A 144,179-nucleotide genomic window follows, 5' to 3' on the forward strand; every position below is an offset into this window, starting at 1 on the left:
CAGACAGATATTTTATAAATATTATTTCCATTCCTGAAATCATATCTTAATATGGTTGGTCATGATTTCAATAAAGAGCCCTGATATTTGAAAGTATTCTGGAGTGTGAGAAACAGGATGCATGTACAGCACACCTGGGTGCTTCAGTGGGTGGCTGTTAAAAGACCATTTTATTGATGCATTCTGCAGAAACCCTCCAGCTCCAAGGTGAACGCATTCTGCATTGGTAGCCAACATTCCTGAAATACATAGTAGTTCACAAGTAAGAATCTCTCTCACGTCTTCTTCTAAGTCTGCAGAGTGGGAAAACATTACTCCCTAATAGAACTTATTTTCATGACTGTAAATGTACAAATATCTCCAGAAAAAAGGCAATGATATGTATTTGTTGAACAATGCTAAGCAATACATTTTAGGCAAAATCACAACATAGCCTCAGAGAATAATTTTGCAAAACACACAGGCTCTTGCAACTCGGTCATTATTTTTTTTCAGAAGTAAGTAGCGTTGTTGACAAAAATTTGCTGACATCTTCCACTAAGCTGTCATGTCAGTGGTTAAGTACCACTAGGATGTTTCAGTGTAGCTCTCTTATCATGAGTCAGGTAATACATCTCCTCACAGTTACAGAAATCGTGTAGAGTGGGGAGTATAGAAAGCTTTGTTTGTGGCATGTCAGAGCAAGAACCTAACTGATGATACCCAGGTAGCAGGCGCAGTCACTGTTCTCCCAGATGACAATGCTGTATGCCACATAAGACACAGCTTCTGAGACAAATTTCAAAGACTTTGAAACAAGTTCTGATCACATATAGAAAGCAGTCAATAACACATATTTAGGTTGGCAGTAAAGGATGAATCCATGCATGAACACACAAAGGCATTTTTAGAACTCAGATGGTTTAAAATGTTTCACTCCATTATAGATAAAGGTTTACATATTTAGCATTTAGTGTTGAAAATGATGATGTCTAAATTTATGGTATTATTATCAACCACATTTACTCACAAACAGTACTGGGTTTAGATTGGACAATTATAGTATTTACAGAATTACAGTTTTGTCCCTACATTTCAGCCTAACTTAAACACCAGAAACTTTTTTTTTCTCAGAACACATGCTTGTCTATTTGAGATTATTAGTTTTATTGTCTTTGAAGTTACACTGCCATCCTTTCTTTTATACCACATAGCATATTTCTAATTTCTACCAGTGCAAATGAAAGAAAATTCAGATTTTCTGTTTCTCACTATACATTCAATAAAATGTTCTGCCACTGCCTCAGATCTCTATCTGGAAGTTAATGATCTCATTCATTTTCTACAGGAATGCTGGAATAACCCTAATGTCCTGATTTTAATTACTTTTTTAAAGCCCATTGAAATTAAAACATCTCCAGGGCAGTTTTGCTGCTGCTGAGTTCAGGTTGAAGATTAGATGTACTTTCTTACAGCCAGCACTATATAAAAAATCAAGTTTCCCATTGCTGTTGTTTGTATCACTTGAAAAATTATACCTAGATTAAACACACATGTTCTGAAAAGCCTAGCAGGTATATCTTTCATATAGTACCTTCACAGAAAGGCATATATGGCAAGCACTGATTTTCAGGAATACTTTGTAAGTTTTAGCAGTCAGCATGTGTGCCATTCAATGTGCTTCATTTTGAAATTGTAATGCAAACTCCAAAGTCCTGTCCTTTGACAAAGAACTAAGCAATACTTTCATAGTGAGCTCTTAACATAGGTATCCAAACCATAAAGGCCTAACTGAATATCTGTTTTGGTGGGTGGATAGTTACATAGACTCCTCGTGGGCTTACATTGGGACCACCATGAAAAGAAGTTTCTGGAATAAAAATGGCTATCCCTTCAAAATACTTTTTGCAAAGCAAAATCAACTATGTCTTATGTGAGAATTATAGGAATAAGAGAACAATTAATGTAAAAAAAAAAAGCTTTCTATCACACAGATAATTTAGTAATAGACTCAGTAAACTGGAAACCTAGAACTCATATTAGAAAATAGGTTTATTTTAAGCTAAGGATGCTTAAGGTAGGTATTTTAACTGTGGATCAAGGTCTTGATGTTCCACTGACACAGAGGATAGGTCTTCTCAGTACTACTTATATAATTTATTGCTACTCCAGAAGTAAAGTCAGATTCCTTAAGCAGTTTTAGAAGGCTCTTTGAATAAATTTCAATTTATACAAACTTGAACAATCTACAAGTTCTAAGTAATGCCTTAAATTGTCTTTTGTGACCTGCAGGAACCTGAGAGTCAGGAACACACAGAGAATACACAAAATGACAGAGGTAATCTGGAAAGTTAATAAAGTGAAAGGGTGTGATATATCTTACTCTTCTGGGGATGATGGTATTTAACACAATAGTTAAAAGTAATGCTCTTATTTCCAAAATAAGAGCCATACCTGAAAAGTTAGTCTATTGTTTTCAGCTGAATTTGGAACCCCACCCAACAAGCCTTGGGCAGTGAAGGAGAATAATCTCTGCTCCTCATATCTGAGACAAATCATGTTGTTAAAAAAAAAAAACCAACCAAACAATCTCCCTTCACAAGGACTTAGAGCAGTTCTGTAGCTTTCTGAGCTTTTGAGGAATGAGTTTACACATGACCCCAGGAGTATAAGCAGAGTGCAATTACTTGGAGAGAGAATTTGTCTATGTTCAAAGGTTACTGTTTATTGACCCCATCACCAGATGTAATCATTTCATTCTGTTGCCCAACTGAAATGGATCCTTTCTCTTAATGCACTTATTGTTCCACAGACATCTTTCATATACTTAACTTTTCATAGAAGGATTCCAATACAATTTAGAATACACTTTTCCTCACTTTTGCTTCCTCAACATGCATTTTTCATGTGAGCCAACTGAAGGAAAAGAGATCTCTAAGGACACATTAGCAGACTGTTGGCAAGGAACAGAATGGAAGCCAAGAACCTATCCTCCAGTTCAACGAGAAGAGCACCCAATGACTAGATACACCCATCTATATATGTTTGTGAATGTATTTCCTTGTTTTGGAGAAATTAGTATATGCATTAAAAATAATAATGAAATTATGTCAGAACTGCTGTACTCTACCCCCAATTTAGTTTTTAATTCACAGGTATCATATAGCAGATTTCTTAGTGACTAGGGAGTTTTATTCTCTTCTAGGAATGACTGTACGTAGGTTAGAAAAATAAGTACCTGAGAAAAACTGTATAAAAGTACAACTAGCTCCTTTTCTGGGATGTGAATTCCGGACAGTCCTGTAAATTCATTTGTTAGCTTTTCATTTTTCAAAGAGAACAATTTTCTCCCCTTCCCACTCCCATGGCAGAGAACAGAAATTTTTCCATTTCCATGAGAAATTATTCTTGCAGGTCCCTATGTTCTCATCAAAAAGGTTAGCAAAATACCAAGATTTAACAAGAGCAAAGAAAAAGAATACCTCAGTTATCCTAAAAACAAGTCCAAACCTCCTACTCAGAAAGCAGCTCTGCCAAATTACAGCACAAAAAGGTCCCATGGTGAGAACCCTGAAAAGCAAAAGTGAAGTTTTAGTTTACACAGAAAACAAAAAAAAAAAAAAAACCAACAAAAAAAAAAAGAGTAAGAGTAACTTCTGCATGATAATCTAAAAAAAAAAACCAAACCCAAAACAAAACTTCCAATAGAAGGTGCATAAATCATAGCAAGTTATTCTTGTTCTAAAGCTTACTTTACCATGATCAGGTTTAATAATGCTTTGTTTAAGAATGGTGTTTAATTAATAACTCAGACCTGAATGAATCAGAAGTCTGATTCAAATCCAGTGTAAAAATGTGTAAATTTTATGCCATAATGCAAAATAATTCTTTTTTAAAGGACGAATGGATCAAAATTATTAATGTGGCCCTAAGCTACCTATACTGTCACATAAGATTCTAGGTAGAACTTATGTATATCCTTAAAGCACTTCACATTTAAATCTTCTCACTGAATGAAACACATGATTTTCTGCTATACTGTCCAGACGAAAAAGTACTAGATCAAATCAGTAGAAATTTTGTCAAGGAAACTGAATACATGAAGACTGATTACAATATGTACTCTTAGATTTCCACAGGCAGTATCAAGAGCCAGCAACTTTGGTAATTCCTCATAATTAATATCTCATTCTGTCCACAAATAATATCCAGACTTTTCTAATTGAATCCTACCATAATTAAATTAAACTCAGAGCAATTATTCCCAGCTTGTACTTAACTCAAAGGCAATTCCTTCTGTTGTGGACTGGAAGTGAGGCTTGTGCACTCTTAGTGTTTCTGTTTTCTTTACAGTATGAATGGATCTTGTAAAAAATATATTACCCTTCTCTACAAACCTTGTCACACTCACATCCATAGATGATGGATACAACATTCCTTTAAAGATTATTTTTTTACAGTTTTGCTACATGCAGCCCCATGGTTATCAGTTTGTGGTTGTGGACTATTCCTGAGAGTCTGTGAAGGTGAAGTTCAATAAAGAGAAATTCTATTTGAGGAGGCTTGAATTCTTTATGCATGCTCTGTGTTTCCACTGGAAATCATCTCAGGAGGTGCAAATCATAAAATAGTTGAACACTTAGAGTTAGCTGATGCTAGGCCATTACCAACTGCAGTGTGCTTCTTTGGTACACTTATGACAACTGGCCCTCTACAAATGAAACCTCCACATTGCAGCGTTTGCTAGTTATCCCCCAGACTGCTTAAGAATTTTGTGCACATGCACACATACAAGTACAAATGGAGAAAGCTACAGCAAGCAGTAAGGAAGGCTGAAGGCACAAACACAAAGACTGGAAGAGACTCTTTGGACACCTTCAGGAATTACCTAATGTTGGGTACAGACCTGTGAGTGAATCACAGAAGAGAGGGCTAGGCAGGACGTGGATCCTTCAAGCAAAAACCAGTGTGATAACATTGTTACCCAAAAATTAAGCATGTCTCTGAGCTTGTCTTTGTATGGGTTTTGGATATAATCTTGCTATGGACTTCACTTATTTTCAGTATTGCCAGCAGTTCAACTAATTTCAGTTTTATTTTGGAATGTAACCAGTTCCATTCTTTTACTGAAGCTGGCTACAGTGACCCATTAATACCTAAAGCATTCTTATGTTATTCTAGCAAAAGTATTATTCCTAAGCCACTGAGTGACACAGGTTGCTGGTAGGCACACCACGTGCCCAAGCACTGGAACAGACAGACCTGTCCCTGAGGACAGACTAATCTGAATTCCACAATTTCTCTACACTGTAGTCTTTTGCCACTGACAAAACTAAATCCAGAATTTATACTCTCTTTCCCAAAGTGGTCAGTTAAAAAGCAAAACAAAACAAACAAAATTTAAAAAAAAAATTGACAGTCATCATCATATTCTTTAGGAAAATCTTAAAGGACACTATATTATCAAATTTTGCCATATTTCATGCCAGCTCTCATTTTTTTTCTGCTGCTTTGTACAGAAGCACAATAGGGAAGGCTGCTGAAGCTCTGTGCATGTCTCTCCTTGCTTTTGGCTAGGTGAGGAAGCAGTGTTCGGATTTAGTCTAAATTAGCTGCTTCTGCATGGTAAAATGTAGGTTTTGATGCTACTTTTTTAACTGTTAAACCAAAGAGCAAAACAGTTTGTATCTGGATGTGTGAAACAGACTGTCAAGACACTGGTTGCTTGAACTCAAGCTGAATTCAGGTTCCCTATGGATAACGGCTGCTTGAACCAAGCGACACAGGAGTCATTTTAAGAACCTCTCCGGGTATTCCTCTGCCTCCTCTTGCCTCAGCCAGAAGGAATAGCTGGAGGCTGCAGGGAGTGCTGGACTTCAGCTGCACTGTGACAGTCAGCTCTCTCGAACACATGCACTTGCTGGACCTTGCATTTCCCTGGGGAAAATCTTCAGGGTTAAGACCAAGTCAGCCCCAATGTCACTTTAGCAAGATGGTACTGTACATGAACAACAATTCTGGCCTGTATGCCACCCTGAGAGCTGCTGTCCATCACAGTGTAGATGCTTGCTTAATGATCACTAGTGAGGGGCTCAGTCGTATATGTCACCTAGAAGATGGCTAGAGCTATGAGAGTCTGATGAACCTCATTTTTATTCATTCACACATTGCTTTTTTCAACTTTGATCTTCCCTGACATGTTAACATTGACCAGACCTAGGTCCTCTCAACATTATTTCCTAAAGTCTAGGGACCTTGAAATAGTTATTGATACTATTTTACAGCCACATTAGGCTCAATTCTCAGCAAACTTGAAAAAGGGGCCTTAATGCCACAGGAAATCATGTTAGCTAGCTCTGGTATATGACAGTCCAGATGTGTAAAAATTACAGTGATGGACAACGGATCTGAGAATGATAATGCAGATGCTTCAGAAGTGTCTTGCTTTCTCCTTACTGTGCAGCAGTGTGCAAGAGCAGTACAAGAGACACATACAGCAGACATGATATATATACTCCAAAGCAAAAAGCTTTTGGCATGAATTCTCTAACTGTAATGAAATTACAGACATCTTAAGTATCACTTTAAACCACAGAGATGATGTAGAAAACTTGTGAAGGAGAACAAAAAAGAGGTGTTTTAATAACTAGACTAAGCATTTAAAAATAAATACAAAACCACAAAACTACTTTCTGTGTGGTATTTGGTCCCTGAGAGGTTGCACACAGGCTGGTTTTGTCTTTATTTTCTGGTTCTGCAGACTGTACTCTAAAAAAAGAATTGGTCTCAGAGTCCAACAGAAAGTCATCTGCAAAGTTAATTTTAATGATGGAATGCAGATTGTTGTTCATTCATTTTTTTGTATATGTTCTGCTTATCTTCACAAAGATAAACATCTCTGGAATGTCAGGATTAAAATATTTAGAATGTTATTTCTAGCCAACACTGCCTACTGATCTGACTGCTTTGTTTTAGTTAAACTTCCATTTGCTAATGAAATCAGAAGTTTCTGAAATGAACATCAGGCACACCAAATGTGTTGGAGCAGTAATTTAAGCATTCTCATATTTGAGGAAGTCCTATGAAAAATATAGTTTTCTACTACTCAGACCCCTCTTTTAGTTTTCCTGTGTTGTAGCTCTCATTTTTTTTTCACCAGCAATTTTTTTATATCACAACCATAGTTTTATCTTGTTGGAAACTATTTCTAACTGTTTTTATTGGAAAAGGAACAGGTTTAATTACTTCACTTTTTAGAGTCTTTTAATCACTCACCCTAAGGTCTGGGTGCATGGATATCATTATAAAGCCTACTTTTTATAAATGACAAATAGCTACACAATAACAAATTGATTCCCCATCCTTTAAAGCGTACTTCTCTCCCTCTCACCCCTAAAACTCAGAAATGATGAGTTTTGCAGAAGACTTCCCTTCTTCACCGAAATTGGTATAATAGCTCCCTTTTGTCAATGGCAACTGTGTGCACTGCTGGATGAAATTGAGTGGTATCTGTCAGTCTCATGTTTTCTTTGCCAGCTCTTCTACATGTACTGCAACACTTTATCAAATGAGAAGATCCTGAAATCTTTTCATCTGACCATGGATTTCTAGCCATTATTGAAATAGGCAGACCGTTACACGCATGGTTACCAGCCCTCTTCTGAGATTTTTCACTGTTTAAGCCAGAAATAATTGGGATCAATGTAGAAGAAGGAAAACATCGTGTCCTGTCCCCTCCTGCTCAGTCACGAAATGCAGCTCCAATAGGCTTGATACTAGATTTCCAACACATTTGTCTTTCATTTTCCACTTAGAATACTGACAGGTTGGGGTTTTTTGTTTTAGCTATGCTCACAGCCCATAGATGTCTCTCCAGGTATACAGGAATGCATACACCCACGTAGTTCACTGGTATTCCTCCAGGAAAACACTGGTCTGAATACCTTACACTTTGAAATCTGCACAAGTATGCTCACAAAAGCATGCATATCTCTCCAATCAATGCAGTTGTGCTCAGCTGAAGGTGCCCTAAAGGTCTTTTACAAATTATTTCTGACTGAGTGAAGTAACCACGAAGAACAAAATCAGTTCCAAGCTTTGATCTGGTAACTCAATCCCCACAGGTGTCAGAAGGACTGATATGCAATTGTTTTTGAACTAAGTTATATACAGGAATGCCCTATGCCTCACTTGGGATATCAGTAAACCTCAGGACACAAATATAAAAGTTTACCTTTACCTGTAAGCAAACAGAAAAAGTATGATTTACCGTAAGGTTATTACATACTGTGCATATGAGAAGGTGGCAATGGAATAGCTTTGCTGAGCCTGAGCAGAAGCACACGGTATTCACTGCCACCATTTAATACAACCAGAAAGTCATGAAACAGACAGGGTCTCATAATCCACTTTATCAAAGACTGAGGTAGGATTCAAATAACACAAGCGCTTGAACTTTGGAAGATATTTAGGAAGGAAACCTGGAGTATTTCAGAATTCACCCTGGGAGTTTCTAAATGACAAGGAAACTTTCCCTTTAAATACTCCTCAGTTCAGTAATGATCTGTCTTTGTTATCTGTTTTACCTATTCATAGTGCCCTCATTAACACGGGATCTCATTAGTCGCATGGCATTACTGTAACAGAAGATTTTGCTAATAACCCATTCAACAGTCACACCAGGCATAGAGGCATTCTGGTCAGACTTTTTAAAACCATTTAGATACCCATCAGAAATCAGCCATGTGTAAATACATTGGAGAATCTGAGAAAAACACTGCCAGAGATCACTGAGATCACTGCAGGGGTTACAGAGGGTTGGAATTAGGATTTCCCCAAGTCCAAGTTGGTGCCTAAGAAATGGATCTTCTTTATTATCATCACAATACTACTTGAGGGCAGCCCAACAGTTTCTGTGAAAGTAGTTTTATGCTCGTTTTCATCAAACTCCAAATGAATTGATGACAATTGCACTTCTGAGTATATTATGTATACTATGAGTATCCTATGGTATGAGTATACCAGTTACTATGCATCAGCAGCTTTCCAGCACCCATCCAAGCTGTGTTTCTTAGCCTCGGGTAAATACCAGGCAATTCCAGATAGCTCACCTCCATAGCAAGGGAAGCATAAGCTACTTCAAATGTAACCTAGAATAAATCTTCACACAGAAAACCTTTATCTTAAGTAGCTGACTACCTATAAACTCACGGCTGAACTTCCAGCTTTGCAGCACACCCACATTGTCAGGCTGTAACTGCAGCTTCTACAGACTTGGAGAGCCTGATGAGGGGAACAAACTTTCAGCTGTGGGTAATAGCCTGCATTTGTCAGGAACCTCTTAAGCATATGCCAACCCTGTTTTGCAATTTCAGTCAGATGAGCACCATACTAGCATATGCATTGGCCTGCTCTGTGGAGATCCACTTCATCCCGTCAAGTTAGGAGGAAAGGTTGAGGTCCACAGAGGTATGAGATGCCAAACTCCCAGGGAGACTTCGTCCCTAGGGAGCCATCAAGCAGCTAAATACTCTTTTGTTGATCTAGACCTGAGCTACCAAATAGAGTCATTGTGGTCTACCCCCTAGCTTAAATAAACACCAACTGAAACTTGTCACATATGGCACCTAATTTTGTCAGTCTGCCTCAAAAGTACTCAGCCTTCACTTGATCAAGAAGGCTTTTGCCAGAAACAGCAGGTTTGAAACTGTAAGAAAATTAATCAGAATATCAGGATAGAAGTGGTTCTTTTTCCACAGTGAGTTAATAATTGCCATTTTCAGAGCAGCTGGACCATTACCAAGGATAAAAGACCAACACAAAGACTGCTACAGAGAGACCTTCTTTCATAACCCTAGTAGGAGCAAGCATCTAAAGGAGAGGTTGGATGCATTTACTGGATGTACTTTAGCAAGCTCACATACAGAAACAGTGAAAGAACTTTTATAACAATTTATATGAGCTCACAGCGATTGCATTTTAACAGCTGCTCCTGGTCCTCTGGGCCACTGCACTCCAGTAGAGTCAGTTTTTCTGCTGAAAGAAATGATTAAATTGTTCACATAGAGTCCCTGAAAAGGTGTCAGTATGAGCAGCTGGAAATTTAGGATCTAACAACTTCAGCATTGGAAAAAAAAAAAATATGATTGCTGGTTAATATTCCCCTATAGAGATCAAAAGTGAAAAATTAAATTCTGGCAGAATCCAGGTATTTTCTACAACCAGATACACACTTAACTTTAACAAATTGGAATGAATATCTAGTCTCGTTGTTTTCTATGTAAACTCAACCTGATGGTATGTGATATTTGTACGGAGAGCCATAGGTCACTCACGATTAGCAGTGACCCATATTCAGCATAGCATTATATTGCTCTCTAGAGTTTGTACATTGCTCACTAATGAAATACAGCTACTACTTTGGGGACATGGAGAGACTACGCTACATTTTGGAGGGTTGTGTGGAGCAGGAAAGGGACACAAATTCTTGTTTTAACTGAAACCCCTAGAGACATTTAAGTGATAATTGAGTACGTTGCAATATAGCTCAGTTTTGGAGGCTAGTACTTGTGTCATAGCAAACAGTACCTTGGGGCCTTTGCCAACCACTTGGGCCACTCTCACTTTCATACCTTACACAAAAGGCTTGTGACAGCACACAGCATGCCAAGGGCATATTGAGGTGATGGAAATGCCCATAAAATTTGCCATGCAGGAAATTATTTCATCACTACCTAGAGTCTTTGGACTTTCTTTAGCAAAATCTTAGACAATAATGATCCAAGAGTCTGTCATTTTCAATGCTGATTACTTAAAAGCAGCTATGAAATACCCTGCCCATAGCCTCACTGTCCTGGTTTCTGTTGGGACAGAGTTATTTTTCTTCCTAGTAGCTGCTGTAGTGCTGTGGTTTGGGTTTAGGATGAGAAAATTTTTAATAACATGCTGATGTTTTAGTTGTTGCTAAACACTGTTTACACTGTTTAGTCAAGGGCTTTTCAGTTTCTCACACCACCCCACCAGTGAGGAAGCTGGGGGACACAAGAAGCCGGGAGGAGACACAGTCAGGCCAGCTGAACCACATTAGCCAAAAGGAGATTCGTGCTCAGTATATAAACTGGGGAGAAAGCTGGCTAGGGACTGCTGCTTGGGGACTGGTTGGGCATTGGTCAACAGGTGCGATTGCATTGATTGTGCATCACTTGTTTTTTAAATTCTAATCCTATTATTATTGGGTGGTTTTTTTTCATTTCCATTCTTATACTATTAAACTGTTTTTATCTCAGCCCAGGACTTTGACTTTTTTTCCCTAATTCTCTCCCCCATGCCACTCAGGGAGGACAGGTATGGAGTGAGTGATTGTCTGTGTGGTGTTTAGCTACCTGCCAGGTTAAACCATGTCACTGACTTATGCTTGATGCCCATGGTGTTGTAATCATTGCCCAGTGTGTATGATATTCCAGGCCTGAATAAAATGGAAAAAAGTGCAGCTCTGGAGCAGATGGTGCCAGATTTTCAACAAGTAGCTTGTCACTTACTCTAGAAACTGCTAGATACCGAGCAGTTTGGGATATGTGGCCACTGCCTTAGGTGTTCTGAAAGGGAACTTCTGGTACTTTGTGGGAAATCTGGTAATTTTTTTTATTCCTAAAGCATTAGAAGATTCCCTCTATGTCAGACTCCTACAACTGATGGGTCTTCACTTCCAGATGGGTATCCGTGCAGCTTTAGTGCTGCATTGGGGTCTTTGTAAATTGAGTGGTCTTAGCAGAAAGGTATCTAGTGACCCAATCTCTTCTTTCAAAGCCTGGAGGATCTTTGTAAAAGAAAACTTAGCATCACAGTCCCACTATCAGAGATGGCAGATCATAAGATAAAGAGAACCAAATTGCAAAAATTTGTTAAGCATAGTGGTGTGGATTTGTTTTGCATGCACAGGGTATTTCCAGAGAATGAATATCCTATGAGTTGTCCAGTCAGACTAGAAGAATCATTTCATTTGCCTTATGACTGTTTCAAAATGTTTTACTGTTATGTGTCATAACACCTATTATCACAAATAGCTTATCATTAATCACCAGGAACTGCAGATACAGTTTACTTTAAAATGCTGCTGGTGACTATTAGAAATGCAAATCTTAGTCATTCAATCATCAGCTGATTTATGAATATAAGGAAAGAAAATTTTTCTTCTCCTAGGATGTACAATGAAAATCTTAATCTTTGATTCAATACATAAAATAAAGTTGAAATACAAAAGGCATTTAAAATTTGAGAACTTGAATTTAAACTCCAGAAGTTTTCCTTCCAGAACATATTTAATCGGTTGTGATTCTTAGTGACTGTGTAAACTGCCCTAACTCCTTGAAATTACAGATGAAAATGTGGACTTGCTTATCTGTCTTCCTTCATTGCACAGTTCTTCATTGCAAACAACTTTCAGTTTTAAATTAATCACTGATAAAGGTTCCAACACTTTCAGAATTTGAGGAAACAGACTATCCATAGGCAGGAGTTATTTAAAGCTACAGAATAAACTCAAGTGATTCTAAAACTTTTGTGATAGGTAACTATATTTATAGGACTAGATAATACAGTGTCTGTGTTTTGCTGACAAAAATTGTATTTCGTCTCAGTTATAACCAAAGATACAAATTCTTAAAGTTTGTATAAACATATGTGTTGGAATCAGAAGACAGAATAAACTGAAATACACTCGGCAAAGGTAGAATAGGTCAGACATAATACAAAGCCTTTATTTGAAATTATTTGATCTGCAGATAAAGTAGACCATATCTCTTTAGATTTCAGTATAGCAGTGGATAGAAGTACACTTATTAGTTCAGATGGAAAACTGTGTATTTAATTTTCTAGACAGATGGAGTAGACCTTATATTTTCAGGTTTAGATTTAATACTTCAGAGTTCAGCAAAGCATTTCATGCAATTACACATTTAACCATAAATTTTCTAAATTAGGTAAAGAACTAACAATGAGGTATTTAAAAGGGAGAAAAATGGACAGTGCAAGGGGGTTTCTAAAGCAGTTCTTTAAGTTCTGTTTATGTACAGTGTTTCATCTGTGATGGCAGAAAAAGTCTGACACAAGGTTAGGAGCCATCATATATGCAGAGGAGGTTGGGTACAGGAAGAATGGATGAGCTCTGGGACTGGAATAGCAGAGATGGCATAAACTCAACAGCAAAATAATGAATGGTCCTGGACACAAACACAAATAAAAGGCATTTATTCTATAAGCTAAGAAATCATCAGTTGCTAAAGACTTAAAGACACAATGCTCTATTCAATAACAGAATGAGTAAGGATGTTAGTCTGATGCAAAGTGGAAAAGACAGATCAATGCTAGTGCTATCTGAGAAAATGTTTCCAAAGCAGGGGGAAATGTACCTGAACTGGAAACCTGCACACAGTTCTGTCATCCTCTTTTCAGAAAAAGTTATTTTAACTACAGAAGGAAAAGAGAGAACAAATGGGTTGATCAGAACATGGAGAGTGTATCCTATGAGCAGAGATGGTAAGAACAAGCATCAGGTTAGGAACAGTTACATGGGACTTGGTTCCACTAAGTACAAATGAACATATACATATGGTAAGAAACACTTCTGAAAATATTTTCTGTTCCTGCAAGTACAAGCATCTATACAGAAAGGCAAAGAGCTGCAAATTCTGTTCTCATTGCCACAAGGGCAATAAAATATGTAGAAACCCATAAAAACTGTTATGGCTTTGATCTTCATGTGTGTTAGTACCATGTATGAAAAGCTATGAGGAGATATATTTATTCTGTTATTTATAAATGGTGTTCTGTAACCACACAAAGCTATGAAAAACATTTATTTATTAGTTCAATTTTGATCCAATTTTCTGCTGAGCAAGATAATATCTCCCACAAAAGGCTGTAAGGCATTCACACCACGTTGTTTTCAGTTCTTAAGAAAAGCCTTTCCACAGCACATTATTTTTAGCAGCACTAGAACTTGCATGTCTATTGGTAACTTACTAGTGAGCAACCATTATGACACTGGAATCATGTTTTCTCTAAGCTACTAACTTACTTTACTCCATGACTAGGTATTCTGCAGCTAAATGCCAGGTCAGTGTCTGTGTGAAGAGTGGAAGAAGGTACAAGTGACTACAGTGACCAGTTGAGCAGACTTCTATGACATTGTGCATCGTGACAAATGGAATACTGCTCCAATGTGTGCTAAAAAAAGAAAAAGAAAAAAAAAGAAAGCTTTTAAACTCATTAAAAAGAGAGAGTTATTAATTGATTTACAATGGCTAATTAAAGTCTAAGTCACACTAACTGCTATCATGATTTATTAGCTTTTGAATAGGCAGGCTGTAAAGAAAGTGTTTGAAATAAGAGGGTCAAGCCTTTTGGAACCTGGAAAAAGCTGATTCAAGGGCTCCATGAGGAAAGATGGGTTGTTGATTTTATTTATCTTTCTGATAGCCTTTTACTCTATGTGTATTCATCCTGACTTTTTTTTTTTCTATGCTTTGGAAGACTATGAAAAAGTATGCTTAACCAACTCATAATAAGTTAAATGAAGAAATTACAAAATAAACACACAGAAATATTTCAGAGTCTGAACTTTTATGAAACAAAAATGCATACGTTGGACATTGCCATTTTAGTACTAATTTCATTGGCAAACATAGCCGGATGAGATACATCAAAAAGACAAGAGCTAGAAGACTTGAAATACACACAGTAACAGTTTCCTGCTGTTGCAGAATGCACAAACAGCTGTTTCTATGTAAGTATCGCATTGTTTACTTTTCTGTCTCTTTAAATATTTTGGTTACAGAAAGGATACACAATCTGAAGAGAAAACAAATAAAAAATGTGCATCAAAAAGATGCTGAAATCTCCTGCTGTTTCCTGTGTCCATCCATGGTTCTGGTCTTTCTTTTCTTATGTACATTACCAAGCAAAGACTTGATAGGAGTGTGTTTCTGTCCAACCTTAGAATATCTTTCAAAAGATTTATTACCATACTTTTTTTTCCTTCAGTTGAATTATTGCAAACAATTTTACAATCCAGTTTGGGTTTTCTTTTTTTTTTTTTTTTTAAGTGGAAAGTGACCAGTAACATAAAGACATTGTAACTGTGAAGTATGTGGAAAGAGAAAATTTTACAATTCCTTCAACTCCTGGAATATCGCATGTACACTCTGTATATCAAATTACAAAAGGACTTTGATTCAGTTTTGGAATTAGTGGTAAAGCAAACAGCCACTGGATAGAAAGGCTATATTTAAGTTGATAATATGTAGCATAGAAGCCTGTAAGAATATTATTTTTCCAAGAAGGCAGCAAGATGAGTTTCTTTAATAAAAATACATCTCGGAAGTCAAACATAAAATAACAGAGTAGAGAAGCTGTTTCTTTTAGCTGGGAAAGGCAAAATTTTTGAAGACGGTGATTTAAGACAAATGAAATCTATAACAACTTAAGTCACACTTCTTCACCACTTTTGACAAATTTTTGTCTTTTTTTAGAAAGTATTTTTGAGAATTCACTCAAAACCAACAATATCAGTATACTATAAAAACTAGTGTCCTCATGCAAAGTAGCTCTATATTATAATTAATCCTGCAACACTGCAAATCCCAATCTAATTTCATTACACATCTCAAACTGAATATTAAGTACATTCACATATAAATAATGTATAATATAATCATTATTATCTATAAATTATATATATTTAAAAAAAGATGTGTAGAAGATAACATCCTGACCCAGCTGGTCAGTGAGTCAACCAGGGGAGATGCCCCACTGGAGCTGCTGTTTACAAACAGGGAAGGACTGGTGGGCGATGTGTGGTCCAAGGATGTCTTGGGCATATCATGAGATGGTAGTTTCCAGTTCTTGAAGAATTAAGAAGGGGGTCAACAGAACTGCTACGTTGGACTCCAGAGGGTCCACTTTGGCCTGTTTAGGAGCCTGGTTGACAGAGTCCCTTGGCAAGCAGTCCTGAAGGGCCAAGGGGTTCAGGAAGGCTGAGCATTCTTCAAGAAGGAAATTTTAAAGGCGCAGGACCAGGCTGCCCCCATGTGCTGAAAGATGAGCCGGTGGGGGAGAAGACCAGCCTGACTGAACAGAGAGCTTCGGCTGGAACTCAGGGAAAAAAGGAGAGTTTACCACCTCTGGGGAAGGGGCAGGCAACTCTGGAGGACTATGAGGATGTCACAAGGTTATTGCAGGGAGAAGATTAAAGAGGCGAAAGCCCAGCTAGAACTCAGGCTGGTTACTGCTGTAAAAGATAACAAAAAATGCTTTTACAAATCCATTAGAAACAAAAGGAGGGCCAAGAAGAATCTTCATCCTTTATTGGATGTGTGGGGGAACATTGCCACAAAGCACGAGGAAAAAGCTGACGTACTTCATGATTTTTTTGCCTCAGTCTTTAACAGCAAGCCCAGCTTCCCTCTGGGTACCCGGCCCCCTGAGCTGGAAGGCAGGGACAAGGAGCCGAATGAAGTCTCCACAGCCCAGGAGGAAACAGCTGGGGACCTGCTGCTCCACTTAAATACACACAAGTCTATGAGGCCAGATGGGATCCACCCAACAGTACTGAGGGGCCTGGCAGAGGAGCTCGCCAAACCACTCTCCATCATTTATCAGCAGTCCTGGCAAACTGGAGAGGTCCCAGAAGGGCGGGAAGGAGGATCTGGGGAACTACAGACCTGTCAGCCTGACCTTGGTGCCAGGGAAGGTTATGGAGCAGATCAGCCTGAGCGCCATCACACAGCACATGCAGGACAACCAGGAGATCAGGCCCAGCCAGCATGGATTTGTGAAAGGCAGGTCGTGCTTGATGAACCCGATCTCCTTCTACAAAAATATGACCCACCTAGTAGATGAGGGAAAGGTTTTGGATGTTCTTTACCCAAACCTTACTAAAGCCTTTGTCTCCACAGCTTTCTCCTGGAGAAACTGGCTGCCCATGGCCTGGGTGGGTGTGCTCTGTGCTGGGTAAAAAGCTGCTGGATGGCCGGGCCCAAAAAGTGGTGGTGGATGGAGTTACACCCAGCTGGCACCCGGTCACAAGTGGTGTTCCCCAGGGCTCAGGGACTGAGTGCACTCTCAGCAAGTCTGAAGACAACACCAAGTGTTGACCTGCTGGAGGGCAGGCAGGCTCTGCAGGGGGAACTGGACAGGCTGGACCCGTGGGCTGAGGCCAATTGTATGAAGTTCAACAAGGAGAAGTGCTGGGTCCTGCACTTGGGTCACAACAGCCCCACACAACTCTACAGGCTGGGGGCAGACCAGCTTGGAAAGCTGCCTGGAGGAAAAGGACCTGGGGGTGCTAGTTGATGGCCACCTGAACATGGGCCAGCAGTGTGCCCAGGTGGTCCAGAAGGCCAAGAGCATCCTGGCTTGTATCCGAAACAGTGTGGCCAGCAGGACTAGGGGAGTGATCGTCCCCCTGTACTGGGCACTGATGAGGCCGCACCTCGAACACTGTGTTCAGTTTTGGGCCCCTCACTTCAGGAGGGACACTGAGGGGCTGGAGCATGTTCGGAGAAGCGAGCGAAGCTGGGAAAGGCTCTGGAGCACAAGTCTTATGAGGAGTGTCTGAGGGAACTGGGGTTGTCTATCCTGGAGAGGAGAAGGCTCAGGGGAGACCTTACTGCTCTCTACAACTACCTGACAGGAGGCTGTAGGCAGCTGGGTGTCAGTCTCTTCTCCCAGATAACAAGCAACAGGACAAGAAGAAATGGCCTCAAGTTACACCAAGGGAGGTTTAGTTTGGATGTTAGGAAAAAAATCTTCACTGAAAGGGTGTCCAAGTACTGGAAAGGGCTGCCCAGGGAGGTGCTGGAGTCACCATCCCTGGAGGTGTTTAAAAGACATGTAGATGCCATGTTTAGGGACATGGTTTAGCGATGGACTTGTCAGTCCTTGGTTAATGGTTGGACTTGACGATCACAAAGATCTTTTCCAACCTAAATGATTCTATGAGACTATGAAAAGTACTATATAAAGTTCAACTATATATTGTACATTAAAATATTTTAGCATTTTTAAAAAAATAACAAGAACTTCAATAAATCATAAGTTTATTTTGATTGACAAATAGCTTTCTAAATTAATGCATAGAGGTTTTTAATCCATACCTAGAGGAAAGGAAATCTATTTTCCTACTATTTTGAGGAAACCTCTGAATATGAAAGCAATGTAGCTTCTTCTGCAAGAGGAGGACTTCGGGATTATGCAGAAGCACAGGGTAATTCTGCGATGAATCCTAGACACATGGATTCTTTGAATCACAGTGTACTCAGTAAAGATCTGGTGTCAGTCCTGGATCAGCCTCTAGTCTGAAGACTTCTCCCTTTTCAGGAAATTTGAAGTTCAGACAATTCTAGGTAACAGATAGAAGCAGACTTCACAAATGGTCTCTGCTGTCTGGCGCTTCTCGCCCCCTACATCACACCCTATTGGCTATTGCAAGAAAGATTTTTCTTTTGGATTTTTTTCTAATATGTAGTATATTTCTAAAACTATGGTGAATTAATCAAAAAGGAAAGAAAGAGATTGTCTAGACACGTCTATTAAGACTTTTTATGTAGTAGTTAAAACTAGTATTAAAGTACTTCAGAGCATACCCCTCTGGATATCACTGTTATAAAGAGATAAAGCAAGTCTCTCTTTTTTCTGAAAACAAAACAAATCAGGAAAAAGTCTTGAAAAAATATTTCTTTCTCTTTTTCTAGGTAAAGACAGTGTAGCCAAGTAACAGAAATCGAACAGGCAAAGCCAGAAGGCCTACAAGTGATTCCTTCTGGTTCTTCAATAATCTAACAGTTGAGACATTTGTTCAAAATGTCCAGGGAAACTAATCTTCTCTGTAACCATAGTCCAAAATTTACAAAATTCTAGTGCCATGTTTTAATTCACTGGAAGCACAGTTTAAATGACAAATACAGCCATAGAAGTCACACAAGTTACTAGCTTTTTCAGTTTCTGTAATTTATATATCATAAAATTATAAATAAAAATAACTACTCTTAGAAAGATTGGGGGTTTAATTTTTATTTACTATTATGTGTGTGTGGCATTTTTAACCTGTCCTTTGTAAATACATAAATTAGCCAGTAATCCTTTCCTTTCCATATTTGCATAAATAAGTGCATATTTGCATTGTTTCATTTCAATTCACTAAAACTTCTGAATGAGTGAATGAACAAAGTAATACTGATAATATATAACATTTAGATATTCCTTGATATCTCTACCAAGTTTTATAAATATTGTCTTTCATCTACGTGAAGAAACATTCTTTGATCAGCTAGCTTTCCATTAGAAAGTCACCCACTTTTTTAAAAGGTTTCTAGTCCCAAACTAGAACCACCTAACTGTGTGTCTAACAACTTAATTGTTTTATCATGTCAACTTATTTGAAACTGCAGCCCTCTATAAGTGCTGAATGCTTCACTGAGGTAGCATCTCACACTGAAACACTTTAATATCTGCTTGGCAACTGACAGATTTTCTTGGCTCTACATCTGTCATGCAAAACTGAATGAAGGGTGGTAAACAGTGGCCCATAGTTTTGCATAAGAGCAGATCATTGTTAGCTCAAATAGAAGTCAAAGCTGTAAAACCTTTAGTAGACTTACTAATTTCCATAGTATTATTTCAGAAAAATCAGCTGCTGTAGCTATAGCTGGTACCTTATCCATACCTGCGATTGCCTGAGCTTTTTCCAGCAGTCCTCTATGGTCCAATGAATTTAACGTGGGGTTTTTTTTTTTCTTTTCATTTTTGATCACATCTCCAAGACTTGCCATAGGACATTAAATAATTAATTCAGTGGGACTACCTATAGGCAGTGTTACGATGCAGAACAGAAATGGATATGACAAGTGGAGACTGATCTTACTGATTTTTATCAGTTTACACTATATGGCCATACTGAGAATGTTATCTGATACCTGTAAAAAAAGCCAAGTATAAAATATTCAGAATTAAAAAAATTATAACCTGCTAGCACTTGGGAAATTTTGCCAGCTGAACTCTTCTTTGAAAACTACTTTGAGCAATTTGAGGATGATTTGCATACTACAGATCCGGGGACATCTCTCCAATGTCACATGTCAATTCAGCCCATTAATTCATACTATTTCTTCCAATTCAGACAGGCCAGGAATGACCATATTAGGAAAAGACAGCCTACACCTGCAGACAGCCTGAAATCCGTCTTTACAACTAATGGAAGTGTCATTCCAGAAGACTGTGCAGAGAGACAGTAATCCTACCTCATATAATTGCCATTCTACCATTTTTCTGTTCACATTCCGGGACTGATCACCAAAGCACGAGCTGTTCTTGGCTATGTGTTCCCATACCGTTGCATACTGACACATGCCAGTTCAGATTTACACAAGGAAATCTTTGTGGTTAGAACCTGAACTTCTGTGGATTAATCTACCACTATATTTAAATCACTGAAACTCAAAACCCTACTCCTCATGCTTGTGGGAAGAGAATAACACACATCTTGATTTGGTTGCCTTTGTAATAACTATAGTTCCTTGCAGGCTTACCAGAAAAAAGAGTCACTTAATAACCTTGCAGATTAAAAGCAGAGGTCTATGCTAACAAGCAGGGAAAGCCAAATTCTACTTCCATTATTAACTATGCCTCATTTAGTGATTTCAGAATACAACTCAAGGTGTGATTCATCTCACCTATTTAACTATTAAGAAGTTAGGCATCTATTTTACAATAGTCAACTAGACTACCTCTAAAGTCAATAGAGAAAATGAAAAGGATCCTCTGAGATAGTATCTAAAATAGGTAAGAGCTGTCTAGATGCACATTTCTCCATTAGTGAGTGGGATTAGATGTCTCAATGAATCAGATACCCTTTATTCTACCTTTACTAGCCTACTCTGGGTTTAGGGCTTCTCAACAGTCAGCAGAGGAAGATAAGCATCTTCAGCACATGACTCATCACACTTTTTCTTCAAACCTGATTTTGGAACCAGATAATTCCCTTCTGAAGTTACCTCTGTACTATCATTGACTAAAAGAACCAACCTGGAAAAGAATCCCATCAAAAGTAACTCAAGCTACCTAGGATGTCATATCAATTGTAGATTGGTTTTTAGCTAAATTTTACTGTTCAGCTTGATCAGTATTAACTAGGAATATTAGGAGAACACTGAGGAGGTATTATCAATCTAGAAGCCAAATGAATAAGGACTGTCCCATCTGTTTAAGTAAGACCAACATAAGCAACTCATTAAAATGTCTGTTAGCATGTGATTATTAGTTCAAATTGGACGCCTGGGTAAAACATTCAGAAATTGCATTGTAACTACTTCATTAGTAGGTTTTATGTCTCCATTAGTTCTATCAGAACAGAATGAAACTTCTTCTGCTGTTTTTTTTATTTTATTATGGAACTACAGTTCTGTGACACAGCAGTAAATTAGACAATACCTATGCTGAATTGCAGCAGCACAACTATTTTACTTCACCTTATAATTCTGTGATTTGCTAAGACACATTCTGTGTATCCAAACAACTGTTCTCCTTTAAAGACACTCAGTCTTTAATTTTGGCATGAATACTTGAAGATTACATAGATGAGCAAGCTGAACAAACATATGGTGTGAGCAAAGCTCATTTTGCTAAGAACAGGGGTTAAGGGGGCACACGCTGCTGCTACACTACCTACTTGTCTTTCAAGACAAAGGACAATTTGTTCATGAACATAATAAAATGGAGCCATTAAAACAAATGCAAATTTGGTTTTTTATAGAGGAAAATTTCACATAGAGACTTCTCCTTCCATCCACTTTGTTCATCTGATCATGCTCATTTGGCTTCTCCTTTGTACGTTTTAAAGACGTTTTTATTGTTGCATAATGACAGCTATGTGAAGAATGGTCACACATACCTAGGCAATGAAAAACTGAAAGGAAAGATGCAGATCATTTACCAAATACCTAGACTGTGAGTCAATATATTTTTGGATGCCTCAAGCTTTACCAGTGTGTGATGGAAATTACGAAAACTGAGGACAGCGAGGCTACTGCTGGTAAATTATGGCTTAGAATTAAACCAAATGATTCAAACCTGAAATCAGTAAAACAGCAAAGAAAGGGACAGTCATGTACAAGGTCTAAAGCAATCCAAAAATAAAAGAGAAAGAAAGAATAGATTTGAAAAGGAGCTTGTTTGCAGCAATGGGATTTAAAAACCCCACAATCTATAACCTTAATTTGTCAGAAGTTGTCTGAAAGTCTATTTAGTGACCAAAGAGACTTGTCTAATTCATTCACCACTTTTATCACTTGATGTGTTATGCTGTGTTTCACAGCTGGAGATTAAACATGCCAAAAGTTGACACTCTAAGTAGCTCTGAAAATATTTAAGTCCCAGACATATTTTTTGAGCAAATTGCAAATTTGGCTTCTCCATTTAAGAAGATACCAAAGGGCATGTGGCTCGGCCAGTCTCCAAGCTGGCTGTGATACCTAGGAGGAGTTTACCTCAAACTGATTCTTTCATACGGTCAGCAGGCAATCCGAGAATGGTAGTAATATTTTTGGAAATCCTGGTTTTGATCCACCACAGAAAAAAAGAAGGTAATGAGTTTAGCAGTGTTAAATCAAATGCTGCTGGAAAGATATCCACAAACCAGTTCAGTGTGGAAATATTTTCTTATTGGCTTAACTTCTTTAGTTTTTATTGAAAAGGGAAAAATATATGACCATTCATTTATACCATAAAAGGAAAAACTACAAATCCAATGAATTTTTGTCTCAAAGCATATCAATTGCTCTTTACAATGTAACATGCTAAATCACTTCTTTGATTAAAGAGTGGCTTTTCTGAAATATTTAGCAATTATCACAGCCTAGGGTACATTTTACAGCAGAAAGAGGACTAATTTCTACAACCATGCATGTGAGGACTCAGCTGCATGGTTCTAATTGCTTATTTCTCCCCAAAATACTGACAGTTAAAACATAAGCAAAAGAATGTTTAACCTATGTTTCAAAATTCTCTAAGGAAAATGGCTTGGTAAAATTTCATTTTATGTCTATTTCAATCATTGGGAAAAAAAAGGCTATGTAAATTTTAAAAATAATTAAACAGTATAATGTATCTGAAAGATGCAGATTCATTGACTGGTGAATGAAATCCTCTGAACTGTCTGAATTCAAATAATCTCAAGGAAGTTGTCAAGAGTAAATAAAAATTCTCAAAAAGATTAGGCCAGAAATTTCTACCAAGGAATAGAAGAGAACAGTGTCAACATGCAGAGTCTGTACTATCAACCTTTTGATGTGACTGATTACTTAATATTATCATTTTTATCAATATATCAATAGATATTATCAATATCATATTATCAATATCTATTAGCAAGTGTGTATGAAGATTTTTCGCATATTTTCAGAATTTTCTATTTCTACTCTTTGCAAAGCTGAGAGGCCACAGAAGCTCAAGCAGGGAACAACTGCCCAGATTCTCCACTGACCCTCCATTTATTCAATCCAGCTGTCCCTAAGCTAATATAAGAACAGAACATCTGCCAGGTCTGCAAAACAAGAGATGTGTTCATGGTGATGAGCTGGGACAAACAATGCCAGGACACAACAGGATTTCCAAAAGAATTTGTTCTCTGCAGCTCAGGCTACAGCAGATCATGACAGCATCAGCATGTTCTTAAAACGCCAAAAAGAATTAGTAAGAATGATACCAATACCTGAATGTAATCCCTTGCATTCCTTATTACCACCCACTGTAATGTGGATTCACAAACTAGTAGTGGTTTATACCCAAAGCTATCACTCAGATTATAGCTGGAGTGTTGGGGGTTTTCTTATGTCAGCCAGTGTTCTAACTTGGCATTTCATATGCAATTCCTTCATAGGAATCTTAAGAACATATAATGTGGAAGTTTTATTATTCAAATAAAGATTCCCGGTAAATTTGCCTAAAATACCTTTATCTCCAGTCCTGGAATAGAAGAAATATCTTCTATTTATCACTGGAAAAGCTATAAGAGCCGTAGAGTTACTGATAAAGCTAAACATTTACCAAAGTGTATTTTGAAGACTATATGCTGAATATTAAAAAAACATATTTCCAAAAGTGTATCATAACCGTTGTCTTCTCCTTCAGGTTTTCCCCAGAAGATGATATTCAATACCAATTTTGACAACGATTTTCATATTCAGTAACCTGCCTGACAGGAAGCATAATGAAGCTTTTAACTCATTTCAGAAAGGAAGACTTGTAAACATGATATAGGAACGATTTTCAATTCTGAATGGTGTTTGTCAGAATCAATTTGGTAGTCTTTTTCACTTGCCTTGTGGTTTACACTCACTTGTAGTATGTTTTCACATTGACTGTAGTCTTCTTTCTGATCTACTAGAGTAACAGAATAACAGCGGAAGGTAGAAATGCTGTAAACAACAGTTACTTTATTATTCCTCCATTTTAATTACTCTCACACACCAGTATTTTGTGGATTTCTTCCTCTCAACAAATTACAACTTTTCCCTTACATGCAGTAATTTAAGCGATACCAGCAGCCGACAGATTCATGCACTGCAATACATTGATTACAAGGTGTTACTAACATTTTTAAATCATTAATTTTCTTTCTAAAATTCTGTCCAGACTCATATATTTACTGGGAAAGAAGAAAAAAAGGGGGAATGAGTGAATGAGTGAACTAACAAAAGAAAGAATGATAGCTGCAAATAGAAGACATCTGAGCTGAAATTTTTTAGGGTAATTAGAGAATTTGATACCTGTGAGAAACAGGTCACATCAGTATTACCTACAGGTGGCTCACTGTAGTGTATTTACACTATCAGCACTTCTCTAATATTACTGTCGATTTTCTGGGAAAAAAAGCAATAAATTAAAGAATCCTACATTAGACAAAAGAAACAGAGTACAATAAACTTGTCAGATCAATTCCCCATTGTGTTCATCTCATATCCTATTAGATCTCTCTTTTCTAAATCAGCATGCCATCTGGAGCTGTGAGCAGACCAAAAAATGCATTTTCTGTTCTGTTTTGGAGACACCATTCACATTGCTATAAAGTAATCTCAATTTTCTTAAAAGCCCCTTAGAGCAGTTAACTGTGAATATACTGACTGCGTGTAAAAATCACAGTAAACAAGTTTTTGAGAAATGGCATTAAATTTTCTTTTTATATATATACGGCTACAGAGTTATTATATGTAAATAATTTCATTTTGTTTCAGTTAATAGAGGCAGAGAAATTTTAGCAAGATCAGTGGAGTTTGTTCCATTCAAACTTTAACAAAGTTTTTTGATTGGGTATTTCTGATCATTCTTCCCCATATGTTCTGATAACTGAGCTTTCATTAGACAATTTATATTTTCTTTTTACAGTAAGATAACAACTGCTTTTCTTAGGAGTTTTTTTTTTAGGAAATGCATTCAATAATATATTTTGACTGCAGACTAATCCATAATTTCGCATTTAGTTCAATAGGAGGTTAGATATTTTCTTACAGGAACCGCTCCAAACAGCCTTGTAACAAAGGAAGGATTTGTCAAGCATGGTATGAATATAATCTAAAAATGGGACAAAACATTCTTAAAAGCTAATTAGTCTACTGTATCATACACTGATAATGCTATTTGCTTTACTTCTTCACAGATTTTGGTCATTCTATAAATTCATTAAACATACTGCAAAATAATCTGAATGGCACTGTGAAAAAAAAGTATAATCAACGTTTTTTAATATGCAAACCCAACAGCTACTCCAAATACCTGCCATAGACATGTTACAGTCCTAGGGATTAAAGGGTAGTTCCAGTAATGGAATTTTGCACTTTAAAGTTAGGCATGGCAACAATTTCTGGTCATACACATACCTGTCAAAAAAACAGTTGTGAACACAGTAGCGAGCCCAGGATCCTATGCACACCATCCCTACGGCAAGACAGCCTGAATAATGTCTGCAGAGGGTGTCCCCACATTTTCCTGCAGCTACATTCTGGTCACAACTGACCTGATCTCACAGGGTTCCTCTGCTCTCAGTATGTTCCTCAGGGTCACCCCCTATGGCTTCAGCACCTGAACCTGGAGTGGTACTAGCATGGTGGGTTCCATGCCTGTACTCTCTGCCCAGTACAGCAGCAGGAGTCCTGCACAAGACTGGCATTCCAGCCACCCAGCACACTGAGGCAAAGAGCAGCTCTTTGCTGGCAAGAAACAGGAAAGGCAAGGATTTCCCCAAACCCACCAAGAGGTGCCTTCAACTGCTTGAGATCCACATCTGTAATTCTATCCCGAGTATGTCCCTACCAGCTTTCTTCAGCATTACTCATTGACCTAATGCAAGATATCACAGGGCTCCACAAACCTGTCCTTCCAATAAATACTGACGGACAAATATGTCTGAAAAGGGCAGGCTCAGCTGAGTGCTCCCACGGGAGAACTCCCATTGGACTGTGGAGTCTTATTTCTCTCTCACTTGTTCCCTCTACCTCTGTCCTGTCCCACATACCTCTCTGGGCCTGCCCTTTGACCTTTCCTTCAAGTCCTTACCTCCAACTTCATACACTTATTGTTGATTGATTATTTCTCTTCTTCTATATGTATTTCTAGAAATGCAAGATATGGGTGCAGACTAACCAGTGAGCTGAAACTAGGTCTCCTATTGCAGGTTGAGTACTGTAATCCCTAGCTGTTAGACAGATGAGACTTTTATACCATTGCTACACTGACATCCTCTAAAAACAGTAACCACTGATCCCATTTGCAAAGTACTAGATGCTGTCCCTGAGTATTAAGCAAGCCCAGGGGATCTGGACACTAACAGAGTTTCAACGGGAACTCCATGGGCTCAGTTTGGACTTGGGCACCCAGGATTAGGCAGGGAGGCAATTTTTGATTCTTAGTGGCTTGGGATAAAACAGTTGTCCAAGACAGTTACAGAAATGAAGTCTCATGTACAAAGGGTCACTTACAATATCACACAGGCAGAACAGTTCAGTGCTACGTAACACGTCATGCAGAATAATTTAATTTCATAGCTAGTCAAAATGACATTGGAAAGTTTTGTACCAGTCAGGTGGAAAAGATACTTTAAAATGGTCCACTCACTAGTCAGCTGAGCATCTATATTCTAGCCAGCTAAGAATGTCTGTGTTCATCTCTTCATCTCTAGCCCTTTCATTTGAGTATCTCAGGTTTACAGAATGAGGTTAATACCACCAGGCATGTGTTGTGTATGTTTGCCAGGGGAATAAAAAAAAGAAAAAGGATTTACAGGTAAAACAATGTGAGATGAATGCTTTCTGAGGCTGATTCATGTTTAGCGTGCTTCAATTGAACTCCAGAGATGAGAAAACACTGTACCTCATTACAAAAGGCATTGCCTAGTACAAATAGACATAAGAATTTCAATGGCATTTCAAAGGAATATTAGAATCAAAAGCACCTTAAATCAGTGCTTGAATGGCAATTTTGAACTTGCATAGTTCAGATGTTTCTCCTGGCAACATTTCCCTAATGTCATTATCACTTACTAAAATTTGATACCATCTACAACCTGAGCCTGAATTCCTGACACACAGTACCAGAAGAGGTAAATATTATGCCAGATTAAAGAGTAGCATGTTTTGACAATTATGAAGACAAATGTTTCTCTTTTGCAATGAGGAAGTCTCAGAAAATATGTAAATACTTAGGCAGTTAAATTGTGTGCAATTTATTCACAAGGAAAATAACTTAAATACAGAGCCCTAAGCTATTGCAATGTCTTTGATTATGTATAGTTCTGTCAGATAAAACAAAAGCCATTCGGCTGCTTCTAAGAAATTTCATATATATGTGTCATATAACTTCATATAACTTCAGGCTCTGAACCTCTCTGATCTCTAACTCAGTGCTTGTGAGTAAGTAGCTGCACAGGACACCTCACATGTTTCTTGAAGAAACAGAAACAATATTTTCTTGAGTCAGGATTCAATGCATCACTAGTGAGACCTGTGCTCCTGGGGCTGTAAAACTTCTGCTAGAGCTCAGCTGTTGTTCTAACTTCCCATCTACAGACTCTTCTAGTGGACAGACTAGCCTGGTGTTACTAACTTCAGTATAACGGCACTTGAAATTTGCTTTCTGCTATTTGTGATCTGTTAATCTGAAGTCTCCTCACAATTTTAACTGGTTACAATGCATTTTTTCTTTCTTGGGCTGAACTTTCTCCCTAAATTCTCCACTGAATCATACTATGTATCTTTGGTGGCTGTGGTCAAGAGTTATTTTTACATATATGGATAAAGGAAGGGGAAGAAGTTCCTTTTAAAAACTTTAAAAAACTCTTAAAAGCTAAAAACCAAGGGGATAATATAGTAACTCCTTAGAACATGTATACCACCTTTTTCATGTTCATAGGTGCATGCTACTATAACGTCACTTGGTATTAAGAACAGCAAACTGAAATGTAAATAGCTACATGTCAGCTTCCCATCTTTTTTATTATGATTTGTTGTGGAAAGTAAAGAAAAATGTCAAAATGCTAATTCACACTTCACATCATCTTGGCTAGGGATCAAGCAAGTGTTTAGCTACAATTTGCACTAGTTTTCATTGTTTTTTGGAGCCTTTCTTGATTTTTCTTTCAATGTTCAGTAGAAGAACGATTAAATTTATGATGATTTTTCTTCCCTCGGGTGAGTTCAAAGAGTATAAAAGCAGTAAAGCTAAAATGTTATACCAGAATGTGTAAAGGTAAGGCTAGTTGATACAAAGACAACAGATGACTTCATGTAGGGAGGATAAAGTAGAGAATCAGATAAGGAAAATATGAAGTAAAGGAAATTTAGAAGGAATTTATTACATTATTTTTAATTAATTTTTTTGCTAGGCACGCTGTAGAAATTTTACAATACATCCTTAACTGTCTGTACAGGGTTGCTGTACTGGGTCGGAACAAAAGCCATCTTAATGTGTTCTGGTAGAAATTAGTGGTAGTAAATGTTAGGTAGTGGTCAAAACTGATAGTTCAAAAAAGGCAAGACTGCTGCAGCTCCATGTCCCAGGTCCAACCAATAGTGAAGCTGAGCATGCATTCCTAATGGTCAGACATGCATACACACAGCCAGATGTACAGATCAGTACAGGCAGAAACACACAGAACTCATGCAAGTACAAACAGCACAATGGCCTCATCCAGTGACCTTCTCTGGCTGAGGAGGATAAAGGTCCATTACTAGGAAATACATACGTAGGTACAACATAGGCACGCCCAGCAAGTGGGCTCAGACACAAGGGCTGCCCAGTGTCCAGCCCCTGGATCTTTGGTATCTCCCATTGCCAGTGCCTGGACGTATGAGCTGCCAAGGCTGCAGCCCCACTCCAGGTGCTAGTCCAGACCCCTCTAGCTCAGACACACACAAACCCTTCACACACATACACAGGCGCACACACAAACAGGTCTCCCTGTTGACCTCCAGACTCCATAGTCTCTTCAGCACTTAGCCTGGATCCCCTGATTCCTTCAGTAGCAAATTCCTCTAGTCATCGCACTCACAGAAACATACACACGTACACACCTGGCTCAAAAACCACTTCACCTACCCACTGACTAGTTAAGCTTGACATTCACTAGTAATCACGTGCTGACATAAGCCCTCACTCCAGCTTCTGGCACCCCAAAGGCATAGGCCCTAATGACCCATGGTCCCCACTGCAGATGCTGCACTTAGACCTCCGTACACACATGCTGAGCAGAGAACAGAGCCCCTCACCCACAAAAGAGTCAGGAGTGGAATTTAATGAGAAGATGGGACAGACTGCACTGACCAGATTGCAAGACACGGACAGACAAGCGTACTGACCAAATGCCAGTTTATAGACAACTTTTATCCCCTTTTTCCTCTAGTGTTCTACACTTGTTCCTTCCCAAAACACTTTGAATTCTCACTTTCCTCACCTTTGCTACCTACACAAAACACTCCACATTAAGTTTCGAACAATCCCAAAATGGTCTTTTCCTGTGTCCCACAATGTCTCCCACACCCCTGGGCTAAATCATCTCAGCCCAAAAGGGCACCTGGAGAGCTCCTACCACAGACTCATGGACGGGACCACCCCTGGCCCATGGAATGGAGAGTCCCCTGCGACAGCCTGGGGAGGGATTGCAGCAGGAGCTCCTTTCTCTGGGTAGGTTATTGGGGTTCTCCTGCCTGCTCTTGTGTTTCTCTGCCCTTCTGTGTTCATGGAGGCAAGCCTGTGATCACATTTTCTAACAGTAAAGAGGACAGGTTTAGAGTGAGCCTTCCTCCCGTCAACCCTTGCAGTTTAGAGAAATCACTGATATCCTGAGACAAAGGTTACTTTCCAGTCATATTGTTCAGTACCATCTATACTCCTTTTCTCCATGAAGCCACTTGTTTTATTCTATATAATACCCTGAGGAAATGTATTCCACAATCTAATTACATATTGTGTGACACAGTACTTAGTTTGTTTTAAACAAGCTGTCCACACACTTCATTAGTCATCAGGCTCAGTGAAGAATGAAAGGTCATTCTTCATTGTCTCTCATTCATTGACTTGTATCATACTGCTGTTTTCTTTTTTTAATACTGACAGTCCTTGCCTACTCGTATTTCCTTCTACAAAAGCTGTTCCATTCCTTGGTAAACTCTCTGGTTTGGGGTTGTTTTTTTAAAATTCTATTATATATACTTGTGTGTCTTGAGCTGGCATGTAGTATTTAATATCTAGGTGAACCATGAATCTGCATACAAATATAATGTTTCTGTTTTCTTTTATTTCCTCTTCAGAAGTCTTACTTATCTTTCTAAACACTGACGAACATGCAAATTATGATTGCAGAAAACAGCCCATAATATCCCAGAGAAATTTCTCCTGAATGCTTTGTACCTCCAGAACGTAGTCACTATCTACTAGAACTGATGTGGCCAAAAACAGGGAGTGAAGGAGTAGATGTTTCTTCAGCAATTTACATTCAATGGAATCCATAGCCTGGGAAAAAAAATACACACCCTAAATACTTGCAATGTTACTAACATAAGTTGAGTTCTTGAGCCTGTACCTATCTGTAAGTTCTGTTTCACTTAGAGATGTAATTTAAGGAGCACTCTGGCAGTCTAGCCATTTCAGAGTCACCCCAGCTTTAGGTTTTGGTTATATCATCTGCATTTCTTTATCAGATGCTTCAGTGTCATATATTAATTTGACATCTTTCTGGCTAGTACGGATTGCTCATTGATGCTTTGAGACTTACAGGGTTCACAGAATCAAGCTGTTACCTGCCTCCATTCCAGTGCCATCAATATATTTCCTAGACCTGTCAGGTCACCTACAAAGAAATAAATGTGTAGTGCTCCAGCTAGCTCCTAGTTCTCACCACAGAAGGTTTCATATAATGTGGCAATGTGTCAAATGTTGTTTTAATAAGCACTTCATATTTTGCATGTCTGTCAGTACCAGTTCTATCAGTTCCTGCCATCATCCTTCCATACAGGTAAGGCCCAGAATGTAGTGTTGGTGGGTTTTCCAGGGAAAGGCAAGACTGGCAACAAGGAGCGATGGACTGATTGTCAAATCTTCCGCTTTAGAGGCTGACTCTTCACTTCAGTCTTCTGAGCCCCTTTTTCAGTGGTTCGAACTGGACAGTCGTTAACAGTTTAGAACAACTGACACAACCTGATCGCTCTCTCCACCACCTAACATCCTTTTTTGAATACACATCTATTCTCCTGTCCAACCCATCAAGCTGAGTGAGAGGGGCATAGATAGTCTGATAGGATCGTTCTAGGAAGAAATGTTTTTGGTATAGATTCTGTTCATCCATTTGGCAGTTTCCCAACCAGAATCCTCAGAGGTATCTTCATATTTCCTCTGTGTACCATGCACAACCTAGAGACAAAGAAATGCTTCTTGCCATTCAAATGGCACAAGGCCTTTTGACACCCTCACTATCTGTGGGATAAGTCACCAGAATAATTTATTACTGGAACTACTGAAGTATTTATCAAGAATCTCCCCAGTGCTGAAGAAACTCAGTGCTTACTGGTCACAATTTAGAAGTTAACCACTTCCAGTTTCTATTGTACAATTATCTTTAAATATCATATTAAGTGTCTTTTTATATCCACCACATATTCATTGGTTTGTTACTTATGCAATACATATCATGTTTCTTACAGGAACAGGAAAAGGAAATGCTTGCCATCACCAAAAAGAAAGCATAGCATGGTTCTATCCTTGCTCTCTCTGTTGTTACCAGTAGCCATAATAACATCATCTTCAATGCCTCCTTATTACTTTCATAAAGTACCTGTCATTGAAAGTATGACTCAAGTTTGTTAATAAGAGAAGCCATAACAGCAATCAGAAGTATACAGTACGTTTAGAGTTGTGACAGAAATTAACATCAAGTTTTTCAGATTCCTTGAAGAAGAGTAAGAGCGTTCATGAGATACATACCTGATTTCTACATGGCTTTAGCATCATAAATGTTATCAGAAATTAGAAAATATTAATATCACAGAATCACAGAATGGACAGGGTTGGAAGGGACCTCTGGAGATTATCTAGCCTAACCCCCTGCTAAAGCAAGTTCACCTAGAGCAGTTTGCAGAGTCATGTCTAGGTGAGTTTTGAATATCTCCAGAGAATGAGACTCCACAACCTCTCTGGGCAGCTTGTTCCAGGACTCTGTCACCCTCAAGGAAAAGAATTTCTTCCTCATGTTCAGATGGAACTTCTTGTGTTGCAGTTTGTGCCTGTTGTCCCTTGTCCTGTCACTGGGCACTACTGGAAAGAGCCTGTCTCCATCTTGTTGACACTCACCCTTAAGGTATTTGTAGACGTTAATAAAATCCCCCTGAGTCTTCTCTTCTCCAGGCTAAACAGGCCCAGCTCTCTCAGCCTTTCCCCATAATTTCTTCTAATATATTTTAAGGTTAAACCCAAATCTACACTTCTCAGTTTTAATTAGATGTAGCTAAAGCATTACTTTCTCCATTTGGTGCAGTGAAGGTCAGACTCAACAATTCAACAGTCATGTTCAACTATTAAAAGTCAGAGGGTCTGGGCAGATAAAAAGTTACAAGGATAAACCAGACTATGACCTTGCTTGTAGGTCACAGAGGTAGGACACTGGTTAATAGACAAATGAGAATTGCCTGTCAATATAATCTTGTACAACCTAAATCATGACAGGATTAAAGGAGCATGTCCTTATTTTGGGTAAGGAGTCAGCACTTACTGCAGAGCCACTGACACATTGCAGTTTTATACCACTCAAAATGAAGTTACACAAGCTTGAAGGAGTTTAGAAAAGCTGTCTATGGCCAAATTAGGAAGTCTCATTTTCTTCCTTCATTTACCATTGCTCCTTCCCTTTTCCTTCCTCATTTGCATTGAGAATTCTCATGGATCCTTTGCTCTCTTGCTTATTGAGACTCTTCCCTCAATATATTCTACTCATCCAGCATAAAACTACCCACAATCTTTTTTCTTCTGCAGGTAGCTTTCTCTGAAATTAGTAAATTGACACAGTTCGTGAAAGGGTATCATGGACATTGACTCAGAATTGGTTCAAGTGTGAGGATTTTCCCATACAGAATCATCAACATCACTTCCCCTAACATCTATTGGAATATATTTTTGATGGGTTTTGGTGATGATTCAGAGGAAGAACACGATTCCAGAATTAGTGAGGCTGTATAATTAACAACATAGTATGACTCTCTGAATTCATTCTAGTCTGCTGCTGCTGGAAAAGGGTAGCTACTAAAGCCTTTCCTTCTTCGGAAACTTTATCAGTTTCTAACAGCCTCTGTCAAAGGCTTTGTGCTTTTGTCTTCAGTTGACTCATTGCTAGGGAGGGTCAAACACCCATTCATCATATTCTAGGGAGAGGACTATGACTGTAACTACCTTGGCACAGCAGTGAGCAGATTCAAACAGAGGTGCAGAGGGACAACACACCTCTCCAGGCTGCTGGCAGTGCCTGGGGCAGAGGCTGGGCCAGGCAAGATGTCCTTGCTTGCAGGAGGCACACCCTATCTCAGGAGCTATGTCCCCAAGTCAAGGAACTGTTTGAATAGCTGTGCAGATTGTGCAACACCAGGGAACTTCAAAAAGAGAGTGACAAGATCTTCACGGAGACCCTGCAGAAATAAGGGTCTTGCATCCTAATTAGGATGTTACAGTCCAGGTAAATGGGTAACTAGATAGGTTCAAAACTGGATAATCAGACTCAACGGGTAGTGGTTACTGGGCCAGTTAGAAGTGGGGTCCTGCAAGAGGTCTGGGACCTGTACTGTTTAGCATCTGTAATCAACAAGCTGCAGATGAAGGACTGCACTGTCATCATTTGCAAGTGGCTTCAAACTGGGGGAAAAGACCCTTGAGGGTGGGGCTGCCATTCAGGGAAAGCTTAGCCGGTTGGAGGAACAGACTGACAGGTACTTTATGAAATTCAACAAGGATAAATGCAGGGTCCTGAACCTGGGAAGGAAGACCTTATCACCCACGAAGTCTGGGAACCAAATGGTTTGGAAGCAGCTCTGCTTAAAAGGACCTGAGGGTCCTTGTGGATGGACAAGGGCAAGGTACACATGACCCAGCAGTGTGCTCTGGTACCAGAGGCCAAAAACACCCAGGGCTATATTCACAGGGGCAGAGCCAGGGGAGTGAGGAAAGTGATTAACCCTTCTACTTAACACTGTTAGACCACATGTAGATCCCATGTCTAGTTCTGGACTCCCACAGTAAGGAAAATAAATTAATAAAATGCAGCAAGTTCAGCAAACAGACATCAAGACGGTTGAGGCCTGGAGCACTTAACCTGTGAGGAGAGCTGAGGGAACTAGACTTGTTCAGCATGGAGAACAGATAGCTTTGGGGACATCTAACAACAGCCTTGCAAGTATGGTAAACAAGAGCAGGACATTGAGCTGAAAGAAGAAGTTCAGACAGAATATAAGGAGACATCATGACAGCAGTCAAGCTGAGGAACACCTTGTCCAAAGAAGTTGTGTCATCTGCAGCTTTGGAGGTTTCAAACGTCCAATTGAATAAGGTCCTGAGTAAACTGGTTTGACCCATAGCTGACCCTTTAGGTGCAGAGGGTTAGACTACAGATCTCCTGAGATCCCTTCCAATAGGAATTACCCTATGATCCTGAATTAGCAGTCAACTGTGTGGGTCAAACAAGAAAAGAAGAGTAGATTGTTCATCATGAGCAGTACAACATTCTCTCCGACAGCACAGCAAGTGTCACGTGTTGTTTCGACAAGAGAGAAATTGCATGCCAGACTGAATTTTTAAAGGAGAGGAAATTACAAATGTAATGCCTAGGTCTTCCTAGTATAAGTGGTTTTAGAAGGGAAATAATCTGCCTCATTTTTCTTTGTGCTCTAGTCCCTTAAGCCACATGTGTTTTAGAAAATTGGCTTAATTTTAAGTGCCGGAGTTAACATCTATGAGGTCAAAGCATCTCCCTTCGTGTTTAACATAATCATAATCCTGAGTTTTAGCTGAATTGGAGTCACAAAGACGAAGATTCTCTAGGCAGTCTGTCCAGGCAGGTGTGTTTTCCTCAACTCTGGTTCAAAAGTAAACCAGAGCACAAGGATATATATATTTAAAAAAACAAAAAAATTGTGTGCCTGCAATCCGCAGCCTGAAAAATCAGTGTCACAGGCAGTCACTTCTTCTGATTGACCCATGATTTCAGAAAAGATTATGCTTTTATGTCACATTGCTTGAACTGGCTTGTGTAAGAAAGTTTTAAAAATTAGGTCATAGTAAATATAAATGAGAAGCACTACCAAAAAAAACCAAAAAAACAAAAAAAAAACCCCAACCAAACCCCACCACAATAAATCTGTTCAAATGTAGCAAATAAAATCAGTCAGCTTTTGTAATCTTCAGAGTCTACATTAAGTTCTAACTCTGGCACCCCAAACAGAAAAATACCTATCAATGACATTCCTAAATATTTGTGGTGGGTTGACCCTGGCTGGATGCCAGGTGCCCACCAAAGCCACTCTATCACTCCCCTCTTCAGACAGACAGGGATAAGAAAATACAATGAAAGTCTTGTGGGTCAAGATAAGAGCAGGGAGGCCACTGAGAAATTATCTTCATGGGCAAAACAGACTCAGCTTGGGGAAATTAATTTAATTTATTACCAAACAAATCAGAGTAGGATAATGAGAAATAAAGCCAAATCTTACAACAACATCCCGACAATCTCTCCCTTCTTCCTGAGCTTAACTTCCCTCCTGAATTCTCTACCTCCTCCCCACCAGTGGCACAGGGGGATAGGGAATGGGGGTTGTGCTCGGTTCATCAGACATTGTCTCTGCCACTCCTTCATCCTCACGGCAAGGACTCATCACACTCTTCCCCTGCCCTACTGTGGGGTCCCTCCCACAGGAGACAGTCTTCCACAAACTTCTCCAATGCAAGTCCTTCCAACAGGCTGCAGTTCTTCACAAACTGCTCCAGCATGAGCACCCCGCAGGGTCACAAACCCTGCCAGCAACCCTGCTCCAGCCTTGGCTCCTCTCTCCACAGGTCCACAAATCCTGCCAGAAGCCTGCTGTAGCACAGGTTTCCCATGGGTCACAGCCTCCTTCAGGCATCCACCTGCTCTGGTGTGGGGTCCCCCATGGGCTGCAGCTGGATATCTGCTTCACTGTTAACCTCCATGGGCTGCAGGCCACAGCCTGCCTCACCATAGTCTTCACCACAGGCTGCAGCCGAATCTCTGCTCCAGTGCCTGGAGCACCTCCTCACCCTCCTTCTGCGATGACTTTGGTGTCTGCACAGTAGTTTCCCTCACATAGTCTCACTCCTCTCTCCAGCTGCAGCTGCCATTGCGCTGTTCTTTCCCCCCTTCTTAAATATGTTACCATGGAGGTGCTAACACCATCGCTGATGGGCTTGGCCTTAGCCAGCAGCAGGTCCATCTGGAAGCCGACTGGCATCAGCTCCATTGGACATGGGGGAAGCTTCTGACAGTTTCTCACACCAGCCAGCCTGCAGCCCCCTGCTACCAAAACCTTCCATACAAACCCAATACAACATTGCACATGAAGTAGAGAGGGATTTGTAAGTCTCAAACTTCAAACAGTGCCATAATAGACATGCTCAAAGACTGCAAGATTTTACAAAACATTGCAACATCTGTGGTCTCTCTCTTTTTCCCAAATGCTCCAGAAGTGACAGATGCAGTTAATCAGAACTGACCATTAAATATGTCTTTCTCATTGCCTTGTATTTAAAATACTGTTAAAACCCAGGCAGGTTTAAACCCAGGAGGTTTTACTTCCCAAAATGTATGGGAAGTAAATGTGAAAATATAAAATTCATATGATATTCAGTCAGAAGAGAATGGTATGGGTTACAATTATGTATCTGTCAAAGGAGACAATTCTGGTTTTGGTTCAGAATTATTTTATATAAATAATATTTTTCTTGGACTGTTTTGAAAGCTTACCTCTAAGTGCTGTGACTTTATTATGTTTATTACTTGCTTTGCTTTCCTAGGAAGCCGAAGGGGAAAACAACATCTATCAAAGAGAATGATTTCCAAATCAGGCCTTCTAAATCCAGGCAAGCTGCATCAAAATAACAGGCCTTGCAGGCTTGGCATCCAGAGAGTGATCTGTGATTTAAAAGTATTTGGCAGTCATGATTTTTACTGCCTGTCAGCAGGAGATCAGTGGACAGATAACCTCAAATGAGTAGCTGATTAGCCCATCCTTCAGAAGCTATCCCATAAAATTGCCAGCCTTGCCAATTATCACGTCTTTTTTTCCTCCTTGTATGAGGATGTTGAGGAGGTACAGCCATGAACCTAAAATCCAGATGTGTTTGTTCAGTCAAATTTGCTTCTGGGCTAATCAGGAAAAGATTCTTTTGATTCACTGAGAACTTGCTCGAGCACATTTGATGCCTCTTCAGCAAGTGCGTTGCATCACCTTATACACTGCTGGACAGAACTGTCTGGTTACATCTGACTCCACAGACTTTATAAATTACTACATCCACTACATGTACAATCCATTCCATACACACTAAAAAATTAGCCAATTTTATTGCAGGGTGTATTGCAAAACTATTGGGAAGACTAAGAAATGGCTGAGACTTCATGAGCATAGTGAGAATCATCTTTCTCTAGCTGATAAAGAAAAAAGCCTTTCATCTTCAGACCTGCCTGAAGTAAGAGTGTAAGCTGGAGAAATCTGGCTAAAGATCAAACAAAATGGAAGAGACACTAATAGGTGGGAAACATCTACCCTTAAATAACAATTAGAGCTGACTGAAATTTGTGAGACATATCTAAAGGCTATGCTGGAATTATGTGTTCCCTTCTGATTTGCCCATCTTGAGTCTAATAGCAAGCTTCTTCTTTTCTTTCTGGCACAGGCTGGTTGAAGTGTCTTCTAACATCTGTAGCTGGTAGCCATTTTCTCTACAGTTGTTCCCATTTCTTGGGTCTCTCATAAGGAGAATTATTCTTGCATACTTTTGGTGTCATTAGCAGCAGCATTGCCTTTGAGACCTGATGGTTCTGCCTCAGCAAGTGAAGGGTTTCTGGTCAGGTCCACAAAAGCCTCCAACACCTTTAATTACATCCAAGAAAATAGAATTTTCAAAGACATATTTTCAGTTTGAATCATTGAAGCTTCATAAGCAGAATGTTGTTTTCTCCTGGTTTCTTTTATATGATATATAGTAAATGAAAACTAAATAGTACATCTTTATTTTAGCCCGACTGTAGTTATAACATGTACATAATTGATTGTAAACTGCAGTGATGGAAAATTATCTTATAAAATGTAGACTAGACTAATTGCCACTAATAAAAGCCTTGGAATTTTCCTACAAATAAGTGCAGTCCATGCAGGAGGTTCCAGTAAAACTGACTGAAAATTTGACCTTTCTTATTTTACTCTACAGATGTTAGGACATATGTATATCTGGCTAAAAAAGACATCAAATAATGATAAAAAGCCTCCCATGACATTTAAGCATTTTCCTCCAATAAGTCCACAGGCTGCAGACCCGTCTTTGGGCCAAGTTCTGAAATTCTTACTCATTTCTTTAGCAAAGAGATAATGCATTCTTTCTGCTTTTGCATTCCCATCTGAAAAAAGAGTCAGTTTCAACACATTAGAACCATGGATGAATGGAAAAGGAATTTCAGGGGGAAAAAAAAGATCTGACTATCTGTGAGCAAACGCCAAGAGGCACCAGAAACCTTAGAACATACCACATTCAAATGCATGTTCAAAGCAGCTAATTCAAATTTCACTAACTGGCCATGATTTTGACTTTCTTTGCCGCAACTAAAAGTACTGATTGTCATGTACAACTTCTGTCAACAGAGATTTTAACATGGAATGTCAATAACTTCTGTTTCAGCTAGAAAAATTAAGCTCTTCACAGAAAAAAAGCTCTCATTCTGAAAATTTTAGCAGACCATTATGTATGGCAAACTGTCAATGGCAGTATGAATTTGTCCCCTGCAAGAAGGACAGGTATCAGGTTGACATTTCAGCTCCACTTAAGAGCATAAGTGAGGCCTGAGGTCCTGCGTTGTTGTTTTTTTTTACATAAAGAAAAGCTCTCCTTAAAGATAAAGAGACTTTGATACTAGAGATTTGTAAGCACTATCATCTATATGGCACTTAGTGGAAAGAGTTTAATGCCTATTAACTTCAAATCTTTCTGTCCATCCAACACTATAGTAGAAAACATACAAATGTGTCAAAATCTGTTCATGCTTAATTTGTGAGAAAAAACACCTGTCAATTTTAGATGTCATCTTCTATCCCAGATATAGCTTTTGTTTTATCTTCCAAAGTAAAACCATTTCAAGCACTAAATGTTAATCACATTTTTTTATTTGTTTTCATTTCTGAGTAGTTTGTCACATAACCTGACTGGAAATTTTTGAGGTGGTTTAAAGGAGGTATGGTACAAAACTGTTAGAATGAATCATGGGATGAATGTGAAGCCTGTACATTCTTTGATAAAGGTATCACTCTGTGCCATGGCCCAACAGATTTCAGGACTCATTTACTTGGGTTTGTGTCACTTGAAAATTTCCAGGTTTGTCATCAAATCAAAAGGAAAAGCTGCTGATTCTTCTCATCTTGGGATCTGCATTTGACTAAATTATTACAGACTAGATTTCTATACTATGCAACACTGGATTTTATCTGCATTTTATGAAGAATCTAACATTCATAATACAGTCCTTCAAGAAGCCCTACATATTTTTAGAAAACACGTGTCATCAAATAGACTTAAGTGAGATCAAAACATTAACATATCCTTACTACCTGATGCTAATTAAAATTAAATCCTGAGAAAATGAACATATTTTTCTGCTAGTTATTTCTTCCCTACTATTTTCTTTTGTTACAGAATTAATGGCTAATAAATGCAGACAATAGGAAAACATTTTACCTTATTATTTACAGTAAGGTCTAGCATTCTGAAGTCATTTTGAAATGTTCTGTAAGAATAGGCATAGGAAATTTAGTCTGACAGTATGTCTACTTAGCTCTCCCTAAACTTCACTACTCTAAAGAGTCCTTGGCATGAGAATGGATCTTGATAAAGAGTCAGAATCATCTAAATATTAACTTCTACAATTATTATGGAACAAAGAATAACAAGAAATTAACCAATCTCATTGCATTGCATCATGTTCTACTGAAGTTGCTATGTTTGGATGTGGCTATGTCTACAGTTACGCAGTTATGGTAATTTTGAACTAGCTTTTTTCTACCTGAGTAGGAGAGCAGTAGAATTGATGATAACAAAGCATAGACTTAAGCACTCATTACACCCATTTGCCTGTGTAGTTACTTGGGTGACTAGAGCCTGTGCTGTCATGTGCACATTGTTACTCCTATCCAAGCCTGACCCAAACAAAGCCAGCTCATCCACCCCTCCTCATGGTGCAGTCACATTGTCCTGACCAGTGGACAAACCTTGGACAGGTTGAAATTATGGGACATGATAAGAGCACTGTGCTCTCCTTGCTTCCTTTGGGAAGACCACAAGTCCTGAACCTATGTTATTCTCGAGGGCCATGACTGCTTTTTATTATCATCTACAGAGATAAAATCACCCCATCAAAAAAATGTGAAGACTTAATCCATCCTCTGGCTTTCTTTTCAGTGTGTAGCTTTTTATTGCCATACCACATCTTTTCACTACACACACATTGGGCAATCCCAGAATAACTGCCTTTCTCAGTTGAAAAAATTCCAGCAATGATTATCGAACTGTATAGCAGTACATTGTTGCCGGAATTACATCCTAATGAACTACCACATTGCAACATCCATACACACAGTGGTATGTTCCTATGCTCGTATCCTTTCTTTACTGTTCCCACCCTAAATCTAGTCACAAAATGTCTCATTTAACAACTGCTAGGTACACACTGGGAAAAAAAAAAAATGTCTTTACAACCAGCTTTTGTTTCACAAGATGCCAGATGGTCCTGTAGCAAACAAGATTGATAACAGGATAGGAACAGTAGATTTTAAGAATTTTTTTCAGAATACTGTTGGTTTGAATTTTGTAATCAGAAATATTGTTCTGGAAAGCAGTTTCAATGATCTTGTCTCATCAGGAAACAGAAGTATGCGATTAGTGTAGCTAATACAAATAGATCATATCTTATCATGTTTCTGGAGAATATTTGCAATCAACTGTTTCACAACAGACTTAAAAGATTATCCAAATAAATTACCTGGCAGCTAATTTTGCCTAGGGAACCAATTTAATAAAACTGAAAACTATTTTCAAGTTATTTGTAAACACAAAAAGAGAAGGGAAAAAGTTTCTCATTACTTCTTTAAATGATTGTGTAATAGTAATTCCTTTGAGGAATAAGGAAAGGGAAAGAGAAAAACGTGACACCTGAATTTCTACATAGTTATCTGTCTTCACCTATGCAATTAATTTGATTTTGCAACACAGGATTTGATAATCCTGTATAATCCATTTTGTTTCCAGATTGAATCCCAGTTTGCTATGTTCATTGCCACATACACACTACTATGTGTCCTTGCCACATACACACGTTTTCTTCCTAGCAGCTGGTACAGTGCTGTATTTTGGATTGAGTATGAGAATAATATTGATAACACACTGATTTCTTTAGTTGTTGCTAATTAGTGCTTACGTTAAGTCAAGGACTGTTTAAAGTTTCCCATGCCCTGCTAGTGCAAAGGTGCATAAGAAGCCAGGAGGGAGCAGAGCTGGGACAGCTGACCCAAACTAGCCAAAGGGATATTCCATACCACAGAATCATGCTCAGTATATAAACTGGAAGGAGTTGGCTAGGAGGGGCCCAGGAGTTGGCTCAGGGACTGGCTGGGCATCAGTCAGCAAGAGAGCAATTGTATGGCGCATCACTTGCTTCTTTTGGGTTCTATTCCCCTCTCTCTTTTTGTTACCTCCTTTTTTGTTGTTGTTGTTGTTATTATTATTGCTGTTGTTATTGTTATATTTTACTTTATTTCAATTACTAAGCTGTCTTATCTCAGCTCACAGGTTTTACCTTTTCCCGATTCTCCTCCCTGTCCCACCGGGGTGGGGAGGCAAGGGGTGAGCAAGCAGCTGCAGTTGCCAGCTGAGGTTAAACCATGGCAGCGTTCATTAAATATTTGAATGCTTTTTACAAGAGAAATACAGCATGTTCTGCAAAAACTGTTGCTTTTGAGAAAAACTTTGAAAAGGGTTGGCAAAAATGTACATTTTGTCATATATACTTTTACACTTTCTTGTTTTACGTATAAAGAAAAGGTTAAAACATACAGATGAAGTAGAAATGGCAAGACAACAGAACCAAGATCAGAAAAGCAACAGCAGGAATAAAAAAAAAACTTAATTAAATGTCCAAAGTATTCAGCTTGCTTGAAATATTTTTCACTTAAAAAATTAGCTTAACCAGTAAATTCTTCTGGATTTAATTTGTTGCCACTAGAATGAATTCTCTTTATCATACTACTGGTTGGCTGAGCCATTAAATTTGTTAAACTACCTAGTTAAAAAAAAAAAAAAAACAAAAAAAAAAAAACCAAAAAGAACACCACAAAATCTCACACAGTGTCTGTCATTTTCCTTTGTAAAGATGGAAGGCATATGTGAGATGGATTATGAATGGGATATGCCCTGTCCAACCATCTTGTGTACTTTGATGGAAGAGGATACTTCTCCATGTGTATTTGCTTTGTCATGAAGACACAGAAGTTCCTACGGACACACCAGCAAGCTAGACATTTCCATGCTAAAGCAATGGTTAACCATGATTATGACTGTGTGTGTCTGGCAGTCCTCATCAGAGGAGTTAATGCACAGTAAAGTGGAAGATCAGGGTTAGGTGGAGGAAGGGTGAAGTTTCAAACTCCGACCTTGAAATTATTTTTCATGAAAAATAAAGTTATAATTTAGTAAACTAAATGTCTTTCTCCTCCCTTTCTCAAAATTTGTCCTAGGAACAAAACCAGGTATCATAAATTTTCTGACACAGAATGGTTAATTAAAGCATTGATGTAATTTCTCATTTCATGTTATGTTAGGGTTTACAGATCATAGGATCAAAGGGTATTTCAGATTGGAAGGGTTCTCAGGAAGTTTCTGGTCCGAACTCCTGCACTAAGCATGGTCAGCTATAGGTCAAAACTATAGCAGTGTGGTGGGTTGACCTCGGCTGAATGCCAGGCACCCACCAAAGCTGCTCTATCACTTCATTCCTCAGCTGGATGGGGAGAAAAATATAACAAAAAGGCTTACGGGTCTAGGTAAGGGCAGGGAGAGATCACTCACAAAGTACTGTCACTGGCAACACAGACTTGGCTCGGGGACATTAATTTATTACCAATCAAATCAGAGTAGGATAATGAGAAATAAAAACAAATCTTAAAAACAGTTTCCCCTCAGTCCTCCCTCCTTCCCAGGCTCAGCTCCGGTTCTGAATTCTCTACCTCCTCCCCACCAGCAGCACAGGGCAATGGGGATTACAGTCAGTGCGTCACATCTTGTCTCTGCTGCTCCTTCCTCCTCATGCTCTTCCCCTGCTCCAGCATGGGATCCCTCCCACAGGAGACAGTCTTCCACAAACTTCTCTAATGTGGGTCCTTCCCATGGGCTACAGTCCTTCACACACTGCTCCAGCATGGGTCCCCCACAGGGTCAACAAGCCCTGCCAGCCACCCTGCTTCAGCCTGGGCTCTACAGGGCCACAGGTCCTGCCAGAAGCCTGCTCTAGCATGGGCTTCCCACGGGGTCACAGCCTCCCTTGGGCATCCACCTGCTCTGGGCTGCAGCTGGATATCTGCTCTCCAGTTAACCTCCACGGGCTGCAGGGCACAGCCTGCTTCATCACTGTCTTTACCACAGGCTGCAGCCGAATCTCTGCTCCAGTGCCTGGAGCACCTCCTCCCCTCCTTCTGCACTGACCTTGGTGCCTGCACAGTTGTTTCCCTCACATATTCTCACTTATCTCTCCAGCTGCTGCTGCAGCAGATTTTTTCCCCCTTCTTAAATATGTTATCACAAGGTGCTACCACTGTCAGTGATGGGCTTGCCTTGGCCAGTGGCTCTCTCTGATACAGGGGCAGCTTCTGGCAGCTTCTCACAGCAGCCACCCCTGTAGTTCACCCCCCACTAACCATACCTTGCTATGCGCACCCATTACAACCAGGTTACTGAGGGCTCTTTTCACTTGGGTCTCAAAAACCTCCAAGGCTGGAGATAGCTCAAGCTCTCTGTGCAAGCTCTTCCACTGCTTGACTGCTCTCGTGATTTCTCCTTATATTCAGTGTGAACCTCTGTTGCTTCAACTTAATGTCCTTGCTTTCTTGTCCCACCTTCATGTACCACTGAAGAAACGGCCTTGCTCTATTTTCTTAATAACTTCCTTGCAGGTACTGGCAGGCTGCTGTTAGGTCCCCCAAAGCCGTATCTTCTCCAGGCTGAACAAGCCTAGTTCCCTCAACTCTTGCTGCCTCTGCTGAACTTGCTGTAGTTTATCCACCTTTCCTGTATTGGGGGTGAGGGGTAGGTCCAGAACTGGATTCAGGATCCAGATATGGTCTAACAAGCGCTCTGATTAAAGGGGTCATTCAGCTCCCTTGCTCACCCATTTCCCCTCCTGTGCAGACAGCCCGGACGTGGCTGCTAGCCATCTGTGCTGTCAGGGCACACCACTGGCTCAACAGCACTGGTAAGACCCTGAGGTCCTTACAGAAAAGTGAGCCTCTTCCTAAAGTCAGACTGCCTGTCCGCAGTAGATCTATCCTTCACTGACATATGAAGAAACCTTTCACTTTATTGAGCTTCCAGAGTCAAGATAGCAACAGGTATGTTACCTAAACAGTAATCCATCATCAAGGATGCTGTCATCTAAAATTTTTTGACAGAGTCCTTATCACCAGTGATGATATAGGAAAGGTGTAAAAGCTAACTTTTGTAATAGTTTGTCTGAGCTACCTTAACTCCCACAATGTCCTAGAGCTTAGTAGGCTGAGGTGACTGACTGTAAACTGAGTTAATCTCAAAGGACAAACCAATGTAACCTTGTGTCCTCTTCAGAACAGGATTTTTTTCAGAGAAAAACAGTATTTTCAAATACTTCAGCAGAAAAAGTGGGAATGCTGGTGTCCATGATGTAAAGTGAGAAGTTACACCATTATCCAGATGACTGACCCCACTACCTATAATCTTTTGCAAAATGGATGCTCTCTAAATTGTAAAACAATCTGAACAGGACACATTCAGATGCCTATTGAACAATATTAAACCACAGAATAAAATAAGCTGTTTCAAGGAAACACTGAATCTTGAACTGCACCCTTCATCTTCTGTTTCTACCTAATATCCTGTAATGGTCTTTACCACTGTTGATAGAAACACTATGGCTTTCATCCATGAAGGCAAGATTTCCCATTAAATGGAAAGTGAATTTGATCCTTCAGAAACAAGGTATATCTATAGTAACTCAAATATTTGATGGCTTATTTGTACAGCCATTAGGAATGTACAGCCATTTGTACAGAATTAGGATCTAGGCATTGGTAGGAAGCCTTCAGTCAGATATGGCAGATCAATTCAATGAAGGTACTCACAGCTATGTTGAAAATGATTGGAAGTCCCTCTCCAAAGGGTAATGGGAAATAATTGTACAAAGAAGCACCTATTTTAAGAAGCATAATGTAAGATCGTAACAACTTGAATTGTTGACTGGAACTGGGTTTGACACACTTCATAGGACGTACTGTTCTTTCCTCCTCAAATTGTTTTGACATGAAAATATGATCACCTCCTAAAATAAGGGAGATGTTTGGTGCCAAGGAATGCTAAAGCAATTTTTGGGTCTGGTGTGGGGGAAATGGTGATAAATATTCATTAAAGGATTTTCATTTCAAAATGATAGTTTTACCATCCTAGCTTGTAGGGTAAATAAGTGATCTTGCCTTTTCCTGAACTTTCTACAATTAAGATTTGGTAAAAAGTTCCAATAAGTTTAATTTGCGTGAACATGCAATACAGGGCCTCTGACTCCTGAAGTTATAAAAATTCTGTCTGGCAAGCCTCCTGCAATTTGAGATTAAATTGCCAACAGCTAACTGTGGCAGCTCTTGCTGCTTTAGGCATTGACATGAAAATCCAAAGAATGCATCTTCTGCCAGAAAAGGATCTTATCCTTTCATAATTGTTCATCATTATGGTATTTTTCTGCCACTGACTGGCATATTCTTTTTAATTAATACTTGGACACCTGGTAGAAAGTTTCAGTGCATGACTCATTTAAAACAATGACTCTCCATTAATAAAATAATATTCAGATTCAACTTGTATAAAATGTCTACAAATAAAGCATGAAAACCTGCAGGCAATGAATAAAATTGGGGTAGTAATAGAAATTGCCCTGAACTTTACAATTTCAGTGCTGTAATCTCATCTGAAGAAAAACAGGTTAGGATTATATCATACTACATCAGATGTGACTCTAATTATTAGGCATAGTTTTGTCTAAAGTCGAGGTGAATGGGTAACTGGTTTAAAAAAAATAACGTCCAAGCTGACTTTCTGTTCAGTGTTAAAAAGTCTTTAAGCATCTTGTCTACCTTTTGATCTCTAACTTTTACTGCAAATAGTGTGAGGAAAGGACATTATTATGAAATTTCTAAAATCATAATGAATCAATCTTGTAGGCAGTTCTAAGAATCCCACTCTCTCAAATTCGTATCTTTTTATTTGGATTTACAGATACTTCTTTGAAGAAAGTTTTAAAATTATTTTATGGCATACTCAGACTTACTTTAAATTAGATATCTGTGAAAAAATAAAATTCTGTGTTTATCCTGTATTAATTCTAATTCATAATTTACTAATATTGTTTACTGAAATATGCCTAGAAAAATTTGCTTCCTAATCTTACTTCTATATTCTTCTTCTTTCCATATAGCGTCTAGTGTAAGGTGCCAGTAGTTTTCCATAAAACCTGATGCATTTAGTGGAAATGTCAGGATATGTGAGCTCCTCAATCTTTCTTAAACTTAGTTCTTTCTCAGCCTTTGTCCTCTTAGTGAAAGAACACGTGTTCAACATTGTAATGCAACCTGCCTTGCTTCTGCTTATTCAATGAAACCCTCTAAACTCCTAATAGAAAAGCTGCAAGGAAGAAGTTTAGACAATCTATTATCTTTTTCTTGAAATTTTGGAAGGCAGACTACCGTGATTTCTGCATCTCCATTCACAGAACAAAACAACAGAGATGTTGCTGCTCAGGTAAATCAGCAGCAAACTGGCAGCTGGACAGCAGAGGCAAGAGGTAACATGAATTTCTAATGCACTTCAGCAAAAAATTACTTCCATAGTAGAAAATACTTCAACAATCTGATTTCATGCGTCTTAACTTCATATTTTAAATGTTACGGTACACCAATACTGATATTGGCTAAAGGAGAAGTAAACACACTGTTTATAAAATACTGCTTATGCACTATGTAACAATCGTCAAAAAAAGTAGTATTTTAGCCTAATTTCCCGAAGAAACAAGACTGATTTATCACACTGTCCTAATAACTTCTATAAGCTGATTTCAACAAAAACTGAGAGGAGGTAAAGACGTGGTAAAGACATTGCACTTCTGCAAGCTTCACAGAGGTATGCCAGCAGACAGAGAAAACAGAACTTATTAATGTATTATGGAATAACTTTCCATTTACATCACAAATAAGCTACTAGCTCTGTTACTCATGTAACAACTTTCTGATGTTTCATCATCAGATTTCGGCAAAGTCACACAGGAACATTAAAAATGTCATTAAATATACAAATGTTTGTATGCTGAAGTTCTTTTATATCTTAAGTTTAGAAATTCAGCCTATTATTTTGTGTGTACGGTGTGACAGGTGTTTGATGTTGAATGACGATGTTTACTGGCATTCATAATATCTTAATACATTACGTAATTTATGAAACAATTGATAAAGCTAGGGAAAGTCACCATTTAAATAAATCCCCTTGTAGGATATGCTGTACATTCAGAAATACATAACACCATAAACTTTATCAGTTGAGAAAGAGGAATTAATCCAAATTAAAAAAAAAAAAAAAAAAAAGAGTGATGTGTTACCTCTTATGTAATCATGGTGCATTTTCAGGCACTTTCAGGAATGCAGTGCTGTTTGTTTAGAACATCATGATCTGTGCTAACATATCATGGAACAGCAGGAAAAGTACAGCTTCAGGGACTAACTGTCAGGTTAGGGTATTGTAGAGATCCTTCTGATACATACACGTGGTACACTTAATGAAATTCTACATGGACAAGATTTAAATTAAGAGCATGGATATTGCAATACTGAACCACTCACAAGAAGAAAGTGACTTTTAGGTAGAGCAGATTCTAGTTTAACCTGAGGTAGTTATCATGAGCCAGTATTCAACAATTTCATCTGTAACTGAGACCATCAATTAACTGCAACCTGTTTCTCCCAGAAGAGACATTTCTAGTTAAAACCAAAACTATTTAGCGACAGACAGCCTGAGTTTAAGGGACAACCAGTGCTCAGATGTTTGCAAGCCATCACCCCAGAGGAAAAAGGCAAAATAAAAATGAACTCATAGAATTTAAATAACCTTTCTTACGCCTTTCAAAGAAACACAAAGAATCCAGTTCCCTGAAATTTCTGATAGATAAATTATTTATTAATAATTACAGGATTAATATAATAACCAGAAAGAAATTCAAGGCCCCACAATGCAACGTATTTAAGGTTTGTCCCAATGTGAGCTACTGTTACAGGATGAAACTCTTCTCAAGCTTTTTTTCTGAGTCATATAGTAAATATTTTGTCTGAGACAGAATTTACCAAAATATGGATTATACGGAAAGTATGTGAAACATACACAAGGCAAGGCCACTAAAACATCAATCTCTTGTCTCAACAGGATTTTCCAACCTGGCCTCAATCTGGTATCCTGACTAGGATTCCATAAGTGGAGTGGATCCAAAGGAGCTTCAAAGGCTGAGCTTCTGATTCAATTGAAAGAGTAACAGATCAGCCAAAGCATCATGAAAAGGTAGGTCAGAATGCATCTCAAGGCATTATTAGTCCTTTGCTCTGTCAAATGTCAAGGAAGTATCTCCCAGACTTGAAGAACTAGCTTTGGGTTTTGAAAATGGGGATTGAATTGAATGCCTTTCTGGGAACAGTTCCTGAATCTACCCAGAGATAAAACTCTTTATCCTCTGGAGAAAACTTGATCAAATCTAAAATGACACCTTTAGCAATTACCAGTTATAAAGCAAGTTGAGAACACTGGTGAATATTATATTTTTGGGTGACTAACATGCATTACCGTAACTAATATAGAATTTAGAGTACTATCAATCATCAATGATAATCACAATTTTTATTAAAACTGCCAAAAGATGGGTGGTATCCTCAAGCCACTGGTAGGGTCTCCTTCCTTGCTCACTGTCTCCTGGAAAACTGCATGCTTTCTGTATGCACTTCTAAATGTCCCATATGACATGAAATCCTGTGGGACTCTACATTGCTGCTGACTAATACTGGTTAATATACTGGTGGTACTTATACCACTACATACACAGGTTTATCTGGTTTATCCTGTAAGATGCAGTGGCCATGCAAGTTTTGTTAGGTGTGATTTCACGCCCTCCTGACCTTAAGGCACAATTATCAGTATGTGAGAGAAGCTTCCATGGCTACAGCACCCCCAGGGATGAAACTGGGGGGGTTACAATGAACAGGAAAAAAATGACAAATTATTGACCTATCTGATTTCAGTTCCATTTAGAGAGAATAGGTCAGAAAAAATTCTGTGTGTGCAGGAACAAAAGATAGTTGTGTGTACAAGCTCAAAGAGAAAAATAAGTGATGTTCTGTGTCTGTTTCAGTGTTTAGCACAACAAGAAGTTTAATCAAAGCTTGGCTCAGAGGTATTTTTTTTTAAAAAGTGACCTTTTTAGTGCAGACTTTCTTTCCATTTACACTAAGCACAACACTCATACAATGGAAACAATATAAAGAACTTACAAATTGAATTTTCCCCCCTCAGAGAAGAGAAGCTAGTGCACACAACCAATGAGAACAAGGAGAAAGGAAGCACTTGAAAATTTCTCAGTGTAGTAAGAGCATTGTGCTGACATTACCTGTGGGAATCCACTCATGCAATAGTCATTTTCTAAATACTTGTTAACATGATAAAGCTCTTAGAAGATGTTCTGTAGCCTACTAATAAAACAGATATAATAGCACAGTAGGGCTGTGCACTGTGCTGTGACATGGTGGAACATATGTAACCTTTAATAATGTGGTTCATTAAACTCTGTACAAAATGGACATTTTTCATAATTTGCAAGCAACAAATCATTTAAAACCATAGCTTTCCATTCCTCATTTTTATAGATACTGTTATCTTAAGGGTAACAATAGAGTAATACAAGTTATGTTATAGGAACTGATAGATCTCCTGACATACACATACACACTGACATACACACTGACCTATGCTGTTTCTAGTCATTATATTAACGTTTGACCTTACAGTCCACACAAAAATGAAATGAGGATTAAAAAAAAAATAATTAAAAGAGATCAGTGACATTCAATTGCATACAGACATGAAGACAAAACTAATAAATTGAATCTGACAAAATGAACATAGAAGAGAATGGCAGGGCTGCACATGTTTACTTGTCAAACGTGCTTTTCCTTCAGCTCTGCATTACTCCACTACCAAAACGCATTTCCAAGAGCATTTCACCTGGATTTGAGCCAGGTTGTCTTAGGTGTTTGCTGGGGACTCAGGAATTAGACCTAAATAAGCTAATTTTTTTTCAATCCCATACAGTTTCTTTTGTTTAACAATGACTAATATACAAAAAAATCCCTTAAGATTTTAAACTATGGTTGTGGAACAGGGAAGACCAACTTTAATTTTTGCTTGCACTTCCATAGTCTTCTGTCTTGTTTGTCCCTGTATTTCCTGTATGTAATTCTTGTTGTGATCTGATCTTGGAACTTTTTGTTTTCCCCAGGATAGACTTGCGATAACTTTAAGCAAGTAAAATAGAAGAAAATCTGGTTGTACATCCCTTTACAAAACTTTCATATTCCCAGATGGTGAACTCACGGCCTTTGGAGAGCAGACAGCCTAAGTTTATAATACTAGATCTAATGGAGAAAGCATCTTTTACTATACCCTTTCCTTGGTGACAGCTTAAGATGGTGACTGGACAAATAAGAGAAAAGCAGGTAAAAGTAAACATGAAAAATAACTTCTTTCAAGTAACATGCCAAGCAAGAATTTTCATGATCATAGTCAGTGGTTTATATCACCATATTTTATCTGTGCAAGTTTTTTACTATTAAAGATTTTTACTGATAGGGCATTATCTGATCATACTAAAACAAACAGGACTATCAATTTTTGGAAAAGACCAAGACTGTACATTTTAAAACTATAAATCATTCAAAATGTTTTTTATTTTATACTTTGAGTGGTTTAATTTTATAAATAAATAGAAAGCTGTTCTGGAACCTCACATTTAAATAACAGGTAACAGGTTTAAATAGTTACATTTTATTCTGATTCTATTAAAGTAGATCTAATTAGTGATCTAATTGCCGGCTGATACTTGTCTCTGATGAAAATCAAACTACTTTGTCTTTTGATGGAATTTTCTTATTTATTTATTTATAATATTACTGCAGTATCAGTGCTATCATAACTATCTTTTACTTCAACTTACAGTGATTTTCCAGCAGTCATTTCCAGTTTACTTAAACTTTAAAAAAACCCACCATCCAAGTGACCTATGGCCTGCTGTCAACTACAAATACTTTTATTTAACTTGGCTGTAGAATCTGTGCATAAAAAAGCTTTCTCCACTGTTTTAACTGTGTGCATTGTGGTCAAACAGTTAGCAAACCAGCCCTGGGAAGTAAAGCTCATATCAAGGCCATCATTGCTTCACCCAATCTGACAAGCAGCTTGTTATGCAGATTTGCAATAGCTACCGAGGGCCTGTTTTTTGGATCTGCTGTTTAATAGAATTGCCAGGGATTGTGCTAGACATCTTGGAAAATTACAAGTCTTGAAAACCCAAGCTCTGATCCATCCTCCCTACTCATTATCCTGATTTTCCAGAAAATGCAGAGGAGGTGTACACCTTGCCACTTTCATGTCATGATATGCAGGTAATGCTAGTTAGAGCTGTCTCACAACTGTGGCAGATTACTTCTAATTAAGATAGAAACATTTTGGGAAGTTAAATATTTTGTAGTAATACGACTGGGCTAGAAACTACTAATGATTGAAAATTACTAATATGCAGCAACTTCAGTGTTTATCTTGTGATAATTTACATGAGTCCTGTTATAGAAGTGTTTTCCAGAAGATACACACATGCAATGAACACTGCCTAGACTTTTAGATCTAGATTAACTGAAAATAACATCCATAAATACAAAATTACTGTGCTTTAAAGAAATAATTTGTTGTGGGAAGAAAAATTATGTCCTGCTTTTGTTTTGTCATGATGTGACAACATTGAATTCTGTGTCCATTTATAACAAAAATGCCCAGGGAGGGTGCATGAAGAGACAACATCAATTCACATTTTGATCATATTCTTTTCCTTCCCCGTGTGCTCTGACTTAAGCTCACACATCCATAGGCAGTCTGCATAATAGGATGTAGAAAGGAGAGAACTGTACCCACTCATCTAAAAAAAAAAAAAAAAAAAGAACAAACCCACACCAAACAACAACAAAAAAACCAAACATCCAAGCTCTCTGAAGCTACAAGAGGAAAACTGAGACATTGCATATGTCTGGGTTTTTTTCACAGAATGGTTGAGTTTAGAAGGGACCTTTGGAGGCCATCTGGTCCAACCCCTCCTCCTCAAGCAAGGCCACCTAGAGTTGGTTGCCCAGGACTGGCTTTTGACTATCCCCAACGACCAAGATTGGACAACTTCCCTGGGCAACCTGTCCCAGCATTTGGTCACTCTCACAGTGAAAAGGTGTTTCTTGGCATTCAGATGGCACCTCCTTGTGTTTCAGTGTGTGCCTGCTGCCTCCTGTCTTGTCACCGGGCACCGCTGAAGACAGCCTGGCTCCATCCTCTTTGCACCCTCTCTTCAGTTATTTATATACTTCGGTAAGATCTCCCCTGAGCCTTCTCTTCTCCAGGCTGAACAGCTCCAGCTCTCTCAGCCTTTCCTCATAGAAGAGATACTCCAGTCCCATAATCATCTTTGTAGCCCTTTGCTGGACTCTTCCCAGTATGTCCATAGCTGTCTTGAACCGGTGATCCCAGGACTGGACAGATTACTCCAGGTGTGGCCTTAGCACTGGTGAGGCCACACCTGGAGTACTAACCTCCTGGAGTACTTGATCTAAAATCACTTTATATTTATGTATTCTTTGCTGATGTACATCTGATAATAAACCACGTCCATGAAAATTGCACAGTTACTGCATGTTGAACTAGACAAATCATTTTAATTTCCTCCTTCAGCAGCTTCACTGTATTTTTTTTTCTTTTCTAGAACCTTTTTTAATTGAATTTTATACCGACAACTTGGACTCTTGACAAATGAGAAATTATATAACAGGATTTAATCCTACAAGTGAAAAAAGAAAAACCCTTCAAATCTACAAATATAACAATCCACCACTGCCTTTTCAATAGTAGGATCTGGGCCACAAATTTTATTATTTTTTCGTTTAATATAGAGAAATGTTATTCATCTATAAATCCTAACTGCAAAGTGATTAAGACTCTAGAGCTTGTACAAAAGATTCATAAAAGTTAGTCATTCAGTGGTACACAAAAGGAAGTCTTCACAAGTTTCTTATGGAGTTTTTGAACACAGACTATAGAGAATTGTGAGATTTTAACGAGAATTGTTTGATTTTATCTGTAGGCATATTTGCTACTCCTGAAAAAAAAAGAGGTTAACTCTAAAAAATTAAAACCACTTTATGAATAATACAAAAGCTCTGCAAAAGCTCTGCAGATTTTGAGGAGGTTTATATCTTTAAAATACATCCTTTATAAAGACTATTAAAAGGTCTGTACCCTAATTTTCTCATTACCACTCTTATTATCTCTGGAAAAACATGCTGATTGACTCACCTGGAATATGCACCATATAAAGATTTAAATGACATAATGCACTTCAAACAGTTTAGAAAGCTCTATATTCCGCTTTGGCAAATACACCTATAATTAAATCTTGTGGGGTCTAATTTAACCTCTTGTATTCAGAAGCAGATGCATCAGAAAATGAAACACACATCAAAACTGGCAAAAGTGCACATCAAGGATAATGGGATTGTTTTAATTATGTTCATAATGATTCCTCATAAATCTCCCAATATTGCTACTAAAAGTATGTACCATAATAGAGAAACAATGTCTTTTCATCTGAAAGAAAAACTGCTGTGATCCATGCACAAACAGGCTGCTTTGCATATTTAGTATTGGCCATTCACAAGAAAAACAACTAGATCTTTCCTTCCAGTTGATTAGTTTTGGGGTATTTAAGGCTTTGGTTAATTTAAAATAATCCCTTCCAAAAATCTTCATATTTCTGTGATTAATAGATAACCATATATTATTCCACAGAACACGTATTAGAATACACAGTTTCTTTAATCTTTTCTAGTTTGGGGCCTGAACTTGTTCTCATTGAATTTAATATGATTCACTGAAAGAATTTTCCCTCCTAGTTATATAAATCATCATTTTCACAGCTCCTTGCATTTAGTTCAAATGTCTTCCTGTGACTGACTGCATCATTTAAATCACAATCTCCATTGAAAATAGGGCTCTCAAACCAGGCTTTTGGTTTTGGAGGGTTTTTTCGCTTTTTCTCTTCTTTAATTTTTACACCCCTGCAAATCTTCCAGGGCTGACCAGACCTCTGTAGAGCAAATATAAGCCTAGCAGTACTAGGCTGCTTTTCTTTTAATTGCCTTCTATAGGCTGTAAGTCAAAACCAGTTCATGAGCCACAGGCTGAAAACTCCTGGTCTAAATTCCTAACGGAGTGGGAGTCTGAGCCCATTCTCAGATACCAACTTGCCCAACGGGCAAGCGTGTTCTTATGTCTGGATACAGCCTGAACTTGTTAGAGGGGTCTTGTGCGCCCAAGTTCTCACTTGCATCATTCCTGTGGGTCAGGCAAAGATTCTTGGGCATACCAAAGGCTACTACAGCCCAGTTTACCAGCAAATATAGCAAACTCAGCATTTCTGAAGCTTAGCTGATCACAAGCAAAGAGCCAACAATACAGATGTTTGAAAAGTGTAATGCTAAGGACAGAGTATAAACCCACTTGCTGGCCCCTAGCTCCTCGCACAGGCTCAGATTACATCTCTGTCTGTGCACGTGTATTCTGGGTTTGTTGTGGTGAGGGATGTTTTAGCAGATTGCAAACTCTTGTTAAAGTGTTATCTATAACGATGTCTGCAGTTAAAAGGCTTCCTCCCACAGAATGCTGGTGTTACACGCTTCCTCACATGCACTCCAGATTTTTTCTTTCAAAGGATTACCTTCCACTAAACTCATTCTTTTGTATTTCAATATTTTAAATCCTTCAGATCTGAGGGAAAAATCTATTTCAGCCATTACTTTAAAAGAGCAATTAAAAATTACAGTAAGAAAAAAACAAGTGAGCTGGGAACATTTTCTGTATGCTGCTATTACAGCATAACTCTTATTTACCTTGATCTCTTGTCAGACAGACAGACAGGCTCTTAGATAAGGTTAAAATAAATTGTCCATAGTCCCATCACAATGGAAATTACAGAAACATTGTCAAGCAATCTTAGCCTCACTTTCTATTTTCCAATTACTGATTCTTGAAGAAATATACACTCTCCCACTTCTTAATATAGATAGTTCTTTCTAAATATGCAACACCAATTGTCACATTTCATTCGAAGATTAGTTAGAATGTTATTTGTTCAAAGTACTGTTAACAAATATTGACCACTTAAGAATCCCTTTCTTTACATATATATGTTTCTGATGCTACACATGTACATTTACTTTTGTGTTTATTTATAAAATAAGACCCTAAAAGTACAGATTATTCCAAATTTAACTTAAACACAAGACAAAGCAGCTTGCCAAGGGAACACCCACAGTTCAGTTTCGGTGATGGAAAGAGCTTGTTTCCATGTCTGCAGGTCTTCACTTCTCATTTCCCTTTTTACAGCTAAAAATACTGCAAGCCAGGAAATGAAGTAGTAAATTACTTTCTGGGGGGGGTTGATCAATTTTCTAGCAAAACGTAAGGGTGCAGGCAGGGATACTGCTGTGGACTGGAGAACTGCAAGAAACTGATATATCAGTTGCTTTCTCCCACCCCTTGCCACCACATGACAATGACATAAGTTTTACTATTGGTGGGAGATACAAGAAACCTCTGGCCTCCCCACATACTCATTTCTCCCAGTGTGGCACATGGAGCCTACCCAAACATATCACAGCTACAGACAGCCTGACAGTGACAACACACAAGAATTAGATTCATTGTCCAGTCACAGACCAAGTACCACATGCAGGAACAACATCAATTTCCTCCAGCTTCTCTTTCCAACATGTTTCCATTGGGTTACACAGGTCTTACTTACAAAAGGAACTTGAAAAAGTAAATCAAACCCCAAAACTTATCTACAGCCTTTCTGCTGAGGCCACCAAGAACTGTGGCCATTAAAGAGTGTATTTTTTCACTTGAAGACAGGGACCAGGGATAAGAGGTGCACCATCCCTAACTGAAGTGGAATAATTCTTTTTTGCTGCACTCAACCAGGTGTTATTCTTGAGTGACACAAATTGGACCTAATGAACTATCCTCAGGTGACTCCATGATACTTATCCAGACTGAGGTCTGGGGTTTTCTGCAGTTGCAGCTCCCAAAGAGATTAGTTCTCCACAGTCCGCTCACATGCTGTGGATGTGACATAACTTTGAAAACTATAAATATTTCCTGCTGGATTGTCCATTTGAATGGATCTTTTTCACCCACATAAGCCTAGGTACATTCTTGTGTTCTCATGGTGCCTATCAGCAGTTAATTAAACAGTTAAACACCAGTAAGCTTGCATTTTGCTGTCAAATTCTGTTGTTGAGTTCTGCAACACTGGCAACACCACTTGTCAGTGGCAGATGTCTCCTATGGAATTTGCTCTCATGTGCTCTTTGCCGGATCCAAGCTTTATTGACCGTCAGAATGCAACACAAATCAGCACATATTGTTTTGTTCTCATTTGCAGCTATTTGGGTGGGTTTGTATTTCATCCCAAAGCATCTGCAGCAGAGCTCTGTGATGTGTATTGATGTTACTGCTGTATTATTTTTAAGCTATTTTAGTGTTTTGCAGCAGCAGCTGTCAAAGTAGTATCTGGTATAAAAGTAATGAAATAAATAAGTAAATGATAACACCAAGCTCTTGACACAAGTTTAGAAGACAGGCTTTGAATGTGACACAGTATAGCAAATTTCTAAACTTGATCTGTGTAAAACTATTTCCTGAAAAAATGGCAAAAATTTAGGAGTCAGTTGGACCACAGTACAGTGTCTAGCAGCTAATCTAAAACTATAATTATGATTTTTTTCTGCTAGAAGTTTGGCCGCTGTCAAGGCACAAACACACACCTGCCAAAGCCTCCCTCCCTCCCCAGAACTCACTTAAATTATGGTAGGCAGCCTTGCAACTACACATGCATAAGAAAATTTTGTTTATGACCATGGTATTTGCCAGTAGTCTATCATCAGCTCTTCATCCTGCATTAGTGTAGTGTTTGAGTAAACCCAGCCCAGAGCTGGATTAATTTATTAAAGGAAAATGTTTTGAATTAAACTTTTTTTTGGCCACAGAAGAGCAGAGACTTTTTTTACAGAGCGGAGATACTCATTTGGTAAAAAAAAGTTCTTGCTTGTTACTCTTCTGTGCTTCCTTGTAGAGACACAAAGAATACAAAAATTATTTCATTGCTGTTCTTAGAAATTTAATTATCTGGCCCCATTGGTGAGCTTGCTCTGCAGTATTCAACAGACAAGAGCTGTTGATATAATATAAAATGGCAAAACTACAGTGAGTCCACTAGTCTAAGAACCATTGCTGTGGGCAGAAACAAGCTGTGGTTTCTAGCACATCTCAGTGCTATTCATCTAGACACACCAGAGACTCATTAATATATCAGTTTAAGTTCCATTACAACATAGAGTTTGGGGCTCTCACTTGAAAGCCTTATATGTCCTAATTAAAAAAATAAAATAAAATACTGCATGCACTCTCATAATTCGAAACAAGTGTCTGCTGTGGTAAACACAAGATGGGTGGACTCTTCAAGCAGAAAGCGCAGTGCTCTCTTACAACAGAATAGGCGTTTTCAACATGAGTGACCTTATCTTAAAAGCACCCTTGTATTTCTTTCATTTGGCCCTTACGGTGACCAGCCCTGGCCCACATTTCAGGAAATGCCTTAATCTGGTCATACATCACATGAGCAAGAGAAGGCTGACTCACTCAATCTTGCAACACTGAGAAACACAATGGTAGATTATGCTTTGTTCTCAATGCAGAATTCAGGCTGAAGAGATTCAGCCTTTCAACAAAACCTGGCCACAGAGCTCAAAACAATCCTGACCTGATTTCACGTCATTGTAAGACTACGCCGAGTAGTACACATGAAATAAAACTTCTAAGTGTGGCTTTTTTGTTTGAGACTTGGCCTGGCAACCCAAATAATTATTTCTTGTCTCTGGTTTTGCACTTGAAGCTCAGGTAAGGAAATGGTCTTTAAGGGAAAAACTTCTGTAATGTTCATCATTAGCTAGGTATGAAGAAACTTTGTTTTTGTATCAGCACTAGTAGGCTGTAGGATAAAGTGAATACGGTCTGTACGTTTTGAAACACAGAACACACTCATTCCCTCTGCCAGGGTGCAGAATTTTTTACGTAAAGTCTTTAAGGGCGTCTCAGAAAATGTTCATTCCAGTTCCACAACCCACAAAAACAGAAGAGGACACCAGCCACAGGGAGTTTGTTACTTTGGGCTACTGGTATATTCTGAACCGCAGAGCTGATCTCTAGAGGTAGGAAAGATAAGTTGTGACATGAGTTGCCTGTGAGCTTAGAACCAGGGCTGGGTACATTTGAGGGAAGAACTGAGGTGAAGATTTCTCATCATTTCAAACAATTTTGGTTGAGATTTTATCTGATCTGAACATGGAAAACAACTGAGAATAACTTGGCTGTACCATTAGTGCTCATTCCCCAAAGGTTTTTCTTCACCTGTTGTAGAAAATAAAACCATTTAAATTAGTTCATTTGCTTCCTTTAAGTAATGCTGAAATTTGAGGAAATCATAAGCACTATCAAAAGGAAAAAGTTATATCATCTTTGTAAAGCATGCTGTGTAGAAAGACAGATTCCATATGTTGCAAATATGCATGCTTCAGTAGTCATGTAAGGAGAAGCATCATAGCATTCTGTCTTCTTCAAAGAGACCTGAAAACTGGGTAGGGCTTATTTTGCTCTATCTCAGGTACAGCAGGGCAAAACAATGTTGTCATACGTACTACAGAAACCTACACCACACTGATGCTTTCAAATCTGAGCTTCAAACTGAAGTTAATTTCAAATGTGCATTTAATTAGCATTTACCAACTGACTTTCTAAAAGATGCAATAATGGAATTTGGTGATAAAAACAGCACATAACATGAAATGAACATTTTAAAGAAACAAATCATACTGTATATTCTATGGTAGAAGAAATGTAAACTTGAAAGAAGTTTACTCCTGAGAAAAGGCCCTTAACATTAATTTTTCAAAAAAGAAGAGCAATACCAATGATATCTATATATATATGTCCAAATAAACTTTTTCTCCATCTCTAACTGCTGAAAAGCAAACTCATATACAACATTTCAGTTAGTTACAGAAACGTTTCTAGTTACAAATCACAACACCTTTAAACTGAAAACCTGATTGGAGACTATATGACATCTGTGGGATGCTGTGTGCTCATTACTGTACTCTGGCCTTCCAGACCAAAAATGCAAAAATCACATTTGTCATAGCCTACAAGGAGTAAGATTTTCAAAGATGTGTAAGCCGTTTGAAGATTTACAGTCAATAAAATTCATATCACATAAGCTGTACATGCATGTGTTTAAACAATAAGTTTACAACCCTGCACGTCGACCCGGACAAATACGAGTCAGATTCAACCCAGAAGCCAGGCAGGTACATTAGCATTACACTGAATTTGACCTAATATATCCTGTCAGCACAGGCAAGTAGCCTTGGCCCACAGCTGCCCAACATGCACATCTGTTCAGCCACAAGCATAGGCAAGAAAGAAATTATGTGCGTGTGCATCTGTGTCGGCACATACGATCAGCACTTCTCAAAATCCTAGCTAAGGCTTACACAGCTCCCACTTACCTTCAAAATGCACTCCCCTGTGGTGCTTAAGTGCCTCTCCAGGCTCCTTTAAGCCCTTGTCCAGCAGTGAAGTTATCCTGTAGGGACGAACTTGCTCTTAGCTCTCCCCAGACCTGCCATCAGTAGGGAAGGAGGCTGGTGGCAGCTACTGGTGGTCTGTGGACAATCCAGAATTAGACTCTTCCAGCATGTTCCAAGTTTGGCGTTATGCAAGGTTTCCATGTGTCCAGAAGAATCTTCAGTAGGTTGTTACTGTAACAATAATAATAAAAAATTATTAAAAGAATGTTGGCAAGTAATTTAGGTATCTATCATAATTCATAAAAGTGAAGAAAAAAACCCCCATACAGGTAATTCAATAAATGGATGTTTTTCCACACAGCATTTGTCAAGACCATGAAACATGGATTGCATTAGAGATTGACAGTCGTCTCTGTTTGAATGGCTACTAAAAGACTGATAAAGCACACAGCAGTGATTGAAACCTCAGTAAAGAAGTTCTGTCTTTTCCTGCCCTGCTCAAGCATTGTCCAGCCCTATGTTTAAAGAACATTCAGCCATAAACAAAGCGCTCCTTTCTGTTAAATCTATCTCCGCACAAGATCTAAGAGGAAGGCACAAAATGGTACAGTGTAAATTGCTCTAGCATAAGGTGCTAAGTAGGGTAATATGAATGTTCTTCTTATGATTTTGTGGCCCCACACAGATACCATTCTATTAAACATACCAGTTTCTCAGCTTATGGTTTTTGTTCTGAGATAATATGATATGACAAGTCCAGATGTTTGAAACTGTTGCAGCAATTCACAGTCTGAGAGCAATAAATTACGATAAAGGACATAATTAATTCAATTTATAGTAGATTTGGCACCGTCAGAAGTATGGAATTTATAGCTGAGTATAATAGAGAAACCATTACATGCTCTAGTGAACTTTGGAAGTGAGCTAGTGCAAGGCAGAGGAGACTGTTGTAAGGCTGGAATTCTTTCTATCTGTTCATCAACAATCTCTGTATTGCATTGCTATCACATGTTGTATTACTCTAGATTTACCTAGTCTTGAAATAATTAGCAGAAACATTTTTTATGAAAAATTCACCAGTGTTGTGTAGACTCAAGCTCTTTTCATCCCATTTTGAATTTTAGAAATCCACGTAGCATGAACCTTTGAGAGCATGATGCGGACACAAAACCAAAGATATTATATGTTGCCCTAAAAACAACTTTTTTAAAGAATATGTTCTGCATCTATTTCATACTCAGCCACCTTTTTTTGTCAAATTAATCCATGAAGACCATCCACCCATGTAACCATTGACCTAAGTATATTTTGTATACCTGTGCATTGTGGGACCAGAAAACAACTTAAGTTTCTCTGTTATTAAGGCTGTAGAGCCATTACAGTGAGCTGCTTCTGTATTTGTCTGATTAAGGGGAATTTTCAATGCCACTGCTAAGATATATAACTATTCCTATATCTACACCAGTATATGCATATATATTTGTCTGTCCTGAGGTCTGTCAGAAATAAGGGTTTATTGAAATCCCTGAGCCACATGCATGCCAGGAGACATGAGAAAGGAGTTTTATTTTTATGGCGATGATCCTGCCAACAATCATATTCAGGATCTGCACTATTTTAGCTTCTTCATTCCCAGCAGATGAAAGACTCAGTTCTATCATACAGCTGGGATGGTTAGCAGCACTATTTTACAGACTTGTTTATATTATTCTTCCATCTGGAGGGATGGGTATTATTATAGAGTGAGACCAGATCTTTTCCATTACCTTTAGAAATGAAAAAAAACATCTCATCGGACCACATCTCCCTGCCCTCGTCTCCTTCTCCTGTGTATGAAACAGTGTTTCCTCCCATAATTTACCATTCTCGTTCACAGTTATAAAATACAAGGCAGACAGTGAATTGCAGAATGGCGAACCCGGTTTACTATTCTGCACAGCTTCTTAGCTGCAAACAGGTCTGCTGATACTTTTAAAGCACTGGTGCGTAAGGCCTTAACGCGGATCACTCAGAAGGGCGTTGATATTTACCTGGATCAGAATCAAACTGTTCTGTCTTCTTCAGGGATAAGCAAGTGAAGCACCATCACAGGCCTCCGCCTTACCCCAGCTCCTTCAGTACCTTGTAAAAGGTTTGACATCAAGGACTGTTTTAGCAATAGAAAAAGTACTCTGTGGTATTTGGCGTTATCTCTATCAACATTTCCTTTGTAAAACAGCGCAAATGTTCAAATCATCAGTGGCATTCATTCCCTAGCCACTATCAAAAGACCCTAGCTTGATTCTAGTTTCTATTCCAAAATTTGAATCATTACATTAAAATATTGCTTTAAAAAGGAGACTGACTCCCTGAAATACTCTTCCAGTTTGACAGTGAATCCTTAGTAATTTCTCACCGAGGCAGTTCGCAATAAAACTTGTGGGGAAAACATTATACAGACCTGACTTCTCTAGCTTAATTAAGAGAACTGATGTGACAATAAAGTTGTCCTAAGCTCAAGATGCATCATATCTGCAGCTCCATTAGATAATTTCCTTTTCAAAAAAACATTATTTTTTTATTTTAGATTTTTTAAAAGCACAAAATATTTACTATAATGCATTTTTTACAAGCTCATGCTGTTTATAAACTTATTATTCTCCCTGTTGTCACAAAATACTTTTTTTTTTCAGCATCTCTCTTGGAATCCATGCTTACAAATGCCTGGAATCTCCTTTTGTAAGTCATCCAGATTTTAAAAGATAATTATTCTTGCTACAGAGACTAATTTTATTATCAACTTAAGTATGCTGCACTGATTTCCATTAGGCCCATGCAATGTGACCACATTTATTTTATCTGGGCATCCTTCAGCCTGTTATTTCTTTATTCAGGATTATTGTTCTGTCTCCTTTTAAAAATGCTTATATCATTAATTTTCAAACAACACACCAAGCGTGAACATGGAAACATAGAAATCATTCACCACTTTTTCAGTATGAACTGCAGTTTGCGCTCCTGTCCTTGTAAATGAGTGTGCATTTTTCTTCCTTCTATAATGAATTTCTAGAACATTGTTACATGCTTCACTGTTCCTTAATTTCACTTTCTGTGGAAATAGTTTACTAATATACTGTTATGACAACTGCTTTTCTTAGACGACACCCGTTCTTCACTCCTTTCTCCATCAGTGTGCCTTCCCAAAGACCTTTATGTACCAGCTTCTCATGTTTTCTGAAGGATGATTTCTCAAGTATTTTTTTCCAGAGATACATTTTCTTATAGCTTCCTTACTTCAAAGTAATAAACTATTTCACCACATAATCACTTCCACTCTGATTACCATCAGTCCATTCCTAAAGGAGGGATCCCACTATTGGCATGATCGTCACCTGCAGTACTATGGAGCCCATGCATTGCATCATTAAGCTCTATGAGATTATTCAATAGGGAACAAAGTAGCTTGTATCATCTTGAAGCTGTAGAAACATTACCAACCCAAAGTACAGTATATTGCTATGAGCAGTTCATATCTCACGTTCTTCTTACCAAACTGTGACACTTGGTATTCTACAGGAATTCACTGTGTTAAACATAACAAACAAGGTAAAACTCAATCTGCCCTCTGATACCCCTGGACTTACATCTCAATGCAACTTCATGAGGAGTTTTCCTTCCCTTCTCATCCTTCCCACTATTTATGAACAGTATGGATGAAAAGGGAATTTAAAAAATAAATATACTCTACAGCCACCAAAGCACTAATTTTTACAAAAAGGTATGACGAAGAACTCAACCTCTGCTTGAGTTCCACAGCAAGGCTGGCTATTTTATCCCCTTACTATGTGTAGGGAATGGCATACACTAGCCATCGGAGAAAATCAGAAGTCATCTCCAAGTCCAAATGGCCGTATTTGCACACCCCTGGCTTAACTAATTCTGTCATATCAAGAGGTACTATTTCCTCTTCTATCAAGGAAAAGCCATCTTCTGACTGACGGTTCAAGGATCACAACTTCACCAGCAAATGGTTTTCATACTCCTTCCTGTGCTCTTAGATGCTCTCCCCCTGCATACCTCACCTTGCCTTTAGCAGCACTTCTGAGACACAGGCTGAGCAAAGCTGTGAAAATAACACAACATCCCACTCACTGCCCCCGTTTTGCCCTAGGCCACAGGTTTCTTCATATCTCTTCTCTGATTGGCAAGCTAGTTCCAACTGGAGAAGTAACTATGCCCTTGATTAACCCTTTCTGGGCTAATCAGATGGAGTATGTGCATTCATGTGGGCATGTAAATAGATACCTACCTATCTCGATATGTGTATACACAAAGAGAGTTATGCACCTTTTGTATTGCTTAACTCCCCCTTGAATGATAAAGCATTCTGCTTTCTGAAATCAGCTCTACCACACAGCATTCACTGATGATAACCGTTTAGAGGTTTTACTGGTTTATTGTTCTCAGTTGTTGCAGTTATGTGGGGCTGAGTTCTTCATTCTGCTTTGTGATGTCGTTCCTTTTGCAAAGCTCTATATAAGCATCTCTATACAAGTGTCACTCTGGCGCTTTAATGTCATAATGTTGTATCTGCTATTCTTTTCTACTACTTCAGCACAAAACGTATCAGAATTTGATGTTTCAGACAGGAATTAGAGAATATAATGGAAGTCAACAAAATACCACCACTCTCTTAAAATGTTGCTAAATTACATTATTTGTTATGGACTGAATTCTTGCTGACAGGCTACTGTTAATTCAGTTTCTCTGTACTTCCCTGAAATCACAGTCTCTGTCACTGTAAACATGTTTCCCTGGGGTGTAGACATACACTTCTTTGTTTGCAAATGTGAATTCAATATTCATAACTAATGATTTGATTTGTCTTGCAGCTCAGCAACATAAGATACAGTCACCTGCATTTGCAACTATCTTCCTTTGGGATCCAAAATGGATGGAATTCACCCTGTTCAAAAGATACTTTTCTTCTTCCAGATGTGCATGTCATTACACAGTTTCATTAGGACTCTTTTAGACTTGAATAGACTTCTAGTTTCAAACCTTCTGACTAATATCCTTGACAAGCATCCTTTCAGGCACCAATGACAGCCAGAGGAAACTCTGAGCAGGTTAAAGATGACTATTGGGCTTTGGATATGAAGCTTAGCGGGGTGAGGGCTCACATGGTGTTATCTTTAGTCTTTCTGGTCAAGGGTAAGATCCCAGGAAGGAGCAGAATGAATGCACAGCTACCCAGTATATGTCAGCAGCAAAGGTACGTCTTCATTGATCGCACTGCTATGTTTGAGAAAGGAGAAGGCTTCCCAAAGGCATTTGTACACTGATGTGCACAGCCTGGGCAACAAAGAACTGCAAGTCCAGGCCAGCTGTAGGGCTATCACACATGAGCAGAATCTGGTAGACCTGATGGTATAGTGCACAAAGTGGGACAAGTCATGGATAGGCAAAGAGTGAGAAGGACAGGCAGAGAACAACAGGAGGGAGAGTCACGCTCTTGTGTCAAGGAGCTGTAGTAGGAAAGTGAAGATGTGTCTGTTGTGAGGCTCTTAGTCGAGATCAAGAGAAAGAAGGGTCTATTACAGATTCTTTGTTCAAGAGGGAAAGCAACAACCTTTTTACAAATAATTAAACTCTCCCAATCACAGGCTCTCATCTTTATAGATGATTCCACCCGTACTGGGAAAGCAATAGCATTTTCTTGATGACATTCACATAATCAATGCTAGAGGGAACAAGCGGGGTGATACTCCAGTTGTTCTGTTGCTCAAAACAGAAAAGAACTGGTGACAAATACAAAGAGGAGGCTGAGAGGAATCTAAACGAAACTTACAGCTATTTGAAGGGAGTTGCAGAGTTGATGGGGATGAGCTTTTTGCTAGTTGCAGCTGGCAAATCTCAGGAAAATAGGCACAAACTGTGATCTAAATTAATACTTTTCCATTGTTCACTTAGATAAGAATATAATTTTTGAATCCTACTTTTTTCTGAGCTTTTTCAGAAAGTAGTTACATCATAACAAAGTGAACTACAATACTAACACGATTTCCACGTAACAAACTCAAATATTTTGCTACTGGGCTATAGCAAGTCTAGTTACATTAACAAACAATGTGAAGAATGTATTTCTTTTTGCTTTCCATTAGAGATGAGACTGTTTCTGCACAGATGTGTTGAACAATGTTTTTTCCCTAGGGAAGCCAGGGTGGTTTTTATACTAGGCAAAGTCAGAAACACGTTTAGAAAATAAGACAGGAAAAATACACATGGATTATATTGTGCAGAAAGAACAAGTGTGGAGCCTTTTTTCTGGCTTTACATCAAGGACATAATACTACAGAACAAGCCTCATTAGTAATCTTAACAAAGCAGAGGAGATGTCTTATTCACAGTAAGCCAGCAGTATTGTCCTGAAAAGAATGTCATCTCACAGACACATTTCCAAACTATAATTATGTGTATATGTAACCTCGTGCTGCTACTAGAGATCATGGACCTATCTTTTGAAGCAGAGATGTTCATGAGGTTGAAGTGACAGCCTTTCAGGCAATTTGGCTCTGAAAGCACATACTAAAGTCTGCCCAGAACAGACCATAGGGAGGAAGTATAAGTGACGTATATTCTGTAATGGAAGCAGCAGCTTTGAGAAAGTCTCTAGTTTATCTGGTGGACTAACTAACTGACGCTTCTGGTGTGGTATGTCCACTATGCAGGAAATTCCAGCTCACTGAGACTGATACCAATGTTATTATTGCATCAGAGGTGTAAAAGGAGCAACTGTTTATATGTTGTTTTGCATAAAAGAAAACATTCTACATACCAAATAGCAGCATGGACGGACTGTTCAAAAATTAAGGAAACAGAGAAGGGGTGGGATTTCTTGGAAGACGAACATAGATACTGACTCAGAATCATCGCTGAACTGGGTCTCAAATATACAGAATTTGTACAAATAACAGGAAAGCACTGGAAAGAGGATAAATCCGGCCCTTAAAATTACTTTCAAGGGGAATGCCAATCTTATTAATTGAACCATAAAGCACACACTTCACCTGAAAAATATGAGAATTAACAAGGAGCACTACAAAGTAAATAAATGTGGAACCTGCTTTGAGTTAAAGTTTATTATTCTCCTGCATTCCAAATATCTTCTGCATCACAACCTGGGATCAATATCTAGACAGCAAAATCTTAATAATATTTTTTTTTTCTTAAACTCTGCTTCACAAGAAAAGGGACAGGATTGGATGATGTGCAGAGGATCATGATCAAACAGCGAAGCTGCAGAAATTATTCATACAGACAAATATATTACAGTGGACTACAATTTTTCTTCATGTACTAATTAGTCTCCACTTTCCCACCACTGAACATGCAGTTCCTATCAAAGTTGAAAGTAACTCCAGATGTTCAGGCTCTTTAAAACCCAGGTTGTATTATCTTATATATTTCTGTTTACCTTCACTATACTAATTAAGGGCTAGATCCTCAAAGATATTCAGGCACCAACATGAAACTGATGGAACGTCAGCGTCTAAATATTTTTGCAGATTTTATTCTAAGGTAAGCCCACATGTTTCAAGAACATCTGTGCTTCCAGCAGTCATTTGACTCCCCACTTTCAGCCTACCAGCACTAATAGGCCATTCAAACATTCCTGTGAGGGAAAAAGAACACAAAGAATTCATTTTTTGGACACCAGTAGAACCCAATGTTTTCACACTGCATTACTAGTAAGAGAATAGATTTCAGAACTTGGAAATTCCCTCAGGAAATTCTGATATGTTTACCTTAGCTTTTGGATTGAAATGGGTCTTGTCATTCATTAACACTTGCTGTCATATTTAATTTGAACACATTTGAAAGAGTTTACCCCACCAACACCACTTACTAGCTTTGAAATGGGCGGATGTGAGTACATCTAATTTATGATGGTAAATGAGTTTCACCTAACTGATTGCTGCTCCTGCATAATGGCCTCTAGGTTGGTGTGTACAATGCTGCAGGGGCAGACATGTCTCATTGTTGCATGAACATGTGCTGCATTGACTTGTGTTAATAAGCAGGCGAAAGTTTCCTTTGCCTCTCCCAGTAAATCTGTATTTGCATGATAACCCCTCCTCAGAATTTATTTCTCTCTCTGTGACAGTCCCACCTTCTCAACCATGCTGTTCCAGTTTTTCTCATTTATTACACTGGTTCCACCACAGCAAAACACTCAGACAAGTAGGCTTTTCTCCTTTTTAGCTTCTGTGTGCACAGCCTACATCTCTGTCCAGGACAGCTGAAGACAACAAAGAGTTGCAAATTAAATGTAAAGATGTTGTGGTGTCTTTGACCTTAGTTGGATGCCATATGCCCACCAAAACCACTCTACCACTTCCCCTAGTCAGCAGGACAGAGGAACAAAAAAGACAGCATAAAGATTATGAGTCAAGATATGAACGGGGAGAAACCCCTCACAAAGTACCATCACGGACAAAATAGACTCGACTCAGGGAAATTAATTTAATTTATTACCATTCTAATCAAAGTAGGATAATGAGAAATAAATCCAAATCTTAAAACATCTTCCCCCACCCCTCCCTTCCTCCCAGGCTCTACTCCTGATTTCTCTGCCTCCTCCCTCCTGAGCAGCTCAGGGGAACAGGGAAGGGGTGTTATAGTCAGTTCATCACACTTCATTTCTGCTGCTCCTTCCTCCTCACACTCTTCCCCTGCTCCAGCGTGGGTCCCTCCCATGGGGCTCCAGCATGGATCCCCTATGGGGTCAACAAGCCCTGCCAGCAGCCCTGCTCCAGCCTGGGCTCCTCTGATCCTGCCAGGAGCCTGCTCCAACATGGGGTCTCCACAGGCTGCAGGTGGATATCTGCTCTGCCATTAACCTCTGTGGGCTGAGGGGAACATCCTGCCTCACCATGGTCTTCACCACAGGCTGCAGCCAAATCTCTGCTCAGGTGCCTGGAGCACATTCTCACCCTTCTTCTTCACTGACCTGGGTGTCTGCATCGTTGTTCCCCTCAAATATTCTCACTCCTTTCAGCCAGCTGCTGCCCTGCATCTTTCCTTCCCCCCTTCTTAAATGTGCTATCCCAGAGGCATTACAACCATTGCTGACGGGCTCGGCCTCAGCCAGTGGTGGGTCCATCTTAGAGCCGGCTGGTATTGGCTCCATCGGACATGGGGGAAGCTTCTGGCAGCTTCTCACAGAAGCCACTCCTGTAGCCCACCAGCTACCAAAACCTTGCCATGCAAACCCAATACAGATATACCCTTGGCAAATCATGTGACTGGGCCAAGTACTGCAAGTTCTGATTTGGGCAGATCTCAGTGGGAAATTTGCCTCCATGGACTGTGGAATGTTACTCACAATAAACTCAAGGTTACTTTAATTTACAAATAAAGGTGTCTGACTTTTAAGGTGATGACATTTCACTTGGCCCATGGAGGGCATTTCTACAGCTATAGCCCCTGTATGTTTGCCAGTCAGATGGCTCAAATGATGTCAGAACTGCATTCAGCTTCCATTATTCTGAGACAAGTATTTTTGGAAAAGATGAGAAGACCTAACTGAATACAGCTTTCTTAAAGATCTCTCACACTCCATCTGCACACTTTCTCATCTTTTGAACAGCGATAGCGAACACTTCAGAGGAAAATATTTGAGATGACGGAAGGTGCAGTAGCTTTTCCACTTCCTGCGCCTCCTTCATCATCCCTCATAGGCTGATCTTTACATCAGGTATAATACATTAATTTAGTCTCGCTTTAGTTCTGCTAATTTCACTGTCTCATTTCTTCGGAAAAACAGCTACAGCTGCCACATTTTTGTATGTTTGATTTTAAACATCCAACTAGATTAATATTTCCTGGAACATCTCTTAAGTTCAGAACTTCTTAAATATTTGCGTAGTAAAAAGTGCCATCACTCATTACTACAGAAGGTTTTGTTACCTGGCAAAGAAATCAGAACTTTGTGCAAGCTGGAAAAAATTTGTGCAAAGACAGGAAATGATTAATAAAAGATCACCAAGAATAATTAAAAAGTATTTTCAATATTCATCCAAGAACGTTTGATTATGCTTATATTTCAGAGTTTTTAATGAGTCATAACCTTCCCTACAGAAGATTAACTTCAAGTAGTCTTTTCTTGGATGGGTACAATCACAGACAAGAATTTCATAACAGACAAGTATATTATACTGAGTTTCCACTGATCATTGTTCTAAGTCAATGAGATAAATAGGATGACGTAAGATAATTTTCCTTAATTGAGCAACCACTAAGCGATGTATTGCTTTTACAATATGAAAGTATTCAATCAACAGTTAGATCCTATTAGATACAATTGTTATCACAGGAAATCTTATCTCAGTACTTGGTGTTATCACGTGCAATGTCAGAAAGTATCAGCCACAGAAAATCCAGTAGTATATATTGTTGCTAACTCAAATTGCATGACTCTGGGACTGTAATTTTTTGGGGGAAAATGTTAATTTGATAGCTTTTTTCACCCTTTAATATTTTTGCCCTCTCCTAAGACCACCAGGACTAAAATATCACTGAATGAAAGCTGAGATTCTCCCATATGCAGCATATTTTGATATGGCACTGCATCTAACACCTGTCAAAAGGATCAGAAATTAGGTGGAGTACATTCTAGGACAAAATATTGAATTTAAACCAAAAGAAAACCCCCAGACCAGAACCACATCCCAGTTGCTAGGTCATAACTGTATCAAGACAATAACGTCATTGGTTTTCAGAGGACTATTTCTTACAAGAAGCAGAGCCTGCTTGAAGCCTGGAATTTATTAAACAAATCCAGTGATGGCAATGAAGTGAATTAAACCTTAGTCCAGTTTCTTTCGTAACTATCAGCAGTAAATAAAAGCTTCAAAACCCCAAGGCAAGCCTCCAAAGAAGTCACTGCTTTGAGCTTAGCAGAGAAGAGACAAGGTCCTGTACTCTGGGAGGAAGCTCCAGAGCTCCGTTCAACGGGAGAAGCACCAGGAAATGAGGATCCTCTCAGGTCTGCTGGTGTTATCAGGACACTCAGTGGTGCACATTCTGTCACTTTTGTCTGCATTTACTGTCCACCTGTTGAATACTATCCCATAGAGAAGAGGGAATCACACAACCTACCTCTCTTCACCTCACTATCCCACTCCCACTGCCCAGCATGCTCATGTTCCCTGCTTTCCTACAGAATCCCATCTGCCCTTTTCTCCCCTGCTTCCACTTCACTCCTTTTCGCTTTTCCCCTTAAAGCACTCCCTTCCCAAGTTTACCTTTGCCCATACAAGATTTTGGAAAAATCTGTATCAAGATTTGAGATCCAGTTCCTTCGAGATCCCTGGAACACTGTTCTCCCATTATGCAGCCCAGGAGTCTGCTGAAATATGGCCCAAATTGCCTCCCAGCCCAAGCATAGGATTTCATTTCCACAGGAGTCAAGTGTAGGCACAGGGGGAAGTACTGGTGGGCACACAGATCTGGCCTTGACATAAGGCTGGAAAGTGACGTAGATCTGCACTCCTGGATTGGAGAACTATAATTCTCATAACTATACATTTAGACATTATTTGGAAAATAATTATGAGGATGAACATCTACAATGCAAACTCAATCTATGTACTGCACATCAAGACTACTACAGGCTACCTTCTACCTACTTCTACTTGGACAAAAACATTACTGCTGAAGGGACAAATAAAGTTGTGGTGCCTGTTCAATTGTTCTATCTTCAGCTGAAAACATTTTTCAGGTTTGAAATTTCCAAAACTGTCCACTAAAAATAAGATTGCAATCAAAGTGATCCACAGTGTTCAACAACATGTCCTCGTCCTGCCTCCCAGCTTGCATTCAAAAGTTAAGAGTAGAAAAGACTCCATCTCATTACATTTTTCATCTATTTCATCTGGACCTAGAAAAGGGAAGCAGAACAACATAAAGGACACGTCCATGCTACAAGAAAATTTTACTGTTCAAGACCCCATGTAAGTCCTGTTGTGTTCTTATTTTCTCTCTTGGTTTGTCATCACTAGCTGACACAGATGAAAATGAGCAAGCATGAATTATACATTTCTGGAATGTGGAAAGTACAAATAAGAGCAATTTTTACTATCTTCTAGTGACACACACTTTGCAAATAATCTTGATTTACCTCAAATACCACGTTACTTACAGAATTTGTGACAGAAAAGAACTCAAAAAACATTGCACACCATTTGATATGTATTTCCAGTAACACTAAAAGATAATCATAACATCACCATGTGTGTCTCAGCAAAATGAATTTTGGCTTGGACTAGGACACAACTTCAGTTAGACAGAGATGCACAAAATGATGACAATAAATCGTGTGAGCAGCTGACAGAAACTGCTGCCAACCTACCTCACATATATGCTGAAACAGATCTGTGATAAAGTAACAGTTACTGCAGTAAACAAAAGGTGATAGATCTACTACCTGCTATAAAAAGAGGTATTCAAGCCTAAAAGTGTAAACCAACAATGTACTTAGAACTTTCCTCCCAAGGAAAATTTGGCATGAGGAATAAAAAGGCTTTTCCTACATTCCTTCATAGGGCTGGGTTTTAACAGCAGACCTTGAAATGCACATAACACCATTTACACAGATTCAATGTTATCACACCAGTAAATCCTCTGCTCAAAGGACTACACACACATGGCAGTAGAATGTTTGTAACCTAGGGAGATAGTCAGCTATATGGCTGAATTCCCAATGCAAGTAGGAATGCTTAAAAAGCTGCTTCTTTTTTACCTTCTGACTTGTATGGAAATCTCAGATTTATACTGGCCTTCTGGAAACAAGTGCAGGGAGTAAACTCAGGGGCAAATACCAACATTTCTTTGCATCTGGATGTCCTGAAAATTGGTCTAAGAACATGCGCCAAAACTCTTAATTGAAATGAAGCATTTTCAGTTAATTCTGTTTTGTAGCTAAATAAAAACATTGATAACTGACAACAAACATGAGCAGTCTCCAACAGAGACACTGACTTCTCACTGTGAGACATCTAGACTCTGTAGTTCTATTAATTCCCGCAAGCATATGTACGTGAAAACACACACAGAGATAGAATGCTGTGAAAAAGCTGGAATACAACAACATATTAAATCTGTCATCACAAACCATGCTAGTTCATTCCTAACCCATTCATGACTAACAGAATGAAAACAAACAAACCAAATCCTAGCTTGATTACACAACCAGCATTTTAGCCAGAGCTCTATATTAAGGTGGCTTCAAAGGTCAGGCACATAAACTACATTTTCAGGGAAGGATCCTACATAAGGATATTATTTTTTAAAAGATTAATTCACCTTACAGATTGCTAGTTTTCCATGAAATACGTAACTAGTATCTTGGAAATAAACATATGGTTTCTGCTCCTTTTACATTATTACATTTGAATGAATCTTTCTCAAGAAGAAAATATCATTTGTGAGCTTTGTTTAACTCAGTAGCGACAGAATAAGAGTGTGTTCTTTTTAAAGCAGCTAAATTTTATGGCTTCCCTAGGTCACAGACAGGAACATCTAAGCTGGAAGTCCAGTCTGAGAACCACAGGTCTATGAAATCCATGTGGGAAAGTAAGGAGATGAGAAGTGGTCCTAACATTACCATCTGTTGCTCAAAAATGAAAAAAATCCGGACCACAGCTGAGGAAAAGTGTTCAGTCCCATTTCACATTATGGCAGGTCTTCAGGGAATAAAATCCTGAAGTGTTATTCTGGCTGAGTTAAAAAGGGGACTCAGATGATACTAGAAGCAATTTGAGATGAGGACATCGTACAAAGTAACTTACTATAGCCCAATGTAAATTTTAAATTCAGTCTAAAACTATGGACTTTTTGGCCCTCCCTACTATACTGTACGAATCCTGGTGCCCACAATGCCTACATGCTGTGTTAATACTGAGACTGTACATGAAGCACAAGGATTTGGAGTTCTAACTTAATGGATAAATTCTTTCAGACCTCTCAAGTGGCATCTTGTAGGGGGTACATTTTGCCAGACTGGAGTCTAGATATTATTGTTTTATTGTTACTGTTGAGGTTTGTAGTAATTTTGCTTTATACTTGCATGGCAATGGGGATTTATAGATCTACAGAAGAGACAATTCGAGAAAGCTTACAGCTAGTTAGAAGTCAGTACCAATCTGGATCTGAATTGACATCTTCCTCAAAATGAGATGCTACTGTTATTGTGAAATGGATGTTAGCTGGGTTTCACTGTCCCCTTTAGGCCTTCCTAACTTCCACAATATCTAAGTGTTGCAATACAACAAATATTTTTAAACTTTGTCACAAAGGAATTCGCACTAAGGAAAAAGCAACTTTTGTAATAACTTGTCACCGAGGACTACTGTTATCCTGGGAATTGTGAAGAAAAGAAATTCCCTGGAGAACCTGTGCAAGTAAAACAAATAGAAATAAAAATGTATTGGAAATTCCCTTACACAATGTTATTTTAAAGACTGACAATTCCTATATTTGGTATGGCAGAATCTTCACTGGAAAACCCTAGAAACTACTGAACAATTCCACCCATGACATTTCCCGCTCTGCTTTGTGGATGTACTGGTGAAGAATAGGGTAACAAATTCTGCACATGGTTTTATCACACATAGCTGTATAACACCTGCTACAAATTACAATTTTTTCCAGGTTTTCTTGCCTGTAAAGAGTGGTCTTGCAAAGAGTAATAGGATTCACCACAATTCAATTAAAATGACAGACTCCATGGCACCATAAAGGAATAATGCCCTACTATTCCTTTTAATGAGTATGAGTAGAAAAAAATTACACTGGGATCACATCACTAAAGGACAATCTGGTTTTTACTACATGTAACTGCTAGACATCCAATGTGTAGGGGATGCATGTGAGTATCAATGCATCCGTAGAATTTCAGTAGGTTGGATCCTTCCTCCCTGTCAACGTTTCTGAACGTGATTTTTATTGAATGCAGTCAGCTCTGTTTGGGAAGTAAAAGCTAAACACTGCTGGGAAATAAATTCAAGACTAAAATCTTTATTGTCACCTCTGAGAGAGAGAGAGAGAGGGAGGTTCTGGGCAGCACTTCCTGAGGAACACAGCAGGTATTATTCAGCAGTGCTCTGCCTCTGTCCTCTTCAGGAACTGCCTGAAGGAGATATTCCACCAACATAAGAGACTCCAAACATTAAAATTCTGACTCCTTCACCAAATCACTGTTTCAGTCTGAATAACAGCTATCTGTGTTCTTGTTATGTTGAAAGGAATTTATTTTACCTGAAGGTGTACACAGCAAAAGGGAGGAAGTGTTGATTTAACACATTTTCTCCTGCAATGTCTTTGACAAAAGTTCTGCATATTTACAGGATACCAGCACACACAAAACTTTCTAATTTTGTATTCTCAAGTAGAAAAGCACTATCATTGGAATGTTATAATTACATCATAATCAGAATTACCACAGTTGTAGTCCTTTATCATTAACCAAGACACCATTTGTCTTGCAATTTATTTAAAGGACACTGTAGACCTTTTCCAGAAGTTTCCTCACTCAGAGCAGGGCTTCTATGTAGTCAGATCCACCTTGGCTCCCCTATCTTTTAAATCCAGCATCTTCCTACTGTTATTGAAGTGTTGGATGTAACTAGGAAAATGGATGAATGGATGATCCTTGTTCAATGACCCTTTTAATTGATTTTTTTCTCACAGTTTCTCAATGAAGTGTTCAGGGAAAAAAGTGGAACTTTATGAGAAATGCCTAAGAGAACTGTAGAAATAAGTTCTTATCAGTACTTTTATACAGAAACAAAAAGTTGGTAACTTGGTAAATTGCAACATCAGTAGTTATTCAAAACTAGGTTCATCACAATTCTTTTCCCCCAGAAAAACACTGCAATCAGAAAGCATTTTCAGCACTTCCTCTCTACCTCTCTAGCATCCTCTTTCCTTAGCTTAAAATGTTATTGTTCCCTTTGAACACTGCCCCTAACTTCTTCATTTTCAGGTCTGTAAAATGCACATAAAACCAGTTACCTACATGGTAAAATGTCCTGAGACCAGTGGATAAAAGACTACTCCGAACTTCACTGCCTGGCTCATTGCACCCTCCCTGATTCATCTCATAAACATTCCTCAAAGAAGTTTTAACTAACATTTAAAATACACTTAATGGCTTTGTTAACAGACATATTCCATCTGACAGGACATAGCCTGATTGAGTTTACCTACTGGCTGATGCACTTAAACCTCCTGTTCTGAGCACAGTCTGTGAGCCTACAATGCCTCATTGTTTGGCTCCTTATAGGTGATAATGGAATTGGCATTGAGTTCCCACTCCTGAATGGTTTCCATGAGACTTTGAAAAAGTTGTTTGCTACTCCTGGTATTATATAACCATCTAAGTTCCAGCATGCATAAAGGCATGTTCTTGTCAAATACCTTATCTCCAGTATTGTATTAATAACTAAACATGAGTCATGCTGGGCATCAGACATATTTGTGTTTATACATGATATACAGTTAGGACATTCTAAAAACCAAAGTTAAATCTGTTAGCTAAATGCATTGGCAACCCATTACCCTTGTGACTTGGGCAGCCCTTCATTTACTATGCACATGGCCCCGATGCGCTTCTGTCTATACGGAAGCTAACATTACACTGGAAACTGAAGAGAGGAGCACTTCAGAAGATTGCATTACCCGATAGAAATCTTGCCTCATCCAGCTAAGCTTTAAATTAAGATTTTAAACCTGCATTATCAGTGCTTAATATGTCAGGCTGCAAAGAAAGCACTGAGCCTTCTGACCCCAGTGCAGCAAAATACTGAATCACATGCTCAGCCTTAATGACATTAAGTAGTCCCATAGATTTCAGTGGAATTAAGTGGTTTAATGCCTACCTGTACCAGCAGCAACATTCAGCACTTCACAAATTCAGTCACCAAAGGAAGCTCATAAGCACTGAGCAAGGGATACAATGACCTTCAGTGCATATCTACCCTAAGAATAACAAGTAACTACAACATAGTACTCTGTATGTGAGATGTGAGTGGTTTGAAAATAACAGATAATATTTTTTAAACACAGCTTAGTCAGAACTGGAATATTCTTTTAGGGAAAAAGAAAGGAGTCTTGGCCCAGTAAGCCAAAATAAGAGAAACAAATGTTCTGACAAACAACTTAAAATACAGAAGCGTATTCCACTGCAAAATATCTAGAGTCAGCCACAAATTTATGCTGTCCCTGTCACCTTAACAGATAGAAGAAGCTGTGTGTGATTTATCCCAGTGCACTGAACTGCAACTAACGCAGTGTTCTGGACAATCACATTAATATTTTATTGCTCTTTTTCATTATATTTATAACCTGAAAATATTAAGAAATGTAAAGTACTTCCTATGAACATATTCACCCACACACAAAAAAACTTTGCCAGATATTTCTACAGGTGATGAAATAAATTAAAACTTCAGCAACTTAATCTATTACATTTGATATAATATCTTACCAGGAAAAAGGGATATAATGAGGCTCTTCTAATCAAGAAATACCTGAAACTACGAACAGTTCATCTATCATTAGACCTTTTCTAAAGGACCCTATTATTCCATAGCCTTTTGTAGTTTCTTCTTTTATTTTAATATGAAATTATTAAATGGATCCCATGTATAAACTCATGCCCTTTAGTCTTTAAAACAAGATTTTAAGCCTTTAGGACCAATAGTGCATCTCAGAATAACTCAGACATCTACCTCACGTCCAAAGTGCCTGAAAACACTGGCATACCCCTTCCTGCCTCAGAATGTACCTACATGACTGTAGTCTTGTGTCATTGACATTCCTGAAATATTCTGGCCTGGGCAAGGGAATGTCACTCCCACCTGACATCTCCAGAAAACCAGTGATTAGACCACCTGGCACCTAAATCCAATAGCTGAACTAAAGGCATGCTGAATGATAGGATTAGGCTCCTTGAAGATACACAGTCATGGTGGTGGCTGACAGCACTTTGCTAACCAGCTGGACGAGAAAAAATTCGCATGCGATGCGGAAGATTTGGGATCAAATCACTCATGTCTGAATTTAGTGACTCAGCTCTGAATTCCTGTCTAAGTTCAGTCTCAGACTCATGTCTGCATCCAGGACTCTTACCTTTCAGTCATCTTTACAAGAATCACTCAGGCCAAGTCCCTTTCAGCCTCTCTTGCTAAAGCTCCTCTAAGAAGCCAGGATGGGGAGCAGAACTTGCATCACCTCTCTGGCACACAAGTCTCTAATGGGGCTGAGGAGCTATTCCCTACCTGCACTCAACAAACATTTTAAGTATCAAATAAAATTAACATCTTCAACAGCACACTCGGGGGGGGTGGGGGTGTTGTGTTGCTGTGTGTTGGGCAGAAGGTCCCTGGGTGCCACATGCCATGCCATGCCAAGGGATGCCCCTGTGGGGCTGCAGCACACGGACAGCCCACACTTGGTCATAGACACCCCTGAGGGGCTGCAGCGCACAGGCAACGTACACAAGGGCAGGGGTACTAACTAAAAGAGCAGCAGCAGACCAGTAAGAGCTCAGAGCTGCAGACCAAAATCTGCACCTACAACACCAGTCTCCTGTACCACTTCTTGCCCCACTGGAGGAATTTATATGGACCAAGTGTAACCCTCAATGAAAATGAGAGAAGTTGAGACTAGGAGGTCTCAACATGGAGAGGATAGGTGTTTGGCTGAAGTTGGGGGAAGGGGGAGGAAAGGTGTTTCTTTGTTTCATTGCTTATGCTCTTTTCTTATTATTACATGAAACATCGATCAGAAGTTTCTGTTAATGGGCAATAAATTAAGTACAAATTCCCCAAGTACGTTTTGCCCATGGTGCCCACCTGAGCAAAAAAAAAACCCCAACAATTCCTTCACAATTGTGGGCCCAGTCCCAATCTATCTCCATGAAGCACCATCTCACGGATGGTGATCACCAAATTAACCATCATTGACACAGAAGCACCAATGTACTCATTCCTGTTCATATTTGTGAGTCAAAAAGTATTAGACTCAACACACCCCTGTAACAGATGTTTAAGACCTACAGGCTCACTGTGATGTTGCACTCAGGGTTTCCACACCATTGGCAACAGGAAGATAAAAGTGGTCTGTTGCCAGAAACATCTGTAAAGTTGGCAGGGCCACAATATCTGAACTTGTCTGTCTCATGGATTCATACATCTATATCCCACCTTCTCTTCCAGATAAGACCCTACTATTGCGTGATTTTGCTTTTCTTGGCTTATAAAAGTCATCAGGCTTCTTGCTGAGATTCAGGCTTCTTGCTGAGATAATTATGACTTTCTCAGCTCATGTAAACATTTCTTGAGCCTTCTAATTTTTCTATAAAACAGGAGTCAGTTATGTTTACTAGTTTGATATTGACAGCTGTGGCCCGGTTTGTTTTATACTGCTGTCAGATTAAAAAAAAAACACCAGCATATCAAAATAAAAAATGTGTTGAGACAAATAGCTTTTTTACATTGATAGGAAAGTTTAAAGTCACTGAGGCCAAACAGCACCCACCCCTGAGGTTTTGCCTCCAGAAAGTGACTAACTCCTTTTCTGCAAATAAACAGACATCTATCTGTTCTTGCATCTGTGCCTCAATAAAATCTGTAAGCAGCACAGCTTAACAGCTCCTGTGAAATACAGCATGATGTTGTGAAAAGGAACATACTATTCCATTTGCAGTAATTTCAGCTGCAGACTTTTTGAAGCCCAGCTGTATTATAATAAACAAACCAGCTGAAATCTGTAAAACCAAAACCATACAAGTCTGATCTGACTGTGCATACAGTAGGCAGGCACACAGCTCATCTTAAGGTATATTAAAAATTCTTGGCATCCTAACGCAAACAATCTGCAATGAAAAAAATATCAGCATGAGCAATCCTCCAAGTCTTGCTTGAGATTCCCTTCTTTGCCCCATGATCAGTCTTCCCTTGCTCTTCTGCTGAAATGCATAGTTATTCACATATGTCTGAGAGAAAGAAGAAAAACTCTTTCTGAGAATATTTTCAAGCAGTCTTTCAGAAGTTTAATGCAAAGACTTTACCAGCTCCCTTTGAACAACAATACTCATTACATGCATCTGCAGCTATACACATGCTTTTGTATATCTTTGATGACTTCTAAGGAACAACTGTATCAAACTTTCAAGGCAGCTACATGTTTGGTATTGGAATTTGAACTGTCATTTTAGTCAATGTAATGGCCAGATAGTCAACACTGTCCTAGCTTGAATTTGTTAAGAGAAAAGAGAGAGAATAACAGAGCTCAGAATATAATTTTCTTTTATAAGAAATTCAGTTTCATCTAGGGAGTGATTTTAGCAATGTACCTTCTCCTTAAAAATCCACAGCTCTGAATGACTCTGAGAACTACAATAATGCCAGAAATGTTTTTACATTTAAAGTTTAATTGTGGACCTTATTTCTGTTTTCTTATGCCAGACAAAACTTTTGGTAGTCAGTGGGGGTTCTGTACCTCTAAGATCACCTCTGCATAAAAACACACAACCAATCAAATATCTACTGCCAAGTGGATTTGAAATAGCATTTTAAACATCTATGTCATTGCAACTGTAAAGAAAATTTTATCAATTAAAAATACAGTTTCTATGAATAGCAGTATGTTTCAGAAAAGGATGTTAGCATCCTCAGTGTTGAAAATTATAGCCTATATCTTTATGGCAATAATTAGTTGGCAATTCCAGTTCATTCAGAACAGGATCTTTTGCTGGCTGTGTAGCAAACACTGCACTGAAGGCTCTGTTTCAGAAGTTTTCTCCAGGTTTTCTGATCAGATCCGATTAATTGTCACACTATCAAGACTCCTATTTCTTTTCCTTCTCTTCAAATTCACTTAAAGCAATTTATCAAGCTATAAAAACAGAATAATTTTATTCCTTACATTTTTTTATTCTCTGATTTTACATGACTAATCTGGCTAGCCCTGCTTCCTATAGGCAGGTGAATCACATGACCCGTTGTAGCCCCATTCAAACTAAATCATTCTATGATTCCACAATTCTGCCTTCCCTGGATAAAAATTTAGATCAGAGACAAGATTCACTAAAATATTCTGCATCTGTTCTCAGTACATTTGTGTATAATTTATTATTATAACCTAAAACATAGTAGAAATTCAGTTTTGAAAACTAAAAACTAAACACTCAGTTACTATTGCAGTAAAGGCAGATGGCAAGTGCGTTGCAGATGGTGCTGGAGAGTACTTCTCCATTGATTTTGCTTGTATGTAACACTTTTTACCACTAATTAATCACATTCTGTATCAAGTGTTTATTTTTTCCATGGCAATTCCTGGAAATGACATATTTACGTATGACATATATATTATATATAACCTATAAATATAGAAAATTTTTGGGCGTAGAACTCTGTAAAAGAATAACAAAAATTCCTATCTTGTAGCTTTCTGACATCAGTTTTCCTCTGAAATCAGATCACGAGGACTTAAAATGCATAACATACACAGTTACAGTGAAATAAACTTGGCAGCTTTTAATCACGTTTTGTTTTTATCTTGACTGATACAGTTTTTCTTGCTACTTCCTCAAAACTCCATCTAGTGGAATATAACTTATTTCTTCTACAATAGGCAAGTTACCATCCTCATGAAGAATATTTAAAGTGAAGAAGAGAAAATGACCTAATGTTGCAGGAACAGCTTCATGTTGACAGAAGAGTAGATTTGGCTCAAAATCACAACACTGATTTGTCTATTTAAGATACTTCATAAATAAAACACTTCCCTAAGAATCATTTAAGATTGCAACACCCAGAAAGTCCCAGAACTCCCATGAAATGTATTGCTAATGCCACACAACGACTAAGCTTTCTAAAAATGGTGTCAAAAGAATGAAGGTAAAAAGGAACAGAAAGAAGACACAAATATGCTATGTACTTTGCATTTCCTCACCAGTAAGTATAACTATACCAGTCCTTGGCAGACATGTGCCCTGTCCCTTATATATCACCATATCAGGACAAGTCATAGCTACATCACTTTCTCACGTCCTTCCACTATTCCATCTGACTTGTAACCTTTGCAGTATATGACCTTTCAGGAAATCTCCATTCTAGTCACCACACACACTCACTTACCCCCTCCTTCTGTATTTTTCCTGGTTCTTCTGCCAGGAAACCAATGCTTTTCCATGACCCAGCAGCTGGATTTAGAGGGACATCAGTTCAAATCTAGCACTGTTTATAAGGACAAATAGTGTTCTTTAGACGTTCAAAAACAACTTCTTGTAGCCTCTTAACCTCCTCCCAAAATCCTAAATTGCATTTCTCCTCAACAAGGCCAACTTAACAAAACATGACCAAGTCATGTCAGTGATATCATAAGCCAAGAACACGACAAGAATTTTTTTGAAAAACAGAACTTCAATGACATTTGCAAAATGCTTAAATGTTTATTTTAATCTGGTTACAGACCAAATTTCCCAGGGAAGTCTAAGACTGAAGTGACATGAGGTGTACAAAGTCATTGGAAGTTTGCTTGCTTTCTGATGACATTGGGGATTGTCTGAAAATTCCTGGAATTTGATAAGCCTTGAATTGAGAATTCCTCAAAGAAAGGACTGAAAGTAGTCATGGGAGGAAGAATAGGTCTGAGGTTAAAGCAGTGGAATGGGTCTAAGGAGAAACAGGATTACTTTTGCAATTTAGCAGACATATAAGGATGTCATTTTTAGGGAACATCCATCTTTCCAATCTGTAGACTGAGGAAGTCAGATCATCCACATTACTTCAGGTTTTGACCCTTGTGATTAGTTTGTAGCACAGTTATGTCAAGTAGAAAGAATTTACGGTACCAGTTGAGACCTCCAGGACCTAGTGAAATATACACACACGTGCAACACACACACAAGATGAGAAAAAGGTACTATTAAGAGCCCAAGTAAAAATTAAATTATTCTACTGTGGTAATCATTTAATGAATGAAATTACTAAGACAAACCTCTTTATGTCCTTTTAGAATTGTCAAAGTTTTAATTACTTCCTGAAATTAACATTCCCCAACATTTCACACTACTTTAATTCTTCCAGAATTAGGCAAATCTTAACTATTTTGGATGAAAACTTGGATTCTTCCTTCAGGATGATTCAATTACCTTCTGAGAGATTCTAACCTCTGAAAATCATTAATTCCCTGATACTGAAGAGGACTGTAATAACACAACAGATCCTTTGCAAAGGATTCAGTCCGTACCGGGTATGCTCAGTTCCCACAGAGCATTCACCTTTTAGCTGAATTTCTGCATAGGCCAGTGTACTCAGTTTCAAATTTTAATTAATTTTGCTATGTTTCCCATACTTGCAGTCAGTTACCACTGGGAGGCTGAGAACAAGCAAATCAAAGGCAATTAAATTTTCATGATGCACTACTCAAATCCTGCAAACGCTAAACCCAGTGAGACTTCATACCCCTTCTTCCTCCTAGGTTTAAACCTATTTGCCTCTTTTTTAACAATCTTCTCTAGGACAAGATGGAGTGTGCCAAATTTCAGGAATGCCAAGGTTCTCTTTCAGCAGGATATTGTGGCTGCAGGGGCAGAGATGATGATATAGTGTCAAACTTCAAATTTGTATCAGAGTTGTGTTACAACTTCAGTTACTGAGCAATTACTGCCATTCCTTAGTAACCCACTTTCATCCTCATGCTATGCCATTAACATTCTGGAATATTAATTAGTGGCTTTGAGGTCATCTCCAGCACCTCAACTATGTAAGGATTCCTCAAAATTTGGAAAGAAGAAACATGAACTTTGTAAGATCCTAGGACCAGCTTCAAAAATAGATCTGTTTTGATGTAACCACATCTGCAAAAAAAGTTATTATATTATTTACACTCAAAATGTCTAAATTGTTACCAAAGACTTCAGCAAAATGTATATTTAATCCTCAGGGGAAGGGAGTGAGAGAGGTGTCCTCTTTTGTAAAGAGATCACAATGTTCTCCACTTCACTGTGTGATCTTCAGGACAAGTAAGCATAGAAAAACACAAACTCAAATACTCCACTCTAAGGATATGCTCCTAAGAATATCCTCCAGGGAGACAGAGAGCTGCAGCAAGGAAAGTGAGGGATGGGACATCTCTGTAAATTATCTTTTTTGCCAGCACTGGAAGAGTAATTCCCACATCTGCTTCAGTCTTCGGGGTCTTAGTGGGCTCATGCCCTCTTGATGGTAGGGTATTGGGCATGCATTTTTCTTCCTAAATGAAAGGCTTACATGCTTCTGAGAACTTCACAAAAACACCTCTCCAAGCAGTTATCGATAGTGTGTTGTCATTCTGTGAGTTTGTAACACCATCAGAGACCAGAATTACTCTAAGCCAGTTTTCTAGTAGCTTCTGCCTCCCACAAGGTGATGAGCTCCAGACACTATGTCTCCACTAGTTCTGCTATTCATCCAAAAATCTGCCTTTGGTACCTCTGCCGGAGGTTGCTTACCGTTCAGTCCCAGACCAGGATTAGGCATCTGATTTCCTCCCCTTATTTTTGAAGCACATGAGAAACCAGTTTCTGATTTTTTTTAAAGTTTTTATGAGTTTTTTTGAAATTTTTTTGTGACTGAAAGATTACTTGCTAAATGAACCAGAACAATAGAAGTACACAAGAAGGGTCTACCTGTTGTTACGTGAAAGCACTACTTGCCACCACAGTAACATGATCTTAGGCTGATGAATGACCTGTGATGTGATAAACAAAAAATTAAGAATGTTAGGATAAAAAAATTAAGAATAAATTCTGCCTTTAGTGTCTCTGACTAGGATTTTGAAAGATTTTTAAAAAAAATATTGTATAAACACTAGTAAATTATTTTTTTTTACCCTGAGAAGTACCTGAAGCAGCAAGAGACAAATACCTAAACTATTACCAGATTTTTTATTGAAAGGAACTATTGTTTTGAAAATGGCATCTCATCTGTCATTTTCTGAATTACAGGAATGGCCTGTCACCAACTGCCAGTGTTTTCCAGTTGTATGCACAATGGTATACATGGATTCAAGGGCAGTAAGAGTGGTTAATACTATGCTACAGTGAGCTGGAGCCAACTCCATCTATCCTTTTTTCTGTTTTTTAATCCTTTTGGTGTCTTATCTGCCACACTTACATCTATGCTCTATGATAAATTCTATGTTGCTTATGTTACTTTTGATCTTCCATGCAGCCTAGGGGGCTTAAGATGAAATCAAACTTCAGATATGTAACATAGATGACAGAAAAAGCATGTGTAAAGGCATTATATAGATACTCTTCACCCATTTTTAAGTAACAAAATTTAAGTAATAAAAATAAGACTCTCTTCCTCCCAATCTTTAATTAAAAATAATTAAACAGCTCATTCTTTATAACCTGGAAGAATAAATTCAAGCAGGACACTAAATCTGTATGCTCGTTTTAAGTCTGAAGTAACATTTCCATAAAAATACTAAACCAAATGCGTTATATACATATATGCATGATGAAGATGACTTCGGCACTTTCTGGAATTCAACATTATTCTACCTGCGATTATTTAGGCAATTTCCCAGGAGACAGCCAAAATATGCATGAATATTTAAAAAAAAAAAATCCTTCTCAAAGGAAGTTTTACTTGTAACCATTCTATTTACTCAGCCGCAGCTTATCAGATTTAATTTGGTGAGATCTGAAAATTATTTCACTCTAACATAATCTCAGCTGCTGAGTTACATATTAGATATTCTTCTGACAGGTTTAATCACTTCTATTTCATGGCAGTTATGTAAAGCAATCTGTTTTGCTATAGCATTGTAAAGCTAAGTTCTCTTTTTGCAGAAATTCATGGGAACACAGCATGAATATTACCAGAGTTTAGTATAGAATTTAAATTCTGAAGAAAAAAATATTAACTTGGTTTAAAAAACAATCATAATTGTGATCTCTGGCACCTGTATAACAAGGAATGGCTGGAACCACATACACTGATTTTAGGTGTGAAAAGGAAGAACCATCTGTCAGCAGGAAACTACGCAGGAGAGATTTGTGCCTAATTCTATCTATAAAAAAAGCACAGCTGAAATCATCTCCAGGTGAGAAGATAAGTTTGCATCTGGCTGGGAATGAAAGAAATAACATTTCTGAGCTCTTCTACCTACCACTAAACACTTGCACAACAGTGATAAAACAGTACTGGGGTTATCTCACAGCAAACCATGAAAGCACTTACATACACCCTTATCAGGCTGAAAGACAGTGCTCTGCTCAACATAGACTCTGGTCCCTACTAAGGCTGAATTTTACATAACATACTGCTGCTACAAACTAAGTTTACAACACCTCCTCAACCCCTATATCTTACATTTTTAAAAAAATGTGAAAAATCAAAGGTTTCATTGATGAGCTACCAGCCTACACCAAGAGCTTTCAAGGAATTGCTTTCTTAACCACTGATTTGACTCAAATTCTGGCAAGAGGTTGCAACGTCATATTTTTCAACCACTCTTTTTTTTTTTTTTTTTTACCTTCACTGTAGTATTTGAAATAAAAATTCTCCTGAGCCCAGAAAAAACTGAAATATGGGTTACAAAAAAACAGAATGACCCAGCTAAAGAATCTGTTGGGCGTTTCATATTACAGCCAGATGCTAAGCATCAAAGCAATGCACACAAGCTTTCTAGGGTGAATTGTAGGGAAGCTGCCTCAAGGGGCAAGAACAAACATTTATCTACTTACAGAATGAGATCATATGCCAGAAGATTGGTAAGAGCTGGAGGAAGACTAGGATTCTCTGTACAATGTTCTGCATCATCAACAGAATTATTTATTGTGGAACAGATCCACAAAGGGGATTTAGCATCATTATCACAACACCTACCTTTCCACCACCTCAGGGAACTGATAGCTGCAAACAAGGCAATTCAGTTCCTGTTTCAAGGTGTTGCAGAGTTAAGCAACTAAAAAGGAGTTCCACAAAAGCAGCGCATCATTTAGAAGGGATTTAAACTAAGAAGGAAATGCTTCCTTAAGCTACAATCCTTCTCCAGGATAGAGGCATTTTTTTCCTAAAAGGAGAATGTGAGTCACAGTTCTTCAAGATTTTTCCTGGAATTCTAAGGTGTTTTTTTCTTGGAATTAAAATGTACATTAACGGTTTCTCACAACCACAGCTAGAAGAGGCGGCACAGTAGCATGCAAGATTTTTTTAAAAATGTTTGCACTTTGGGTGTCAAAATTTGGCTTTCCTACAGAACACGATGCATAAATTGCAAAGTTACAGTGATTCTCACAGTCCTGAATGAATTGGCCTGGTTTTAGGGAGAAAGACTAAACTGAGCACACTCAAAACAACAGGGTAGTGGAAAATATGGGTCCAATTATACCCTTACAACAGTCACTTTTAAAGGCAGACTATACCTAAAGCCCCTAAGATTTGAGAAAACCAATGTTGCAGGTAACTTGTCTGAGTGTTTGGAAGGGAAAGGTACTGTAAATTAAACAATCTTCAGTAAGTGCACATGTTAGAAAAGGTTCTTTTTAACATTTTTCTAATCAATTAATTACTGTTAATTGCTTTTCACAGCAGGCTGATTCTGGATCAAGAACAAGAATGTTGCTCTCAGTTGCAGTTTCCTTCGTCAGCAAGTCAGATGTAATTTTAAAAATATGCAACCTTCAGATACCTGATTAAAAGACTTTTAGTAGTAACCCTTTCAAATTAAGACCTTCAAGATTATGGCTAGACAGGACATAGAATTACACTGAGAAATAGTCAAAGACTCTTGCTCCTCCTTCTACATAGTCTTCTTCTACATAGCAACTTCTACTGTGCGCGATGAATCACCCCACTAGGAATTTGGAAACTTGCAGAAACAAAATCACTAAGCAAACTAAAGGAGCAAATGTGTTGTCTTTAAGATGAGACACTGAGCATAAGTATCTTGAGTGGCTGGAGTAGTGGCTGCCACTCATCTGCACATTTCCTGCAGCACTTTCTTCTATCACAGTCAGTGGAATTTGGCAGCGATCAAAATCAGGTCACCTTCAGCTATGCCAAGTCTGGCCAGCTTGAGCAAGGACTAACAAATTAACAAAGGAAACTCAAAGAAATCATGTATGTCTCTCCCTAATCCGAAAAACAAACATCCTCTTCACTATCATAATTTCTTCACGGACTGAGAGTACAATGATTCAGTAAATGACACACCAGATAGAATGAAACTTTGGAATATGTGTCAGCACACCAGGGAGAAAGGAGACTGGGGACACCTGAACAGATGTGCTTTGACAGTGGTTTTCCTTATCTCCTCTGATAATACCAGCGTATACAAGCAGTACTTTCATGGGGAGCCATATTTGGCCAGCACCCTGTAATAGAGGTGCCTGAAAATATACCTACGTCCCAATATGGCAAATCTTGGAGATATGTTGGAGAAAGAGAACAGACTTCATTCTCTAGGCTATTTAATCCTTGATACCTCCCCCAGACTCAAAACTGCATTTCAATTGAAGATAGTTCTGAGCTAAGCCAAGTGTTACTAAGTCAGTTGGTGAGCTTGCAAGAAAGATACAAGAGGAACCACCTGTAATTCTACAGAAAACACTCTGACTATATCTTCTGATTGTAGAGGTTAATCCTTGTGCCTATGTTCCTCCCCTTACCTCTTGCAAATTATTGTGTCCTTCTTGTAGCCTGGAAGCAGAATGAACAACCTTTAGACTTAACAGATTTTCATCAGACTACCCAAAAATATGAGTGAGTCTCGCTGGAAATACTTTTGAGCAGTTTATTATCCCAGTTACTCAAAATCTAAGGCCCTGTAACTAGATGTTATTTATGGCAGATATTGTCACTATCTGGAGATTTGCATATTGCACAAGGAAAGGGATACAATCCAATCATGGAGCAAGCACAATCCAACACTGCTGTTCAAGGCATCTTATTTGAAGTAGAAAAGAAAATTGTACTGTAATCCTTTGGCACAGAAATCAGTCATCTCAGATTTGCTATCCCCTCCCATCTCCTTAAGCAGCTCTTCTAACAACCTCTCCTATAATCACCCATCTCACGGGGCAGGAAAGAGATTTAGAGTAAACTGCTCTTTTCTACAGGGAAATACTAAAAGGATAAGTAACTGGTAATTTACAATGAGAACAAAGAAAGTAAATATGATAGTTTTTTACAAGACACTTCTACACAAGATTAATAAGCATACCATACTATTACATGACCCCCATGTATAACTTATGTATCCCACAGCATTGCAGTTTGCATCATGTAAGGCTTTATATAAAGAGATGGTATATGTGGGGTCATTTCAGAGAAAGATACTAGAGAAATACAAAACAATATTGAGTATTATTCTGTTTAAAAAACTTCATCTTTTTCATGGATTCCATAAAATAAATGAAATTACTGGTAATTCTACTGGTTTCTGGTAGCTAACTAAAGGGATTACCTTAGAAGTGAAATACTACAAAATTGATGGCCTTTCCAAATATTTTTACTGTTGCCTACTTAACTGTTCAAACACACAAAAATAATAAGACCAGAGAATAAAAGAAGTGGTAAATGTAAGTAGTTATTCATATCCAGATTCCCCCACTCAGTTGCTTACACAGAATAGAAAACAATGGCAGCATCTCAGACACCAGGCTGATTTAGAAAGGGTTTAAAAGGTGACTGGATGTTTAACTTAGTCTCTCATTTTTTGAATTGTAGTAATATCCAAATAGATACAATCAATAAATTCTGTGAATTTCAGCATCAGAAACTATTACCAGCTAGAGCTTTTGTCAGTGACCTAATGATGTTATCTTCCCCCATTTCTCCTGAAAACAAAGTGGAACAGAAATCATGTTATATCTGACCACATGATGTAGATTGTTTCAGATACCAAACTGCTTTTGAACTGAAGTAAAGACAAAATAACCTGTGTCACTTCAACAGGGCAATTGATGCTCCTTTTACCAAGCCAGGTCAATATTTCCTTGAATTTTTTGAACTAGAAGAAATGTTTTGTGCTTTGGTGAAGGAATTTAAAAGGAGCCAAGGTTTCATTCTATTCGTACTAAATATCATTTTATGTCCATTGCTAGGCACCTGGGTGCCTCCATCACACAAAATGTGGCATAGTAAAAACTAATATTGACTGAAATAAACTGTAGGGATGGGAAAAACTTGTGCTGGGGGATTTGTTTGTTTTATGAGCTGAGGTCTAACAAAGTATATTAAAATGAGTCACTATAGAAGTGAGCAGTTCAGCTGCTACGTGTGATTCATTCCAAAAGAAGCTGTATGACTGTATATGCCAAGGCCTCCTTTAGGAAAGTAATGTATTTTGTGATTTATATTCTTTCTCTATGTAAGTATTGGGCAACAGTTTAATCTCAAAGAGATCAGTTTTCCAGACTTCAATTTATTAATAAAGCATTAATAGGCAAAAATACACAATTCAGAAAGCTGTCCACAACAGCACTTAACTTAAAACAGGAATGTAGGATTATCAAGTTCTCACAGGATTTGAGCAATACTACTTCTTTTACAGTGTATATGAGTTATGGCTGTTGGAAGCATCTGTTTACTCAAATACAGTGTTTGGTAACCTTAGCAATAGTTTATTTATTTATTTAATGCCCCAAAGGTCAACCCCTCAAGCTTGTCAAACTGAGGGCAGTTTCTTAAACAGTAGTAGAGTCCAATAAAGAAAAAATGATCTATATTGTTGGGTCTTGTATGGTACTATGTATGTTCAATAATAAAGAACTTCAGTTTCTAAAATGCTGTTAATCTGGGAGATTTCAGCAGCACTTAACAAAAATACAAAACAAAACAAAACGCCCTTGGAAACAAAATTAATTAGTCTGGTTGCCTAACTGATTGATCTAGGAAATTCTTGCCAAACATTCATGTCGTACTGTCCCGTCCAAATTTTAAGAGCCTTTAATCTTTTTTAAATTACTCTATAAAGTGACAAAGCACAGCGTTATGCTGGATACCTCGTCAACAGCAGTGTGTTTTGGGAACCACTAAATTTAAAACTGTTGCATGGCACTTTGCCCTTGACCTGTATCACTCAGAAAGCAAAGCATGCACACATGACCGAGAGGCCTGACAGTAAAAGAACCACAGAGTAACATCTCAAAAGCAGCTGTCACAATGCATGACTGATAAAAACAGACACCTGAAACTTCCTTCTCTTTTGAGGCACCTCCTAAAGTGCCTGCACGCTGGTAATTCCTGAACGTTTGGTATATTTCATCCACACACTGTGGGAAATAAAAATAACAGTTTATTGATTTGGTCTGCTTTCCTGATCAGGAATTGTTCTCCCCTTCCCTGCAGCCATTATCTGACCTCTGTTTTCTTTTAGGGCTTTGAAATTCTCCTCTTTATAATAACAGATTCAGAATCTCCTATCATTGGAAAAACAGTAGCGCAAATGAGGAATTTCCATTTTATTTAAAATAAATTCTGACACCATGTAATGACAGCTTGTAGAAAGGCTGTCATCTGCAGGGGCACACTGCAGCAGCAACATCTGATGTTGTTCTGCCACCAGCTCGAGGGTCTAGCAAGCAGAGGGGCTGTGCAGGCTGGCACTGGGAAGGGAGAGGAGGAGAAGGAGCAGGGACAAAGGTAAGTGGGTGAGATTGAGGTGTTCCGGCTCCTCCTGCCCCAACGGTGGACCTCTCCTGACAGCTGGCATGATTCCTCCATTCAGGACTTCTGAGGCAAAGGAGTAGAAACAATACTGGCTGGATGGCTGGCTTAGCATGCAGACAGCAGAGCAAGCTGAGGTAGATGTCTCTACCATGACTCTTATTTATCAAGATTCCTTTTATAAGTCCCTTTATATTGTGACATAACTACATTTTCCCCAAGAATCTACTCAAATCTGGCTAAAATAAAAATCCATAGTTCACATTTCTTAAGTGGGAATGCATAGCTCAGCAGACACACTCCCAGATACAGTGCTCTCAGTGCTCTGGACATCTTCACTTCTTATGGGGCCTGGCACTGCAAAGGTGGATAGTCACTGAATGCCATCTGAACGCAAACTGGCAAGAAAGGTCAACATTAAAATTGGGTGAGAAACCCAGAGCAAGAATTTGGAAGTGAGATTAAACTGAGCTGGGTGGGTCAGAGGGAGGTGATATATGACAAGAACAAATCAAGTAGTAGTGACCACGTAAGGGCTGGGACCAAAACTGAGACGTGGGTTTGCATGAGATCTACGACAAGACAACAATGAGAATGAGACTGAAACAAAGAAACACAGAAGCAGAGGTTGGACCTGAATAAATGAAAGGAATGATACTAGACAAGAAGGTGTAGTAGCAGAGAAACAGGAATTTAACAAAAAGGCAGAAGGAAACGAGCAGCAGAGTTGAAGCTAGCATAACCTGGGCAGAAGAGCAAACATCTTCCTGAGGATGCTCCTGTACAAGATTGGACTGGAACCCTGGCCTCTGAATACCACTGTTTCTCTGATTTCTGAACACACTTATCAGTAAAAAGCCTATAAACAAAGTAGGTGTTGAGATGATGGAAATACACCTCTGTATTTCCACTCAGTTTTACAAAGAACCTACTTTCACCCACCTCTGTCAGATGATTACCGGGTTTGGTTCACCTATAGGGGAAATGAAAGCATGTGCCACATTTTCAAATACTGCCCAAAATTAGTGAAAACGTCTGATCTTAATACTTCTATAGTTCAAGTTCCTTTCTCTAATAATACCCTCCTTCCCTCCTACCAAGACACTGTGAAAACCAATGAGGCATTCCAGGACTACAGTTGTGAACATCAGAAGAAACCCACTATGAAAACAACCCCTCAGTATACAGAACAGGATTTCTATAGTGTACATTAAAATAACATGGGGCCATCCATCCAAACAAAAAGTAAGAGCAAAATTTAAAATAATCCTTTTATTAAGGAAGGCCACTTAGGCTGTACTGTAGCTGAGACTGAAACCTTCTGGAGAAAACAGCCCATTTCCATATGATTAAAAATAGCGTACGTATGCCCACGCATAAGATAACTGAAGCTTAATTCTGGCATTACCTAACTTTTTCAAGTGTCATACTGTTTCTTTAACATCAGATATCCTGCATATGTGTATGTATTTAGACTTAGAGTGACTGCACAAGTCCATAACGAATACAAAGCTGAAATGTTCATCTTCTGAGGACTTGTAAATAGCAATTTATACCCCCTTTCAATTTATTTTGGGGGGGTGGGGAAGACCAAATGCTTGAAAGCATCAAGAAAATACACAACGCTGAAAAGGTTATGTTTCTAAGCAGATACTACCAAAGTGTTTATAAAACTTGTAGGAACCAAGTGACCTCTATTTTCTAGAAAATAAGTAACATTTAACCATAGGCACTTAGGCTGGACATTCAAACAGTCTGTGGTTTTAGCACATCATAATGATCTGCAGTGAGCTAGGGAAAAGTAATCTTGAAGACAAGGACTAATTTCCCAAAGAAAATTATTAACTATTACTGAGTAATTAAAATATCTAAGCCAGGAGTTATTTTTAGCTGAAAACAATTCATTCTAAGGAAGTGTAACCAGATGTGCGTCAAGAATGATAAATGGAATGGGGTTTTATGTGCACCATAAATGTGAAGCAAGAATTGTAGTCTGATGCGATAACAAGGGAAGAACAAATGACTATGTTTAGAGGTACCAGTAAATCCAGTACAGTTTTCCGTACATTAAACTTCAAAATATTCTAAGGCCATCAATCTTGAAAAGACAAAGTATTTCTGCATTTTCAGAAGATGAAAAGGCAACATCCATTAAAGAAATTCCTGCACCTGGCATAAACATTACTCCTGCTATGCAACATTTTTTATAAGAATGCCCTATGGAAGCCATACAACCAGAACAGTATATGGAACGTTGTAGATATATCCGTATAGCATCCTACGATGCTGATATAATATGTAACATTGTATTTAAAATGATCTGCATCTTTTATTCATAGTGCATTTATTTAAACACTTCAGCTTTAAAAATGTCACTTTCAAACAGAAAGCTTTTGACTACACTGGAGTTAAACACATATTCCCTAGTTCTTATAACAAAGTATGGTACGAACTTTCATTATAGGGATAGTCCTATGAGGACTGTTTACAGATGAAGGCATTTGAGGCACTCCTACAAGTCACCCAGGGAAGGAGGAATGGAGGTAATTCCACGTTCTATGTCTCATTTCTAAACAGCCCCATGAAATTGAATTAATTGAGCTCTTAATCTTTGTGAAGCAGTTACTGTAAGGGCCTGGTTAAGGGCTGGGCTGTCCCACAGCCACCACTCCAGCTGCACCACAGCCATGCCCCAGCCTAGCAGTGGGTAGATCTCATCTCACCCTCAGGCTGACAACCTCTCCCAACCTTGGCCCATCCCTATCCCCAGGGAAGTATCCAATGCCTGGGGCTGGGACTGTCCCCCCTGTCCCACTCCTGGCTGGGGCAGTGGGACAGTCCTGCCTGCCCACACAGGGATGCTCTATAGCTCCCAGCTCCCCAGCCCATAGGGAGCAGCACCCTGAGAGCTACCACACAACCACTAGTTCTGTTCTATTTTGTTTTTTTGGGGGGGCATTGTAAAGGTGGATACTTCTCAATACCAAATCAATGCAACATGCCAAACAAGGCAGATTTTTTTCAGTGAAAGGCAATTTTGTTTCTAAAAGAAAAGAAATATCCTTTTAAAAATGCTTTGTAAAAGTTGCCATTTCAGACCTCAGCCTACATTTCTCCTTTATAGCCCTGTTTCTTCTGCTTGCATGATACAAACAATGTAAGAATCTCTTTCCCTTGTATGAACACCAATTTGTCATGGGAAACAATAATTACAATCAATCATGGGAGATACAGTTTCACAGGCAATTCTGGCCCAGCAGAGAAAATGGGAGATGAACCCTTAGACCTGATGAGAATTGTCGCATCTGATATAAATGATCTATTTCTAGATTAACAATGACCAGTTGGTGATCACATAAGCTGACTTCTGGGATGGCTTTCCAACTCTTTCAAGTATTTAGAGATTTAGAGACCTTAAAACCCTTTTCTCCTAATCTTGAAATGGTTCAAGCTTAGTATGTAAATCCAGAGCAGGAATAGCTGCTGTGCTTAGCTGTTGGAAAGACTTACTATATCTCAAATGACAGTTACAGGTCCAGGAGAGAGAACAAAAATAAATAAAAAAAAAAAAAAAGTAAAAATTATCAACTGAAGAGAGCAAGAAGTTGCCTACAGCAACCTCAGGTCACCTCAGGATTGCTGCAGCTGTTTCTCCCTCCCACTTACAGAAGTTTTAGCTAACAAACAAGTACACTGAAAAAGTTTTGAAAATGCAAAAGCTGCAAAAGAGCAGTTAGTGGTAACTTAAATGACTGCAGAGAAGGCAGTTTGAAGGCAACAGCTGAATTTCTAGGTTCTTGCAAGTCAGAAATTTGGGTAGGACCTATCTAGAGGCTCTTCAGAACCTAAACCTGGGTTACCTGAAATAGCTGTGTCCATGTACTTTCTTCTGAAATCACAGGACTCACTAGCCTTCAGTCTACTGAGAGGATTCCTTCAGCCTTCGGGCTAAAAGATTTGCACTATTGCAACTGAAAGGTAAAGCAGGGCCTTTGACTTATTAAAAAAATGTAGCCATTCTTCCAGTGTTAGGTGACTGTGTTTGCATGCTGAAAGGTTCAGAGCAAAACCACATTAAAGTCATACGTACTTATTGTCATAGCCAACACACCTACTTACTGATAAGAAATAGAAAGACAATTGTAACAATATCACCTCAATTACTGAAGATGATGATGGTAGGAGAGCAATACTAATCCCCTACCCACATTTTGTGTCTCGCTTTTTCCAGATTACTATTTTTGTGGTTTTGTTAGAGGAGATGGTTGAGGGGACTTACTCTCTTCTGTATCTCAGCCTCAAAAAATATGAGTGAAATAAAGAGTGGAAAAATGCTGTAAGTGCTGATGGTTTCTCTGGTGAGATGGTGTTTGCATTTTTAGAAATTCCATCACCTTAAAGAAGTGCAGCTCTGCAGCCAAGCCCTCCCTCAAAAGTGCCCCAAAATGGACCATGCATTTTAAAAAAATGTAAAGGGTTCATCACATACCTTTCAAAATACTGAGGTAAGTGTCCATGCATGAATCTGACAGGGGAGATGTGAGAAAAAGGACCCTAATTTCTGCAGATTTTTTTAATCCAAAACAAGCAAAAAAAAATTTTCTGTTTCAATAAACATCTGCAGGGATGGTCAGGAATTTTTTGTGTATGTGGAAAGAGAGATTATCTAAAACAAAACATTTTTTTCAGAAAGAGAGACTTTAATTTTGCTATGAAAATACGTCTTTTCTTCCTTAGAAAACCTTTAATCTTTTTGCCAAATGTTATAAAGAAATAAATTCAAACAAGCTTCACTTGCATTTCATATTACATACAATAAATACATAGAATTTATGTGTTTTACATAGAATTTCCAGATACAGGCAGTGAGGTACCTGCAAATTTCTGGTAACGCAAGCTTTTGGCAGATAATGATACATCAACTTCTTATAGTACCGCTGAATTGACTTTAGCAATCATCAGCACATCTGTAAGTGTCTTTGTATAGAGTCTTGGAGGATGTGTTGTTTCAGTGGCATTATCACAGCTTTTACAGTAACCATGGTTCACCTCTAATTATTCTATCCTACTTCTCTCTACACAAATGCAGTCTCTTTCCATTTATCAGTTGCGACTATTAGAATGCACTGAGGACAGCAGTAGTATTACGCTCTACATTATTATCCTCTATTTTTTTCTTGCTGAGAGATTACTTGCTTATTTTCATTGTCTATGAACAACAGCTACACAGTATCAAATTTTTCCTTGGCTTTTAAAAGCATCTCCCTCCTGGAGAACCAGAGCAAATTCTATTTATAGATGGATTTATTTTTAGAGATGGCTATAATGACAATAATAAGTAATCCCTTGCACCTGGCACCATCAATGAAGGAATTTTGGCTTTCTATTACTTACTATGGATGAAATGAGATTAATAAAATCTTACCAGTTTCTTGTCACTAACTTTATTAAATATGCTTTTCTTTAATTCCTTGAATCCTACTTAGTATTTGTGATACTCCAATATTGTCCTTCAATTATTTATGCTACCTACTTACATTTCTATTATGTTTAAACTTTAGTCAAATTTTTACTTGTTTCATATTTTATTTCTTTCATTTTAATAATAGCACTGCAGCAAACCGATTCCTGTTACCATTAGCCATTACAAACTCCATTTGTGTCTTCATAATATACTTTGTCTCAATTTCTCAGCAAAAGAAAGCAGCAAAAACTAAAGAGATTGCTGTATTAAAAAAAAAAAAAAAAAAAAGCAAACCAGACTTGAAAATGCTTTCATTTGAAGCTGTACCTGACATCTGCCCCATAGAATATATAAAAATACAGGAGCAAACAAAGAGGTCTGTCTCTTCAGTCTGTTCTAATTGTCTAGCCTTTCCACTTCAGATCAAATCTAGATGAATTACACTTCCAAGAGTTCTTTCACATTCTACATGTCATACATAATTTTCCAAAGAACCATAAAGCAGTTAAGTCTCTGACAGCAGGTTTCATCTACAAAACATGAACCTAATTCTGAAGGCAGCTGTACAGGATCTCAGCAGCCCAAGTGTATTTGCTCAGTTTGTAAATTAGTTGTCCTGGGCAGTAACAGATACCATCAGTCATTAAAGCAAAGATACATTTATTTGCAGTGATAAAAGAAAATATTTCACTTCTACAAGTGGATTCTGAAATCTGCTTGGAGAGAAGTAGTTTCAATATTTTTTTTTAAGTTTCTACCCCAGAAGTGAAAATACTGACTTCAGTGCGATTCCAAAGACTTCAAAAGATAATTAGGGCTCGATCCAAGCTGATCTTCAGCTAAAATGAAGAAAATGTGCCTAGAAATATCAAGGGCCAAGAAACATCAGCATCATCTTTTTGGTGTGTAGGAAGTAAATCTGGCTCCAGTTCCTACCAGACTCAGAATTTTGAACAGTGAGTGGCTGAATTAGAAAGACATGCAAAATACCACCAGTGACTTCCTGGAAGAAGACAGCTATAAAAGCTGTGTACATCAAGTTAAAGAGAAGTATGCAAATCAAGTTAAAGAGAAGTACAACCCAAGTGTTAGCAAGCATGGATGGCCTACAATCTCAGCCATGAATTCTGCAGACCAGGCAAAGGGTATTCCACCAGCCACACTCATATCTCCTCAGTTATGAACAGACTCAAAAGCCAGGTGGCCACTAGGTATGCAATAGCCCAAGCACCACTTTGCTTCACAACAGTGTTCATATTGAATCATTTGCTTTTTTCTTAGTGTATGCCACACACATGCCTGTTTCTTTCTTTTTCCTAGTGAGAAAAAAAAAGATAATCAGAAAGGCAAGATAATCATACAGTCTACTTCTTCACAGCAATATCATGTTTCTTTAAGCACAACAGCTGTATAAAGAAGGGACAGGCAAAGTACAGCTAAGGGGTTTTTTAAGTTTGCAAACAGGAGACAAGTATGTCCAAGCCATAGATGGGTAGATTCATGTTCTGCAACATTCATCCATCTACTGTGATGTAGCAGGTGCCGGTTAACATAGTAATATAGCGATCTGAAAGAAGGTGGTTTTTTTTTTCATTTTCCAAGAGTCAATGTAAAACTTATTTTTGCCTCTCCCAAGATATCATCATATTACTGAATACTATTTTGAGGCTAAGATACAATCAAATTTAAAAGTATGAGAAATAAAAAGTTGTCCTTTTGTTCCTTCCAAGTTTTACACATTTTCCATGTAAAATCATAAGCAGACATGATTATGTTAGAAAAAGTCACAAATTCTTACCAAAACTCAGCTTGGAGCTTTTTTCTGTATCAGAAACAAGATAAAGCTCAGATACTTTCAAATTTTGCATGTCATTGCTTTTCTCACGTCTGATATCAAACAATAAAGCAAAGACCTTTTAAGCAATCTTACACTTTACGCAAAACACTGTTCCAGTTACCTAACTGAAGAAGCCATCTGAGTATTTTACCAAAGTGCCCCAGTCTCCTCGTCTTATCAGCAACCTTCTAATTTGAAAACCTCAATTATTTTCTGAAGCAGTTGAGGATTTGTTTGGACCTGTAAGTGATAAACAAATTACACTTGTCCACTGCTGCCCTGATATAACTCTGGTTGGATTTCTTCTTTCACAATCTTTCATAATCTGGTTGCACTTAGTATTATTCTTCCTATTTCCAAATTTAGGTTTATGGAACTAATCTATTTCCAATAAGATCATTCAGTGAAGCCCCACCAAGAATCCTGCAGGCTGGAACTTTCAGTGTTGTTTAAACAAGAGCCATCTCGTATATTATCCATTTCAAAAACCACAGCTTTTCATCGTGTGCAAGGAGTTGGAAAAACACATTGAAAAGCATTCTGCAAATCAAGTTTACTGACAATTCAAAATTTCTGTAGCCAGAAAATTTTTGGGGTCTTTTTTAGATAGGCTGGTAATGTTACAGGAATTTAACATGTAGCTGCTGGCTATGACAATCAACATTTAAAATGTTTATTTTGTAATAATACAGCCTATGGAGACAGGTACATATTGTTGCACATTAACCAGATCCACAGATGTGTTAGTACTAGGTATAGTGCAAATCAAAAAGCCATGTCACAAACTGCACTTAGCACATGACTTTTACCACTTTGTCTGCCCTCTGCCAACAAATCCATTTTCTCTCAGACTGCTTCTGACATTCCAGTCCTCTGAGCAATTCTAAACAACCATTGTTTTCCAAACATCAGCATGCCACAAAAATGCTTTCTACTTTCCCCCTAAATACAAAATTTCTGTCAGAAAATAACCCTTGCCTGATGGCAACACTGTGCAATATTTAGTCGTGCAGATCTAGACGTCCTGATATCATTTTGTGATAGCAGAATCAGGAGGCTTAGATTATGGAAAAAATAAGTCATTGGCTGTCAAAGAAATTATGAACCTTTTTAATTAGAAAAGGTTTTTTTGTGGGTTTTTATTTTAGTTAACTCATTCATCAATCAGGGTTTTGTTTTGCATCTATGGGTCCTGAGGCTTGGACATCCATTTCCAGAATACACGTAGTCTAAGAAGGAGATTTTTGGTTTTTTTTAAAAGGGTGAATACTCTAGTGCCTTATCAAAGAAGAAACTAGAGAATTTTCCAAGAGCCCTGAGTTTTCATTATGTTTTCACCAGTTAGGTATAGAGAAAGCATGACTGTTCTGACTCAAATTGTCATTGCTCTTAAATGAGTTATTACTTTCAGCAAAACACAGTGTTTTCTTTATTTTTATACCCCTCATTTTGCAATAAATATATTTTGCATTTCTTTATTTTGCTTTGTATAGTAATATTCTTTGACCTCTAGGAGCCTTTCTTCCTATCCATACTCAGAGTCCTTCAGACCACTAGGGTGATACAAAGGCATTCTAGTATAAATGACTAAGGCCATGGTTTTCCAACCTGAAAAGAAAACTGAGCTTTCTACTAGAGTATTTCTACTAGAAAATTATGACAGTGACTTCAAATGAAAAAAAAAATCTCTTTGGTTTCACTGGGCCTATTTTTTATCCAGGAGTTGCAGCTCATTAGAAATAAAACTTTATTAATGATGGTTTAAGTGACAAGACTTTTCCACAATCTGAATTAACAGAGGATGTGGCAGCTACTCAAGAGGTTTTGTCTACTGAATTATTTAAGCAGTTCACAGTTCCTTCCTTAATATCCTGTGGTTCTAAAGCTAGTTCTAGCCTCAGTTGTGTTGAAAACACTACTGTCAAGTAATTTAAGCACATATAGAGAAAGACACGGTAACTATCTAGCTGCAGAATAAAATAGATGTATAGTCCATCACACTTTTAAAATCTGTAATTCAGGTATAGATATGGGAATTCAGTGTAGGAAAGAGATGTCGTAAGTAGGAAATTCATGTCTGCCAATTTTATTACAGCTGCAAACATAAAATTGCAGTCTATGGCAAAAAGACAGAAGAACTAGGGTAAATGAATAAGTTTTAAAGCATTTGTAAAACACCTGGATCTTGGAGCCAGCTGGCATTGGCTCCATTGGACACAGGGGAAGCTTCTGGCATCTTCTTACAGAAGCCACCCCCCTGTAGCCCCACCACCACCAAAACCTTGCTATGCAAACCCACTACAACATTTAATACAGACTGCAACCCATGGGATAGGTTGACCTCTTTTTAATTGTTGCAAGATATGCACTAAGACCTCCAGTTTCGGACTCAATAAAGTATGGACTTCGATTGGCTTTAGAGAAAGACCAAAGAGCCTGATTTTTCAGAATTGAGGCATTATCCTCCCAGCTAAAATTAGCAAGGGCAGGATGGGTCTACATCCTTTCTAAAAAATTCTTTTTCACATAGAGTGACTGGTTAAAAGGGGTGAAAGAGTTACCACTCTGTAACTTCATTAGATGTTTCAAATATTAAAAATGATAAAACAGTATAATAAAAATATTATTAAAGATAAGCTCTTCTGTGGTATTAGTGTATGAAAACAAACATGCATTTAGGAGCAAAGTACCCTCAAGAGATTTAAAGAATATCAATACAAAATAATAGATTAGACACTGAAGATCCTACTCAGTTTGTCCTGGGGGAAAATTTTGAACAAATTTAATTAGAAAGTCTTTAAAAACCAACACAGAGTTTAAGTAATTAGATTAAATCCTGGCACTAGAGTGAAGCTGTATTTTGACAAAGTTTTTGTTTCAGAACAAGATGGAGTCCAATGAGCTGACACAGAAAAGATTCTCTATTTTGTTAAAAGTTGCTTTTCATAATTTCTGATCTGCTCCTCTGTAGTAAGGACATATACTTGCCTGCATTTTATAGATTAAAACTGAGCCATAAAGAGGTGGGGAGAAGACAGTGCAACACTAGATATTTTAAAAATCAGACTGGCACATAAATAATATTAAAATCTGGCTCTGCATGACGATGTCAAATGGCAAGCACGGGACCACACTTGCTTCTATAACCTCACCTCTAAGAATAAAGGAGAAACAAGGAATAGCGACAGATAGAGATAAAAAGCAGATCTTAGCCTTTCTTTGATTTTTTTTGCAAGCAGATGCAACATGGAACACCTGAAGTGTTCCTTTTCCTCTCCTTTTATACACGTGAGTGTAGAAGATATGCTGATCACTCCAGTGCTAGACTGTTAGACAGATAATCACTAGAGCAGCCAAACCAAAACATGAGTAGTTCTGCCAAAAAAAAAAAAAAAAAAGTCACAATTAATGCACATGAAATCCACCTAATACTGGTACAACTTCTGGGAACATCCCTTTGTTCTTCAGCAAAACAAGCGGCTTTAAAATTTCCACTGAATTTATTTAGTAAGGTTTCAATGTTTTCTCATGTTCAACATTTTTTGGATATAAGTGAGCAATGCACCCTTGCAGCAAAGGCAGCCCACAGCCTACTGGTATGCATTAGGAACAGCTTCTCCAGCAGGTTGTAGGAGGTGTAGGAGGTGATCCTCCCCCTGTAATCAGCATTGATGAGACGGCATCAGGAGTGCTGAGTCCAGTATAAGAGGAACACAGAGAGAGTCCAACAAAGGGCCACAAACATCACTAAGAAATTGGAGCATCTCTCATACAGTGTCTTTCATACAAGGAGTGGTTGAGAAGTTGGGACTGAACTTTCTGGAAAAGAGAAGACTTAGGAGGGAATCATATAATGTGTACAAATAGCTAATGGTGTGACCAGAGATGACAGAGCCACAGTGAAAGGACTTGAAGCAATGGCCTCAAACTGAAATCTCCATCCTTGAAGATAATAAGAACCAAATGGACAGAACCCTGAGCAACCTGCCCTAGTTGACCTTGATTTGAGCAGGAAGGTTTGGACTACGTGATGTCCAAAGGTCCCTTCCAAACTCAGCTAGCTCATGATTATTCAGGAAAAACAGTAGCAGGGGGGCAGTCAGATCTCTATGAACATGTAAACATCTTGGCCAGTTTCTTCACTGAAAATTATTATCTTACATTAAATTTGTACTTAATCTCTAATTTATACCCCAAACCAGGCCAGCTAGTTTAAAGCACCACTGTGTCTGGGGAAGAGGGTTGTTCCCCTGTGAATGGGAGTTGGGTAAATGGGAAATGTAGATAAAAGCCAATCAAGAAAGGTGCATGCATTTCTTCCCTGCAAATGACCCAATTTAAACTACTGATGTAAGCTAGGTAAGAAAATTCATACTGCAGAATTTCACTTGAGATACACTGCATGATGGTATTACTGCTGACAAACTGTTCTAATGCAATCTTACAGCTAATACCCTTTGTTCCCAAATGACCAGCCTATTCCTGTTAGTGGCAGCATTATACTCATGAGTGGCTGCATAAGGACAAAGCTAATATTAGAGGAAATCTTTGGGTAATAACCACAGTCAACTCTGTGGTGAGAGCATCCCTGGATTTAAAAAAAATAAAAAACCCACCAAACCAAAAAACCCCACACAACAACAAAAACACATTTATATCGATGCAGAGGTGGTAATTTCATATGAGAGCTTGATGTAGCAATTCTGTCTTAAGAATATTTCGGTCTCAAGAACATTCCCACACCACAGCTTGCAACAATTGATGTAACTTCTTGTGGGTCAGCCCTATAAACTTTTAGGAGAACATACTCAGCTAAAGAAAACTGGCAAAAAACCTAGGTTAAGCTAACATTGGAGCTGAATGCTCTACATAGCACACTAGTTTCAGTCAGAAGCTAACAAAGTCACCACTGGTACATGCTAGAAGTTTTTTCAGATATAAAGAGGTATTGTGCTCTTTAACATGAATATTTTTTTGATACTGAAAATGTTGTCTAGTGTCCTAGGGTTTAATTGTGCACTTTTAGCTTTTTTTTTTTCCTTCATAATTAAGCTACTGTCCCCTTTTTTTCCTCCCTGCAGTATACGGGTCCCATGGAAAAAATCAGTAGAACTGAACAGAAAATAACATAATTTTGTAAATATTTGGTGGCATCTTTACAAATTTAAGAATCATATCATTATATAGTACTTATAAAAGGTGTAGGAAAGAGCTACTGAAGACATTTAACATATTTGATAATGGACATATACAAATAGAGACCTCATTAGCCTTTAGAATCACTGAAGCTGTCTTATTACTGCAGCTGATCTTATGTAACTACCTCCCATTCATCATAACACCTTTACCCTCAAATATCAGAAGCTCTGCAGCTCAAGATAGCGAGGGTATTGAAAGAAAAATAAAAAGCAGACCTTAAGTTAAAAGCAAAGATCTACCTTTCAAATCAAAGTCAATTCTGGGTACCTGGTGATACACTTGTGTACTTCTGACCAACATGAATTGAGTAAAGTTGCTCCAATTCAATCATCCTTATCTCAGAATTACTTAGCTTTTGTTAGTTTTGGTCAGATCCCATAATGCTTTTTAAATTTTAGAGTTTATTTTTGTTTAAAGAAAAAGCAAACTGATATTTTTTTTTTTTGTCTAGACAATATTGTCTCTTTAACTAAAAGCTTCTGCAGAAGTAACAGTAGCTGTTGGGGATATATCCTGAAATTGGCTTTGTATATAGCTTTTATTTGTCTTTTTGCTGGAAGTGAGATAAAGGAAATGAAGATAAAACAGATTTATGTGTCAATTCCCAAGATGTTTAAGCAGGGCATTCTCTTACCTACTGCACAGTGTTGAAACAAATGAGCTCAGCTCACCAGGAAGAGTTGCCAAGTGAAAAAAAAACCTGCATGCAACTTTCTAAATAAAAAAATCGAAGCAATGTAGCTAGTTTCTTTACTTTGCAGAACTACTAGCATGCTGCAGCCTGGCATGTTTCTAAGTGTTTCTGCGAGGAGATTGCATTGATTTAATCTCAGATTTTATATGATTCAAGGGTTAAGAGGATTGTTGGCTCTGAGAAATAAACACAATACCACCTACTAAGTACAGTTTCACTTTCACAGGACTGCCTCTGCTTTTGCAGCATGAAGGCTCTGAGCAGAGCCTTGACATTTTCAATGCTGCTCTTTGAGTGACAGCTTTGAAAAACTTCTAGCTACCTCAACAGATATTCCAACAGACCTGGCCAGGGACAAGATTCTGAAGATTATATGATCATGGAAATATACTCCAAGGCAATGTACTGCAAGAATTGCATTAACCAAGTTCCAGAATTCTAAGTCCATGAAGGCTCACATCCAGCCACATAGGGATTTTACGTATGGTATGCTCTATTTTCAACTTTTCAAATTCACAGACCCTTCTTATTGGACATATCTAGGATATAAAGTATCTTCCTCTTTTTATAAAAACCTCATTGTTTAATGAAAATAAACTTAGAATACTTGGAAAGGAATATCAGAGCAGTAGAAAGGCAAGGTGGTTATGTGAGGGAAAAATAATCTTTGACATAATTTCACAGATATCAAACCACTTGCACTCAAAAGAAGAAATAGCTCATTCATTTTCCCCTTTAAAATCACCAGTATTAGATGATGAAGTCTCTGCTCTGGAGTTCACAAGCTCTGTTGAACTTAGAGCATGAGGAAGCAGAAAACTGTGATGGAGCCTTGGCATTACTGACTGGACTAACTCAGAGACAGAGGACTCTGATACCACTAACAACAATCTAAAGATCTTTTGTTACTTTTCTGTTATCCTTTCTTCACAGTGGTTTTAAAAAGCCTTACCCAAGAATAACTGTTGTTAAACAAATAGATGATTTTTTTTTTAATTTTGTTAAATCTCCATTTCTCTTCATAATACCAGTTGTTCTCTGCAGTGCTAGCACTACAGAGGAAATCAGAACATGCCTGTCACTTCTATAAGTAACTTATACATGGCTAAATATACCAAACTTTAGATTCCTAGTTTGGGACTAGGTTTTTCATAATCCCTCACATTTTAAAATCCTAATTAAAAATAAATAAATAAATAAATTAGAACCAATACCCAAAGGCTTCTTATCTAAAAGGCAAGCAAAAAGAACTACCATGAAGCAAAATGCAAGGCTATACATAAATAAAGAACAAGGGTCCTTTTATTAATATTCCGCATTTAAGAGCTTCGCATTTTCTGAGCTATACTTATTTCTATTTAAGACAGCTAGACTCCCCTTACTTCAGTAAGAGTTGGATTAAGCTCTTAATCAGGAGCTCAGAACCACATTAAAAATACCAGTGTGAGTTGGTTAAAAAAAAATATTTTTTATTGTGAAATGTTCCTTTGGACTTATAAAAGGAAAATGCTTTGCGTTTTTTTCCTTCTAAAAGAATAGGTCCCAGACATTTGGAAAGTATCTGCTCTGAGTCACAGGCACAGGAGTCTGCGAAGCACCCCTTTATGCAATCAAAGACACTCACCCTTCCAGTGTTATGTGCACGTCAGTACATCAGATGCACTATTTTTGTTGTTCCACAGGCACTCTGAGATCAGACGTGGTCTCAGCAAACTTTGCAAATCATCTTTCAGCCTGACCCAACACTTCAACCTCACAAAGCTGGAGCTTCTAAATGTTCCCATGTCACTGAGCAGGGATGTCAGCACAGAGGATCAAACACATCAAAGAATCCTTTGACCGCTGAGTTATGAGGAGACACCCTTCTCCTGAGCGAAGAGTCCAGAGAGAGGCAACATATTTGCTGTGTTAGCTTTAGAAGTAATAAACTGTTTGCAGAAGGGGTTATCTTGTGTCCACACTCTCTGATCTAAGCTAATGTTTGTTTACAGAGACTGTAAAGCAGGAGAGCAGGAATGTTTCACAGTATTACTTGTGGTCTCGTCTATAAAGGGGTCTTTCAGACAACTTTTCAGGGTGTAGGAGGAGAAGTAACCTGTAACAGCCACATCAGGAGATGCCTATTTCCAGGAAAAATGTCTATCTGCTTTTGCAGAGTCTAAATGATCGTTTGGATGTGTATTTTGCTTTCAATGCTTTCACAGAAAGATGAAAATAAACCTTGAAGAGTATTATAGCTCAGTTCAATCATTTTTACAGATGGCGAGCCAAATACCTGAAATCAAATTCTCCAAACCATAGAATCACAGAATATTTTGGGCTGGTAGGGACCTTAAAGATCATCTAGTTCCAGCCCCCCTGCCATGGGCAGGGACACCTTCCGCTAGACCAGGCTGCTCAAAGCCCCATCCAGCCTGGCCTTGAACACTTCCAGGGATGGGGCAACCACAGATGCTCTGAGCAACATGTGCCAGTGCCTCACCATCCTCACAGCTGGAATTTTTTGGCCCTTTTTTTCAAAGAAGAATGACCCTCCAGAAGTCTTGAATAAGAAAATGGTGACTCTTAATTCAAACACTACTAGCGTAAGCAACTCCTTGACAAAAAAAAAAAAACCAACACACCAAAAAACAAAGAAAAACACCCTCCACATTGTGATTTTCAGTTTCTACTTCTCTAAAGCTTTTTAAATTACTCTGTCCAAAAGCTAAGTTTTATTTACAAGTAGAACAGACACTGTTATGTTGAGTCTTATTAAATTCTAATGAACAAAGCAAACTCCCAAAGCATGAGTTATACCACATCAGCAGCCTTGTAGAATTATGCTTGCAAGATTGCTCGGGCTCCCTTTGAGAGAACCACTGGATCAGTCTGAATTGTATATAAAAATATACATAGAGTACTTACTATTTTATTATTGTTAACCCCACCCCCCCCCCCAATACAGGAATTAGAAACATCTATTTTAAAAAAATAGTATAAATAGCAGCTAATCAAGAATATTAGAGCACTATACTAACAGGTAATGAAAATATATTTGGAGTGAGGAGAAAGAATTTTTGCGACTCTAGGCTGTGTTTAGTTTTCAGGACGTCTTCTGAGCATCCAGCAAATTGGCAATATGCATGACCCATTCAGTTTGTTGCCTGGAAAAGATAGCAAGGAAGTGCTGCTGGTCTTAGCAGTGATCCTTTTACCCTGAAGCACAGCCAGGAACACAGGCCCAGTCACGTACTGGATGCATTAGGGCATGATGGAGCTCTCATGTATATGGTTGTTTATCTTGCAGCTGTATGACTCCTACTTGACAGCCGTCAAAACAGAGGAAAGACTACCAATTTTGCAGGGACAGGTGGTTGAATCAGGGCTTGTTGCTATCCTACTCATAAAACGTTAATTGACTATATTTTGTTCTGCAATTCTGTATTTCTTAATTCTGTATTATATGTCTGATCACAGTGGTTTAGTGTGCACATGCTATGCTTCTGATAGTATATTATGCAATGAGGCATAAGCTTGTAAAAAAAGCAGGGGGGTCTCAGTATTATTTTAGCAATATTATTGTTAGTTGCTAACTGCTGTTTGGCCATGTGAAATTTTTCTATGTTAACTTCACTGGTTGGTTCATGAAATATTCTATTGCTTTTTATTATTATTTGCATTGTTTAGATTAAGTTTCTCTGTCATTAGAAAAAGTCAGTTTACAGACTGTCACATTTAATGATAATACTACAAGGGCTCTTAACTTTTAGTTCTCCATGTCTGTGGACACTGGTAAAGCACCCTTGCTTATAAAAGAATATTGCTCTGAGAAAATACTACTACCTGAACTACCCCAATGCTATTGTACAATTTCCAGAAACACAGGGGAAAGAGTTTTTTAAAGTGGTAGGGAAAGACTCCTTTAATTTTGGGTTTACTTATAATAATTTTACAAAGTTATGAAAACTTTTCAATAAAATCCCTCTAAAAACCATATCAGGAGCTTCTACAGCATCCCTTTTCAAGGACTGTGCAGGTGCCATGCCTGATTTGGGTATAACATACCTGCAAGTCACTGAAAGGTTGAGAACAACCACATCCAAGAACACTTAATACACTGTGCGATCTCTTGATACTTGAAGCAATGCTTTTGCAACAGCTCCATCTCAGAGAACTGCAGACCACTCAGAGCGGCAAGGTGTGTGACAGTATTTACAAGAAATGGCTGGTGCTTATGGAAACTGCTGTCTCTGAAGACAGAGCTGAATAGCTCCTCAGCAACTCCACCTCTGAAGTTGCAGTCCCTGACTGCTATTGATCTCAGGGCCTCTGCAGGGCTGCACACTTTCAGTGCATGGTTTTAATCAACCCTTGTCTACAGACAGTGCTAAATTAAATATGGTACTCACTTTTTAATCAGAATTGGATGACTTCATATCCTAGCATTTTGGAGGAGGAGAGAGAGGACAACAAAGCAGCTGTTGAGACTTTTCTTTGGCACAGTGCTTCAATTTTAATTGTGCTACTAACATTTTGTAACACAGGATGGAAAGCCAGCTAGTAGAATGTGGAGTAAATTTAGTGAAGTCAGTGGAGCTGTACCAGTTTACACTAATAACTCCAAATTTTGTAACCTGTGGAGAAGTTTTTCATTTGTTCCCTGTTATCAGATGTAATTTAACGTGAGAAGTCTTTGATATACATTCAGTTTCACACACATTCTTTTGGTTTGCAATTTTTTTTTCCACTATTGTCAGTGTTCAACATATTCTTCTGTCTCATCACTAAGCATCTGTGCTGGATGTCCTGATGGTTCACAGTGCCCACAGTCTGAGTTTTGAAGTATGGGCTAGACTTCAGCTTTTGGCTTTCTAAAAACACTAACCCTCCTCCTAACCCGATACTTATGCCAGGGGCCACATGGGTCCCCAAAGCTAAGGACTGCTTGGAGAAGAATTCTAGTGGAAGTAAACTTCTAATAAGAGATTGAGGAAAACACTCCAGCAACCGATGTCAAGGTGGGAGAAAGCATAGAAACATGAGGCATCATGTTTCCACAGGATTCAAGGCCATCATTCTACAACAAGCTACAGCTGGTTTTAGCAGTCCCTGCAACTCTATTCCACATACAAACCACTTTCTTGACACAAGTATGGAATGGGGATTACTACACCTATTGATTTTCTGAGAGAAAACCAGCCTATCCCATACTCCCTTATTCCACAAGGTTATTTTAACTTGCATCAGTATAATTATCTGGTGCTCCACAGAGAGCTAAGCAAGTATAGCGGAGTCATAACACAGGCTGGTAACAGCTTAGGTAAAGCTGTGCAGCAGAATAGCCACAACTTGTGTCACAGAGTTTGGGGAAGCAGGTGGGAATTATATTAGATATATATTCAACAAGAAATTTCTTCATTGCTTTAAAGATTCACGTGTGGATGGGTAAGTCCCATGCATATCTTAGCCATTAACATGTAATCCTGATACAACTAAAATTTCAGTAAACAATGAAAAAAGATAATAGGTAAATACCTAAATTTGTGCTCTCCAGAAAACATTTGTCACTCTTGAACCATGAATTACATGCAAATTTGGGATCTGGAGTGGAAAGTTCATAGGATATTCTTAATTATTCCATGTTTCGTGATGCCTTTCATCAACAGAACCCATGCCAGACTGAATGAAAGTTTTCTTAATAAATGTTAATGGTTTAATGAAACCAGTTAACTGGCATCCTGTCCGTCAGGCCTTAACCCCATTCAAATAGCAATCTTTAAACTGGGGAGATACTTAGCTCTTGTTCTCTCAAGCACAGAGTGGAATCCTTTATAAAGCTATGTTGAAAACCAGAATTACTTGAATAGTTGCAAAACCAATTTACAAAGGAAATAAAAAGTTTGTTCTCTTAAGAGGAAATCCATGTTTTCCATCTGTGAGATAAAAAAAAGCCAAATGTATCCTTCAGAAAAGTAATTCCTGAAAAATCCTTGTACAGTATCAGAAAACATTTAATCCTGCCTTGGATATGTCCAGTTGTGTTACAGATACCTTTGATTTGTAGGGAAAAAACAGAGTCATGTTCAATATGATTCCAGGAAAAACATGTCTGGTGCTGTTTCCATCACTGAAGATCAATGATCTATATTTAGTTTCTATTTCCCTTCCATTTTTCCAGTATCCTATTCATTAAAGGTTTAACGTCATTTTAAGTGCAAGAAGACTTACATTCGTAAGGAAGTATCATTTTACATGCAGTTTAACATTTCCAAAAGGTTATGTATTTGCTAACAGTTCTGGAACAGCTATCCTAACCTTTCACTCTTCTGTTATGCAATAGTAGTCTTGCCTTTTCTGCATGAAGAAGCAAAGTGATTAAATCTATTTCCATGATACCTAAAGTAGTTCTGAGATAGGGGTTTCTAAGGCTTAAATAATATAATTGAATTTTTGCTGGGTCCACACACAGCCTCTCAGCTAGGCCTTCTTCTCCCAATATTACATTTCCATTTCTGCAAAGCTTTTAAGCATGAGACCTGAAGAGATGTATTAACTCCAAAGAGATACCTGTATGTCTAATGCTTTGCCCTTTTCTGTCAACACAATTTCTTTTAAAATAAACAACTCTTAGTTCTCATTTTCTTTCTATCTTGCTTAGTTTCCACTTCTTGCTTGCTAAAATTTCCAGGTCTAGAAATGTGCTCAGCAGTTTAGAAGTTTTCTGCTCATTTGACTCAGACTAGTAAGAATTGGAAAGTACTCTAAATTCACTCCAACCAAAAAAACAGTAATTGGTTTTCTACTGAAAACACTGAGGCTTAGCATAAACAAAACATCAGATATATTTTAAATACACTAGAAGACCAAACTACACCTCTGCCATTCATCCTGACAAGAGACAGCCAAAAGGTACAATGTTGACAGTGAGTCAGGTATATTTTATACCATTTCAAAAATATTTGGCCCTTACAATAGCTTGAAAAAAAATTTGTACTCCATTTCTGTTGGATTTTCCCAGAACCTTTGCAAATTTTCCTTTAAAAAAATTAAAATCAAACTTTTAATAGCATTTTCATTGTAAATATTTTCCATTTTTACAAAATTCCATTAAATATTTCCTACTCAAAAGCAACTGCGTGCCAGATTCTGCAATATTTATGAAGGTGAATTTTAATTCATGTCTTCAGTCAGTCTTTAGACCTCATCTAGGTTTGTTTTCAGGTTCTTCACTAGACACATAAGCAACCTATTGGGCCAATTTTGCCTATCCACATCTACAAAGCAAGATGAAAAGTCTGAGCAAGTTACACCACATCAGTAGCCTTGCAGAATTATGCTTGCAAGATTATAGCCTAGAAAACCTAAACACATAAGGAAGGTATATTCTGCCACACAGCTGCTTCCTGACAACATTTCTTAAATTCAGCAATACAAGTTGTAGATGAGCATTCTCACAGAGGTCATGCAAGAGGCAAAGGTTGAAAGCACACAGTAGTGCTTGCACAGTCTTCATCTTGACAAATATAAGAGTATGTTTAGTCCCACATAGATGATAACATTGAAACCTGAAAGTCTTTTGTTGTTAAATCCATCATTTTGCTCAGATCTTTTATTTTACACTATATAAGACCTACTTGATTTAAAGACAGTGTAAAGTAGTGCCATGGGTTCAATAAGCAAGCTCTACAAAAATAATTATTGAAAAGGTATAGAAAAGAGTAGCTGTAACTGATGATGCTGTAAAATTAACAAGGTTTTTCATAATCATACATTGTAATAAGTTGAAGATAATGTTAAATAAAGACAGCCACATGGGCCATTAACTGTATTCAAAGACAGTGGGGAAGACTTCGTTTGTCAAATACAAAAGCCAAAATGACAAAGAAATAGATCGCATTTCTAAGAGTACTACAAGCACAAGATGGTTTTAAAGTAAACTAAAAATGGAATCTGAATAATTTAAAACATTAAGGTGGACAGTGACAAATGTACTGATCACCATCTGTAAGCAGCATTGAGATGAATAGATGTTTTCAGAAGTTTATAGTTATTAGAAATGCATTCATGTATTCTGAAGCCATTGTACATGGATTTAAAGACCTGTTTAAACCTGCATTATTCATGCTTTCCTTGTGCAGCTCAACAATCACTTTGGACTGTACAAAAATCCCCATGAATGAAGTATTTAAAAAAATTTCCATTGTTTGCAAGCAAGTAGTTACTAGAATTTCCTAGACCTTGAAAATTTTTAGAAAATTCAATAGATCCAGCTTTCTACAGTGATCTCTGTAAAAGGTTTTGGATTTTTTTGTTTAGTTTTTTTAGAAGTGATTCAAGCAAAGCCTTTCTCTCAGTGTTTCAGCCATTCATCTTTTTCTTTTTTGCATTTTTATGACAAATCAGCTCTTGAGGGAAAGGCCTAGAAGTCCCTATTTTTTAAATAAATGAGACATCTTCAGAATGTTTAAGTGAAATTGCAGTATTCAGAGATTGATGATTTACGTAATGAATTCAGATTATTAATGTCCATTTTATTTTTCAAATATTTAAAATAGTTTCCATACAGACTTGCTCAAATGCTCTGAAAAAGAAGTCAATCTCTTTCCTGTTGGATTCTGTAGTACAGGGCATTCCTGGAAAGGAAGAAACTGGAATAAAGCAAGAGAAACATTTAGTTCTCCTTAATTCAAGAGACAAAGTTGGAAAGGAAAATTTGAGCTGCTCTTTAACTTTCCCAAACCAATTTGTTCATACTGCCATTGTACTGTGTAGTAATTTATACTATCTTGATGAAATACCTTTTTCCTTTACCCCATCATTTCACAACTGGTACAGGTAAGTGGCCATAAGTTATTCTCTATTGCATGCTTAGGGTTAACAATCTCTATCTCAAGAAGGAGCCAGATGTCTTTAATAAGCTCTTTTTAGCCTTTTGTTTATAGCTTTTTGAAAATGTCTTGGGGTTTTTTACCCTTTTACAGTGTGATACTATGTATTCTGAAGCTGTGTTTTGATCTGGATTTGACAAAACCCCTAAAAGTCATCTGTAGTATTGCTGAGATCAGAAACGGAAAAGGAAAGTCTTAATTAAATTTATAAATTCATTATGGATACAAACTTTGCAAGGAATCACAAGACTTCTGTGTAAATTATAGTTTTGTCTCCTTTTTAATATCAGTATCTTCCTTTTTCAGTTCTTTGTTAGTGCTAGTTTCATCTTTTTACTAAGATGACCAATAATAGGTTCTCTGAAAAGAGAACCGAGGACTCAGAGGCCTTTACTCAAGTCATGGCAACCTACTGCCACTACAGAGCCGAAGGTCCATTAATTCAACCAGCAAATTGCGAGTCTCATTTTTCAGCACGTCAGGATATAAGACCCACAGAAAAACTTCACTTTGCTTGCACTCCTTTTTCCCTCTGCAGTATCTGGACCAAATTTCCTGTATTTTACCCTCAGTAGGTGTGGGTGAAAGCACTCCAGACAGTCTAGCTGATAGCAATGCAAGTTTCCCAGAAATGCCTTTTGTTTTATGCCAGACAGCAGCCAGGAACTGCTCCTCTTCCATTTGTCTGTAAAGGGCAACACTCATGCTGGGACGCTGAAGCACAGTTAAATCACAAACACTACTAAAGAAACAGTTTTTTTTAAAAAATGCAGAAAACCCATTTTTCCACAAAACTGTGTTTTGCAGGTACTAGAAAAGCAAGCATCCATAAGCTACTGCATTTTTAGTATGATAAACCATTGCTAATCTCCTACAGGACTAGGTCCTTTTCAGTGCTAGTACACGCCTGCAGACACCTTCACTAAGGAAAAGCAATCTATAGTCTATGTCCTTGTCCATGTAGTTCATCAAGAACACCAACTGAAATGTCAGTACTTTGTGTTGTAGACTGTGGTGCTTGAAGACTAGACAGAGTATCAGTTTTACCATTTCAGGCTGAATTCAGAAGGTCATTTCAGACACTCAGTTTGAAGTCAACATCTCACACGACACAAAATGGAGCACACTGTAAAAAACACTTCCAGAATCTTAAATGTGGCATTCATGGACAAAGGTATGTTGAATATTTGGGGATCCCAAGTCAAAAGCCTTTCCATATCTTCTGTATTGCACAAAATTCAAATACATTACTTCAAAGTGTAACAAATGTAGATGGTTTAGAAGGGAGTATCCATACTACTATTTAATCTGTGTCAGTAGCTGCTTGAAATAGTTGAAACTGATCTCAGAGAAGAGGTTTTTGCAGTTTTTGTTCAAAGTACAGAATGTACTGGGTAGATCGTCAAGTTCTGGTGTGTCACCCACCCTCCACACAACTCTTAGCCAAAAATAGGAAACAGCTTATAAAGGCATGAGGTTTCTGAATGACAGCATTACTGAAATATGCATACCCTTTGTTACATCATGAAAAATCCCAAATAAAATATAGCATATTAGATCAAGTCAAGCGAGGTCACATCAGCAGCAAAATACTCAGTTATTAGTTTACATTTAGCATGGAAAAACAACTTACTACAGGCCAAGGTTTTCTTACAAAACCTACGTCTGCAAGATTTTACATACTTTCTTGTGAATATACTATACCTCTTCTGCTCTTAAATCTTTCAGTTTCTAGACACTTCAACTTTTTTCAGGGAAGGCAAAAAGCTAACTGTTGCAATAAATTTAAGCCTTCTAACAGCAGTTAAGCAAGCTCGCGTACTCACTAAACAAAGCTCTTGCAGTGTGAAGGATAATTTACAGTGACAAGGATTTACCCAGCATTATGCAGGGCAGCTACAGGAGTAGTAATGAAACTCCTCACTTTACAACTCCTGAAATTGTCCTCCGTGTTCTACAGAGTTCTGTTAAGCTCCACATGACATAATGCAGCACTGCTGAAATCACAAGAACTCAGCTGAGGGAAATGGCACTTCTAACTTGTGAACTCTGGCTATGAACACACAGTCATTCTGAGAAAGGGACTTTCAGACACAACCGGATCCCAGACTGGATAACACACTGGCATATGGTGGGGTTTCTCCCTGGGTCCAGATTGTCACAGTGTTCCTCTCATTGGAGTATCACAGTTCTTTCTAGTGTGGAAGTGTTAACTTTAGCAAAATGAGATAAAGCTGAGTAAATGCAGGTGAATTGAAATGAGCTGGACCTGGATGTAGATGTGACATGATGAAAAGTGGAAAAAAAGTGGGTGTGGGTAAATGTGAGGTAGTGACACCTTTAAAGTCAAGCATTTTTGTTCCCAAGGAAGCTGACTCCATGCTTTAGAGGAATCTTCCCTAGAGTGCAAGTGCACTTGATGAGCTAGGGTTGATTGGATGCCTTCTACTTCAAATGGGATCAGAAAGCTGGTCCAGGTTCCACAGTACGCCATCACAGGCACGAACCACATGAGACTCAGGACAGGCTTGTTCAAAGGCTGACAAAGGTAAGAGGTTATTCTGTTCCCACAAACGTTTTCACATACTGCTCATCAGTTAAGAATGCAAGACATGGAACATCAGTAAGATGTCCTTATTGTTAAAAAGTTACGAGCAAAGGACAGATCGACTATGCAGATCCTGCAGATTGCAAGAAAGAGGTGAAGTCTTTCTGGAGTGCCCTAAAACTATTTCTGGCAATGGGAGAATGCTGAAATGCATACAGCTGTTACAGCTGTCTATTTTCGTGTACATTCTTACAGAACATTTGCATCTGTAAACCAAGTACTGGGTAATAATAGATCTCATGCACATCTCTCTCCTTAGTACATCCACTGTAGAGGGGAAAAGAGAGCACAGTATCTGAAATTTAAGAACTTTATCATCAGCCAGTTTGTTGGTGAAAACCGAGCTGTGAATAAGCAAGGACCTAAATAGCTATTAAACCAAAGGAAAGCGTAAAAAATAAATTAAAAGGAATAATTGATGCCCTGCATTAGTAGAGAATAAGAGGGAATAAACATAATTCAACACAGAAAAGGAACTGGTAAAGCACAGTCTCGTTTTCTCTTCTCCGTATGGTAACACCTTTTGGGCTTCCCAATACAGGAAAGATGTTGATAAACAGCAGAGAGTTCAGCAGAGAGCCAAGATGGTTGGGGACTGGGGCACTTTCCCACTGAAGAGAGGCTGAGGGAGTCAGGCTTGTTCAGCCTGCACAAGAGACAGCCTGGGGGGGACCTACAGCAGCCTGCCAGTACCTGGAGCAGGGAGACAGGAGTCAAGAAGACTGAGCCTGTCTGTTCATAGTGGTACATGGAGGGTGGACAAGAGACAAGAAGCATCATTTGAAACAAGAGAGGTCCATACTGCATACAAAGATCATCTTCACTATGAGGACAGTCAAGGAGTGGAGCAGGTTGCCCAGAGAGGTTGTGTCATCTCCAGCCTCCAACATTTTCAAGATGAGAATAGATAAAACCCCAAGCTACTTGGTTACTGACCTCATAGTTAACCCTGCTTTGAGCAAGAGATTGGACTAGACACTTCCTGAGATCCTTTCCAACCTGAATTTTCCTATACATCCTTACAACACAAGGCTGCGTTGTTGTGTATTTTCATTTTATTGCATATGATTAAACATCTGTACACAACACAGCTATCTATACTGTAGAAGCAAATTCTGAGGCAATTATGTCTACACAAATATATACAAATAGTAAGTATTCTTACAAAAATGTAAGAGTAATATAAAACAATTAAATAATGTACCTAATCCCTGCCCCTCCCCAATAATTATTTTGTAAGGACTATCTACATAGTAGCTGCCTCCTATATTGCTACTCAATCTACATTTAAATGTTCCTTCTAACTACTAGTCCTCCAAAAGACTGAAGCTTCTTTCCAAGAAATAAGATAAAACAGTCTCCGTTATCTTTTAGAGTTTGTTTGTTTGGGTTTTTTTTTCCCACAGCACTTGTGTTTTTCCCAAGCTATGCCCCCAGGTTTCTCACTGCCCCATGCTTCTTGCCTACCAAAATACTGTTGAGCATATGGATGGAACTCAGGCTGAAAAAAAAAAAAAAATGTGAAATTGAGTCAACTTTCCCCTTTGACCTATGACTAGCTGGTTTTGGATACTCACATAGGAAAAGTGAAACAAATTAAGGCAAGCAGAACAGGAGACGGCTGGATTTTTTTCCCATTATCTTCCCTTTACATCAGAACTTCCCTTCCCAGATATCTTCTGAATAAGTACATTAATTAGCAAGACATTTACCCTTAGCAGCAAATAACCAGGAAATTGTAGCAAAAAGAGAGAACGGCCAAAGCCTCAGCTTTGGATAGGGGATTCAAAATTCCTTCAAGACAAGAAGAGAAAGGGTCAGTGATCATCTAGCCCACTCACCTGACTTCCACATTGGACTGCAAGCATTTCCTCCCATCCACCCACACACAGAGAAGTTTTAGTTTGACCCTCTGTAGAGGGCTTGATATGGAAGAGATGTAAAACTTACTTGCAATCCAGGCCCAGCTTTCAATCTCACTGACAAAAAAAAAAAGAGGGGAAAAAAAGTAGTTGCTGGTTGTGATTCATCTAAAAATAAGAAATAAGCAGGACAGACAAATTCTTTTTGTAGAGTGGGATGCAGAAAAGAAAGGACAAGTGTAAAGATAATTTGCTAGGAAGGTTATTTTGCCAGCTTCTGGAAGGAAAGTACTGAAAAAAAAAGTTCTAGATTTTTCTTCTTTATTTCAGATCACCTGTCAGGGATTCTTTTCCCTGAAATTCCTCAAAACAGAGCAAGTGGCCAGATGCTACAGATCAAGCAGCTAGATGTTATGCATGCAGTATGGCTGTTAATTTTGCAAAGAACAGACCAAGGAGAGGGCTTATCAAGTCCATTAATCTAATAATTTCCATTTAATGTCAGGGCATAAAGTGACCTTGAATGTAAAAGAAGTTATCAGCCTAAATGAAGGAGAAACACCAGCTAAGGCCTCAGTCAGGCTGTACGGATTTACCTTTCTAGAAAATTAGGCCAATAGCATCCAGTTCTGAAGTTGCTGCACGGTTTGCCACTATAATATCTACCTTATAGAAGCTGAAGAACAGTCGATCCTGCAAACACTGTCATAATGGGACCACTCAGACTGGAAATGAGCACAGCTGGGCTTTTAATATATGGCCTAGAGCAAAGAAGTTAACAACTGTGCCATCTAAAATTTGTAGAATAGGAACAAAAATAGCAATCTACCTGATATGGATTGTTGTAAAGTGATCTCACATCTGTAATACCAAGGAAAGCCAAAAGACTAGTGAAATTCTTGGCTCTATATCCACTGGAGTTGGCAGCTGCTGGTGGTACTTAAAAATGCTGGAGTTCCTCTTAGATTGATTATTTGAGGAACATTCTTTTTAGCACTTGGCCACTCCAAAAACTCACTGCATACTACAAAGTACTGAATAAAAAGAAGCCATGGATTATTTATTTGATGAAACCTCCGTCATCTGATTAAATGCAATATAAATTACATCTACATTAAGCTGTTTCCTTTCACCTCTTCTTTTGTACGAAGATTTATAAGTACCATCCTTACTTTTTTAGTTAGTGAGTTACAGTATAGACAGAGATAGTTGGAGGAGATTGTCCCATGGTGTAAGCTACACAGAATCACTGAAGGCAATGAAATAATGACAATTTACATCCTCTGGCTTCCTGGCCATCTTGAGTCGCAAGCAAAATTCTTAAGTTACTTAAAATGGACAATGTTTTCAGACTTCAATCATCTTCATTTGACAGCACTAGTATGTTTACCTACATGTTAGTATGTCTACCTACAGGAGTGTCTGCACCTTCTGCACAAACACTACTCAAAGTTCTGAACTGTTCGAAGTAACTGAAAAGTTAATATTCATTTATATTAAAAATTTGGCAAAGTGCTTGTTTTTATTGGGTAGTAAGATGATCAAATTTGATGTACACCTATTCTGAGATGTTTAATTCCTTTCAAGAAATTAATGAAATTTCATAACTAAAAGAAATACCATTCAAATAATCTGTCAAACATTGCTTTAATAGTATTTTGTCAAAAGACTCAGATCTTCAGTGCAATCAGGTAGATTTCATATTTACCCCAAAAGGGAAAAAAATTGAGGACAATGCAAGAACAGAAAGATGTAAGAGTGATGCAGTAGGCTTGCTGTTTGTTACCTAGGAAACTAAAAGTTCAGAATATAATAGAAAATGTGCCAATTGTGACAATGATTGCCTTGAATACTTCAGCTGTGCTTTTGATGGTACTGCAAGCATGTAAAAGGAATTTTTTAGAAAAAAAACACAAACAAACAAAACAAAAAAATCCAAAATCTAATCTAGAAGAAAAGGAAAGGAGCTCCTTCCACAGATTTACAGTGGTATTTGCTCTTCATAGGATCTGTATGAAGTGATAAAGGCATCCAATTCAGAAACACCAGTAAATATGTTATATCATCTCCTGAAGGAAAACTGAAAGATATGGAAAGGAATTAAAGATTTGTGTTTTCCCTTATTAGTAATTTATAGAGTATGTTTTTAGTTAATTGTAGAGCATGGGACGACACAAGAGCTAGAATGCTAGAAATATAATAAAGCAGCAAGACTAGTAGATGTGAAAGAAATTAAACTTAGAATCCAGAAATTGAAAGGTTACTGGGGCAGGGTAGGGAAGAGTAGGGAAGTTGAGGATGTCATGGAAAAAGCAAAGTCTGGTGGCCACAACTGAAAGTGACTTTGAGGAGGTTTATGGAACACTCCTGCCAGCTATGGGACACAGCTGAACAGAAAGCATCAAGAGCACTGTACTAGAAAACAGTTTATTGCATCAACTGACTCATTTTCCAGTATAGTATAACCAAGTCACACAAAAAGTGGCAGATGCACCTACTGCATTTCTGGTTGCTATTGTACTGCACCAGTAACATATTCAGTATTACCCAAATATGTATCTGGCTTATGCCAGACAGTTGGTTTTGTTTTCCAAAACAAGAAGATAGTGAGGTTTTCTCCAGACTACTAGTAGACATTTGGTACCACGGAATGTGAAGCACCAAACACTCTTGGTCAAGTCAAGATCTTCTCTTAAATCTGCATTTAGGTCATTGGACTGACAGAAGGTTAAAGAGATATATTGCCATTTCTTCTAAATACAAAATGCACTACAACACAAGACATATCTTTCTGCTTTCCTCATATCTGAATCCTCCTTTTTCCAATTTTAAGCTTTTCAAACATCACTTTCATGAAATTCATGGACTTATATAAAACCAGACCACAGTGGTTTCCCATCAGCCCAATATTTTTATCAATTTTTCAAGGTCCCTTAGATAGTAGGCAACATATAACCTGAATGCCAATGTGGATTTAGTAACAATCCTGGTAAAACGAAGACTTCTCCCTCATACTGCAAAATGAGAAACACTTCAACTAAACAGAGCCCAGGCCTGTTGCCACCAAAGCAAATAGGACTTTCATTACTCTTCTCAGAAGACTAGGCTGTTTCGCAAGAATAGCATTCACACCACCTTTAGTCAAAGCTCTTAACACACAAGAACTGAACGCAAAGAAAAAGAAAGGAGTGAAGGAGAGTTAAGATCAAAGTTCTAGAATCCTTTTACAGATTAAAACCTTTCCCCTGAATTCTCTCCAAATAATCCATTTCACCAAATTATCTGTAAAGGCACATGAGAGCATCTGACACAATCTCATATGGTGAGAGCATATGCAAGACATCTTTAAGGCATTTAGTCTGCTCATCCTGCTTTGTCATTCTTTCTAGACTCTCTTGGCTTCCTTGCTATCTCTGTCTGACAAAGCTCTGCACTACACCATCTGCGTGCCAGACTTCTCCAACCACACTGAACCACAAACAGGAAAGGACTGCAAGTTCTCCAGCAAGTGTGCTAAGGCACTGTTCCTCTGATGACCTTTAATGAGTTGCTCCTGGAATTTATTTCTTTTAAATAAGGCAATGGAATCATAATGTTGTTCACACAACCAGATTAGAGAACATTTCGCTTCTGGGAAACAGCTATTTTACTCTTTGGTTGGGCAAGAAAAAAGGAGGAGCTGGATACTGGAAAGAGCTTGACCTATTTATCACAGGCTCAGTTTAATACAGGTCACAGACAGAAGAGTGGTTTTAGCCATCCCCCACCTGGTTAAAAAGGCCAATTTTCTATGTAATAAAAAAAAAATTTCCAGTATACTAAAATTCCTGTAGGAATGCTGGCATTTGTCTATACCTTCAAGAGTTTTTTCAGTAAATCTTACTGACAGAAAATTAACCAACAGACTAAACCCAAACATGTTCCAGTGCAAAGGCAAGAATAGCCATTCAAAGTCAAGAGTCACCATGGACCTCATTACAACCATCTGTCCTGACATCACGCCAGACAAGAGTGGTAGAGTTAGTGGAGGGAGCAGTTACCAATAACCAAGCTGTGTGCTGTAAGTCAACAAGTGAGGTACTTCAGGGAAGAGAATTGAACACAGCATCAGTTATAGCACAAAGTAGAAGACATATAGACATAGCTGGCTGCAGAGCAAGTCAGCCATTAATAACCATATTACCACACAAGGTCTTTCTGAAGCACAAAAAACAAACTAGTAACTTCAAAAAGTTTCACAAATATTTTTCTTATGCAACAAGATAGTGATCCTGGAATCTTGTGTACACTGCTAGCAGTTAATCTCACTAGAATAAAAAAGGTAACTGCAGCCTTTACTTATTATATGACTTGGCACTAAGCCATCCTGGAGCAAGGAGAGAGTGGAAGGAAAGGAACGACTTTGAGAACATTAGTGTAAAATGGACTCTTTTGATGAATAAAAAGAGGCAAAGTTATTTTGGGAAACTGCTATTTACACCCATATTTTTATGATCATGACTATGGTCATTCACAGGTAAAGTCTAGGTCCTACAGACAATAATTGGGACATTTCCCTTCCACAGCTACAACCTTTGGTTACAAGATGCTCATTAATGATCATCCATGCATCAGGAATCCCAAATATACATCTATATATAACATGGATAAGTCATGGCATGATGCATTCAACACAGAGTCAACATATTCAACAGCTTAACCACATATGGGGAAAGTTCTTCCTGTTCATTAATGTCTAATATTAGTCAGTCCTAATAAGCAGAAGCAAGGGAAAAAATGTTTGTGAAAATTCATTGCCTTGTCTTTTTATTTATTTATTAAACAAAGGTTTCTTCAGTTCATGCTGTCTGCACAACATTATTTTGCCTCGGGTACAGGATTTCTTGAGGTTTTGGGTTTTGTTTCTTTAAAGTCACAGCTGTAATAATCCAGACCCTGGAATTCACTAAGTCATGTTATCATACCTACCACTTAAATCAGAAGAATATCCTACTAAAAAAAGCTGCAAGCAAAAAGACCCGTTTTGTTACAGCATTTTACTACTATTAATTGTATTTTAATAAACTGCTATGAGCCTTTTCATCAGGCAGGTCCACATTAGTGACTTTATGTAAACAAGGATACCTGGTGAACAAATAAGTTCCATTCACCATGCTACTCCTCTAAAACACAGAAATTATAGAAGTTGGATATTAGAGAACAAAAGTCAAATGCAGTCTGAAGATTCCAATTTTCAGTAGAAAAGTAGCTCTTCACCATCTCATAACTATATTACAGCAGCATGTTTTGCTCAAGTCAAGGTTGATACAGTGAGATATTTTAAAACCTCAAATGGTCAGTCAAAAGTTTTACTATTTACATCTTGACTGCTGTACATTTGCAACTTGAGCTCTTAAAAACTGTGTTCAATTTACCAACTGAATTTTATTTTAGGATGTTTGGTAAGATTTCTATTTCAAGAGGGTAATTTCCCAGCAAAGTTGTGTTGTAAGACATCCATGATAGCTGTGTTACCCAGGGAAGAATTTCACTTTAGTCAGTCACTGGTATTACTAACATACAGTGGCAAATTTTAGGCTCTGTGTCAGAACAGCAATTAAACCTGACTTTGATTAAATATACGATACCATCCAAACTGATTTAAATAGGATTGATACTAGCTGGAGTATTATTTTAATCAGGATCAGACCTTAACACAGAATGACAAACATCCAGGTAACCACAGTAAGGGTTTCTTAGTCTTAATACACAAACAGGTAAGCTTTATCAAATGGAGCTCCATCCTCAAGGCAGTATTCTGTCCCACTGCTTGCTGTAGGATGGAACATAAGCACACACTCAGCCTTCTCAGTACAAACTCTAGCTGTTTCCTCCAAGCTGCAGAACAAGATCATTCTCTCCCACTGACCCTATTACAGAAATGGCAACCTCCAGCAGGCAATGGGAGCTCTAGAGCTTTAATTTTTCAAACCACCAAGCAAGATTTTCTGCAGCTCATCTGTCAACACACTTATTCCTGAGACATTTGGGGTGACAAATGTGGTGGCCAAGAATTTACCGCAGCCTGTTTCCACTGCTAGTCCATTCACTTGGCTTCACTTAAATCCAAAGGACTCCACAACTAATATTTTCTTCTGGTTTAAATGAGTAATCTTTTACTTAATTGATTGTTAATTAAAGGTTCTAGAATACCAACACTGCAGACAGAAGTCCTCTCCAGAGGCAGCATAGCAAGCCACAACAGTTTTCCCCATGGCCTCTCCTTGCATTTATGAACTCTAAGCAGACAGGTTTTGCCTCTGGGGTAAGAGCACAGTTCAACAACTGTTTGGTCATCTCCTTCTGAGCCTGACATAAAGAACAGCAATTACTTCCAGCTGAGAATAAGACTGAGAGCTAGGCAGAGGTCATCAGTCTATTAGCTCAGCTCTAGGAAAAAAAGCTTTAAGATTATCAGACTGCAGTAAGATGGGATTTAACTAGTTCATGTGGAAAACAACACATATAACCAAAGGAAAAGGAAATGCAGCTGCTACTTATGACAAGAGTCATCAAACCATTACTGTTCTCCTTTTATTCTTGCCAGTTCCTCAGTCACTAACCACTTCCGATCCAGTACAACAGCTGTAATATAGTATATGAATACATTAATGCACCAGGGAGATGTCCTGTTTGGGAGAACATGTACTTCTACATAGCTAACTTAAATAATCTTTTTAGCTTTTCTTTTTGTTATCTCAGTTCTGATGATTTACAGATTTCACAGGAAGCCTATCAGCCAAGGCATGACTACACAAACAAAAAATCTCTATATTTCAGGGAAAGATGTAGGCCAGTTGTTTGTTGGAAAATGTACAGATGTAATCTGGCAATGCTCAAAGGTTCAACAAATTTTTTTTTTGTGATGTTTTTCTGTAGATACTCCGCTTCCACTGGAACTGTGGCCTTTTATGTAGAAATGTGCTGTAACTTCCTATGACGTGCAACATGCTACCAGACATGCCTTCCCTTTAACTCATCAAGTGTACCAGGCTGCTGCCCACCCCCTGATGTAAGGAATGTCACTAGGCATACTACATTAACCATTAACTCACTCCAGTGCTTGAGATCTCACCAAATTTCACAACTATCAAGGCTCACACTTCACTGTGTACTGCAGGGCAAATACTGCCATGGATTCGGGCCAGAAGAAAGCTTGCTTTACCCTCCCCACCCCAAAAAGAGATGTCTTAACAAGATTTTTAAATATGCTGTCCCAGAGTCTGCATGTCTCTGAATGCCACTTTTTGATTATGCTGTACTTGAAATAATGAAGCAAGGAAGTTCAGGATATATCTATCATGACCATCAAATGATTCCAGAAGAGGAAAAAATGACACACACACCCAAAAAAAATTAGTCAAATTAGTCAAGAGCTTGTAATTTGTAACAAAGAAAGTCAGTAATAGAAAATATAATTTTCACTCTTTGCTCATCATCATAATAAATGTAACATTTGATCATTTTCTGCTTTGATAAATATTAAGGACATTCTAATAATATATTCCAGTGTGTTGCTGTTTTAATGTAATGCAGAAACAATCAGCCCATACTGAATATTCATCTACTCTACAACTTGACTACTTCAAAAGACAAAGAAAGTAAATAAGTAAACCCCATAACACTTTATTACAGTATACCTAAGCTATTCAGCACAACAGGGGTGAATAGTACTGAGAAGTTATGAACTTCAAAACTGTACAACCTCACTGGAATTTTACTATGCTAATTAAAATCATACTGGAAATCTGAACCTGTGAAAGAGACATTCACATATGAGAAACAAGGTATGACAAATTCCACTAATAAATTAGACAACAGAACACAAACACACAAAAATTTCATCACTGGTTGTTCACACCATAAGCCTCTCAAATCAATACCCAAGTATATTCCTTCCTCTCTTGTTTCCTCTCCAAACAGAATTCTTACCAACTCTCCTTCTGTCTCCTAATTATCCGTTTTCCTTTCCAGACTACCTGAACAGACTACAGGTTTTATTGAAATCATAGTGCAGGGTACTGGCAGTTCTCAAACTAATAGGTCAAGCAGACAGTCTTTCATGATTGAGCTCTTTGGCTTGTGTATTTTGCTAAATCAGTGTTCTGTAGCCTGATTATTTTTTTTCTTCTATGACTTCTATGGTTACTTTATTCCCCATTAGCAAGATAAAACAAAAGGGCAGGTAAAATATTTTAATGTCTTTGTTGTTCTAAGAGTGAAATAGTGCAACCTCTCAAATGCTGAGAATAAACTGTGAAAACATAACACTCCATAATTACTTCTGCAAATCTACCACAGCTTCATCAAGCAAATTAAAGGACAGTCCCTCTGACTACAAACAGGTGAAAGTAGGAAGAAAATAGAGCTTTGGCTCTTTTCCTGAAAGTGGTTTATTGCATTAATTAGTGACTCCCTCAATTTGTCTCTCTATTTGATCCTTAGTCATTTGTCCGATACAATGAAGGAAAAGAAATCAGTATCAAAAGATATACTGTTTTACTGCAAATTTAACTATTGCTTGTTAAGTAATAATTATTATCAAGTAATAATAAACTATTATTTATTGTAAAAATTCTTTCTGCCTCTGGTGCCTCCATCACTGGTTGCATTTCAGAGGTGAAAGAATCTCAGGGTCAAGGCTAGTTCAGCTTACACCATAACTTCACATAGACACCAAACAGCTGTTGCAAATTTAACCTAATAATACTGACACCACCATTTCAGAGTTCTGGCCTTGTTATTTATAAGGATAGTATTCATTTATTTGTTTTTAAAATCTATTACAGGAGTAGGAGATCAAGGAAATGCAGTTAATAAGGTACAAATTTTTAGTGAAGCCTCTAATTAAATCATATAAAATTTCACTCTCAGAATTAAACAAATCTTAGTTCTGAATGCCATAATATGGGAAAAAATGACTACAAATTAACTTTAAAAAAGAAAAAATGTAACAAATAAGCATCTATGATAAGATGACTGCATTTGTGGATGAGGGGGAGCAGGGCATATCATTACCTCAACTTTAGCAAGGCTTTCAAGCACTCTCCCTTACAATATTTTTGTACCCAAGTAGGGACATTGCTGTCTGAATAACTGAATGGTTAGATGGGTGAACAGCAGGGGTCTACCCTGAGATCATCCTGTTTGACATCTTCATTGACAATCTGGAGGACATGATGGAACAAACAGGTTTTTATCAAGCTTGCAGATGACACTAAACTGGTGGAAACCTGTCAACATGTTTGAGACAGCCCTCAGCAGGCTGAGGGAAAGGACTAACAGAAACTCCATAAAATTCAATGAGGACAAACGGAGGGATGTGCCTCTGGGAAAGAAGAGACTCTTGCACCAATGAAGGTAGGGACTGACTGCCTGGGAACCAGCACTGCTGAAAAGGACCTGTTGGACAAGGAGAGGGTTGAACAGCACACCAGCCAGCAGTGTGCCCTGTCAGCAAAGGCGGCCAACAGCATCCTGGGCTGTATTCACAGAAGCAGAGTCAGAACAGCAAGGGAAATGATCACCCCCTCTACTCAGAACACTTGTCAGACCATATCTAGATTCTGAATCCAGTTCTGAGCTCTCCAGTATATGAAAATGTGGTGGGTTGACCTTGGCTGGACACCAGGTACCCACCAAGCTGCTCTATCACTCCCCTCCTCAGCAGAATAGGTTGGGGGAGGAGAAGAAAATAAGATGGAAAAAAAACTTGTGGGACAACATAAAGGCAGTTTAATGAAAGCAATAGCAAAAGTTGCGCACATGGAAGCAAAGGGAAACAAAAGATGTTATTGTCTGCTTCCCATCAGCAGGTGATGTTCAGCCGCTTCCTGGGAAGCAGGGCTTCAGTGTGCATATCAGTTACTCTGGAAGACAAACATCATAACTACCTACCTCTTCCTCCTCCTTTCTTTTAGCTTTTATAATATGATCAGGTGTCATATGGTATGGAATATCCCATTGGTCTCTTTGGGTCAGCTGTCCTGGCTGCATCCCCTCCCAAGATCTTGGCCACCCCCAGCCTGCTGGAGGAGGATGGAGAGCCAGCCTGGATGCTGTAAGCACTGCTCAGCAGTAGCAAATACACCGCTGTGTTACCACCACCCTTCCAGCTACCAATACAAGTGCAGCGCTATGAGGGCTGATATGGGGCTCAGCCAGACCCAATACAGAAAGACATCAATAAACTGCAGCAACTTCAACAGAGACCCACCAGTATGGTTGGGGGCTGAGCACTTGCCCAGCAAGGAAAGGCAAAGGGAACCAGCCATGTTCAGCCCGCACAAGAGACAACTTTGGGAGGAGCAAACAGCAGCCTGCCAGGGGAGGAAGATGGAGTAAGAAGTGCTGTTAGCTGCCAGCACATATATAAACAGAGTAAAAGCGAGAATCATGACCTTTCTCCAGAGGCAACAGCACTTCTGTACTGTACAGCAGCCATTCTCCTCTCTGCTACATGACTGAGGTGGAATATCTAAGACAGCAAATCATACAAGAGTGTCTTGGAAATACAGCTCAACTTAGTCACTCTCTGTGTGCTTATCTCCTGTGAAATCAAGCCAATAAAGAACTTGTGATAAAGACTCCAAAACAAAAAGCCATCAGCAATTAACAAAATTTATATTGGTCCTACAGACAGGCACAAAGATTTTTTTGTATTCTGAGTACCAACTCCTAACACCCTGCCATACATCTATGAATTCACAGCCAAACATGCACAGGCCCGCCCTCAGACAATAATAGGCCCCAAAGTTCATTACCAGAAGTTTACCTTTTTCTTCTAAAGTAGTTTGCTGTTCCTCCCTTTCCCAGAGTCCACATTCAAACCAGGACTGGGACTTCTTGCCCCATACACCTGCCTGAAAAGGCAGATACTTGTTGTTCTCGAGTCTGCTGATCCCCTAGTGGGGTGTGTGACAGAGCCTGAACTAGTTGTACCTGCAAGTTGTAGCAGGTCAGACAGCCACTCCCCCATTACTATGGTTGTGAGACACACAGACCAGTTACTGCAGCCCGGCTCCAGCACAGTACCTGACCTAAGAGTCCCAGGAGTTTCCTCAAAAGCTGGTTTCTGTTCAGTTACTTTCATTGACTACAACAGCTTGGATTCCTTCACTTCTACGCACAAGTTCACCTCCCTCCTACCACAAGTAACGTACAAATTTCACTTTTCCACAACCAGGGAATAAGAGGGGTAAGCAAAGCTACTCCAGTCCACCCATGGCTCAGTGAAAACATCGCTGCAGCTTTTCCACTCACTCTGTGCTGTGGCACACGGCCTCAGAAGACACAGATGTTCTTAGAGACTTGTTGTAAAGATGTTCTTGGAGGCTAAGCTTCCCCTTTTCCCCAGAAACAAGATCCCACTTCAGCTCACCAAGACCCTCAGCTACCCTTGCTACTGGAAAAGGCAGTAACTCATCTCTCCAAGCCCAACCTCACTCCCTCACACCACCCCCCAGCAATCACAGTAGCCAGCTGGGCACCCTCAGGGCTCACCACTTAGCCCTGCCCTTGCCACTCACTCCACGCACAACACCTGTGCAACAGCCAGCCACAAACATTTAGTCAGAGACAGGACCTCATGTGAAATCACTAGTATTTATTAAATTTTGCCATTTCTGTCTCGTCTATAGAAAATCAGACTTAGGCAAAATTTCCTCCCTACTGTGATTTGTTCTTACTTAGCATTTTATATAATAAAAAGAATACTCGGGCAAAATTTGTGCAGGCTACTCATGAATGTAAAATAGACAAAAGATAAAAAGTAGAAACAAATAGCAACCAAGCCTGGGACTTGGCTCATGATCGTCAGCTGTTCTGCATTCATTGGGGAGTACTCAGAGGAGTGTCAGATATAAGAGGGATTTTTTGAGTGTGTTTGCACTTGTACCTGTTAGAGAGATGCTCTTTTGTTTCCCAAAAATGACTAAATATCTTATAGATATCAAAATTTCATATAGCAAACCTGCTCTTCAGGCACTGTGTGTCTTTAACACCAATTAGGGTAGGGCTTTGCCACCTGCGGTGTTTATACTGTTTGTTGGCCTGCTGTTACTATTGTGCACCACAGTGAAACGTGCTTTTCTCACCAGGTTATATGCAATTTTGCAATAGCATACTACAAACTTAAGCAAGGTTATATAGAAATAAATGCCTCCTACAGGTATGACCTATATCTGTCATAAGTTCTGCCCATGCACATAATATTGTAGTAAGGTTCCTGTAAAGAGCCAGAGGACTCTGAAGCACACTTTCACATTGTAATGACCTTTCAGAATTAAATCCTAGTGATCCGATATTTGAGAATTCATGGTAGGGGTCTTCAGCTAGTGTCCACCCCTGTGGTTCCACTGAGGTCTATAGAAAGCACCCGAGTCCCCAAGAAACAATTTGAAAAGCTGTTAGGACCATTCAAGACACAATGCAAGCTCAACATGCTGATGAAAATAGTTTTAGAAAACACGGGTGCTTTGGAAGACCAGTGTTTCTGGGTCTCTATCTATTAGTCTTTTTCCATTTGATCCATCTTTTTACCCTTTTCCATCCCCTTTCCTCCATTTTTAGCCTTTCTGCTTATTTCTTTCCCCCTTCCTTTGCTCACTAATTTCTCGCAGCCTTCCCTTTTCTACCAGCTGCTTCCCAACAAAAAGTGACACAAGATGGGAATCCTAGATGACACAGACATCTTTGATCCTTCTCTTGCTAATTCATGGAACTACACAGAAAGAAAAATCCACACTTCTGTTCTTGCCACAAATTGTCTAACTTTGAAGAAACACTAGATCTTAACTTTCTCATTAATTGTTCATGCTAACTACCATGGTTTTTTCTTCCCATTTATATAATTCAGATAAAGTGTTTGGTCCTGCTTTCTATCAACAGAAATAAGACCAGAGATTTCCTTCCATTTGTATTTCCTCCTGATGCATATTCTCAACACCTTCTTTCACCTTAGCCCTTAGCCCAGATATTTTGCATTCTTTTTATAAAGATTAAAAAAAAAAAAAAATTAGTAACCCTTTTGTTCAACTCTGTAGACACTGCTATTGTGATGTAACATAAAATGTTTTCCTGGAATTCAAAAGCTTGCCATTCCTAGATGATCCAATGCAATGATGTAACACCATGGATAACTCATTTTCAATATCTCTCTCTTCCTAATGTTTTCAGAACCATCTGGCAGCTGTGACTGGCATGATCTGACATGAATAAACTTAAACGAAAGCTCTGTTACCCCTTCGTATTTCTCGTCACTTCTTCCGTCAACAGGGTAAGAGCAAGACATATGCTGTAAATGCTGAAGCTCCATTATCATACCTTACAGCTTTGGCAGCCAAACCTGCAACTCATGTGGTAAATAGTGAATGAACAGCTGTTGTAAACTGTTCCTAAACAACCCACCAGCTGTGGGTGTCACATAAGTAGGTGAATACTCAGCTGAAGTCTCTCTTTAGTACTGGATGCAGTCTTTGTTCAACAGCTGCAAACACTTCACAAAATCAGAAAAATCAGCCTGTTCATAGGAAGCTGGCAAGCAGAAAACAGGACTAAAATCACTACATTAAGAACATACGTAACGCTTACTGTTCACAGGATGAAATCACAGTCAACAGAGCAAGATCCCTTCTGTGTTCCTCTGTGGTCCTGGTTGTTTTTGATGAGTAGAGTTTAAGTTCTTACCAATATCCAGTCACCTATTACATTTGTGAGAAGATATCATTTACCATTGTTTTATCTCCGTTAATTTGGTTGGAAGCAATAGGAGACAAACTCAGAATGTCTGGCAAGAAGATCTGGCTCTTGTGTCCTCGACACTTTCTTTTCTGCCAGCATAGCTGTCTCAACAGAGCACAAGCATACATGTAGGAAAGGGCTACGTTACACACATGTGCAATCAAGTCACATCACACTCCAGGATGAATGTCATCCACACTGCCCTAACTGCTTGGATTAGAAGGCTCTTAAGACATGGACTATTTAATTTCTCATGTTTGTAAAATATTTAATAAAGCAGAGACCCAAGTAGTGCCAGATTGTATCAGTTTTGTGAAGCCTGTAGCATTATATTCTTTGTTGCAGTCATTTTCATGCAACTGACATTTTTTTCTTGAATGCTGTTATAATAGTGCAGTATCAATCAATTAATATAAATAAGATGAACAAGAGTTTTGAATATCTGGTGCTATATGTTCACTTCTAAGATATTAATGTGTCCAACCTACAATACAAACAGGTTTTTTTAATATCCATAATTATGCTAATGGAAAATTTGTTGTAATTACTGTGTGCTGGTGCCCTACAGAGGAAACTGTTTTCACTAGCGTAGCTTATCTGAACTATCTTTGGTGTCCCTTTTTATCAGTTCTGGCTCCAAATCCTCATCAAATTCGAGGATTATTTCCAGACAGAATCCCAAAACCTACAGAATAAGTCATAATGAAATAAAAAGTTATCCAGCAATTAGAGTTCCTGATACCTAACATTATCCCTTAAAACAGTAATTTCCTGTTGAAACTGCTGAACTTTGCTTCTCTGAAGACTCAAAACAGGTTTTCTCCTAAGGTGACAGTTTAAATTGTAGTTATCACAGTATTCAAAACAAACATACAGGAATACTGAAGTCCTATGCTCCTTTACAGCTGATCCATGTTAAAAAATAAATAGTCAATAAAATACAGAAAATTTATCATTGTCATTTGCATTATCATATATGGTTCGATGCCAGGACCCTTTTGATATTTATCATTTAATAAAACAGAATGACAACACTATATGCCAGTGAAAGCATACAAACTTTGGAATGGTTAGGTTATAATTGTGTTTATTCATTTTAGCATCATCCTGGGACATTAGCATTTAAAAAACAAAAGTTGGGGGTTTTTTTTCATATATAGCAAATCATATCACTGCAGAAAAGAGGAGTCCCTGCACAGGAAGATTGGATTGATTTGTGGCTCAAGAATGATTGCCAGAATATTCAAGCTCTTTAGCTTGTAACCCAGCTGTAACCCATGGTCAAGATCACCTGCAAACTTGCAATGTAAGTGTCATATAAGTGGGCTCAAGATGAGTCTGGGGGTCCCCCATGTATGACACAAGCATGGCGATTTTAGCAGTTGATGGAAGCAAAACAGACCAAGAGTGATCACAGCAGACAGAGCTGGAAATGTAATCCAGAGCTCTTGGGTCCCTTCCAGCATCTTGTTCGCTAGGACACGTTGCTTCCAACAAACATGGACCAAGTCATGATTAACAAGCTGTTAGCAACAGAATTGTTGGGTATCTGTAAAAGCAAGCATAAGATTCAATGCTATTATAAAGAATAAAATTAATAATTTTGAGATTTAAACCAATCTCTTTGTTTAATCTTGCTTAGAGTTTATGACAGGTTGATGAATGCTCATGGATTGTTTACTGTCAATAGCCACAGCTAATGAATAATCTCCAGAGTTAACAGTAACCTGACATCATCTTTGGTCTGGTTTTCTAGAGAAGGGACAACTTCAAGATAATATCAAGTAAATATCAAGATATTTCACTGTCTGTCTGCACTTTCCCCAGGAACTTTTGACCCTTCTGGCCACCTTCAGCTAAGTTTGAACACCGAGGGGACATGTTTAAAAACAGATGAATTTTTACAAAATTCATTAAAGTGGGTAGAAGAGAGATACTCAAATTAGTGCCCTGGGAAACACCAGTAAGCAGAATTCAGCTATTTTGTATTCTTCTTGTCAGCAGATAATGAGCCAGTCAGCAGAGGGTTTGAGACCAAAATATTCAGCATGTGTAGTCACTAGTCTGTGGGATGCTCTAAGGAATGCAGGAGAATCTAAGATTATTTTGGTGTTAAGGATTAGGTTATAAATGTAGACTAGAACATAAACCTACATGAAATTGTACTTCCTTAATTTCACTGCTTATACAGAGTTTTTGTATTCCTTTCATAGTGGCAAGACTGTGCCAAGTAATTTTTCCAAGAGAAAAAAAGAGAGAAGGTCCCAGCCTCAGTGATTTCCCAAGCTAGAAAATAACAGCAACATCACAGATATCAGTTTGGTTTAGAATGAGATAAATAATGGAAAAGTAAAGTTTTCCAGTGACAATCATTAACTGCTATTTCTATTCTATCACTGTACATTCTGCTTCCTATTTTTTTCACCTTTCATTCTGTTTTAAACAAACCACTCAAAGCTTTCTAAAATAAAAGTAAATAAGTCAGCAAACTTTCCACTTCTCTTTTTTGTTCTGTGTAAATAAACTTGAACTTTAGCAACAGCAACTTTCACCTTATTTGGCCTTCAGATAACTCTTTTCAGTTTCCCCAGCTCACTCCAAGATGACCTTTGCAGTCAGTCAGGAAATGTCTAGAGATTATGAGCAGTCAGTTTCTTTGATGCCCTGTAGAGCTGGTGCCAGTGGCAGAGAACACTTATATTTTATTTTAATCAATCTTCAGGGAAAGAATGAACATTTTTAAAAGGGAGATTACATGCCCAGTCTTGCCTTTTTTACAGGTTTAACTTCCAGTGACTACAATAGAATGCTGTATGAGCATAGGAATGAATCTTTACATATAATTCACACTATGCAGGAATTTTTTTCAACTTCATACAGGAAACTCCTAAGAGATAATACAGACCAAACCAGAAATTAAGTGGTATAAGCCTGCCCTTACATATCATACCTCTCTTACTATTGTTGCTTTCTTACCAGAGCAACAATAGAAACTACCTTTCTGAGCCTGTTGTTTCTCCCACATCTCACAGGTCCACATTTATTACCTTGTGCTCCGTGCCTCCTCTTGCAAAAGTTATGGATTTACAGAGTTAGGGCAATGCCAGTTTTTCTCCAGGTAATAACCTTGCTGTTTAAAAATCTCCTTCCCTGTATCCTTGTGTCCTATATGTAGGAAAGGATTGTGCAGTTGGTCCATGTGCAGAGCTCCCGTTGTCATCACAGGGACTATCATACATAGTTCATATGCAGGATCAACTTGCTAATCCTAAGGAAAATGAGAACTAGTCTGTATCTATGCAATTTTTCTTACTGTTGGACAACAACCAAAATAAAAATCTTGTTGCTACTACTGTTTTATTTATCTATGCAATACTATTTCAGGACATAAAAATCCAGAATATTTTAACAGCTCTATCAAAAGCAAGTTTTTGCTTCTGATGTGAGGAAGCCTTTCTCACAGATGTCACTGGTTAGTTTACCTAACGTACGCCTTTAAATACAGAAGTGGTACAAATTCTGAAAACAATTTGCGGAGAAATTTTATGATTCAGCAGAAATGCTTTAAACTTAACATTGGTATCAGAGTTCCAATAGTTTTGCTCTCAAATAAAAACAGCAGAGTAGTTAATACAAATATTAGTCTTAATGGGGAATTAATAGTTGTTGGTATAAATAAAGTATACGGCACACATTCATCTTTTCCAGTAAGTCAAGGGGATCAAAATTATGAAAAGCCTGACCTTTAGTCTGAACTATAGGGATTTGCTAAATCTCCCACCTGAATTTGAAATATTCTCATCAGGTTTGTCCTTCTACTGCTCCAGAGTTTTTCTGTATATTAGGTTTTGGGGGTTTTGCCCTAGTTTCTCACCAACACCTACCCTTCTTACCTAGGCCAGTCTGTTACCCTGTTTCATATAATGAAGAAATATCTTCTGTGAGTCTGGAATTGACCCACTTGTAAGGAAGCTCTTGGTCCTTATCTTTTATACTCACATGCCCCTCTGCTGACACTCAGCTCTCTGCTCTGTCCTCTGGGCAAGGCAGTATGTAAAGTGCTGATAAAAGGATTAGCTGATGAAAAAAAATCCTAGCCAGCAGTTTGCAAGCATACAGCATTCGTGCATACCACCATGAAGGCTGGGTCCCTAGACAGGGATATATCTCACCTAGATATTGCTATCTCAAAGGGGGCCAATTAGCTTCGGTTTGTCATCTAGGCATCCTCTGTGTCAATAGGGAGATGAAAGTCATCTGAGCAAGGCAAGTCTGTCCACCTATCTTAGATGCCTGCCTTCGAAGGATATCTCATCCACCTCCCTCCATGGACAACAGATGCCTGGTGGTAAGATAGCTAAAATTAGGCACTACAGGGTTAAAAACAGAACAAGTCCAGACTTTCAGACTTCAAAGAGGGAGAAGAACAAGCATCCCAGAAAAAGAGCAGGTTGTGTTAAGGATCGTTCTTGCACTTAGTGTCAGTGATTGCATTCCTAGACTTAAACCTTCAGAGCTGGACAGCAGAGGAAACAAACAACACATATTTCACTGGAACTGCATGGGGTGGGTGTACACACATTAAAAGAAACTGAAAAAACATATGGTCCATGGGAGCCAGGAAAGCCATCTGCAGAGGAAGTGTACAAGAGAGCATGTGAAGCAGCAAGCGGCAAACACTCCTGAAGAGCCGCGCGTGTCTCGCACAGCAGCACATGTGACACAAACCACATGAAAGAGGCCCAGCGTTCTCTGCTGTCAAAACTGCCAAAACAAGCAGACACAGGGCAAGCGGGAGCAACAGCATGGTCACAAGCACACACTGTAGATACACTGGTAGAAGGGGAATGTCTGAACTGCAGCAAGCAGACAGAAAATCATAGTGGAGCTTTGAACTCCAAAGTAATTCTTGCCATCCAAAGCTAGGTTCACTTTTATCTTCTTCTATTTGCTGATGTCTGAACTATATTGTAAGATCTTTGTGTTTGGTTCATGGCTGGGAGTTCCAAGCAGAGCCTAACAAATCCAATTTAATAATAATGCCCTTTCTTGAGAGAGAAAGCTTGCAAAGCCAAACTAGAAATTGTTAGGAGCAATGTTTTCATGCTAGTTCAGCGCATCTAATAGTTCCACTTGAAAAGAAAACAAACAAAAAGTCAACGATGCTTTTGAAAGCCTAGGAAAAAAAGCAGCAAGGTTTTTTCTTTTTCTTTTCACTTCTGGGGTTTGGGGGAAGGGGGGGGAGGTGGTTATTTTGTTTTCTTGGGTTTGGGGCTTTTTTTGCAGGTGTGGGAGGGGTGTCAGTTCTTAGATTGGATGCTACTTCATCTGATCCTGCTCATCCATCAGAAAGCATTGCTGCTGTTGTTGTCCTGGTGTTATCATGGAAGTAGAACCTGATACCAAGGTGAAGTTTTAATCACTAAGGCTCTGGAAAGAACTTCTGAAACAAAATCAAAATAGTACAACTAGCTGGTATTTAGAAGATACAGTACCTTTCTTCCTAAAGACTTCATAGGATTTGATATTAAAATCGCTATGTGACTTGTCACTAAAATGATGTGCCAGAATACTCGTTAAGTTCCAGCACAAATATATCTGGCACACCGAGTGTAGTTATAATACACCAACACTAGGGAAGAAATCTTATTTGCAGCAGCCTCTGCTGCTATTTTTGCACACGTTTGACTCCTGTACAATTCCTTTCCTACATACTCTCATGGAAGAACAGAATTAGTTCACAGAAGTACTCCTGGAAAGTCTCTGTCAAGATCCCACACAATAAGTTGAGAGCATGTCCTTAGCTTGCCATTATGGAAAGACCCTTGTAATTCATTCTGTTCAGATTTTAATAAGAGGAAAATTCAGTGTTTAGTAACTCCTCATCTGAACATGGCTTTGTTTTCTGACTTGATACAGTAGGGGAAATTATACCTTTACAAGTAATAGAAGAAATTGTAAAGAAAAGTGAACACTTGCTTTTGTGTTTATTTTATGAAGATACGTCATAAAGCTAAAAGAAAGATTTAATTCTTGCTTTTCCTCAAAGTTTAATTTGTGAAACAAATTTGCTTATTAGGTAAGGCTTAAAAAAAATATTATACTAGTCTGCGCAGTGGCATTTTGCTCTGTGCTGCCTGTTCTTCCAGTCATTGCATAACGAGGGACCAGCGCACCTGATGCTCAGAGAAGGATGTCTTCAAGCATAGTTTAACAGTGGTACTCAGACTGTAAAGACAAGTAGCGTTTAAAACTGAATGCAGAGCTTAAATGCAACAGAATGTAGGGCTTGGAATCCTCCAGAATAAATTCCTCTCTTTTCGAAATCAAAGAAATAAGACATTATGTTTACTTCTGTTGGCTGCCAAACTGAATAAATGCTGAGGTGCCTGGTTTTATCCCTTATGCAGATCCTCAGTACACACAAACACTCATGTTGACTGGAGACTTCCACAGATCTGTGCTACAGATCCTGAGTAAAATTCTTACCCCTTGTTATGTTTGTTCTAGCGTCAAACATGACACACTGTGGTGACAGCAGAGTGCTCCCCTCAGCATCCCAGCTCTGCCTCCACTGTGGGACTCCGTCAGCAGCCTCATCCCAGGCTTCAAGAGAGGCTGCAGGGAGACTGGCCTCTGACTATGACTGCTACTGTAACGATTCCCCAGGAGAAAAAGTCCTTCCTTGCTTTCTTTTGAATATTTTTCATTTGTCATAGAGGAGTTCACTAAGCAGCACCAAAAATATTAGGATCAATACAAAATGTAAAAAAAATCTTGCATCCCAAAAGAAATTCAATACAAGAATAATCAGTGACAGGTTTAAAAAGTGAAATGACTTGGCAGGGAGGGATGTCAGAAATATAAAGAACATATTTCTTTGAATAAAACATCAAGTATCCATTGCTTGGTTTACAATGCTTACAACGTACTTCTGTTCTAAGAAGTGACTGTGAATTCTTACCATGGCCTTACACTGTAAACTTTTTATGGGAATATATTAATCGTCCTTTCTGTTTACTTTGCTGACTCTCAGAAATAGCCAAAAGTAACCGTAATCAATACCACCCCCACCCCCCATCCCATCCTTGTAACCACAGTGATAAACATATTTCAGTACCTCTTAGAATATACCCAAAAGATAAAATCTGTACGTGCACCTGGTCTGGCCACTCACTGCTCCCTTCACTGTTAGTATGCATGTATCTTTTCTGGAAAGAGAATTTTTCTTGGAAGAGCCTGGGCAGCCCCACATCTGACTGACTGCCAGTAAACATTTTCTTCTAGTCTCAAAAGTTGATAGATTTTAGTTAGAAGAAATACCTGCTTATTCAATTAGCACAAAACCACTCCAAAAAACACCAAAACTTGACACACACACAAAAAACCCCACTCAAAAAAAATCACATCAGCATGGTTTGCAGTTTCTCAAATGCATGTATGTTTACAGTCAATGGGATAAGTGTCATTAACATCTGAGTAGTGTACACAGAAGACTCTATACTGTAAATTGTAGCTTAGTGTATCCCATTTAACAACCTAACCTCAATCCAATTATTTAATGAAGCACTAATATGAATTTTATTTAGATTTTCCACTTCCAGATTCTCCTCATGCAACATCACCCATCAGAGAGTCAAGAAAAACAAAATGGCCAATACGAAAGCATCATTCTGCAAGTACTTCATCATCTCACAGATTGTGAGGGGATTAACTGAATGGGGTAGTAGGCAACTAGTGAGAGCACAACAAAGGGGAAGTTTACACTGCTGAGAAACCTGACAAGAATGATCAGGTTCCTGCTTCATGACATATTCTCTAGCACCGTTACCGAGGAGTAGAGTAAAATTCAGGCCAGTAAAAACAGGATGCTGAACTAGGATGAAGCTGCATAGAACCACCATTGATGTGCCTTTGCAACACTCCTTCCCCTTTTCCATCCTTGGTAGCCAGATGCTGGACCCATATTATCAACAAGCTTTAAAAGTTCTCTGGACTAAATATTGTCACAACCTATGCAGAAAATATTTCCTAGGCCAGTGATATTTTTTTGAATTGTTGGCTCCTTCTGAGAACACTGTAAAGCTAGTGCTAGCTTAAGAAGCAGCATGATGGCATACATGTATTTTCACAAGTCCTCTTGTTTTCCTCTTCCACAGTTGATGACAGAATTTAGTTTGTATCTTTAATACCAGTTTTCCATACACCCAGCAAACTACACTAATACCAGCTTTTGCATGCTTGCTTACATTTATTTGTTCCCAAGATAAATCTTTCCTGGCTTGCACCTAGAATGCAGCGAGTGTTTTCTCACCCAACATAAGGTCGTTGATCCCTTTACAATGACCTAGACAATTCCAGTTTGTTCTTGTTGGCATACCAACAAGGTGTATCTCCCTAGATCTTTCCTCCCCACAGTCATTTCCTCCATCTCTTCCCTAGATACTTAGAGTCAGGCCAGCTTTGCACAGAATATATCCACATCCTCTGTGCCTCAGCTTTGACCTCCACAAACGGCACCAGAACTGGTCCTCCATTCTGCTCCCCCTCTGTTTACATGTTTAACTCAACACCGTTACAATGCTGTGGTAACTCATCCCATATGGGCTCCCATCACAGACCACAGAGGAGCAACTTGCAGAGATACTGGATCCATTCCTTTGCGATAGGTGCACTTACACTTACATGGGTCATTTCCAGAGACATACCTTTGGGACTGGTATAGAGAAGGCTAGATGACATTCAGGTGGATTTTAGAGCACCATGGAAGAGCTGGACCTCTTCAGGTGGGGAAGAGAGTCAAATTGTGGTCAAGGATTTCTACCCCAAATTCAGTCTTCCCCTCTGTTTTTTAGCAGCTGACCTAAAGGAATGTCTCTTTATTCAATTTTACATTAAAAAATCAGTCCTGAGTGGTTAGAATAGTATCTATTATGTTTGCAGCAATATGTTGCATGCTGCTTTGAAAGATTAAAAATACACAAAATTTGAGCAAAATCTTTGAAAGCAAAATATCTGCACAACACTAAGATTCTGCAGTAGAACAATAACCATTTTCATTGTCAGAAGTCCGCTCTCATGAAACAAACAAGGAATCTTTTAGCTTTTGCCACTGGCAATGAAAAAATAGCATTTTTCAAATAAATATGCACAAAATGGCCACACTGTGGTCTGACCCAAAATCTGAGGCAGATTTGAATCTACATTTTTGAAAGACTTCCAGCTACATCTGAATTGATACTCCTAAAATATCCAGTTTTCAAAAAAACCTACCCCAGTTTCAAAGGAAGTGTTGTGTGTATGACTTGGTTCTAGAATAAAACAGTTTTTTAAAGCAGAAATCATTGATGTTGGTCTAGTAAAGAAGAAATACAGTCAAGATAGCAATCATTATCACTTTTCATATTTGACTAATAAATTATATTTCTGCAATTATTTCTTTTCTAATGTAGGTACTACAATCTTGTACAGGACTATTGGGCTTTAGTCACTCTACAGAAGCTTACAGACAGCCAATACATTAGGCACCCTAATAGCCGTTAAATGTTCCATCCCTCATACATTCACACAGCTATACAGTCCTAGGGAATCAGCCATAAAGCCCTGTCCCAGTGTCATCAGGTCAAAGTTTCTGAATTGAAGGGACTGAAATCTCAGTTGGGAAGCCTAAATGAAGTTTAATTCACCACTCACATTATAAAATGCATTATTATTCAGGCAATATATTCAGGCAAAATAAACATATATTTACATCCCCTAGATGAGGCTAAAACTTATTTATATAAGCTACTTACCATCTGTTAAGCTAAGAAACAGGAGAGAAAGAGAAGGAAAGGGAGAGGGACTATGAGAGACAGAGAAAAATAACAAAAAGGAGGAACAGGGGGGTGGGGGGGTGGAGACAGATATCACACTACTTCTGCAAGACAGCAAAGTACTAAGAAAGGGAGAGTGAGACATTATTTACAACAAGAAATGTTCATAGATAAGAAAAAATAAATGAGTCACAGTGACACAACATGATGGAATTTAATCCAGCTGTTTGTGTCCTATGGCAACCCCAGATAAGCAATATCAGAAAGATGAATTAAGAAATCCAGATGGCAATAAATATTATTCTCATCAATAAAGATGCCAAAAGCACTTTTGACATATAAATATTATTTTACTGTGTTCCTAACCTTTGGCTATTACACTTTAAAGTGAAAGGTTGGACAAGACACTCTTGATCTCTTTTCTTAAGTCACTTCACATGGTACTCTTACTTTTTCATATATTTGTGTTAATCCCCTCCTGCAGATAAAGCAACATATGTAGGTACATCCTTTATTTTATTATAAATCCTCAAATCTAGTGGCTTTAAAATGCTACATAGGAGCAATTTTCAACAAATACTCTCTTTTTGTAAAGTGGTAAAAGCACAGTAATTGTGTAGCACCATTCTAGAATCCAAACACTTTAATGGACATTCTGGTCATTTTTTGATCTCTTTGGAACCCTCAAAACATCTGTCTGGAAATGATAATTTCCCTCAACGTTATGTGAGAAACTAAGGAAATATTTTCTGTTGTGAAAGCTAAAAATCACAAACCAAATCAAAAAACGAATGACTCCTATTCAATCAAAATCAGAATTTATAGTTTTATAAAAGTGTATTTAATAATAATTTTAATAAGAAAATAAAAAACATCTCTGACCAAATTCAGAACTAACAGTGATGTTTTCCATTATGAAAAGGAGAAAAATTCCTTTCTTTATCATCTACTAGAAAAGTATACACTGAGCTAAATAGTATCTACTCACATTTGTTTCAGAGATAGCACTGGATATTTTCTTCCCTGCAATGTTATTCAAGTACTTTTTAGATATCATTTTGTTACCAATAAAATTAATGGATAATTAGCAATTATGAAAAGCTTTGGAAATGCATAAAAAAAAAAGAAAAAAAAAAAAGAGCACAATTTAAAACTAAGCTATCCTAAGCTCTGGTGTTTCCTAACAGGTATTCAACTTCTTAACTCCAGGTGTTGACGTACGGGCAAGTGGGAGTT

The sequence above is a fragment of the Falco peregrinus genome, chromosome 1 (assembly GCF_023634155.1).
Source record: "Falco peregrinus isolate bFalPer1 chromosome 1, bFalPer1.pri, whole genome shotgun sequence".
In the NCBI taxonomy this organism is placed as follows: domain Eukaryota; kingdom Metazoa; phylum Chordata; class Aves; order Falconiformes; family Falconidae; genus Falco; species Falco peregrinus.